Below are 144,179 nucleotides of genomic sequence, written 5' to 3' on the forward strand. Positions count from 1 at the left end.
AATTGCTGTCGAATTTGAAAAAGCTTCTGCCCTTATTGGCGTTAAATTCCCACAAGTGTCCTGAAAACACCCAACTAGTGAAAAAAACCCTAATAACACACCAGTAGAAGGAAAGGTGTTTTGCAAGTTCTTAAGCTTTTTAGGCTACACAGAAAAACCAGAATAGAAAGATTTTATTGCCTTCATTGCTCACAGGGAAGCTTGGAGTTGACTACATGTCAGGATGGTCCCTCTCTTGCCCCTTCCTTCTCCCTCTGCTCCTTGTTTCTCTTGGGATCAGCACCAGGGCTGCTGCCTGACTTGGCCAAAAGCAGAGACTACAGGTGTGCTCATCCCAGCACCCTCACCATGGGCACCTGAGCAGCTGCAACACCCAGGTACCAATCCTCCGGGATGATGCTAGAGAAGTTCGACCTGAGACAGCAGAGAAGCACGCAGCTCTTCTGTCTTCAGTTCTCCACCAGTAGAAACCCCTGCACTTGTGAGCACATCAGGGTGCAGGGATCCTTCTGAATGCTGCTGGCTGCTTCCCTCCCTGCTGGCAGTGCCATAAGGGAGAGATGAATTTCCTCTTTGTGACAATCACTGGGTGGGGGATGCAGGGAAGGTCAGGAGAAAGCTTTGAAAAAATCCGTTCATAGTATACAATAGAAAAAATCTGCTTATTTTTACCTGTCTTCCTCTAAATTTTCAAAAATTCTTATGAATCTGTTAAAAGGTGATTGATATCAAATATTTCTTTATAATTCCTAAAATGAGCCTTTGCTCCACAAATGATGCAATTCCTCTATTAGATTCTCATTACCACTAAGTGCACACACAGAATTTGTATCTATTCCATAATAAAACATGACCATGAACAGCCTCTCATGAAAGCTCTTTGTATATAGCTGTTTGGTGATATGTGTGAACAGGATATTGCTAACTTGTCTGCACATTCTCTACATTTTTCATCAAACTGGAAATTCCAGTGCAGCAGCATCAAAACAAAGCATATAGCTTCTTTTATCAAATTTACATTACTTCTAGCAAGAAGAAATTTCTACTTTATTACAAAGACTTACACATAAAAATATATTTTATATATTACGTTATATTAATGTATTTTTATTAAGTTTGCACTTCTATATATTTTTCCTTCAAATGGCTTCCTTGTAGCTAAAATGTGGCATAAATGTAATGCTCACAGTAACATAACACACTACAGGAGTCATAAGAGTTATAAGGCATCTAGGAGAGCTGTTGTGCCTTTCTATAAAGCATACAAGATGAACCATATCATCTGACTCTATTGTAATGCAAAGAAGGATCATTCCTCTCCCACTGACTCTGAGGAAGGAATCATATCTCCCTATATAATCTACATGATAGATCAGGTCATTTGTTCCTACTGTAACAAATAGTGGACATTATCCTTTCACTGGCTATGAATAATACTTTTCTTTCCTAAGCCACATTTCAAGGCATTAGAGCATATTAGTAAAAATTATTAAATAAACCTCTTAACACCCTTGGCAAGAAATTAACATTTTAGTGACAGGTAAAAAAAGGAACAAGGATGTTTTTGGCTCCATCCCAGAATCTATTTTCCAAATTTAGAATCCAATCATCCTCCCACTCCATCCTGCATATCACTTTCTAGGAATACTTTCTGTGCCGTCATTTGCACTTTGTGCTGCAGAGAAATGAGGAAATACTACCCCTTCTCCAGGGAGCAGCATGTGAGCACACGCTGAGTCTCACTTCTCATCTACCACCACGGTAGGAGGCACAAATCCAGAATTACAGCCAGACCTCCTCTCCTGGCAGGTCACCAAGGTTTTCTCTGAGGCTTGGCCCAGGATATTTTGTGTTTCCTATGGTTAAAAAAGACCATGAGTCATATCCGAGAGTGGCGTACTCAGTGCCACGTGCACACGCATGTTGCACTTGCACACACATGGCACATGTTGGATATGTTACACTTATATCAAATCAACAGCACGCCAGCAGTGGCTCCAGTGCCTCCAGTCCAGTCTGACACTTGGCACAGGATGAGCTGACCTGTATGTGCCAAGCAAATGCCATGCACAAGAGCCACGTGCCTCAGACCTGCCTTTTTTGCTATATGGTTTTGCTGCTTTTTCTAGGCTTCTTTCTGTTACTAATTTCTTAAGAACTGTAGTCTCTGGAAAAAGCCTGAAGCAATTTGGAGAATGCATTTGAACAATGCATTTCTCAGGAAAATGGTGTAATTCTTGGAGCTGTCTTGTGCAAGAATGAGAATTGGAATTGATCCTTGTGGGACCCTTGTAACTTGGGTTACCTTGTGGTCTATGATCTATGCTGACCTATGAAGGAGGAATCTGGTCTAAAGTTTATACTGCTGACACCACTGAGCAGGAAGTCATCAGAGGAACTTTTGAAGCCAGATCCATGACCATATATCCTGTCAGGAAATAGGGATTCTGATTGGGGCACTAGTACACTTCATTTAGTAATTCCTAAAGCATAGCTTTTACGTATATATGGAATACATAACTTAAAAGACAGTCATATGGAATAACAACTTTTATTTTTAATGAATGAGGTTATCCTAGCAATCTCATTTAAAGAAAAATTATCTTTATAAATGAAGATTTGTGAATATGAACTTCAGATATGCTGATTTTCTTTTACATCAGTGGAGTATATGGGCATTCAGCATTACTCTAGTAAACTAACATTTGTATTTTAACTCTGTGAATTTCCAACAGGATTACAAGTAATTACCATATGGATTCAAGTCAGAAACATCACTCTGAGTAGAGTTTGTTGTGTTTAGTGTTCTCTCCATCCTTCCTGACCCCTTCCAGGAAAAGATATTCTCTAGAAACCACCAGGCTGATCCTTTTCCCTCATTCAGGATTTCAGGGAAGAGATTTGGATAAGAGGGTTCAATTAAGCAGTTGGATTCTAGATAAAAGGATTCAAAAACACCAGCCCATATTTACTCAGCTATGTACAACTACAGATTATTCAAGGATAATCTGAGCAGCAGGTATATAAAATGGTGTTGACTAGGATGGACAAACTGAATAAGGTCTCCTTAGCAAAGCATAAAAGGGAAGGAAAAAATGTCCAAGAGACCTGCTTAATTTGTCACAAGTCAAACAGCAGGGAATGGAGCTCCAGCAGGCCAAGGCCAGCACAGAGTGTAAAAGAAGAGCAGTCCAGCAGACTTTGCACTGTAAGCCAGGACCCAACAAAGCACCAGCTGGTGGACCTTGAACCAAGGAGCAACCCACTGCTGGATATGGGCTGGTGGACCTCAAGCCATCCACAACAGGACGCAGGTTTGGTGCACTACAACTGGGGTTAAATGGGGTAGAAACCTTTAATCCTGTATCCGGACCTTTTGCCTAACATGATCCCTAAAGTGACAGACGATTGTAGTTATTGTCCAAGTATGGCTTTCCAAGTGCAGTTTGTGTCCATGAAGTAGATGGTTTGTGTGTGGTGGCATAGATGTGTAGAATATAATTTAATTCTAACTCATAAATCATGTTCTTTTTTACTATAAAACTGCAATGATTTTTCATGTTATTTTCAAGAAAAGATTACTTCTGTTGATGAATGGGCTGCAGGAGATGGAATCTTTCTTCATAGCATAGCATAAAATATAACCTAAGTTTGATTTTAGCTATATTTACAGAAAACCATGAAGAGAACCTATGACTTTTAATTCTGAAACATGATTCTATCTACATTTTAATTACTTCAGTCTTTGATCCCATGCCATAAAAATGGATGTAATTTGGTTATTGATTTCATTCAAAGTTAGATAATGCGCTCAGATTTTCAGTAGGTTAAAACAGCTTTTTCTTAGAAGTGCATTGAGGCATCTTTGTGGTGAACAATGTTACACTTTCTTCCTGTTTGCTACACTGCATCAAGCAAACAATACAAATACAGAAATTAAGTAAGTATCCTTGTGGCCCAGTGTAGTGCTATGCAGAAACACACAAGTAAGCTCTGAATGAACCACCACAGAACAGGAAGTCACACTGTCCCATTAGCACTGTGCTCTGTCCAGCACGGGTAATTAACCCCACTGCTGCAGTCCGTGCAGCAGCCTAAGAAAATGATCTTTATAAAGGTGCTTTGGATGGACAATTTGCTTGTAATAGTCTTTCTGGAAAACAGGTGGCTTGCAAGAGCTTTTGCAGATTTATGTTCAGGCATTAGCTTCTCTAACTAGTCTTCAAATAAACTGGTTTGCACATGATCTGTTGATTCGTGAGAAAACTGAAGAGAGTTCTCTTAGGAAGGAAGTACGTGATGGCTTGTTTTTTTCCTTTTAAGTAATTCTTCAGTGGCCAAGTACAAAGATAGAACAAAGGTAGCTCCAACATCCAGGAATCTTGATTCACATTCTCAGTTCTGCCTTGCTGGACAAAGAAAGCACCATGATGTCTGCTCCATTTGTCTTGAAAATGTCCTGTAGGAAAATGCTCTGCAAGTCTTCAAAATAGCACTACCTTCACTGAAAGTCATTGTGCTCGAAGTCTCTGTTTTTATTGAATTCTCTGCTTGACTGGTGAAAGCCTTTCCCACATATCTGAAAGGTCAAAATAAACACAACACAAATCATGAAGTTACTATTTAATTGCATCTTATGAAGCATTGGGACTGTGTGCTCCATTCATCCCATACATTTGTTCTACTGAAATGAAAAATTACTTTGACTTCCACTTTTTATTTTAAATGTATTATTCCTCCTCTTTAGACATTACAGTTATTAATGCTCAGGCTGCTACCATGGATCTGAATTCTTATCACTCACTCAGCTGATATTATTACCCAGTCAAAGCTGACATCAGAAATGGTACCTTAATATTAGAAAAAGAAATCATGACTGGAATTATTCATAAATTACACAGCATACACTACTTGGGAGACAAAGAATCAGCAGAGGCAGTTTTTTAATAAAAATTTATGGCCTGATCCGAAGACAATACAAAAATTCTCCATGGCTTCAGTAAATTTTGATTCTAGCCCCTATGTAATGAAATTTAGGAGGGAGACCAGCAGTTGTGTCCATAACCTCTCTTCTCTCTTTTGATATAATTTAACAGCACTGACAAGAAATTTATAAAAATACAGCAGAGATTTCTGGGTGTGTTCCCTGCAGAATTAAACAGGAGCCAAAGCAGTTTATGATACTAAAAAGCAACTGAAGGAGGCAATACAAATAATCACAGTATTTTGCAATTAGGCATATAATAATTATAATTCAATTACATTGTGCATGAGCTAATATAAAGCTCAATACTTCCCTAATATAACTTATATCAAAGTGAGAAGAAAGATGCCTTCACTGTTAACAGTGTTGTAAAGAGTGAAAAGTGTTTACAGTTTAAAAAGTGTTGTAAAGGTGAAAAAGACCATACTTTCTTACTAGATACTTTCTGCTGATGCAACTACAGATATTCTTTCTCTTTCACCCAGGTGGTTCTTCACTGCTGATGTGTGTCTGACAATCCAAGCTTCCTGAGGGACCTCTCCTGTGACTGTAATATGGAGATGATACTGAAATCAGGAACAAGAAAATAGTGTGGAATGTGTTACGCCACAACTTTTTACAAAGACACACTGTAAATTTTGCTCTAAGCATATTTACTGAGTTGAAAAATCTGAAGATAGGTTTATGTGGTTTTTCAACCTGTAATAATACACATATGCAAAGCTATGAGATAGGAAGTCTTTATAGCTACAAAGTGTTAATTGTTGGGGTCTCCTCCCCTGCCATGGAGCCCTGGGAGATGGGCCCTGGGGGGACAGACACGGGGTTTCCCTGCCCCTGGTCAGTCTCATTCCCCATTGGTTGGTTTGGGTTCCCCGGGGTGGCCAAGGACCCTCGGGTCCCGTGACTGCGGAGTTCCTGAGCTGAGCCCCGGCCATGCGGCTGGAGAAATAAACATCTCTGAAACATCTACCACGAATCTGTCCATATATACTTCGTTTCCTCGGGACTCCTGGTTTGAAATATACTTGTTGCAGTAATCCCCGCTGCAACAAACTGGTGGAGGAATGCGGGCAGGACACCGATCCCTGAGGAAGATTCGTGAGTAAAATAACCACTCGACCTCTCTCTTCTCATCTTGGTTTGGATATTCTCTCTGGACTATGGAAGAATCGTGGGAAATGGGGCTTTCTGATCCACAGAAAGAAATGTACCTAGAAGTTAAAGGAATCCTTGAACAACAAAATAAAAAAGTAATGGAACCGGGAGATCTAGAACTTTTTTTTAACTGGCTTTTCAAAAATTTCTCCTGTATTTCTCGAGACTTACTTCTTGATATTGAACCTCCTGGATCTTGTCAGGGGTGTTTTTGGGACAAGATCTTGTGAGAGATGAAAGATCAAACAGAACATGCATTAGCGATTGAATCCTTGCATGGATCCATGGTGGTCAGTGAAGCTATTCAGGAGCATTTATATGGTCCTATTACCCCTAAAGCAAAGGATGGCCATAGTCCCGCGGCCGAGGCCACGCGGCCGCCATCCCTGTGGCACATGTCGGCGGAGGTGCCTGTGCTGGATGCGCCCGGCCCCCTCGAGAGCCCGTGCCTTATCGCGGACCCCATCCCTGTCTCGGGGTCTCCGGCCACGCGGCCGCAAGTGAGGGAGCGATGCCGCAGGCGCCGCAGGTGCCGTGGGCCACGAGCAGCCAGGAACCGGGCATCGGCGTGGCAGCCCGCTCTGAGCACTCGGCTCAGAGAGCCCTGTGGAGGGAGAGGCGGCGGCTTCCACAGCGACACAAGAAGCCGTGCAGTGCAGCGCCGAGCCGGAACGGGGCCGCAACCAAAGCAGCGTGGAGTTGGCGGAGCGGAACTGCTCACAGGGCACGGGGCCAGCGGCGATGGCAACGCAGGGCCGTGCAGAGCCTGGACACGAGCCGGAGCAGCGCCGCTCGGAGAGCACGGAGCAGCCGCAACGCAGGGGCCCGGCCGAGACGTCGGAGTCGGCGAGGCAGCGGCCACGCGGGACCAGCAGCCACGACAAACACGCAAGCACGTGATAGGAGGAGTTGTAGCCACGAAAGTCACAGGAACTGTGAAATGGTACAATGTCAAAAACAACTATGGATTTATAACACAAGATGATACAGGGGGAGATCTATTCATCCATAGAACTGCCATTAAAAGGAATAACCCTAAATATTACCTGCAAAGTGTAAGAGATGGGGAAGTTGTACAATTTGATATAGTGCAAGGAAAGAAGGGTTTACAAGCAGCAAATGTTACTGGGCCTGGGGGTATTCCAGTCAAAGGCAGCCGTTATGCACAAAATTATAAACAATATCCATCCCAGCAACTTCCCTACCCACAGCCCACTTCCCCCTTTTACCCTATACTCAATATGAACCCCTTCCTAAGTTTACCCTATCCTCAGTTTATTCCTAATCCGTTTTTCACCCCATAGCTTCCCTATACAATTCAATTTCCCTACAATTCCTCTCCGATGCCGAGGGGGGAATGAAAAGGGGGAGGGAAGAAATTAAACCCTCTCCTGCCTCAGTTTCCCCACAAAGCATGCCTGGAGAGTTCTGTCTCCCTTCTGTCAGCCCTAAGATGTTCCACAGAATCTGTTTAGACATTTAAAAACTCAGGAGGGTGGCTTGTTTTGTCTTGAAACTGTTCTTGTTATGTTTATCCAGTTGTTTTCATTCTCCTTTTATTAAAATAAAACGGGTGAGATGTTGGGGTTCCTCCCCTGCCATGGAGCCCTGGGAGAGGGGCCCTGGGGGGACAGACACGGGGTTTCCCTGCCCCTGGTCAGTCTCATTCCCCATTGGTTGGTTTGGGTTCCCCGGGGTGGCCAAGGACCCTCGGGTCCCGTGACTGCGGAGTTCCTGAGCAGAGCCCCGGCCATGCGGCTGGAGAAATAAACATCTCTGAAACATCTACCACGAATCTGTCCATATATACTTCGTTTCCACGGGACTCCTGGTTTGAAACATGCTTGTTGCAGTAATCCCCGCTGCAACAGTTAATGATCCTTTGAAACTGTGTATGGAAAGGCTTAGGATGACCAGGCAGGGATAAATATGATTACATACATTCAAAGAAGCTCCTCTGATTCCCAGCAACATGGTTTTATAAAAGATTACAGGAGTTCTCAGAATCTTGTCCAGGTAGATATCTTCTTGGTTATCTTCCAAAAACACTAAAAGGCTACTTTGGCACATATTTTATAACTGTCCTATTAAAATAACACCATTTAAAAAAGAAGTATTTGGAATACAAAATGAGATGAAATGAGTCAAAACTTTATTCCAGAAGGAACGTGCCATCTATGATGGAAATGCTTTAAGACCAGAAACAGCCATGGTTCTCTTTGGCAGTATTTAATAAAGTTTTGAATCATCATGATGGGTGACACCAACAAGTTTGTTGGTACTTGCAGTGATTTACATATGGTCTCATCATTAAAGAATTTGAATGATGACTGCACATACTATTCCTCTGGTGACTTGGATGGTTAATTCTTTGCTTGACAAACTGGGTGGCAACGAGCAGCAGCCTCCTTCAGCCATTTAAAGTCTTACAGAAGGTGTGGTTTTACACAGCATCTGGTTTTCTTGATGGCATTATTTGGAGAACACAACCAGGAAGAACAAGGCTGGTGACATCCCAAGCCCACTATCAGTTTTTTCAGCTTAACAACATGGGAGCAAATTCCTAGATGATTTTACTGGGTTTGTTGGAACAGAAGCATTTTGAGAGCTCTCATTCACTAAATAGTCTTAGAACAAACCAAGATATTAAGTGACAAGGATACTGATGAAAGATGCTGACATTACTCCTTTTTGAAGACACTGAGGCTAATTAGAATAGTCTGTTGTCTATGTCATTAATGTTTTAGTTTTATTTAGAAATGCCAGCTGTTACTGAATTGCACAAATGAATGAAGACTTAATTAGCAAGTGGGGTTTTTTTAATAATTGAAGTTAATGCTTAACAAAACATTGATTGAAATATTTGATACTAAACACTATACCATGCTATATCAGCTTTTCAACTTGCTAATGATGCCTGTGACTAAGTCAGGCTGTTTTCACAGTCTATTATTGTTGAAAGTAGCAAGTTAATAATGAAGACTGTAAAACCCCATTTTTTAAACATGCGAAAACACTGAAATTGTTTTTACTTATTTAATAATTTGATGAAAATCATGTCATTATTATATCATGTTAGTAAGAGTCATGGATTTTCAGTTGTGTGTTGGAAGATTGATTTTACAGGATTCTTTGAATCATCTTCCCTGTGAGTTGGTTTTTTTGCCTTTTTATTGCTTTTGCGTGGAGTCATGGAGTAATCCACTAATGAAATCTATGGACTGTTTGTTATGTAAATGTGTTCATCAAGTTTAATTTGAGTCAGTAATGAGAACCAAAAAAATGGTAGCAATGATAGGACAGTTGGTAGGGCATGTGGAATGCTCCTCTTTTATAAAAGACATCTTTCGTGTTTTTTTAAACAGTAGTAATTGTTCATTAATATTTTGGGGAAAGGAGCCTGACATGCACATTGTCTCAGCAGGGTCCCTGACAATGACACACCTGTAGCAGGCTACTATTAAAAGACTGTAAAAGCATTGACAAGACAGGTAAGCTTGCTGGCTTTTTTTTTTTTTTTAACATGCTTTTTCTTCCTGTATGTTGTCACTGATAAACAAAACATTGATGAGTCAGTCACTTGCTGACTACTCATTTAGGCTTCCTGGCAGGAAGAACTGCAGATGCTATGGAACAGCTGCAGCCACGCCTGCTAGCCAACCATGCACAGCCAGTTTGCAAGGCAGAGGAGTTCAGGGCTCCATGTAGGGAGCTGCCAGGGAATGGGCCAGGAAGCCAACAGGAGTGCAGTTAATCACCTCAACAGAAAAACGGTATTTATTTCACAGACCTGTTCTGAGAAATCATCAGCATGAATACAAGCTGTTCCATGGAAATGTAATGTAAACATAGTGAATATTAATGACACCCAGTTGACCTCTGTGTCCAGCCTCTGCTGTGAGATGTAATCACAATTGCCTTATTGTAATGCCAGGAGATCTATAGAATTAAATCTCCTATGAGGTACTTCCAGTGTATTAAAAAAACATAAATTCAGTACGACTGAAATGGATTTGAAACATTATTCACGTCAGTACCATTTTCATGCTTTGCTGTAAGAAACTATAGAATTAAATGCGCTATTTATAAATTGCACAGAGACTCAAGATGTTATTTCACATCATCATAAGGAGATTATATATCTGAGCACTATGAGTTGTGAACACCTTACATGTGGTTAAATGGGATTTTATTTTACAGAAAATGTAAGCAAAAATGAAAAATGAGCCCCTTAACATGAATCATAACTACAATCCTTGTAGAGAGATATACATTTTACCTAGTTATGTATAAATCCATATTTACTGAAAAATGGAACGTGAGTCATGTGGGAAATAAAAAGATGACATATAATATGCAAATACCATAAAGACAAGTATTTTCATATAGCAATGCCACCAAATGCGATAATTTACTCAAATGGTGTATGAAGACAAAAACGTAAATAAAATTGCACCTAACAGTGAGAGAGAGTCAGGCCAGCTGTTAGGAAAAGACATTTCCTACTGCATCCCAAAACTTCAGTTTTAACTCTCTGATTACTTAGTTGTTGTATAGACTGTCACACTAGCCCCTCTTCAAAAATTGTGATGATGAGGACATTGCTCCTAACAGAGCCCTAGTTCAAATCTGAAGCACTCAGGAAGAAGGTTTTCTCAGAATCCATTCATTTCCTGTGAATTTTGCAACATCTAAATTTTGGTGCTTTAAGCATGTAATCCTTTAAGAGACATCTTTGCCCTGGCAAGGTAAGAAATGGGCACCTGTGAACTTCAGATGGTTTTACCTCAAAGGGCTAAATCTTTGAGCTTTAATCTGGTGATAGCACTTTTCCCTTCTTTGAAACAACTGATGCATTTCCCTGAACTGCTGTAAATCAAGTGTCAGGTTATCAATAATGGCAGCTTGCAAATTCCTGCAAGAATTGCTGAGTTCCAGACAGAATCCTGTGGAGATTACCTCTGCAGTGAGCACTAAAGGGCACAGCTCTGCAGCTCATTTCATCTCCTTGGCTTTCTCTTCTGTTTTGGATGTGCAAATAATGCTGTACTTGAAATTTTGGATGAACTCCTTAAATTATCAAAAATTAAATAAAGAGCCATTTTCTACACTAAGTTACTTTACTCTTTGTAATGTTGTTTGAGACAGAGGCATCCAGAGGCGACAGAGAAGTAAATAAATGAGCAGCTTCTCAGTGTCTGTCCTGAAGTTGGACAGATACAAGACTAAGGTCTCAAATGCACTTTGACAAATGGAGAGAAAAGAAATGCTGCAATTATTTGTGGGTTTATGCACTGCAAAAAAGAGACTTGGGGTGTCATACAGCAGTTACACAGCAGGTCAGCAGGATGCCAGCAGGATGCCAGCAGGATCCCATGGGCCTTCTTATTGACCAGAACTATTTTATTCTTCCTTCTACAGCTCTGCCTGCCTAGGTGAAGATTCCTGCTGTACCGCAAGCTCACTGAAGAAGGAGGTGTGGTCTGTGTTTCTATACCTTGTACAATGCAAGTGGGTGCTGGCCCAATACTGAAGGTCCTGGTTCCTACAAGAACATACATACCAAAGCAATTCATGATAAGGCAGTTTGTTGGAATTGGAAAAAACCGTGAAGTTTCTTTAGTCCAGTGGACTAAACCACACCTGAAATAGCAAACTCTGTATGGACTCCATGGTGATTCCTCTTCAGTGGAGTGCTGATAAATCCTTCTGGCATCATCCTGGCAAATAAATTCAATTCAGTGGTATAGAATGAGTCACATCTTTCATATAAGCAGACAAAACTAATTTGTGCTAAAGCATTGCAAGGGGTTAAAGAATGAAGGAGAAACTATCATTGCAAACAAAATTTAAATCATTCAATAAGAATGTAATCTTCAAGTTTCCAATCCAAGTTGCTGTATGCTGAAGTGGCATGCCTGTTATTTCTAAATAAACGGTGGAGGAAAAAAGAAGTGAAAATCTCCACTCGGCACTGAATTTTAATTTTTTTGGTAGTCCGTTACGGCTCTCGGCCAGGACTACAGCCCCCAGCAGCCCCCGCGCGGTCCCGTCGCGCCCCGGGCGCGCACCCAGCGGGCCGCGCGCGCAGCGCTGTCGTGGCGCTCGCGGGTGAAGGGTCCGCGGGCGCCGCGCCGAGCCCCGCCGTGTTCCTGCGGCGCTCCCGGCCTCCTCCTCATCCTCTTCTTCTTCTTCCTCCTTCTCCTTGTCCCGCTCCTCCCGCGGCAGCTCAGGGCAGAGCCATGAGGCGCGCGGGGCTGGGTAAGCGCGGCGGCGGGGCCGGGCCGGGCCGCGACACGGGCAGAACCCGGCCGCAGTCAGGGCTCGGGGCGGGGAGGCGTGAGAGGGGCTGTGCCCGTGGGTGCAGGGTTGCGGCAGAGCTCGGGAGCTTTGGCGGGGAAGGGCCATCACCCCTGCCTCTGCCTCTCCTTCTGGCCCAGCTGGATTTACGGAGCAGCACTAGGGTTTGTGGTTTATCATAGAATCATACGATTTGGTTTGGAAGTGACTTCAAAGACCATCTAGGTCCACCCCCCGTGCCGTGCTACCTTCCTCTAGACCAGGTTGCTCACAGCCCCATCCAACCTGGCCTTGAACACTTCCGGGGATGAGGCACCCACAGCTTCTGTGGGTGTTCCAGCGCCTCACCACCCTCGCAGTAAAGCATTCTTTCCTAATACTGCATTTAAACCTATTGTCTTTCAATTTGAACACATTCCCCTTGTCCTGTCACTACATGCTCTTGTAAATAGTTTTGCCCTATTTAGTTGTGCTGTTGTTTAGTTGTTCTAACACCATGTTAGTTTTAGATGTGTTCCCATGGATGGGCAGATTTGTTGCTCTTCAGTCAAGTCCTTTCCAAATTCAGAAATTGTTGGGTTTTTTTTGTTTTTCGGTTTTTTTTTTTTTAGTATTTCTGTATGTTTTCCTGCCATGTTTGGGGAGTAAAAATCCAATAATCCCAACTATTATAAATTTATTACAGATATAATCTGGTGCAAATTGAGAAATCCTTGCAGAGTTCCTGCTGAGTGTCTTGAGCAGCTCAGGCTGCATTTTTCAGCCAGCAGTCATGCTGATGACTATAAGGAAACTTTGAACTCCCACATCATGTTCTACAACCACGTGGGTGCTGTGACGGCACTGTATAGCTTAGGAGATGTGTGCGCTTCGGAAGTGTATGACTGAGTTCTGGGGCTTCCTCGTACAAAATATTTAGGGCTAAACCAGGTGTGTCTGACACTACCCTAGACTTACTCCTACACTTCAGATTTGTATTGTGCAGTAGTATTTTCATGAAATCAAACAAGTCTTGGGAAAGCTTCTTAGTGGATCAAGAGAGGTTGTAGGATGTTTATCATTAAAAAGTGGGCATTTGATAGTGCTTAGGTCTTCAGTCCTTTCCTTTGTCAGACTGACAGCTTGCTCTTGGGTGTGAGCTGAGAGAGGCTGGAGTGGAGGCCACCCAGCTCAGTGTGGTGTTTCTGAAGAGGTAATGGATGTTTATGCAGGAGTTCTGAAGAAAGAGCATGCTTGCTTCTAGGCTGTCTCTGGCAAACAATGCCTTAAGGATCATCCTGAAACTGCTTTTTAAAAAAATTTTCTGGAAGGCTAAGCAGAAAGTTCAAACGTCTGTTACCAGCTGCAGTAAAATATTCTGCTTTACCTTCGCATTTCAGCCGTCACTTCAGAACTATTTTTTATTTGATAAGTTGGAAATAGAAACTGGGTACCAGCACCTCTGCAGTTGTCACCAGCTACCTGGTACCTCTCTCTTAGCCTGCAATTATGTTTGGTCATGTCCCTGTTACATGGCAATGAGCAGTGTTGCAGGAGAGCCCGTAGAACTGCCACGCTGAAGTTTCTGTGTTTCCCATGAATAGTTGTAGCCAGGCTTCTTCCTTGTGCTTCCTATGACGTGAAAAGAAGCAGCTGTGCTGTTGAAAAGCTTTGGGGCACTTGTTCATGTCTGCATTGTCACAGTCCATTTAAGAGACCCAGTTTCAGTGTTTTGGCATGAAGCTGTATGGTATATTAACTTACAAACATAATCAAAATCATGGGTCACTTGGTAGGAAGCACTGTAGTTAGATGCACTTGTAAAATCAGACACAGTGAGAACAACCCTGACTCTCTAAATTACAACATTTTAGTCACATTTCTGTGTTAGGCATTGGTACTTTTAATTTAGGTCAGGGTAGAAAAGGCTTCTTGACTCACTGGGATGAAATAAAAACATACATTTCATTGCAGTCTACAACTTCCTTGTGAGGGGAAGAGGAGGGGCAGGCACTGATCTCTTCTCTGTGGTGCCCAGTGACAGAACCCAAGGAAGTGGCCTGAAGTTGTAGCAGGGGAGGTTTAGGTTGGATATCAGTAAAAGGTTCATCACCCACAGGGTGGTTGGGCTCTGGAACAGGCTCCCCAGGGAAGTGGTCACAGCACCAAGCCTGGCAGAGTTCAAGAAGCAAACACTGTCAGCCACATGGTGTGACTCTTGGAAATGGTCCTGTGCAGAGCCAGGAGCTGGACTTGGATGATCCTTGTGGGTCCCTTCTAACTCAGAAGATTCTGTAATTCGGTCTTGTTGAAGATCTGTCATTAGCTTAACATACAAATGAAAAAATCTTCATTATTAGATCTAAAGAATGGTTTAATGGGTAAATACAAAATTATATCATCAAAATAGCATTGTAATGCTCTATTTTAAAATATTAATATTATGTATGCCAAGCACACAATGAAGCTTTCTGAGATGGAGCTCCCAACGTGAATATGGTTGGTGTCTCTTCTCTCCTTTTGCCTCAAAAAGAAAAAATCTACCTAAACACAAAAATCCTTAAAGTGTATTTAAAAGGCATTCAATTTAAGTGTGCCATTGTGACTAGGCAAAAAAATATTTATATATATTTGAAAAATATTTTTTAATGTTATAACTGCATTATTAGTTGAATTAATCTAGTGAGGTCTTTATCATAAAGCTTATAGTAGTTCTTTTCTGGTTGCCTTTCTAAGTCTTGATCTCTGCATTGTTTTCAGTTCTTAGATTTGAGGTCTATGACTGATTTTTGTCTCAACTGGACATGACTTTAATTCTCCTCTACCCATGCTGCTGTCCAGCTGCTGTCTGTAGGAGATGTTTATTAGAAGTTGGAGGAAGTGAAGGTGTGGGGCTGAGCAGCTTTCATTCGCTTCTGCCTTGCATACTGTGCTGACTCAGTTGTCTGGATGACAGTCCTGAAGCTCCATCACCCAGAAAACACAGGCAGGAGTGAGAACTGTGGAATGGTGACTGAAACAGCAGTGCTCTGCTCAGAGGCCTGACTTCTGCTCTAAGGTCTTGTTTGTAAAGAAACTCATGGGAGGATCATGGTATAGTTTCTCCTTTAAATGTGTGATCGAGTGATATTTGTCTTTGTTAGAGAATGGTCTTTCCTATTTTCAGTTTGGTTTACCATGTGTAATGGCCTCAGTGCTTCATTCCCATCTCCATGTAATGCCTGGATTGATTTCCATAGCACTCATCTGAAAACATTATCAAGGGAAAAAAATTACAGCCATTCCTCAGTTTCTCTTCTTTTATTTGCATATTGAAGGGTAACTTCTGCATTTGGAAAAAGATTGAGTCCCTGTTCCAGGAACATGCAGAACACTTGCTCCAGTGTGTTTTCTGTCTCTGACTACTGATTGTTGTGTTTACAGGTGATGCAGCAGCTGCAGGGAGCTATGGCTATACCAACAGTGGTTACAGTGTTTATGAAGAAGAGAATGACAGGTTAACAGAGAGTCTGCGTACGAAAGTCAGTGCCATTAAATCGGTACGTATTTAACTACAGTGGTATCGTCACATTCATTGAATCCAATTACCTGAATAAGGGAAGCAGTAGAATAGTTTAAAACAGAAATTTAGAACTGCGATGTGTTAACCTGTTTGGATGCCAAGTGACCACCAAAACTGCTTTATCACTCCTCAGGTGGAAGGATGAGGGAGGAACAAGTATGATTAAAGGTTCATGTATCAAGGGCAGGGAGAGATCGCTCACCAATTACCATTGTGGGCAAAACAGACTTGACTTATGGAAATTAATTTATTGACAGTCAAATCTGTGGGGTAATGAGAAATAAAGTCTTAAAACACCTTGCCACTACCCTTCCCTTTCTCCTGGGCTCAACTTCATTCCCAATTTTCTCTACTTCCTACCCCTCAGTGGTGCACGGGAATGGGGAATGGGAGTTGCGGTCAAAAGAAATATGTAATGTGAAAACAGCTTTTAGAAATAGCATGCTAATGTCCTCTGAAGGAGAAATTTGGTGTTCTGATGATTCCAATTCCTTTCAAAGATTTAGGACTTCTTTCAAACAAGTCTGACTGAAAGACAGCTCTGAGATTAAAGTTGTGTGTGTTTCTTGTTCTTAAAAGCTTAAAGTTTTATAAAGTACATTCCAGTGAATTTTTAGGCCTGAACTGACTTGAAGTCTTACTGCTAATACTGTTGATTAAAATTGGTTTAGTCTCAAAGAGGAATTAAACAAGTTTAGAATAAGAATTTAAAACAAGGGAGTAAAAAAAAAGCTTTGACCTTTGTTATCAAATTTCATTTCTTGTCTCCTCCAGTGGTATGTTATGTTTCAAAATCTGTATATGTCAACAGTGCAGTTCATGGTGCCCCAAGGAGCTCTTTCTGTAGTTGCATCTTTTAGTGCAATGTGATAATCTTTGTATATGGAATAGCCTTCCCCTAACCTTCCAAGAAGCCTCATGTAAAATCAGTTTCGCTCTTGATTGAAATGCACCAGTATGAGATAATGAGATTCAAGTTGTGACATGTGTAAACAAATGGGTTTTGGCTAATCCAAAGTATGGGGGCATGGACTGCATTTCCCTCCATCCTAGGAGTTGAGCAGGTTGTTCAAGGCCAGTGTGCTGATGTCAGAGGAAAAGCTGCTAAGAGTCAGGCTCAGTGCCAGTTCTCCCGTTTACCTCCAGAGCTGCTTTAAGCCAAGGCTCTTCTGGCTGGCTCCCACCTTTGTGGTGCTGCAGCTGTGTTGCAGCTCCAGCTGTGTCTGGTCTCATACCTCCCTGGTTCCAACCCTAACCTGACTTCACTTTCTGGCTTCACCTGAGACCTGTCTCAGGCTGCTGCCCGGGCTGTTGCTGGCCCTGGTCACTGTCTCAGGACTGCCTGTCCCTGGCCTGTGCAGCTTTCCTCCTTGTCCTGCAGCACCCTTCTGTTCTGGGACACAAAGCAGAGAAGGGCTACACAAGTTCGCTGAAGAAAGTCCCATTTATAGCACAGCAGCAGCTTGTCAAAAGAAACGTGTTCGCTGGTTGCAAGTGTCAACTCCAGCAACACTGAGTCAAACCAATGCTCGTGGTTCTCTCTGCTGTGTGCCAGCAATTTTAACAGTTGTTCCAGGAAATGGGTAATTGATACTCCAGACTTGACTAGATCTTGAGTTTTTAAAAGTCCATGCAATAATTCAAGTAAGAGATTATCTGGAAAAGGGGAAGAGGAGCACTGAGTACTTTCTCTGACTCTTGAGATTCATCTAGTCAGATGAAAAATCTTTATTTCCTTAAGGGTTATTGATAGAACACTGTGCATGTTATTTTGTTTCTTGAAAATATCAGGTATTGCTTTCACTGGGGAAATGCTAGTCATGTCATGTATTTTCAGCTGGGTTCTCTAATGTATGTATAACTGATTACTCATATTTAATACTTCTTGTTTTATTTTGTTTGGGGTTTTTTTTCATAGCTTTCCATTGAAATTGGAACAGAAGTTAAAAACCAGAATAAAATGTTATCAGAAATGGTAAGTGTTGAATATCTAGCTTCCTTTAAATATGAGTCAGAATTAAGAAGTTAATAATGTAAAGCATCCTGTCTTTTAGTGTGAACATTTGTATTAAAATGTTGACAGCTTATTGTTGACTGTAATATGTGACTAATTTGTCAACAGTATCAGTATTTCTGTTCAAAAAGATAAGGTGTGCAAATACATTACTTTTAAGACACAACCAAGATCTTCATGCTTCAGATATGAGTATTGGTTTTCAATTAGCAAATGTATAGTATCATTAAAAAGGCAAATGCCTTTTTTGCTTACGCTTTGCTTTGGCTTGGGGTAAAAATAGCACTGGATAAACTGTGAAAAAAACTGTGGAAAAAAAATATGAAAAAAAAACTGTGAAAGTTTTTCTTGGATAATTTTTGCCTCTAAAATAATTTTAGTTTTGGAAATTTTGAAAAAACAGGGAAAACTACACTTAGTAAGCTGTAAGGGTATTTCTTTTCTTAGAGTGACATTTTTTTGTTGTTTTGTTTGCTTGTTTGTTTTTTTTAAAATGTAGGAGAATGATTTTGACTCTACGGGTGGACTTCTAGGTGCAACTATGGGCAGACTAAGAACACTCTCCAGAGGAAGCCAGACAAAGCTATTATGCTACATGATGCTCTTTTCATTATTTGTTTTTTTTGTAATATACTGGATTATTAAACTGAGGTGATGCATGTTACCTCTGGTTTACATTGTGTAATTTCAGCTGTAGCCTTAGTTAATGAAGACATTGATCTAAAGTGGCACATTCTGTTGGTAAAACACAGTGAAATTGTTGTAAATTGCATTAACAATTAATGCGAAATTATATATCGTTTTCTTAATGTATCAGAATTTTTCCATCATCCCCTGTTTTGGGGGGATAATTTGTAAATATGCAGAAACTGCTAGCATAGCATGATAGATTTTTTTTAGGGGGAAAATAGTTTTTAGAATTGATTGAAAAAATTCAAAGAACAATGGTTATTTGAATATAAAGTAATTGCAAAATTTTGAGGCTTTATTTTTCATTCTGCTTTTCATTCTGGACCATGCTCTAAATTAGAGCTCCAGTTTCAGGCATATAGTAATTTCCTAGGTTGCAAAGACATGAAGAATATGTGGATCTTTCTAACTAGGTCTTGCCTGTGGATTTTTAAAAGGCTGGCCTGAAGCTAACAAGTGTAATAGTGGTACCCCCAAAAATTACTTTTGTGGTTAGATCTGATACTGTTTAAGTAGCTTAAACTACATGTTCTGGGGAGAAGTTACTTAAAACTGGATTTTTATTTTTTAATTTAAATGTGACAGATCATGTTTACACATCTCCTCTTTTAAGCAAATGCCTTTCATCATTGGGACCAACCAATATGGACACAGTACAAATGTTTTCTTTATATTTAAAGTATTTAAAACTTAATGATTCCATTGAATCACTTGGACTTTTACCATTAGTATGTTTGCTTTTCAGTTAGTGATAGTCTCTAAATCTACAGTGCATGATGTCTGAAATACAATGGCAGATATTTTGAATTTTATATTAAAGTATATTATGATGCATTTGTTGGAAGTGCAGTCACAGTAAGGTACTTTATTTTGAAGACTTAGTTTTGGCTCACCAAGTAGTTTCTAATCATTGAGGCTATTACATTGCTGAGTTTAACATTCAAAAAAAATTAAGTTTCCTAGATATTGAAATTGTATCTACAATTTTGGAAAACTTTTCTAGAAATACTGTATAATGTGTTGCCATTAATAACCAATTATGAACTTACAAATAAAGTGTCCTGTAGTATTATCCTAGCTAGTGTTGTTTATATACATTTTTTTCTACTGTAGAATAGCAGTGTATTTGTTTGGAAACGGTGCTGTACTTAAGGGGCAATTTTTATTTTTATAGTCAATAATACAGGCTGCCTCTTTCAGCTTAAATGGCTGTTTTAGGAAGAGTTTACCACACAGTTTTCATATTAACATGTTTATTTTTAATATTTTTCTTTAACAGTTATGCACAAAACATGGTACACTGCTGTTGAAGTTCAGGCCTCTGAAAGCTTCAGATACATTTAAACAGCTGTTTGTAGAATTCTGCAAATAAAAATCTAACACCACTACAATCACCAAAAATCTATGACAGGGTGTAGTACAAATTGATACGGATTTGGCAAAGATGACAGAGCTTATTTTGATGATTGCTTGCTAAGAGGGAAAGATAGGGAAGGTACCTGTAATTGAGAGGAAAGGTACTGTTCTAGGGTTTGATTCTGGCAGAGAATCATTTGTGCCATAATTGTTGATCTTGAAAGCAAAGCTATACTGAAATTAGATTAAGCTACATAGCTTTGTTCATATGGAAGTTCTGTTTCTTAATTGTCAGTTTAGATGCTCTAAAGTGTAGATAAAGCTTGATAAAGAACACATTTTTTTTCTGTGTGCTTAGCATGGGTCATTAGAAAACTTAAGTAACCTACTGAAAAAATGGGATGCAGGAGGCTGCAAGGTTTCAGAGTGCTTCATATCAACAAAAATTTGACACTGGAGGACACAGAATGGTAATGGTGAAAGACCTTGATGTGCATTTTGATGGCAAAATTACTGATCGATTTTCCACTTGAAGCGTACTGGCTGCTTGTCACCTTCAGTGTGCAGCACCAGTCATGCTCTTGCTTTCTTAATTTTCAAGGAAGAGTGGAGATGCATCACTATCTTGGAAGTATTTCCATGTATTTGCATATGATGGAAAGCATGGTTTCGTCTGTGCCACCTCCTATTGACACCAATCTTAAGTCTCTGCAGAAATATAAAGGATAGATTTAAACATTTGCATGCTGTTCTGATGGTGGACAGCTTGCTCAGAATTGCTTACACATTGCATGCAAATGCCAGATGCCTGCAGAACACCTCATCCACTGGTTCCTGGGCAGGTGCTCTGTGATGCTTCCCACAACACCCCCGCTGGTCCTGTTCCAAACCTGTAGGTGCCTAAGCCTGCAGCTGACCTGTAAGAGGGGAGGGAGCTTTTCCAGGGCCAGCAGCAAAAAGCGTTGCGGCACTTAAATTTGCTTAACTGTGGTAGAAGAGTCAACCAGCACGTGAATTACTGGAGAATTGTACAGAAAGGGTACAATTTCCATTCAGGTTTTCTAACCAATCCTGGTTTCCCTAATGGCTATGTAAGATCTGGTAAAAGCCTTATTAGTATTAGATAGTAGTGTTGTATAGTATTCTGGTATAGTTTTATATAGTCTATAAAGCTTCTGTGCTTTAAAAATGAATGGCTGCTTCAAGAATATTTACTCTTGATTTGATATTTCTGATCACACTCGTTTAAAACCTGCCATTACCATCACGAAGTCATCCCAAACATACTGCCTAAGTTCCCTGTGCTAGCCAGAGTGCAAACTACTGCAGCCTTGAGCAATTTTACTCACAAATTTCTTCCCTCCTTTGGGGAGAAGAAAAAGCCACCACCAATAAAACTACCAGAACAATTCTTCTAAACTATCTCTACTTAGTAGCTGAAGATTCCCCACCTTCCTATGGGCCTTGCTGAAGGCAGCAGACCTGGAACAGTGGTAGGTTGCTTCTTACTGCTGCAGTGCTGTCTGCTTTATCAAGCTGCAGAAAGTCCCTGCCAATGCTCAGCATTTGGCATCTTCACTGTAGCAACAGCAAGTAACTAATCCTCAGAACTCCTCTGTGATGTCAATAGAAATCCTCTGCAGCAGGAATCCTGGACACATGGGGCTTGTTTATATGAAGTTTTAAATAGGCAGTGGGGAGATCTGGCTTTGGTGGTGTGTGTGACAGACAAGTCAGGCTGTCACATACAAAGACACATCTCAAAAAACCAGAACACCTTTCGTATGTTTTGTGCTTGTGTGTATCTTTATGAATTTGCTGACAATTATATTTTTGTCTCTATGGGTGAGATAAGGAATATTTCTTACAGAATCTACAGCCAGGTGACTAATGCTGATCTCTCCTCTGGGGACACAGGACAGAAGGTTTCCCCTAATTTAAGCGGATTAAGATGACAAAAGACTCAAATGATTTTAATCTAGCCAGCCCTATTCTGGGAAAGAAACTTGCTTTCATCCTAAGAAAACAGAACCATGGGATTAACTATCCTGCCAGAAACTCTGTAAGGAAGCTGGGGAAGAGGACATAGTAAACTTGCATATCAGTTTTTTAATGTATGCGTATGGTTTGATAATTTATATCATTTTATTATGATAATTGATAAATTATTATTTATTTGATAATTTATTATCCAGAATGCATTATTAATACAGCACATAAATGTTTCTATGTATATAAATACTATAATTTAATTGCTTTTGTAAGGGACATTGTTAGGCTACTGCTGTAAAGGCTTTTGATCTGGCATATTAACATTTTGCTTTTAATCTCTGCATCACCTTTTTCCTGCCTCATGACAGAGCAGCACATTCTGAACTACCTGCAGCCTTGCTGAGGTGAGCACCAACCAGTGGTGGTTTCACCATGACCAAAGACCATGAGGAACTAGCCTGCAACACACCAGGCAGTTTGTAAAGGTGTCATTTTGAGGGACCAAACCTTTAGCTACTTGTTGAGTGTTGTTGAATGCTGTTTTCTGTAGAGAGGGGGAGTTAAACTGAGGAAGGAGAGAAATCCAACTATTGTGTTCTGTCCTTCTAAAACCCTCCTTGCAAAGAGTTCCCTTACATTTGGGAAATTCCATGTGTCTGAAATATTGACTGTAAATTATAAGACTACTCAACCAAATCAAAAGGTGTAAAGGGTAAAAATTAATCCACTTTTTGATGAATAAAAGCAAAAATTCCTTCAATAGCAAGTTAAAAAACTTCACGTAGGAGGGAGGGTGAGGGGCCAATTCCCACCAACCAAACTCAACCCAGGTTATCAATAACTTCTAGTTACATAGCAACAGGAACAAAAAAAGTCCATGTTGTCAAATCATGTTTCCCATCTCCATAGGAACCATGTCATACAGCTTTCAGAAATGTGTCAAGCACTGCTTGAAGGAGAAAAAACAAGCTCCCTTTAATCTTGGACTACCCTAATTTGAAGGCTATCAGACAACAAAGTTGTTCTAATGATTAAGAGACCTCTAATTTACAGCCTGAATGTGTTTCTGAGTAGTGTAATCCAAAATAGTCTGCATCTTAGCATTCCTCTCTTGGCTGGTGTTGACACCTCTGCACCCTGAGCACCATTTGGACCTTGTTTTGCACAAGCTAAGCCATGTCTCTTACCCTGCCCCTAAAACTTTTGGTGCTAGTTTTCCTGAAAATCAGGGCTGGTCCTTATTGCTGGCTGAGCTCTCCCATGTGTGCAATTTCCCTAGCCATAAAGCAGGGACAGGTACCTGTTCACAGCACAAGGAAACTTTCAGATCTTGTAGTGTGCTATGTAGGTGTTGAGGTTGCAGCTCATGGCACACTAAATCTGTCTGTAGCTTCAAGCTGGTAAAATGTGATTGTGTTTGCAGTTGTGCCTTCCAGTACCATTTATTACGTGCAGCTGAGAAGCTGGGCCTGCTCTGGGAGCTGCTCTACAGTACATTTTCCTCTGGAAAACCATATGGCATTGAACTGAACAAGCTCTTTCTGTTCCCAAACACCCTGAGTGGAGCCTGCTACACGATCTTTGATGCAGGTGTCATCACCAAACTTCAAACTCCTGCAAAAATAAGTAATTTTCTTTCCCTTTTCTGGCAGTGATCAGTGCTGGTCAGACATGGGGAAGAAAGTGAGTTTTGGTGACTTAAGCCCTGGTTTCCCCTAACAGCCTGGCTTCATGGCAGTGGTCCCTCAGAGATGCTGCTCTCTGCTTCCCTGGTTAGAAGGCCATTGGTAAATTCTTACCAAAGTTTGTGTGGCTCAGAGTAGCACTGCTTCCCAAGCCAGAACTGCTTCTTTTCAGCAAAAATTGCACTTGATTACAAAACCTTTGCCCTTTTTTCCTTGACTAATGATTTTTAGATTTTAACTATTTTAAGGTTTCATTCCTGGCAGGAATTTTCTCCAAAAAATGTACTGATGAACACTCAAGCCTAATATTTTGTGACTTCTTCCATCTTCAGACTCAGCTAGATTGCCTATAGGCTGCCCAAATTAAGCAGAATCTGAAGGAGGCTTTGTTCTAGGAGAGGAGTTCGAGCTGGTGCCACTCAGTGCAGCAGGCCTCTGACCAGGCTGGCACAGCCCACAGCTGTGCCTGCCAGTTCCCATGACCCTGTCCCTTTCTCCTCAGGGACATTCTGAAGGTCGAGCTGAGGCCGTGGACATCACCTCTGCTGCTCTGGGGCATAGCTCTACATTAAAATCGCCACTATACAGTTACCTGCTTTGATTTGCTGTCTTAAAGGTAGATGTCATGTGCTTCATCTCCTAAACTCCTTCTCAAGATACTCATAAAAGTCAAACAAACTGGTAGACAGGCATCTGTCTCAAAGCCTCTGCAGAAAAATGAGGAAACTGCAGATTTCGTTTCACAGATGACAGGAATTAATATTAAGTGTTGTCTCAGCAGTTAGCTACAGACCTCAAAACAAATTGTTTTTTGTCAGCAGAAATGGATAGGTTTCATTTTGTTTGGTACAACCATAAATTTCTATAATAGAAAAAACTGATTAAAATCCCCCAATTGTCTAGACTCACTCAAGTTTAGACATGCTTTGTAAAGAATGAAAGACTATAAACAATGAAATAAAGAATGAAACGGAATAAAGTATTTGAACTGACTTTTAAAATACATGAAGGAAAAAAATCTAGATGGGAATACATTACTTGTAAAAATAATCCACTTAAAACTATACAGAAGTTTGCTCTTTAACTATCTTAAATTACAGATAGACCTTCATATTGCAATAACTACACAACGGTTGAGGAGAAAAATGAAAATGTGTCTCGTCTGCAGCTGTGCATTTGCAATGCTACTTACACTTCTATTTCACATGAGTAGTCAGTATTATTCACTACTGCTTTCTGGAGTCTTTCACAATGCAGTGAGTAAAGAAGTGATAGCATTCTCCCCATCACAGCCCACAAGAGTAAAATTTGTAAGAACTGGAAGCAGTTAGATGTGGTGTTTAGCAGTTAGTAACAATCAATTAAAAAACCCAAACTCTTTTAAGAAGACCACGTAAGTTCTTCCTATAACAATTGAAGTGTACATAATTACTATTAAAATATATGGACCACTACCTGAAATTTTTTAAAACTCATGAAATCTGAAAAATTGCAGTAAACTTGATACTAAAAGGTTTCTTTCCCCTGATCTCTTATAAACAGGGTTTTTCATATAGCTTATGGGTTTGTTCAGTAATTCATTTTTGCCAACTCATGATGTCTTTAAAACCTTTCAGACAGAGAAAAATAAACAAGCATGACTCCAGGTTAGTGCTCTCCTTCTCCAGAATGCTGCTTTTAGGGTACAGACTGGAAAGTCCATTCTTTATGGGTTTTATATTGGCTTGTATTTTTCTATGAAACCTTTTGATATTTGGGCTCTAAACTTTTTTTTTAAAACCTATTTTCCTTATTAGAATCTGTACAACTGAAAATGAGACATTTACATATATAAAATCAACCCAGTCTAGGCACCTACATGGTGAAGCAGCTCTCTTCATGCCTTCTAGAGATTAGGCACTTAAGAAATGCCAGTTGTTCTACAAAGTTTAAAATGTTAATGATTCAATGACAGATATGAATAAAGTAACTTGGCAAACAGTTTTGTGCTGTTTCTGTTTACTTCTGACACTAATAACTAAAATTCAGAGACTTCATGCACTAAGCATACATTGTGCCGCATGTTCTTTGAGGAGTGAGTAACAGCCTGATCTGTCGAAGACTAAGCAACATTTCTTTGGGAACTTCGTAAAGATTATGCTACAAAAATGTTTGTACACTAGGACTAGATGTCCTGCTGTGCAATTACACTGCTGCTACTGGACAAACATCACAGTGACGTGAATGGTTACTCAGACTGCTGTACTAAAAAGAACGGCTTTAGGGAAGTTGCTGCTTTGCTTGTTACAGATTAACAAGATTCTGACTTGAACGTGTAGGTGTTTTATTAGGTAAAACTCTCCTTGTCCCTTCCTGGACCTTTGGTTACTCAATGATGGAATTTTACTGATTCATAGAAAATTCAGAGTATAAATATCACACTGCCTTTAGCCTCATTTAGAACGATGTTTGTTTTAGAGATGGAAAGATACATTTCTTTAGCCAGCTGACTTTGTACGCCAAGAGGAAACACTCTGGATGTCTTCTCAGGAAAAATGTCACTGTGCTGGTATACTTGGAAACCGCTCTGGAATCCACACAGAAAAGCCCTGCTCACAGTTAACATCACTATACTGGGCTAGGAAATCTTAAAGCTATGTAAAAGCAGGTACACATTAATCTGTACAGACTACGACATTTACAGTAAGTGCTTCAAGACAGGGATTCATTTTATTCAGATTGCCTACTGTGCTCTTAATGTCTCCATCATCCGTGACCATTAGTTGTTAAAATAAGGCTGTGAAAAAAGTAACTAAGAAAAACCATCATATTGACAGCTGGCTTAAAACCACCATCATAAAGCAGTCTGTACCTTTGTAAGAAAATTTAGAAATCCACTTGTCAGAAAACACTGAGGATCTCTCTGACTTACCACAACAGCATTCTTGTTCATAAAATGCTATTAAAAACAGAAAAAGTAACCTACCTAAGAAGAAACAAGCTTTTTGCAGATTTTCTCAAGTGTTCTGCTCTCAGTTTATATAGACACATTTGCCAAAACCTTCAACTAACTGAACCACTTATTTGGCTAACTTTGGATTAGGTATTGTCTATGTAAGGGCTGAACAGAAAGCTGTTACTGGCAAGAGAATGCAAGGTCAATTTTGGTCCTTTTACAGAATATAAGACACTAGGGCCAGATACCAAGAAAGCTGTTTGCTTAGGGAGAACTTTGCTCTAAGTAGATATAGACTAAAACTTGAAGATACTTCAATTAATTTTCAAAAAGGCCTCTGTACCATTTAAATGATCTAACAACTTGCTGGAAACAATTACATCTCTCATATATCTCACATGGTATCTAGTGTGACTAAGTGGGTGGAGACTGCTGTCAGAAAAGACTACTGCAGAAGCCAAGTGAGGAACTCCAGTTTCACACATATCTGGGGAAAAAGATAAAGATGATTTTCATTCATTTTAGAAGAAAGCTTCTGGTTTTAGTTCTGTTATTGTAATCAAGATTACAAGCAAACAAAAAGCAAAGAGAAAAAAAAGTCACTGGTTGGTAGCTCTCCCTTTTTTCCCTCTTTTTTCTACTCTGTGGCAGATACCAGAGGACCCTCAGGGAAAATACTGAGTTTTCTTCTTTCATTTGACATTTAAGCTAACCTGTGGGTAGTTCAAACTTCACAACTGTAATGCAAAGCAAAGACTTGGCAAAAGAATAGTAAGTACTGACACATGTCTCCCCAAAGTTAATTGCACTGGGTGTCGTATCCATAACACACTTCAGTGACACGCCACGAAGCAGAACAAGACCATTTACGCTGGTGAGGAGCTGGTGCTCTTTTCAAGTAGGTGATCATGTAACAGGACATTTAAGAGGCTAAATTTCCTTTAAAGCCACTTTGTATTTTCATCACTCCCTTACCTGTAAAACCTGCTCACCAGAACTTCACTGGTGAATCCCATTCCTCCCCAAAACTGGAGACAGCTATCAGTCACTTCACGGGTCAGACGACCTGCCTTTAGCTTAGCCATGGAAGCAAATTTTGTCACATCGTTGCCTTCTACATAGAGAGCTAATAAAAAAAAGAAGAGATAAAAAAGCAGTCAACCCCTTCCCCATGTTCCTTTAGCCTGACAAGGTTCTTTGCATGAAGAGAAGCACATCTGGGAAGCAGATGTGGGCGCTCACCCACGGCACGGTGCAGCAGTGAGCGCAGGAGCTCCACCTCGGTTGCCAGCTCGGCCAGGCGGAAGTGCACGGTTTGGTTGTGCAGGACAGGCTGGCCAAACACCTCCCGCTGGCGGGTGTAGTCAATAGTTTCTTGTATTATAGTTTCCAGTGGTGTCAGGGCTTGAAGAAACAAAGCACAGAACAAGACATCATTTTAGCCAGATCTGTTGTTTCGCTTGTTGAAAAAATAAGGTTTTTTCACATTGTACAACCAACACATTAGGTTTTTTAAAGCAACTTGTTCTGTACACTCTGTTTGGGGTACAGCTTCAATTCTGAGAAAAGTCTGATACCTCCTTGTACCTTGACGACATCTACCTTACCTGAGCCCCAAACTGCCAAAACCTGGAGGAGAGGGAAGGGAGGTGGGTTGGAAGGAGGGAGAGTCATAGAAAGCAGCACCAACATGATGAGGTAAACTTTATGCTTAGTGTCCCATTTGGGGCCTTAGCAAAAGCTTGTGGCAACTCCTACTTTCCATGCTACCTGTGTCCTGAAGGTTTGTTAAAATCCTGGGAAAAAAATCTGAAGGCAGACAGTGTAGTGTGCTCAGTGAGGAATGCTGTAGAAATGTAAATTGAAGGAAGCCTTCAGGGAGAAGGCAGAAACCTATGCTGAGATCAAGAAACACAGACAGACTGCTTATTACATCTACATTCTGTGATCAGGTCCCAGCAAAGAGAGGAAAAGATTCACATCCACTTTAAAAAACATTAAAGAATTCTCCTAATGGAAATAGAATGAAAATAGGATACTGCTGAAAAACAGGTGAGAGAGGCAGCAGACGATGCTTTAAAGCAGAAGTAGTAGTTTGCTACCTTCTTTTTGTGCAAACTGACAAACATATCCCATTTTAAACAAGAAAAAAAGGGAAAAGTTTATTCTCCAAGGCAAACCAGCCTTGAAGTGAATGACTAAGCTATCAGTCTCTTGCAGTGTAGCTGGGGTAACAGCAGGTGCAGAATATGTGGAGAATTTTGTTTGGCAAATGTGGACCCATGTTACTATGATGAGCAGCAGGGAATGATTTTACAAATCTATCTGATGAGAAGGGTCACAGTTTCCCTTTTCAAAATATGCATATCCACATCCATTTGCATTTAGAGTCTAAACCACAAAACTGAGTCTGAAATGCAAAATAAAACCAAGCCTTGGACTACTATGGTATCTGTTTTCCTACCTGCCAGTTACTCACATGACAATTCCTTGCAGGAGCCTGGTGTGGTCCCATGTACCTTTTTCCTTTGTTTTCAAGATCACTGCTATCTAGATTTCATCTCTGTACTGCTCTCCTGTGTAGACTCTGCTCCCACCAATTGCCTCCTGCCAAGATCATTTACCATCACTTCCAAAGAGCAGCAGTTTTCACATGATGTCTCCACATTCCATAAGGTGATCAGCTTTTCTTTCCCTAAATATTTTCCCCTCCTTTCTAATACAACTAACCTCAATGCTTATTTTTCAGAAAAGCATATACAGTAATGTCCTCATTTGTTCTGTGTTGACACGCTATGCTGTCACCCAAATGCTAGTCTTCTGGACAGGAAAATAAATTTCTGTTTTCAGGAACATCTCTTGAATGGAAATACTGTTCTTCCAAAGGACAATGTCACACAACACTGTAGCATGTCTAACACCAACAGCATTTTCACTTGTATGTCTATGGTCTCCAGCTTGAGAAATGTAAAGAAAGAGCAAGGAGTATACAGGCACCACTTGTTACTTGCCCTTAGACTGAAATCTGGGAAGAATACAGCCAAGTCTGAGTTGCTGGGTGGGAAACTAAACAGTACCTGCCAGTGCTAGGAGAGCAGAAGGGAGGTGGAAGGGATAAGGACAAGAGGTTAATCTTGTGTTGGTCTGTCAGACCACACAGCATGGCTTGTGTGGTTCCCAGCATCCAGCACCAGGGAAAGAGATCGGAAACAGCAAAGAGGAGGCAGGAGCAAGATCCGGTGGGAACAAACAGGACAGAAACTGCTTAGATCCCGCTTGCAAAAGGTCTAAAGACCATGAAGAGGCTTTGGCCAATCTCTGCTCAGGCTGTCACCACACATCATGGCTCAGACTGGAATTCTGGGAAAACTGCTCTTAGAGGGTCCATCTCTCCAATTCACTGCTCCCTTTCTGCCGCTGCTGATCCATCCTCCTGTTTCCTTAGCTGCCATCACTGCCCTCTTATTTCAGGAACTGTCATTTGAGGATATCTAAGGACAGTCCTGGGCTGCTTCAAAAGAGGCCATCAGGTCAAGGGCCGTAATTCTCTCCCTCTACTCTGTTCTCCCAAGACTCCATCTGGAGTACTACATCCAGCTCTGCAGCCCACAGTACAAAACAGACATTGATCTGTTGGAGCAGGTCCAGAGGAGAGTCCTGAAGATTAAAGGGCTGGAACACCTCTCCCATGAGGACAGGCGGAGAGTGTTGGGGTTGTTCAGGCTGGAGCAGTGCAGGCTCTGGGGACACCTTATTGCAGCCTTTTGATATATAAAGGGAGCTTATAAGAAAGATAGGGACAGAGTTTTTACCAGAGCCTGTAGTATCAGGACAAGGGGGACTGGTTTTAAATTGAAAGAAGGTAGATTTAGATTGAACATAAGGAAGAATGTTTTGGAATTGGAACTAGATGATCTTTAGGGTCCCTTCCAACCCAAACCATTCTATCATTCTGTGGTTCTAAGGAATTCCTTATGATGACAGTGGTGAGACACTGGAACATGTTGCCCAGAGAAGTTGTGGATGCCCCATGACATGTCCATTCCCTGAACATGTTCAAGGCCAGGACGGATGGGGCTTTGAGCAACGTGGTTTAGTGAAAGGTGTCTCTGCCCATGGTGGAGGGGTTGGATGTGATGAACTTTAAAGCTCCCTTCCCAAACCATTCTGTGATGTGACGACAGGTATTCAGAGCTCTGAGCACAGCTCTAATATAGCAAAGCTTGGCTGTGTAACAAACAGCACCAAAATGCAGCACATCATGAACACCATGACAGCCAACAGTTGTGTTCAACAAGATAACAGCACACAACACTTTGCCAGTCATACAAGTACAATGAAATGCCATTCATAGCAGGGAAACCCTTTTATTTTCTGTATATTTGTTTCCTTTCTTTATATAATGTTCCCCACATCCTCAGACAAACTTAGCCTCATGGGTTTCAACTGACAGCACATGCAGGAAATGTCACTCTAAGGCAACCTAAGGAACACATCTACCACACAGCTGAGAATTGTGAAAGCACTTGAAGTTGCCAAATGCAGAATAATCTTTCCTTGTATCTCCATCCAACTTATATTTTTCCACTTGAAACTTCTGATCACTGTAAAGACACTTTGCCTTGTTGCTATGTTTCCTCTGAAAAGAAAAGGAAATTAATATATTTTTCTTCGGTGGTGGCTGATTACTCTCTAATGAGACGTACAGTGAGCTCTAAGCTGAGCAATCTGACTCTTAAGGATGTGTGTTGCCCATGCAAAAGGATCTGTCATCCTGCTTACTGGCTGTGACTCAATGGTGCTCATAAAACTGAGGTTGCAGGAGCAGATAGAAGTCATTAGAAAAGTGCCATTCTGCTCTCTCACACACACTGAACTCCCTCTTTGCCTCCAAGTTAAGCAATTCACAAAACAACTGTTTGCTTTTTTTGCCATAGCAACATTCTTTTCCTGTGACCAGTGCAACAGGTCCTCAAATGGACAGTGTTTACCGAGTGTCACAACATGGCACACATGTGGCACCTCTTTTCTTTCAGTGAAGCAAGAAACACAGTGACTTTGACCAATGCCTTTGAAAATGTGTCACTCAGAAGGAAAGACCACACCTGGGACCAGATTTTGCAGTTCCAGGAAGTTAGTTTTCCATTTGTATTTTAAATATTTAAATATTTAAAAACTGAAAATAGATTTTAAAGGAAAAAAAAAAAAAGGTGAAGGAAGAAACTGGCCACAAAGAAGGAAATTAATAAACAAAAAGTAATCTAGAGCATGTGATACTTGAAACTAAAGATACATAAACCACCCCCCCTGCTCCCAGACAAAGAGAAAAACAACAAAAACCCCAAACACCAGAAAACAACACCCAGAAAGGAAAAACAGACAAGAATGGCAGTCAACTGCCTCTTCCAAGTTAAAGGAAGCAGTGAAAGTGAGGATGCCAAGACTGGTTCCTAAAGCATTTAAAAGCAGATTGACGATTTTAAATGTCACAGTCATGAAATGGGAAGGGACAGAAATGTCCTGCTGAGGGGCAGAAGTGAGGACCAGGATTAAACATGCAGACTTAATCATGAAACTACTGAAGGCACTTAGACCATTTCCCACATCTGAGCCTTCAGCAAAGCAGTCATGGTTGAACATATGTGAAACCATTTGCAGCACTGGAAGTTAACATCTCTAGATGCTGTGGTGTAACAAACTGCACCTGTCAACTACCGGGCTTCCTTTTGAACAGTGGTTACTCTTTTTCTTGTTTACCACAATTGGTGACCTCTGAAGTTTGCAGCTTGGCCCAAACCATGGGTCTTGTCCCCGCTGCCAGTGCTTTCATGCATTTTGTATTAGATAGTGGGAAAAAAGCAAGCCCAAGGGGTCCAGCAAGGTTTACACAGTAGCCACTGCAGAAGGCAGCTCCGTCTCCTTGGTGAACTCCAAGACTCTCTGATGGCCCCTGCATGGCCATAGCAGGCGAGCAGAGATGCCCTTCCTAGGCTGCTCATCCAGGGCAAGAGTTCACCTGCTCCTGCTGCGTTGTTTTGGACAAAAAAAAGAATTGAAACCTGGTGTTCCAGTTCCTGGCAGAGCACAGCGACAGCCAGGCAGTTGTGCAAGACTGGACAGTACCAAGCTGCCCGTGGTTTTAGCAGGAGTGATCTAACCTGCCAGGCTTTGTGTATTGATGCTGTCAGTGCGCGTCACTTTCGCCTAGGGCATGACTAAAGCTGCTGGCTACTCTGCTGCCTGGGGAGTCTCACTGCAACCCAGAGCTTCTGATGGTTAGTTTAATTTAGACGTCAAACTGAGCATAAAAATGCACAACGTACACCCTTGCAGCCTGTGTACACCTCAATTAAAGCAGAAGCAGTGGTAGGATCACATCTCCTGCTTGCCTGTGTCTGCAGTGATATCCTTGGCAAGTGTAACCTCCTGTCCTTTGCTAAAACTACTCTCACATGTACTGTTTATCTCAGGCTGAACTAAAAACTTTGTCTCAAAAAAAGATTTTTTTTTTAAAGGCATTTGAACTCTAAAATATTTGGTCTGGGATAAACGCAAAACAGTGAGTGCTTTTTTATTTGTTCACTGAATCAAAACACCACTTCTTAGGAATTCTCAATTCCCCAGCCACACACAGACAGTGGCAGACAGGGAATGCACAAGAGCATGAATACAGTGACATTATTTAGACAACCCTGGAATCGAAGGAGGACCAATCCTCTTACAGTGAACCACATTATATTTAACTTGAAGAAGCAAACACTGGGGAATAGGGAGAAAGTTTGCAGGTTGAAAATAGACAATCCAGACTTGGATCTGGTTTCCTGGAATATCCAGAATCCATATAACCCAAATACATGGATTTGAGTAAGCTTGAGTTCTGAGTAACAAACTCTGTGACAACATAACTGCAGGGAAATGAATGTCGTACTGTACCACTTATGTCCAAAGTGTACAGAGGTAAAACAGATCTGCAAAACAAAGCTCTGACATCCTGAAAGAGCCACTTCTTTACACAGCCAATAAGTTAATTTTCTAAAGTCCATGATAAACATCATAACTCACTGTACTACAGGAAAAGTCACCATCCTTCTATTTCATGCTGGTATTTTGATAGCCTTTGCACTATACTTGTAGTAGACATAACATGATACCATACTTTCTTATCTGCAGAGAATCACCAAGAAAAAAAAACAGGGCAAAATCAGCCTCTGCAATGGCTCACAAAATATTTTCTGCTTCAGGTTTTCCTACAGAAAGGGAATGTCTTCTGTATCTAGGCTATGACAGATTTCAAAAACAGATCCTAAAAGGTCATTGTAACTTACAAGAAAAGAAAAGTGCTGTTAGTCATGCAAAGAGTGACCCCTGTGTCCCTGCCCAGCTGCAGAAGCGCAAATGATGACTTACCAGTGGCTACTCCCCACAGCCGTTCTTCTTGGAATTGCAACATCTGGTATGTAAAACCCTTTCCTTCCTCACCGATGAGGTTTTTGCAGGGGACCCTTACATCTTCAAAAAATATCTGAGCTGTGTCTGATGACCTCATACCCAGTTTGTCTATCTTTCTAGCAACATGAATGCCTGAAGAGAAAGGAGGATGAGAAAGACCACAAAAAATAGAATCACTATGAACAAGTACAATGTTTTCAGAGAGAAAATTTTGCAGATGTATGTTCCAGGACAACAATGAAACCTACCTGTAGGAAAAACGTAACAGTATTCTGGAGTAAAATGGCCCAAATCCTATTTTAAAAGGTTTTTTCACTTTATTTAACTAGCAAATCAGAAACTTTAAATGTAAAAGTCCCACTTTCCATTATTCCCCAAATAATAAGTATTTACTGGTCCTAATAATTGTACTCCACACAGGTCTTCAAACAATGCAATATTTATGTGTTTATGTTTGATTTTTATCTAGCATTATAATAAAATGCTGGAATTCAATTCAGCAATATTTTCCAAGTGCCTGCACTGCTATGAAACAGTAGACAATTATTCAATAAGGACAAAAACAGAGCTACATTTTACATATTTCTCCTCCTGGAAATCCTCTTCCTTCCCTCTCTTCTTCATTTATCTTCCCCTTTCTAGCCTACCCTGATTTTTTTCTGGTACAGGGATCACTCTGAGTTTTCATGTGTGTATGTTTGTGAGGAGGGTTTGCTTCCCCACAGACCTCTCTCTACACAGCACTGACTCTGACCCCACGTGCAATGGTCTGTTGAAGATGAACCTGGTTCATTCAGGTCTGGCCACATGAGGGTTCAGTAACCTCATCATACTGGGCAGGACTCCGTCCCATTGTTTGTTTCTCATAGCTACAAGTTCTTTCTTGCTGTAGTTCAGATGCAAGCATGGCTTACCACTGTGCCGTGGGAGTTTAACAGGCACCCACTGTTTTCCCGTGGCAATTCTCCTGTCTTCAGCTTTTATCTCCCTTTTAATCTGGAGCTAATTCAAATATTCAGGGTGAAAATCAAGAATGCTTCAAAAGTGAGAGGACAACAACCAGGCAGAAGGATTTTTGCAAAACATGTTAATTACATCTGACAACTCTATATATGTAGCAAAACAGTCCTCCGTATCAGCATATGTATCTTTGCTGGAAAACAAAACCTTTTTACTACTCACGTACATGTTACTCCACCCAGTTTTGTGATGAGGAGGTATTCTGTCAATGTTTTCCTCTTTATTCTATTTTTTTTTCAATCTCTACTACTCTCTGACATGGCTCACTAGAAGCTGGTTGGTCACCACACAGATTGTTGTGGTCCCTCTGTATTTGTTTGTATCTTGCTATACTTTGTGGCTTTCAGAGAACACAATTTTCTGAACTAATACAGACATCTCAACTTTTACTCACAGGAGGCCTTCAGCCATGTGAAAATTACTTTCGTTTTGCAGGCAGAAGGAGTTGGCAGTCATTTCCTTCAAATTCACTCTCTCTGGCTGCACTAAATAAGGTTACGGAAATTTTCATCTCTTCACAGAGAAGAAATACTGACAGCATTTACAAATGCCAAGACTGCTCTAAGAATAAGGTCCACACAGACTTCCACACGTTCCACTCAAGATTTTTTCTCCACCAACCAATCTGTAATCAGATTATGTGTTAGGAAGACTTGCTTTGATACGTGGTCAATGCAGGAATAAAATCAGGACAGCTGTATAAAAATTCTTGATTCTTGAATTGAAAATTATCTAGCAATTTGTACTCAGCCAAAAAAGCATTTGTGGTTTGTTTCCATTTTATAAACAGAGCTAAATAACCACACACTGAGCAATTTACAAGCCCAGATGAAATCTGGAACATTGTTTCCCATTGGAATACTTCTATTTGGTTTCTTTGAGAGTCACAGAGATCATGTGTGGCCTAAAGCCAACTGGCTTTATGCAATCACTGCTCTTCACCCATATGAAGATGCACTTACTGCTCTTGTTAGTGGGTGGTTTAAAAGGACTCTCCTCGAGAAAGCACAACTGCTGTCAGTTCATTATATTGCTAAATCAATCCTGTTGTTAACTTCCCAGATCCACATACAGCAACAACTATTGAAGAAAGCTCTTACAGGCTTGGTTAGAGGAGATAAACGTGCTAATGATTTCTATCTGTAATTCTTCCAGATTGGGTTGTGTGCTCAATTTTCCAGCATTCCCCTTTGTCATGCCATACCAGTTTCACTTGTCCTTATCATGTTTCTCACCCACAAGGAGACCAAGCTGCATCAGTCTCATGTAATGCCCCTTCCGTGGCTAGTACATGCTTTATGTTGTGGAAGACAGTGATACATAATCATCTCTTTGGCCACCACGGGGGCATCAAAATCTCCCTTTCCTTCATTTGTCTTCCTTCCCTTCCTAAGGGGTACTACAAATGTAAAACTATCAGCAGCAGTAGAAATCAAAATAAATCACATGCAATAACACACAAATCTCAATTTAACAAGGCCAAGCACCTGACTTACTAAAATCACTCTACCAGAGCCATTTGAGCTACTTGCACCAGTATCACTGAGATGGATTGGTATCTCTCTGCCTGGGCAGTTCTTCCCAAGTGTCTTTGACTTTTCATTTTCTCCCATTCCTCCAGCCTTCTGAAAATCTCTTTTATTTCCTATATTCTATCTTGAGAGAAAGGCAGTTGCTCTCTCCTGACACCATTTAGTGCCATTACAAATGGAAACAGACACATTTTAGATTTCAATTTGAGAAACATGATCTTTCTCTTTTCCTGGTTGCTCTTCTCTTTATTAACTCCCCCTTACAATCTCCCCTAGTTCTATCTGAGGACTCAGAGGACAAATAGTTACCAGATCAGGGCTGCAAGCAATTTGTCTATATACCTTACACACAGACATTATGTAATTTGTTAGATCCTCTTTCATCATATGAAAAATTCAGCTGCTTTTTTCAGACACTGTTATTGTATGAGAAGTATTCACCTAATTTGGATATGTATTATGGATCCATAGTGCTGTTATCCAAATTCTCTTTAGGAGAAATGTAGCCAGCAGTGTCTGTCAAATCTAGACCATGATTTGCTTCACCCCAGATTAGAGAGTACACATACCCAAAATTAGAAGAAGCAAATCCTACTTTGTATCTTCAATAAATTACCAATTGTTGAAGTTAATAATTCACTTTCAGACTTGTAATCTTTTTCCCTCTTTGTTTGTTCACCATGCTATATAAGTACAAAACAATTTAGATTTTTAGAAAAAATGCACCACGGATCCTTCTTTACCCAGTCATATAGGCTGGTGCCTGCAGAGGTGAGTCAGACATAACACATTTGCTCTCCATTGCAGCTGTTTTTGAGCTTTGACACACATACATCCACAGACGTTTGAGAGTGCATCATTCGGTGATGTCCTCCCGACGCTTCCTGTACAGCCTTGGTCTGCTGCCCTCCATGGAGCACAATCTTTAGCAGACAGACATCCTTAGGATGTATCAAACCAGATAGAGCTTCCTGAAAAATCTCACTTCTGATATGACTCACCCACTGAGCACAATCAACAGTCTTAATACTTCATTTCAAAAGGTCACCAATCTTGGTACTGTGACCCCTTTGGAGGTAAATATGTGTATCATCACAGAAGAATTAAAACACGTGCACTTTGAGGAGTGCAAATTTTGTTCCTAGGAAGACTTCTACACTTCTGCAGATCAGCTTAAGGTGTCTCAGGCAATTTTTCGACTCCAAATCTATTTAATGCAGGTAAAGAAGGTCTGTGTTTAGGCTACGTGATCTAACATCTCCCCTCTCCTAGAGCTATGACAATTCACGTCTTTTTGTAGGAAGCAAAGTAGCTGAAAACCTCTAAGAAAACTTCTGTATATTTGATCTGCCACCAGCCATGGGTCAGCTGCTTTGTTGTTTTAGGAAGACTGATCTCAAAGAAGTAGTACTGCATTTGCATTCTGACCCTTTCATGAAAAATCACAAGAAGGACTTCATTCATTTTTCAGCAGATGGCTGATAAGTGAATTTACCTGAAAATTCAGAGAGATTGTGGCTCTGAGTTACATGTTCACTCATCACTTCTCAATAAGGATGAAGTCCACAACTAGTGAAGCAGCTCAGGTCTGTCTTCTGTGAGCTCCCATTCAAAGACTGTCTTGCATGAGCAGAGGTTGTAGAAGCTCACAACTCACTCAGAATCTGCTTGATTCTCAAGGCAGCTCACTTGCTTGACTTACCCCATACTGAAATTCACTTAAAAGACATTCCCTTAAGAATCTCTCATCATCCTCTTTTGCAACACTGAAGACCTGGGTTTTGTTCTCAGTCTAATCCATTAAGTGAACACAGAGACATCCACTTCACTGCCACGGTGGTGTTCCTACATGTGAAATGCCAACAATGGCATATATTTCATGTGTAAAATACTCTGAATGGAATGAAAAAAACAGCCCTGACTATAAATATTTTATATAATAAATGCATTGATAGACATTATTCTAGATTTAATAAATATTAAATAGTATTAAAACAAGTGTTTCATCCCATTAAATAAACATTAATTTTTAAAATTGCACATTAAAATATACTATATATTATATAGTGCATAAATTAATATACTGCATATTTTAAAATATTAAAATGAGTGAAAACTTAAAAGATTTAGAAACTTTTGCACAGGTGTCAAAACTGCAAAGGATCCCACCAGCACAATCTTAACTGCATCCTCTCTGAATGATGTTCTTTATGCATATAGCACTCCTGCATTCTTCAAGGTCTGCAGATTACTCAGAACAGACACTGTGTGGACTGTACCACTGAAACTTGTACCCTTAGACCAGGCTGTATTTCTTCCATGTCTTCACCTGAATTGCTAGTCTTATTCAAAACCAAATCCCTACTTCCAAGAATCTTTCACTCCAGCCCACATTTAACTCTCAGACCATTTTTATAATTCAAATTGGTAGTAGTGCTCTCATGAAAAGATTCCTTTGCACAGCACAGCCATGAAACACTCTGAGAATGCATGCAATTCTCTTCAGCAAGCCCACCAGGCTTGTTTTGAGAGGTATTTCCCAAGTTTGAAATCTCTAAACTCTTTATCCTTTTACTTTTATATGGTTATGAATCATTGCCATGAAAATGTGTCTGAACAACTTCTCTAAATATATTTTCATTAAGCACCTTTCCTTCTTGTATTAGGCATACAAAAAACATCAATAAAATCAAATTAGAAGACAAAGAGTCCTGTGTTATTACCAGGTAGATTCATTGGCAGACATATGAGAGATTTATTTCGATGGGGAGGTCCTTCACTGGTGTTTGCCAGGAGGCACATCCAGTCTGCCTGGGTCCCGGATGTAATCCACATCTTCCCTCCATTTATGACATATTCATCGCCCTTTCTCACAGCCGTTGTCTTGATATCTATTTCAAAACACAGGAAATGAAGGGTTATTCTTGGGAAGGAGAGGTATGTTGGTCCAGGTATGAGTGGCAGGGTCAGTCCCTTGCTCTCAGACAGAAAACTCGTATTTGGTTCTCCCTCATAACCCCATGTCCTATAATCCTTCCAGGCATGAGGCAAACTAGTCTGGACAACTCTTGGAAGGCAAGTCAGGGAAACAGGATCACTTCTCCACTTCTCTCACCTTCCTTTAGATGGAATCTTCATCCCACTGGATAAAAGCAGAAAACTTCCTAAGTGTGGTGGTCAAAAACTTGGGACAGAAGCATTTCACTCTGAGGTGACCTACTAGAGTTTCTCTCACTGTGCACTGGTTCTGAGGAAGCCATTAATTCCAGAGTCATGACTTAAACAAACATAAACCTTGGTATCTATGAATGTATAAAGACAAACCGACATCCACTTCCTGCATGCTCTTGGTCACGGGGTGCAATACCTTCAAAGCTGGTAAACTATCAAAGGCCAAGTCTGAATGCAATGAACGTCTTTACATGAAGGAGATCTGAACACCTGCTGTTTATGCACCCTGGCAAAAAGCAATATTATTTTCCTCTGCGACTGTTCACATTACGCTGCAAGCAGCCCTAGTTGCTTTCAACAGACAGCCAGAGAGAATCACTAGTTGTTATTTACCCCCCAGCAGACTTTCCAAAGGGCTGGCTTCTTTTCCCTGCAATTGAACCTCTTTGACAAGAACCCCAGTTGACAAAGACTCTCCAACAGATATCCAGCTATAAGTAGGTGATGGTATAAGAGAACCCTGCCACACTCCCAATAGCACCTGTAAATCTAACAAGACTATGAAGTCTGTAAGAGGCCACCCACTGAGAGGGACCGTAGACTGGGAGGGTAGGAGTCAGACACCAGGTGGAGTGGGCAGGCACATGTAAGACATCTGGTTACACTTTCATACACAACCACCTCAATCTGCACGTGCACATTCTTCCCTAGGGCCCTAAACATAAGCCAAAAGCAAACCCAAGTATCTGACCTTCATTTAGGAGATAAACTGGGACTGAGGTCAGCATGGCTGAAAACTAGTCTTGTTAATGAAGGAACAGGGGAAAAATGATGGGAGAAAATTGTATAAGGTATAAAACGGGAGTATGGGATATAGCTATGGCTAAAGGAATGTACTAGCTGGTAATGATCAAGAGCAAGGGAAGGAGATAGTAATCATGTCGATAAAACCAGCAGACACAGAGGAATTCACCCAGTGAAAGGGCTGTGGCAAATCTGTCCAAGGGACTCGATATGAAATCTGTGTAAGAATGAAGGCCAAGAAATTGAAGGAATCTGAAGTACTGGCACTCATAATACATGGACACAGACACTGGACACTCATATACATGGAGACTAAATAATAAATGAAGGACACACAAGAGCTGGAATAAGAAATATGACTGCTAAAATGGTGTGACAAGGATGGGAGCATACACAGTGATTTACATCACTCATCCCTTTGTTATGAAACAGCTACTGACGAGATTAGATAGAAGTCTCATAGAAGGTCTGCAAAGGAACAATGAGCACTGTGATGTTACCACAAATGTAAATAGTTCTTGCAAGCATGGCGTCACAGGGGCCTAACCACCCAAATACAGATTAAAGAACAAATGCCTTACTAATGAGAATGTTTAAGTACTCCCAGATTCAATGGTTCGAAGTTTGCTTCAAACACTTGAGAAGCAACTATTTAAAATGATCTTATGAAGAGTTGATTATCTTTAATTAAAAGAAAGATGATCAAATCAATATGTAAGTTTTATGTTTAAAATACAGCAGGCTTTGAAAATGTACTTAAGAATTTACTAAGGTCAAGTGGACTCAGGAATATGGCTATACAGAAAATTTGGAATATTTGACTGATTATTTTCCCTGATAGAGCATAGCTCTGGGAAAAGGCTACTTCAGTGGATGCTCCATGACTAATTTTTGCAGGCCCACACCACTGACCCTGTATTTTTTATGTCTCAACATAGCATGCTCTGAGGAGCCCTTCTGGGGAAGAGCACAAGGCATCACCAGAGGCGTATGATACAGCTGGTGCCATATAAGCAATCAGGGTTGGTCACATCACCATTCAAATCATGTGTACTCGAGCCTCAACTTTCTTCTCCACTGCACTCTTGAGTCCAGTCATGCATCTAAATAGATTTGACTAAAGGTAAGGTTGGCTTCAACTTTTAAGGTCAATATTACAGTCAAAGATAGGCAACACATATCATTCAAGTAAAATATGAAGAACATGTATCTGAAATTTACATCATCAGAACAGGAAAAGAAGCCCCAAAACTTTAAAGAAATACCTTCAAGTCTAACTGAATGAATAATCACTTCAAAAACCAGGAGATGACTTGCAGGAAATGAACAAGATTAATCATGAAAGCAAGCTACAGTTTGGAGGTCAGAAGATAAGTACTGCAACAGGTTGAACTAAGTTAAATCTTGCAGATGAAACCCAACAAAATCAAAGAAGGTTAGGGTGGCAAATAAAAATGTTTCATCCACAGAAATGAAAAGAGGATGGGAAAAAAATAAGGCATATAGAGGACACTTCAAAAAAAGAAACTTTTTACAGGAGATTACAGAGGGATTACAATATAGTTGACAAAGCAAAATGCCTACAAGAAGGACTGTATAGAAACTGAAATTAGTGAAAACAGAGGTTGCTGGTTTTGGCAATCTCCACAGCCTCAAAATACATTTGGAAAGAAAAGAGAATTCAATTTACCCATGGTATCTTATTGAAACCCAACCTGATTTGTTTATTATGAAATTGGATTTTCTGAAGAAAAAATCCTATTGGACCCAAGCAAGTGAAATTGACACTACTAGGTAACTATGAGTTAAAATTTGAAAAGATAATTAGGACAAAAGTGGAAATGTGCATAGGAAACTTGGCAAAGGGGAAATTGCATCAGGTTGCATTAAAAGAGGAAGTTCTGATGTGCAGGGAGAGGTACTAGTTAAGCCCCTCCTTGGATATCAGCCTCTGGACAAAACCTACTGAATATTTGCATTAATGATCTTTTAAAGGGTAGGAATACACTAATTAAATTTATTTGTGACACAAACTTGGGAGACATCACCAACACAGACAACTGAAGTGTGGCCCAATGAGAAAGGAATGATCTTGAGTTTTCAAATTCAACATGGCAAGTACAAGTACTCAGACACAAAGTAGTAAAAGTGATTGCTAAATCCTGCAATGTTTCCATAGCAAACTGGTAATGAAGATGATCCACAGTTAATCACAGGATTCGCAAGTTTGCAAGCTGTTGTGTAACATCACATATTGGAGAGTAATACTTCCACTAGGGTTGTAAAAGTATTTGTGCCATTATAGACACCATGTGAAATTCTGGGGTTTTTTGCTCAAAAAAGACAACCTCAATTCAGAAAAGCAGAAAGGCTGGATTCCACTGAGACAAAACAGGGAAAGATATCTATGTTGAAGAGGTATACATGAACAGTGTTATCAGCTGTAGATGCCTGGACATAACTCGAAGACAAGAGGAAGTGTTTTCCATGATGTGTTCTTAAATATCCCCACAAACTGTCAGCAAAACATTCTATAAATTGTGGAATTGGAGTGAGATAGAATGAGACAATATAATTCAAACTGACACAAATGTTTATGCTTTGTAGTACCAGAATCCTGAAATTAAAGAACTTTCTGTACCAACTGTACTGTTCTCTTTTTCTTTTCAAGCCAACTCTGCGCTAGTTTTGGTGCACTCGGACACTACTATGGACAATATAGAACAACTGCACTTGAAAGCAGACAGGTGCTCCTTCAAACTGACATGAATTTTCTGTTAGACTAATAGACACAGTCCTTTTCGTTCTGTTGAATTCTGAATAAATTGGTTTGAGGCACATTTCAGTTCTCATGTAAACACTTTTTTTGTCTTCCCAGCTCATATCACCTTAATTAATTTTGGAACTGCAGGAAAAAATGTTAGAGCTACCTCAGTCTCTGTCATTCTTCAGTTTAAAATATACTGGCTCACATGGCAGAAGCATGTCCCCAACCCTCACATGTGAAGAGTTGCTATGTCCCTTCACTTCTCTTAGGGGAACAAACATCCCCAATAGCATGAGAAACAAAAGGAAGCACCAAGTGCAGTTTCACACAGCTCAGTCTACTTTACAGCTGGGCCACCTGGAGATGGTGCAAAATGGTGCAACTCAGAACACAAGCTATTGTTGCCCACACCTAAGTTGTCCATTTAATTACCTTTTAGAAGCACTGTAAGCTGGATTTGGCATCTATATCAGGGATCAAATTTTCCAGAACAGGGGGAAAATGTATTGTCATTTCATCCTACAGTGTCTCCAAGCTGCAGCATAGGTTCATTAGATACTCCTCTTTGATTCCAAATTTGTTTTTAACTGCATTAATCTAAGTACATCATACTGCTTTAACTAGATTATAAACAACATGCTGCTGAAGCATTATTTATGTTACTTATTATCTGGAACACTGCATCAAAAAATTCATATTTGGAAATTTCTGATAATCATCTAATTAAACTAGAGAGGCATTTATTAAAATAAATGATGTATTTCTTACATTAGCAAAATTCAAATTTATAATTACTCTAACAAGTAAATTACTAAGTACTATTATAAGATTAATTATTTACATCTTAATATTTGAATTATGACAAGTAATAATGTTAATTTAAATAATATTGAAATTTAATATTTAAATATTTATTATTTCTAATTATTAAGTATTATTAATAGTTGGTCTTTAATAAACAAGTCTACTACAATAATGGAATTTTTCTTATGAACAAATTCAATTAACCCAGAAAGGAAAACAGCAATGGATCATGCAGGAAGATTTAGTCCCATGATTTCATTATCCACATTAACGTTCTTGAAATCTACCTACTGCACCCTTGCAGCTGGATGTTTATCTATTTGCCTTGAAAAAACCAACAGGAGTTTGGTCACAGAGATGGATATAGGACTCCTACGATAAAAAATATCTCATACTTGGCAAGTTTGTCTGCAGGAAAATGTCTCAGTAATTTGTAAGAACACAATGTGTTCAACTTAGCCATGCTCTGTCCAACTAAACCTCTAAAAGTGGTCACTTAGCATTCTCTTTTCCATGGAGCCCATGATTCAGCATCAGAGGAGACATCTTTTCTTTTTCCACAGTATCTGTTTTGGTTTAATTGTTCAAATTTTCTACTGCCTCAGGCACTTTAGAGTAATAGTTTCATTTGTTCAGGTTTTTAAACATATTCTTGCATTAAACCAAGAAAAACAGTTGCATGCGAAGTAACTAAATTACAAAGGTAACAGATTTGACATCACAAATTCTTCATTACCTCTAAATAAAGCAATCAGCAGTTGAGATATATTTTTGCTTCACCAGAATGACAGAAGGGGCTGAGGTGTGGTAAGGATGAGCAAGAGGAAATCATTGTGAAAGTGATGCCATCATTTTCAGAACAGAGTGGCTCTGTAGTTTGCCCCCATTCAGAGGAGAGGTTGTGTTAAGGCAGTACAAGTTCCAGTACAGCTGAACAGGTTATGTTCCCCGTCACGTACATCTAGAGTTGCATGACTGACGCTGGCTGTGCAACTAATGAGGTGCTGGAGCGCTCCTGCCAGCGGTGAGCCTGGACAGAGCAGGGAGGCAGCAGCAGGACAACAGTAGAAGAAAACTGGGGCCAGTATAAAAGAAAAAAATCTCTTGTGCTCAGCCTATACAAGGTTACTCCATTGATTCACCTGACAAATATGTTAAAATTGATTGCTTTTGGATGCATGAGAAACATGTGTTATGTTCCTGGAATGTTACTTTTTGCCCTCACCACACCAGACTTTCCTTCCTTTTGTTTATTACAAAGGATGGGGGCAAAGTGAAGTGTCAGGAAAAACAGATTCTTTCCATTAAAACATCAAGCTGTCTAAAACTGGCAGTTTGCTAGGTTAACTTACTTGCAACATCTGACCCAGCTCCAGCTTCACTGATTCCCAAGCAAGCCACAAAATCACCAGCTATAGTTGGTATGAGGAACTGTTTTTTCAACTCATGGGAACCAAACCTGCAACAAAATAATGAAAAATATAGGCTATTAAAAGCTTATGAAGGTCAGTTTTATTTAGGTGTTAGTTACAAATCTTGTTCTACCCACACAGTGATCAGTTTTCCTATGACCAGGTTAAAGCTGTCCCAGAGCCAAAAGATAGAATAGATACCTTCCAAAGCTGTGATTCAGTCTTGACCAGAAGTGCAGCCACAATCATTTCATACAAGTTTTAAAAGGTATTCAGGCATCGTATTCCCACAGAAATGTGTGGCCTAGATGCCCAAAATCTATCTTTATGATTGTTGCTTTAAAAGTTCCAGATCTAAATAAACATAACCCCTGAGGATTCCCCTTTATGCTCCTGAAGTCAGCCAAGATGGAGGACCTGCTCTCTGTTTATCTTCTGACTTCTGCACCAGCTCTTTGCCAGGTTTTAGTGATGACTGAAAAGTTATGACATGTCATGGCCACCATCTGCAAATATATGTATTTAAATTATTTATATCTTAATATATTTAAATCACATAGTAAAATCCATTAATGCTTCTTCTCAGCTGCTCTTTTATCTCTACAAAAATAAAAAGGGAAACAGCAAGCTGTTGATGGTATTTTAACACAAAAATTTCACTTGGCTGTATTTCAGTTAAGAGGTACACACTATTTTCTCATTGTTTAGAAGCTCATATCCATTCAAAATATGGTCCATCTCATTTTATGCTTGATTTTATCCTAATTAACATTCACTGATTTCTTCTCCAGTGTGAATGGTGAGTTCAAGGTCTAGTTCTTGAACCTCTCTCGTGTGACTGAAAAATTCCTTGGGTCATGAAATGTCTTCTGTGTGCAGGAATCCATAAATTCAAGTTCCTCCTCAGCCTCCTCTTTGGTATGAGGCTTCTCAGGTCATCATCATCACTCGCCTCCTTAGGCTCACTGGGGCCTCCTTCTAAAACATAGTTCCAGTACTTCCAAAGGAGTGGGGCCATTCAAGCTAAGACTAAGCCATCCCCTCCAACCAGCCCTGGCACAAAGGACATGGGACAGCCAGAGAACAGACTGGGATCTGGCAGACACTTCCACTTGGTGCACACAAGGAGCTCAATTCCTAGTCCTGTCTCTGCTGAAAATCACAGCAGCAATCCCAAATAAATACAAGAAGCAAGTTTGAGTGCTTACTGCTCACTCTAGCATACTGGAACAAAGTTCCCATGTCTGTTAGGCAGTATACTTTTTTTTTAACTTTCCATGGGTATGATCAAGTATGGCTAGTTGCACATTCATTAGTCAAAAAAAACCCCAAACAACCCAACCAACAACATGGAAAACTAGATAATGAGAGCAGATAGTGGTGATTTTTGGCAATGCTTTCTGACGCTTGAAACTTTGCTAACCTTTAGCATTTCAACAGAGAATTTTCACAGCAAGAACTTTTCTTAGGATGATATTTTTGGTTTGATGTCTTTCTTTGTTTTGAGTTCCAGAAAACAGTTCAGTTCTTTCCAAAAATGTGGCTGTATAAGATATTATTTTGCAATCAAAAAAAAGTCACGCAACTCTATCTTCAGAAGATGTGCCTTGCAGGAGACAGCTAGCTTCTTGCTCAACTGCTAGCTTTCTGCTAGAAATATGTCATTTCTGTAAAATTCTACCCATCTTAAATGCATCCCAGAAAAACCTCAGGCTTGCACAAATGTGATACCCACTTCTTCCCAGTTTAACAGCTACAGAATTAGAAAACTCTACTTTCAAGGAGATCGTGCTCTGGCTCAAGACAGACCTGACCATGTCTGCTTTCTGGTTGGGGTCATACCCCAGAACACAGTTTCCCATGTGATTAACTGTGCAGCCTTAGCATCACTATAAAATACATTTCTATGCATTTGGGTATCCATACACACACACACAAGTCTACAGTCAATGAATCTTGTTGATCCTGTGTAACACAGAAGTCCCAAGTGTGAGATTCTGACACACCGAGTTGCATGAAAGTGGTTCATCCTTTCTTGCTCCATACTTCGTAACTAACATTGGTGGAATGTCATGAAAACAAAGACAAAAATTCCGGTGGTATACAATACCATAATTAGAAGGCAAAAGGAAAGAAAAGAAACCATGGCAAAATACAGATATAACACTTCTGTGATCCACACAGTTCTGTTTATATGTTCTGATTGTCAGCTGCAGTTTCTCTCCTTTACAGCAAATAATAAATCACATAGTAAAACTAACTTTTTTTGATATTCATTCCCAGGTATGCTGTTGACAAGGGTGGCACCTCATCTTCCAGAATTTTGGGTGTATCCACATTCCAGGGGCAAACTGCTGGATCAGTCGGTTGCCCCAGTCTAGTTTTAAAAACTGTTGCTATGACACAGAATGTCTGCGAAACTACCACATGAAGAAGTTGGTAACTGTCAGTTTTATTGAGGGAGGAAAAAACCCAACAAAACAGATTGAGCAAGTGCAGGAGCCTGAATGATAGCAAGTGACTAAAATGGGAACACTGACATAGCTGCCGAGAAAAAGAAAAATGATTAATTATCCAGAATGGGCATATTTAGGAAGCATGATATATGTGCTACAACTTTAGGATTGACACCTTGCAAAGCTGGAAAAGGAACAAGTAAATTATAAAACAGAATTAGATTGATCCTAATCACTGCAACTAAACGCATCCTTAATATTACTGCACTGGCATATCTGGCTAAGAAAAAAGACAAACACCAATAACTTGGATTCTGGAATTAAATTTTTTAATTGGTTGTGGCACCAAAATTCTGTGTTTGTAAACATATAATCTACTACTAAATAAGGCTTATGTTTTAACATATAATACTCTAGCGTTAAAAATATATTAAAAAAAAGAGTATTTTCTCCCCTAAACCAAACTGTCTGAGAGAAGCAGAGAGGAAGGAGGTTCTTTCCTCAGGCTGGACAGGAAATATACACTGTTGTTTTTCTCTACTCATGACACTTTGGGTTTTAGGCTAAACTAAACTTTCTGAAAATTACCTTGTAAGAGCAGGAGTAGCCATGCCAGCTTGCACTCCAATAGCCATAGTAATACCTCCACAGCGGATATTTCCCAGCTCTTCTGCCACTGCAATATTATAGGAGAAGTCCAAGCCCATGCCACCATATTCTGAGGAAAAAACAGATCTATAATTCTCATGTTCTAGACTGGCATAAGCAGCAAGAAAAACAACAACACAAAAAGATGCTGCTACTGCAAGCACTTGCCAACTGCAATTTAACTGCTAATTTTTAAGTATTTGACAATTACCAGCTTTCCTTTCACAAAAGCAATACCACACTATTCTTTACAGTGTCTGAATTGAGAATTACACCCACTCTAATTATCCATGTGCACATCAGGTCACCTCTGAGTATCCTAAGTAGCCTCATTACTTTTACTGTAAGCAGCAGGAAGAAGTGACATGCTGTTGAAAATTGTATCAGAAGGCAAAATTATTCTTTCCAACAGCAAGGTCACATGAACAGATCACAACACAAGGTAAGAAGTGCTTTTATTTCCCCATGATAACACCTGACACCCGCTCTCATCCAACAATGGAATCATCTTGCTCAGACACAGCAATCAAGTCGGCATGGAGTGAGACCACATGCAGGTTGTGTTTCTATGCTAAATTACTGCCATCGCTCAAAATTCACGTTAGGCACAACTACAGTACCGAACACGTGTATTTCATACCCTGGCACCTGGTCTGTGCAGTGATTAAAGCATTCTTTGTTCATAGGGGACTGACAACCTGGGATGCTGGCCTGGTGCCAGCACAGCCCATTGCTCCCCTTCTCCCCTCCATATTCCAATCTGCAAATTCAATTAAAGAAAAAATTATTCTTCACCTCACTCCCATGCCCAGTGCTGATATACCCACTACAAAGTGAAGCACAGAAAAGGGCTACATTGCTATGGTGGATGAGATAATTTCTAGCTGTATTAAATAGCTTACAGTTCAAAGGAAATACGGTGAGAAAGCAAAGGTTACTGCTTGACGTCATTAGTTGGATGAGCAGCTGTGATTAGATAACGTTACCTCCTCTTTTTTTAGCTGCCTTGAAGACCGGCTAAGAAAATTTCAAATAAATAGAAACAAACCCTCACCCCTCACACACACAATAAGGGGCAGATGACCCTCTTTTGTTTTCACTTGCTGACCTCAAACACTGAGTACACCGCTCTACTGACCTGCTCTGAAGTTTTCAAAAAACACCATTAAATAAAAGTCAAAACACCACAGTGCGTATGAACATGGGGCTTTGCATGCTATCATCTGTTTCCTAAACCCACAGGAACTATCTTTGTGCATCCTTTCCCTGCTGAAAGGAAAACGCAGTAGGAAAGACAAAGCATAAAATTTGGTTTGCAAAGAACACTTCTCCTTAGGTCATACTGAATAGTCTAGACTGTCAGAATTAAAAAATGGCTACTTTTCCAAACTTTTGCTTGAAAAGAATGTTTCTTAAAAATATACGCAATCTTAAAGTTCCTACTGTGAGCTTAAGCAGTACAATGAAACAATAACAATATGGAAATGTGTTTAACATAACAATCTAATTTTCTTGCCTTTACACAGCCCCCATCAGCAAATGAATGCTCTGAGGAGCAGTTAGGAAAGCATGTGCAGGTAAAGACAGGACTGTTTAAAGATATCTGGCATGAGAGAGATTTTGCTAATTTTGTATGGATCTATAGCAGAATTATAAAAGATAACCTCAGGTTTGGCACCTCACAAATACTTTTCATTAGATTTTATTTTTTTTTAAATCAGTCAATACTTTTATTGCCAAACTACTGTTATTACTGATTTTATCTTTAGTTTTGTCTACAAGGCAGTTATATTCCCATCTTTCACTTAAATTTCACAGATCAAAACCTTAGTTTCTAGATTTACCCGAAGTAACTTCCCAGGAGGAATGTTATGCACAAAACTGACCCAAAGAAGGGCTACTTTATCCAAGTATACAGCTTACAGACATTCTTTGTCCATACCACAGTCCATTGTATATTACCACATAACAGACTCTTATTGCTCTCATTTGAGATTAATTACTAAGCAGTACATTTTAAAAACAAAGTGCTGCAAAAGGCCAACTTTTAAAGGAATGACAATGAAAGGATTTCTGACCAAAGGACAGAATGAAGCTTTGGGAGCTGGGGGTGGAGAGGGAAGTCCTGCCAGGCAAAGAGATGATAAAATCCAAAGATTTTATGATCTGGGGATAGAAAATGCAAGAGACAACCACAGATGCAGGCAGGAAGGGCAGAAGCAAATGGAAAAACATTAATCAGACCACACCTAAGCTTTCATCAGTTCTGTTCCAGGAGCCAAGAAGCTAAATTTTCATGGAGAAATGTGAGTGATTTGATGGACAATGATAGAGAATGTCTTTTTGAGCCCTGAATACTTGATCAAGGTGGCGATTGACTTGTCAGTGCAGTCTGTGATGTTATTTCCCCAGTAATTTGGGTAACCTAGGGCATGGCGAAGCACAGTTGTGTCCCATCTCTTTGGAGAATTGGGCCTCCACACCGAGCCAGGCTGCCAGGGGTGTCACACACAGCAATAGCTGGCAGTGCTGGCTACAAGCACCAAAGCAACTTCCTTTTTCCCTCAGCTCCTGGTGGCAGCCTGGTGTTCACAGCCCCACTGCTGGAACTCCGGCCAGATATTTTGGGGCTGGTCCAAGCGCATTCTCCTGCATGATGTGGGATTCAGCTCTTAATCGGAGACAAAACCACCAGGCCATTCTTTTTTCTATCTGTTTCAGTGATGATGGTGAATGTTTTACGGACTTAATGTTTAATTTTTATTTGGAGTAGGACTTACTCTTTTTGGAATAACACTTATTTACGAAAAAGGGAATATGCTGGTGGTAGTAGGTTTGTATTCGCCAGTCTCATCAATGAAAAAAACTTCTTGGAAATACCAGTACCATGATATTATGCTAATAGGTCAATTAAACTTTAATTCAGAAGAGCAAACACCATGCCTAACAGAGGAGTGAACACTTTGGTGAAATTTTTGGTGAAAAATCCATAATGAAAGAAACCAAATAAATTCTAGATTTGAGTGCTTTACAAAACAAACAACCAACCAACCCCTCTGCCCGCCCCCAAAAAACCCCCCACATCAAGAATAACAAACTATATTTAAATATTCACATTTCTGGGGTAAATATTTCATTTTACTTTAAAATGAGATGAGGGACCTTCAGAGAATTGCTTGGCTACATTACCATTTTTAATTTGCAAGAAATTTAAAAGAACAAAACACGAACTAGATTAAACTAGGCAGAAAGTCTAATGAACTATTGCTTTTATAATTGAAAACAGGTAGAAAAAGGCAACTCAGTTATATTCAAATTATTTCTGTTTTGATGATAATAGCACAACTTTCAGCTATTAAATGGCCTAATACAATATCTTATCCATTGTCGGATTTCAGATTCTTTTACAAAGCAATTAAAACATAAGGCCCAGAGCAGAGAGCACAGGAACATACAATAAATAAAGATTCTGCACTGCAGCCCATGGGCAGGACCCAAGGTGCAGGAAGGAAAAAGTGTGAGGAGGGAAGAATAGCAGAGAGGATGTGCTATGGACTGACTACAACCTCCTCTCCCCATCCTGCCGTGCCACTTGGGGTGGGGAGTGAGGTAGATGACTCAGGAATGAAGAACTGAAGCTGAACTTGGGAATAAGGGGAAGAGGATGGTGGAACATCTTGTTTTAATTTGCCTTTGCTTCCCACTACACAAATCTACTTTAATTGGCAGGAAATTAAAATAATTTTCCCCCAGCCAAGTCTGCTTTTTACCATGACAGTAAATGGTGACCAGTGTCCCTGACTTTTCTCGACAGCCAGGCCTTGGTACTGTATTTTCTTCCCTGTTCTGTTGAAGAGGGGGAGTGAGCTAGCAGCTGGCCAAGGTGAACCCACCACACCATAGTCAGTATATTAACCTATTCCTTTAAATTGGCTCTCTGCTTTTCTACTAATCACCACCATCGCATTATTTTAACACTCCCACTCTGCAAAAGCTCCTTATTTTATATAGATCAGCAATTTTTTACATGTAATGTCTGTGACCCTGGCAGTGGAATAGGAATCCAAAAGAACACAGTGAATCTTAAAAAAACATTCTTCTTAAAAGATGCAAAAAGATGTACATTCTATTAGATTTGATAATTTAGGGTATCAGGACTTTTATATATGAATATGGGGCACACAGCACAGATGATGCCCAAAACTACAAATAAAAGAGCAAGACATGATCTCCAGTTGCAACATGTCAAAATAGAAACACTGCTGAGAAGATCAATTGGAAAAACAAAGGCAGAGAAAGTCTATGAAAAAGGACTCATAAAGGCAAATGAGAAGCTGAAGTCTTTCATATAATCATTTCACTTTTGTGAAGACCAGAGCATTTTTTGCCACTTGTTCAGGATCCCTGTTCAAATATGACTCTGTTCAATGATGAGACAGGCTTGAAGTCTCTAGTCAAAAATTTGTAAGAGTTTACAAGTGTCTCTCTGTGGAATTTGTTTCTGAATCCCTTCTAGTAGCTGTCAGTGGGAATGACAACATCTGTGGTGAAAGGTGTCTGTAAGTAAGTGAAAGCAAGGTGAAACAGGTGGTCCTCAATGTTTTAAGAATGTAAGTGAGCCTGGAAAATGGAATGGTGATAACACAATACAGCCATATCCAGAACTCCATTTTAAATGCATATATAATTTGTTTGTTTACATGGTTTCCAAAGTTTCAATAAAGTGAAAGTGAAATAAAGTAAATCTACACCTAAGAAAATCACTCAGTATTATTTCTACTATTGGCACCTAACTCAGTGCAAGAAAAAAACAAATATGTGCTCTCACTTCTAGTGACTAGAAAGACAAATAAAGCATGAATCAAGTCCCATTTTGTAGATAGGTCTGAGAGACTCCTATATTTGACACTACGAAGACAGAGCTAAATGCCAGTTTTCACCACAGCCTACAATTTTAAATCAACAGTAGTAAAATTTAAGTGTTCAAACCTTATTCACCTGTCATAAATACGGTTCAAGAATTTCAGCTCCAGAGAACTGCGAAGAGCCTTGAAGCTACATAGCTGCAAATGTCATCAGGTAGGACAGTACAGAAATCCATATCATAATTCCTTTCCTCTGCTTTATATAGAAGGAATTTAAAGAATCACCATGGGTGTACTCTTGTGTCTTCTGCAATTTCCCATAACCCATTCTGAAAAGCTGAGACTAATGAAGTTCAGAAAATACCTCCTGCCTTCTTGGTTATTTGCTTCTGGCTGGCTGTAGAGGAAAAAACCTCTCATTTAGTGTAATAGAAACACTGCAAGTGCACTTTACTCTTGTTGCGATTAAGACATATGCATTTTTTGGCTATTCCTCCCCTCCCCCAATCAATTTACAAAAAACGACAAACCAAAAAAACCAACCAAGAACAAAAACTCTTGACACAAACCAACCCTTGTACCAGATGCAAAGTTCCTTATAACAGATTACCATAGTCAGATAGACCAAACTATCATTTGAATGAAAGTTTGTCCCAAACCAGGAAAAATTACGGTGTTTCAAGATTTTGTTTGGTTGATCCTAGAAAGACTGCAGTCACATTCACTACTTGCTCTCTCACAGATACTACTTCAACCAAAATTTCCAAGACAGATAAGGACTTACTCTGCTAACCAAACTTTAACTATTACTCTTTTGATCCAGTAACCCTTGCAAAGGAAAAATATGGATAGGCTTCTCATTACTTTTCAAACACTCATGGTTAGCAGACCAAGTACAATCCCAAGAGCAATTAACAATGCAAAATACGTGTTTCTACAATACTCCTATCTTCTGTATTCTCTATTCTGTTCCCTCTTGCTACAGAAGTCATCACAGTTGTCACCACAGAAACTAAATTTACTGAGATGACTAAGGTGGTTGAGTCTGTCTAGCACTGTTTTAGGTTAAGACAGAGCCACACTGTAAAATAAAGGAGAAACTTCTCCCCCAGTGTAAGGATAAAAACCCTTCTATAACACCACCACAAAATACCACAGAGGAACTTGGCAGTGCCTACCATTGAGCAGATAAATACTGCCGCTAAGCAGATAAATGCACCACACAGACCTGGCCCCAGCTAGGGGCAGCATGGACATGTTTGAAAAGGGTTCAAAGCTGTATAAGACACTTTTAAAAGCCAGAGCAGTATATTCTAAATCACTAAGTTGTCAACAGCTGAACTTGCTACCCTCTGCTTTCTAAATCATCCCTCACAAATTTGTAAGTTTTCTTAATTTTCTAAGTGGTTATGCAGTATATCCCCGGTGACATTGAGTCACCAGTCACATCTGCATAAAACTTCCAACCCAGAAGGTTATCAGAGCTCTTAAAAACAATGTAACGCAACCCCCCCAAATTGTGTACAAACAATGTTATGGGGAAGGAAAAGCTAAGTTGCCTGGTACAATAGAATAAAATGTGCACATGGCAACATAAGACACATTAACAATGTAAAAGATGCAGTAGCCAAAACACAAAAGAGGAAAAAGAAGATCCAAAGTGCACAGAGCCCCAGGCACCAGCTATCGCATCAGCTCCAAGTCAGAGAAAAACTTTAAGCAATCCCTGATCACAAACTCCTCAGTCATCTTCTGCCTGGAGTTTTAAATGGAGTTTATTTTTCCCTACTCAGGTCTGATCCAACATCTATTCCAAAGAAACTAGAATTTACCTGAAGTAGTTAGACCACCCTACAATTTTTTCTTTGCAGTTAAAGAGTACAGATCTCAATTATGGTCCATTTGAAAATGTCAGTCAAACTAAATGCCGCAGCATAAAGAAAATGAAAAAAACTCCAAACACATAGAAAAATGAAGTCAAGAAGTATATGGGCTGAAAATCACCCCTCCTGAGCTTCAGTGGCAAAGCCATGTTGCTTCTCATGGGACTTCTCTTTGGGCAAGCTCATAAACAAATCATAGAATGGGTTTCAAGGATATTTTTGCAACCTTGCCTGCTGCTTGAGATCAGTCAACCAGCAACAACTGCCAAGCTCCTCATGTGCATCGAACACACACATTGCTGCAAGCTCTTGCACATTCGCCTGCTCTAAACATGGCTTGTGGATGCTCAAGTAAATTCTCTGAGTCAGGCGTATCCAGCAGTGAGTGCTGCTTCTCTCCAGCTTGAAGGCAGCCACCCTTCTGACAATCAGGCCACCACTGCCTCAAATCCTTCAACAACGTGCACGTCCACTGCAGTCCCACTGACACAACCATGAGTCAGCCCTCAGAGGCTCCAAAATCCGTCATCGGCATCTGTCAGCCCCACGTAAAATGCACTCTTCCTCCCAAGAAAATGTCTGCACAGCTGCTCAGCTATCTTAAACATGTTTGTTCATTTTGAACAGGTAATTAACCCCACACCTGTACAAGAATGAAGCAGGCACATCATCTATATGTGCTGCTGGTGCTCCTAGTCAGGACTCGTCCTCTCACGTGAACTACCACAAACTCCTACAAAAAGTTCACATTACTCTGCATCACGGCAGATTTTCTTCCAGTAGGATCTTAAATGTGAATGCACAAATAGATATTATAAGGAATATACAGTAATATACAGACATTCAACCATCCATAGGTGAACAGGGAAAGAAAATGGGGATTGACTAATCAATGGATAACAGAGAGATATCCTAAATAACATTCCCCAGTTTAAGCACAACAGAGAGAAAAGATGAGTAACATGACTGAATACAAGTATGTTAGAAATTTCTAAAAGCTGGATGAAAAGAAGTCACTGTACTCGGTTTTGTAACACTCTATGAGCAAAAAGCAGACTTAATGCTTTCATTTCTTTAAGGCATTTCTTTCATTTCTTTAAGGCATCAGGATATATAATCAATATTAAAAAGATCATTCTGTTTCTTCTGCATTCCAATTAAAAAAAAATGAATCTGAGAAGCAATACTAAGTGATTTAAGGATTACAGAGGTATTACTTTTGCTACTTATTAAAATTTCTAGGCTAAGATTTAATACAAAGGCTAAATATTTATCAGCTGAAAGCTATGTTTCATTTTCTTCCCTACGAGATCTTTTATTCCAGTCCAAGCTTATTGGAAAAACAACAACACGAAAAACTTTAGACACTTAGCTCAACATGTCACACCAAAAGACATAAATTTTACTAGATCACATTTTCCAAAACTTGCAATCTCCTAATGGAATTACAAATTGAGAATTGACATTTTGGGCATGGGGTTAGAAACTTGAAAAATGCTAGTTTTCAATAACTGTAAAAAAAAATAAAAAGGGATTTCAGCATGTGTGCAGTGAATAATGAAATAAACTTTGGACATGCTCTGGAGCTAGCCTGGCCAGCACAAGGGTTTTAGTTCAGTAGCACCAAACTTGGAACAGAAGTGCACTGCAGGAGGTTTCCACAGGAATTTCTGATCAGCTCAGACTTAAGACTAAACGAATTTCCACTGGCTGACTTCTTAAGCCCTTGAGATGTTGGGTCAGATACTGAGAAAAACATAACATGCCGTCCTAAAATACCTGCTACATTGCAGGTCAACATATTCCCAGCACAGTCACACACAACAAATTATTAAAGAGACATCTATCACGTAATGCTGCAGCTAGAAGCCCACCCCTGTCCTGTTAGGTAATTTCCTTGTTTATAAATTCTCTTCAGCTGGCACCATCTGCATCTCTATGCTGGCACAGCCTTCAGCATGGGCAGGGCTGGGACCACCAGTGCCACAGCTCCTTATCTCTGGAAGCTGCCAGCCACTCACTCTGCGGGACAGCCCATCATGCTGCTGGAGCATCTCCAGAGGTTTCAGTTCCCCAGAACAGCAGGAACCAAAGGAGAGCATCTTCTGTATTTGTGATTGTTAAGAAACCTGACTGGTTTTGAAACTGCTTTCAGATAGCAAAAGCGAAGCTATGAAAGAATATTTCTAGATCTGAGCAATGCATTGTGGTGAGCTCTTTGAGACAAAACTCAAATTTGCAGTTTTCCAGGAAAGGCAATGGGTTTGATCTCAAACCAGGAACAAAGTCAAATAAAAATGCAAAAATATGAGTATTTTTATAACATTAAATTGTATGTTTACAATTTTTTCAGGTGATTACTGATTACAATTACTTCTGTCAGGTGACCTTATTTTTTTTGAAAGACACACAAAGGAAATGTCAAAATAAAAACCAGTTCTGGGGTAAAAATGAAAGACTATTTGCAATGTCAGAACAATGCCTTTCCCCTTCATTTTCTCCAACAAAGACAGTATTTCAGTAAAACCAGTAAGTTTCCATGCTTTCTCTATTCTTGGTAATTTTCATGGAGAAAACATTTCATTGAAAACTTTTATTTGATTTAACGAGTGTGGATAAACATTTTAAATGCTATTCTAGAGCTGAAAATATCTGGCTCAGTTCTCATTTTTGGCTATGATTCTGTGTGCATCCTTGTCCTTAAGATTTGTCAGCCAGACCATATCATGAAATAAATAATCCCTCTCTGTTTGTAGAAGAGCTGACACAACAGGATTCAAATCTGAACTGCAATCTCCAGTGTGAAATATGCTACACTGCAATTTTTATTTACACTGACATTGGAGGGTGTGCCTTGTATGTGGTACTGGCCAAAAATGAAATGTTTTTCAGTATAGTGCAAGCATACCACAAATCAAATTTCCCATTCCAGATTGTTTTCTTCAAAAGAACCTTCTACTCAAAGTATTATATTATTTCTATAAGCATTTAATCACCCAGTGTAGTCCACTCCAAGAAATTATTATTGACCAGAATTATCTGTTTCTTCTTACTGATTTGGTTTTAAAATCAGTAACATATCAGCTCTCAAACCCATGAAACGCAGGCTGTTCCAAGGGGGAATAACAGCACCCTACAACAGACCAGATAAAATTTTAATACAGTTTACAATTAAAATCACATCAAACTGCCTAATACACAATTACCTGTGTGACACACTGAGGTCTGTAACATACCGAGAGAATAACCTAGTGCAAAATGGAACAATGACACGGCTAAAGGTATCTGTAGAAGACTGAGATAAGAAAAATAACAAAACATCCTCCCCACAACATCCCTGTCTGTCATCTTCCTCAACTCCCAATCCTACCTGAATAATAATTAATGATCCCAAGAATTCATGCCCCCAGTAGTATAACTACCCTTTTACTATACAGCTTAGCTGTAATTTTTTCCAACAGAAATAGAAAATAGATTTGGTCATAGTCTACAGTAAGGATGCATTTGCACCACTCACTATATAAACACTTGAGGTTAAAGTCAGACCTCTCACAGTTATGAATATTACCTCTGTTATTTACAGACCATTCAGGAATCCAAGCAGGGTTCACTACACATCTCAGTAATTTACTTTTTCATAAGTAGCTATACAACAAATTTTATCTCAAATTCTTGTTCTCAAAATATACCTCTAGAGTTACATAGCAATAAATGTGTTTTTCAGGGCAATAACATATTGAATATGTGGTCACATAGTAAATTTGTAAAGGAATTAAATTTCATTGCATTCTCCAAGTAATTCTGAAAGTCAAATTATATTAAATCAACACATGTATTGTTATGGGATGTCCCTGAAACTGAATTTAAAATATTTATATTTTAAAATAAAAGAAGCAAAACAACTTTTATTGAGGAAAAAAACCCCAAACCATTCTTCATAGAAATTCATAAATTATTCCTGGAGATATTTAAAAACAGTCTTAGAAGTATTGCCAAATACCTGAATTACTATCTTCATGGCTCAATAATCTAGCCAATAACACACCTTCCTTTCAAATTTAAAAAAACCCAAAACAAAACCAACCAAACAACAGCAAAAAAACCAATCAGGGAGTCTGAAGTCCTTCCACCTCCCAAGGACACAGACTGTCCAGAGTCATCATGCTTCCCCCATCTCTCCCACACATCCACATGTAGAGAGAAAGTGGGGATGACAGGGGAGGGAAAAGTAGCCTTTTCATGCAGGAAAAAGCTCTTGTCAAAACTACATATTATTACTAATTTTTAAGTTGGTCTTGTATAATGGACTTTCCATTAGATTCATTTAATTGCAAAGAATTTTTAAAGCATTTACAAGCATCCCTCAGATACCAGGTGTTTATTACATTGTTGTGTGCATTGTTTCTAAATGAGTAACTGAAACATCTGAAATAAAAAGTAAAATCCCATTCAATTTACTGGCAAGTAGTGTAAGACTCTCCAGACACAAACCACACAATTAGAAAATTATTTTAATATATTAAGGCTCTTTGTCATGTTTTTGAGTTACATAACTTTCCATCTCATAAGAGGCACTATTTTAGAAGGACACTCAATAGTCACAAACTATTTGCCTAATTTTCACATGTCTATCTATCACCACAGGCTTCTGTAGCCATGAGACCCCACTGGGCAGCAAAGGCCTGCAAGAAAGGGAACTGAAGAGGATTTTATTACAATAGGCACCTTTTATCACAGTTAGACATCTCACTGTGCAGCCACTCTAAGTAAGATTGCTGATGAATCCTTTGTTTGCCTGTGATCTCCTGGACATTTCTGTTCAGAGAGAGAAGTATTTTCCACCACCTCCTTGTTACTCTCAAACCACGTCTCCAAAGAGCCTGCTGATAAGCTTTCCAGTATTTCAGAGACACCGTAAAGAGGTGTTGGGCTAAATTTGTTTCCTCATTTATGGGCAGCACATGACACGGGAGGTGGCTGGGACTGCAGGGACCATCCTGATGAACCACACAGGGAGCCCATTGCTGCTGGACCCTTGGAGTTCACCTGCAGCTGAGGTGCTGTGGGCTTTCCACGTTGCACAGCCAGGGCAGCAGTGTGCAGGTATCTGCCCTGGAATGGTTCTGGCTTAAAATGCATTTCCAAATCTTGTATCTCACAGTTATGTAAAAATCCAGCACGGTCAACATCTCTGAGTGCCCTTAGTCTGGTGGAGACACCAACCCCACACAGACTGTCTTTATAAACTGCCCAAGAGCCAGGTCAGCTGTTCAAAGGCGTGAAGCAGCTTTTTCATCAACATTAGCATGGTCAACATCCAGAGCTAGATTATTACCGCAGGCCTGGTTCCTACGGTATATCACCGTGTCCCGCAGCTATAGGGAGGAGGAGGAGGAGAAGATCCAGCAGGCAGGAATTGTGCAGCAAGATTGATTTATTTAATTATTTTACAAACTCTTTTATAGACTTTTTTCTTCATAGTCTAATTGGGCAAAGGACCAGCCACCCCTTGGGGGTGACTGGCCAAAATCCTAAAACATCCATTATCAAAATATTTTCTACTATACCATAAACAAGACTTTCCAAGGTTGCAGGTGGCTTGGTTGTTTACATTCCCTGCTACCTCTTCTGTGAGAGAGAAAAGTCTCTCACGGACTTAGAAAAATAACAAGAAGATCCTCACTAACAGCATTTTTGTACCTACACTAGATGCAGAAGAAACAAAGTGATATATAAGCATCTGTAATTAGTGACCCATTCTGAAGCTTCTGCAATGTCTCAGATGAAATTATAATAAATGTATTACAACTCATAAGCTTCATGATACTGAGCATACTGCACATCCTTTCAGCAGTGCATTATTATAGTCCTTTTCCTCCTTAAGAACTACAACTATTTGCTAACTCATTATGATTAACCCAGTGCATAGCATCTCTCAGCATCAGGTAGTCCCAAACTGAGGGATTCTGGCAACAGTAAATTAACAGTGAGCAAAGCAGCAGAGACTGTAACTCCTTTTTCCCGACTACATCATTATATTGAACCATGAAGATTGAGAGAGCCCACACCAAAGACATCAGTTTATGCTCAAATCTCACCCTGTGTTTAAAATAGTTGAGGAAAGGAAAAATACATAGTGCATTGAATACTGAACACTCTAAATTAGCAGTAAGGTTTAAGACCATGCTATACATCATTGAAACAATGAAAACTTACATGAACAATTCCTCACTTGTAAAGCTGGAATTCTCTTTCCAAAAAAAAACCAACCCAACAAAAACAACAACAAACCTAAACCAAAAAAAAAAGGGAGGGGGAAGTGAGATGAGTTTTTCTGTCTGGAAAAGATCACAGCATCTTCTAGGCTACAGCCTCATCACTTCAAGTCAGGTGACATAAACCAAGTCAAACATGAATTAATGTGTATCTTCTATCACAAAAAAACTCCAACGCAGAAACAAAAGAAAAAAAAGAGCTTATTTATTTTGCTCCCATTTCTGCAAACATGGTAATGACCAAGCTTCTGTTTTTCTTACACCACCATGTGTCAATAAAGAATTTTTTCCTGTTTGAAATCCTTCTCACATTGTGGCTAATGCTGTTTTCTAAATTTTGGAGTAGCATTGATAAAGTATGGACTGAGAGCAAGTAACAAAAGCAAGACATGAAAAATGCAGCAAATACAAATTCACCTAAATAGCATGCTAAAAGACAGACCTTAGCAATTACACTTTCAAACCAAACCATGTCACTATTCTCTTCATTTTAAGGAGGTTTACATGAAAGAATAGATAAATTTTCCTGTTGCACAGATTTTTCATATGTGTTAGAAACATTGCTATGGAAAGAAAGAAAAAAAACCCACAAAAGGAACCCCAACCTTTTACCATTTTAGGGAAATTGCTGTTTGGAAGCTCTGCTGCTGGAGACTGAGGTTACCCACGCTAATGTTTTACCACTGGAAAAAGTCTTCCACTTGCAATTTAATTGCAATTCACTCTTTGAGATTTGGCTTGCTCCTGACTTTGTGTTGGAGTGGTTAATCTTGCCCTGAAGTTGAAAAGTTGTGTGCAGCCTGTCAGTTTCCAGAAAACTTTAGGCTAAAACTTTAAGCAAAAGAGAAGAACTACCAAGTTTTACTGTATTGGAATGAAGAGATATAAGAAACTGGTTACATCTTTGAAGATGAATATGCTTGAGTAATCAAACAACAAACTTTGATATGATTTTTGTTTGTTTTCCATCTCTCAGTGTATCCTTCCATGCTGACTTTCCAGAGCTAAGATGCGTCTTCAGACAAATCCTGTTCTCTGATTTGTGTTTTCCATTCTAACCTGGGGTGAAACTGCTCCCTAACTTCTTCCTCAATGAAAGGTCTTTATCATACCAATGAAATCAGCTTTGGGCAGTGCTTCACTCAGTCCTATTCCTTATGCTAATGAAGATTTATCTTCTTTTTCCCACATTCAGGATGTTTTTGGAATGTCTTAGCAAGATGAATGGGCATTACTGATCTGATTGTTTTGTTGATTACAAACACAGAGAAGATGGAAAAATCCAAACCAAATTCATACAGATTTTACAGCTGGATCAGGAGACCTCTCTGTTTAGCCTGCCAGCAATGGATAATGTGCTGCAACAAGGTTATATAAAAACTAATCATATTGGAATTCAATTATCCTTAATGTTTCCCTGTTGACTCACTTTATTTTTTTTTTAATCTGACCTCTAGCTAAGTTTCTCAACTGCCGTCAACAACAGCCAAAAGTGCTGTGCTCTGCCAATTGCTAAGCAAAAAACCCTCAGCTCCCCACACTGCCTTGCTGCCTTCCCATTTCCTGATGGTCAGATTTCACTTAGAGATACAAGGTATTACCTGCCATCAGGTCTTTCCCACTAAGGAAGAGGAATGCCAAACAGTTGTACCTCTTATCCTTCATTTACCCATTCATCTACCTTCATTTTCTTATCTCTTGCACAAACACAGAAGCATTTTCTATGTCTTTAAAATAAATGGCCAGTGAGGCAATAAAGCCTTGGTATTATACTATGAACTTTCTTTTAAAATGCCCTACTACTCACTGAAAAGATGAAAATTTTTTCCCCTTAATGATGACAGCAGGATTTACAGAACCGGTAAAAGGCACAGAGGAAGATCGTGTGGAAGGACAAAGTAATTTAGAAACAGTGCACTGCCTGCAACTTACTATTGTGATGTTTCTGGTCTCTATGACAAAGTAGATGCTGCAAGATTAACTAACACAAGTATAACGAGCAAGTCTCTTGATATGCAAGTTATGGGATTTTGCCACAGTCTGGAAGAAGCCAAAGGAGAAAAAAAAGAAACCCTGAAGCTGAGAATAGTATAATTAACAAGGAACACAATAGAGGAGCAATTTCAGGGAAGTGCATGGAAAGGAAGGCAGACAGCTGGGGAGAGTGATGCTCACCTTTGCAAAAAACAAAGGAGAAGGAAGTTTAAGAATAAAAGTATTTTATTTTTAAACCTAATTCAATGAAGCAAGGAGTGGAAGGAAATATGAATCTTCACAACCAACTTGGTATGTGCTTTATCTGGAGATTCCTCCTGGAAAGAGCAAACAGTAAGAAAAAGCTTCTTCAGAGGCAGGTAGAGACCTGGAGAAACAGCCCAGCTCTGCTGCTTAGAGGAACTCACCTTTAACAGACTAAGATTTTTTTATTGCCATCCCATAATCTTGTCTGGTGTAAGAGTGGCCTCCACAGAAATGGGCATGTACAGGACAAACCTAACAACAGGATAGGGGGCTCACAGTTCTACAGAGGCTGCAGCCCCAAATGCAGGTTTGGGACTTTTACCAGCTGGGACTCTCATTTTCCTTAACCCACTGTGAGGACTGGTTTGAAGATAACAGACTATCCCTAAGTATGAACCACTGCCCCATTTGCAAGCAGAAACCAGCAGGAGAAGAATGCTTGACTCCTGGAGCAGCCATGGCCGTCACACTGTGGTTCTGCCAGCAGCTCTGCTGTTATTCCTGCCTAAGCATAATTTGTCTCTGCCTGTTTCTTTCCCTATCCCTCAGCCACACAATCACAACTGCCTGGATCAACAGAAGAGCTGTGAAATAACCAGTACTAAAAAGTGGCAGATTGTTTTAAATTATACTGCAGTGTACTTCATTGGTTATGCTATCTCCCTGCACAACACAGTGGGCCCCCCCTTTTAATTATTAGAAGGATATTTTTTAAAATCAATTTGTAAAATTTACACCAGCTCTTTAAGAACCGTTGTAGCAAGAAAGCATGCTTCCACTTTAAATCTCCCTTTTTTCTAATTCTAATGGCCACTCTACACGCTCTTTAATGAGCGTCACCAATCCCAACAGAACTGTCTGAATAATGCAAAGCCAAACTAGATGTATATGAAAAACCTCCTGTCCCATACCCAAACTCTATACAGAAGTTTCAGATTTGTCTGTTTAATACTCTGTCTGGGTCTTTTACATGACAGATAGCAAAAGACATAAACAAAATCACACCCATTTCGGTGCTTTGTTCCCCAAAATTTGCTTTAGAAGTCTTTCCATGGCATGCACTCTCTAACTTCAATGTGACTTAACAAGCTGTCTAGACTGAAGACTGATGTTCTTCTTACTTACCTTTTCTGTTTACAGTTGAGAATATTTTCTCATTAGCTTCAGGACATATGATTGAACATTTTTCACTACTTTCAATGATGACATAAGCCAGGTTTCTTTTACACAGAAACAGAGCAAGACTTTTTTATAAAATAAATATGTATGTGATTGAAATAAATATGTACGCGATTGAAATGTATATAGCAAATAATTTGCAGTCAGAGATGGTCTTTATGCCTGGTTTCTAATAGACAACAAACTTAGAAATGTGCTTGAAATTGTTTAATAAACACTTTTTCTGAACAAATTTACAGAGTTTCTGAAGACAAACTGCCTATTAGCTATACCAACATGATTTTTTTTTCATTATTCATACTCTCCCACTGTTCACTGAAAAGAGACTTATTTTTATCTGTCTTATTTATAAAGATGCTCTTAATGGTAGTTAAAGACTTGAGGACATGAGAAACAAAGCCAAGAACCTCTACAGAAGGTCCCAGAAGACTGAGTCCCAGCTGCGTATCTTCTCCATTAATACAACTGGTATGTCTTCACCAGTAAGGTTTCCAACTTTCGGTGAAAAGCGATAATCTCAGCATTTCATTTGCTGGCAGTTTTTCAGCCTATATTTCTCATTTCCTTCCACTGTCCTAAACAGGTCCCCATTTCCTTGTTTATGCCAGACGCTTATATTATAATCACACTACTCTGATCACTCCATAGCTCAACTAAAGAGCTCTTAAATTGTTCCTACAAATCAATCCCCTGAGCTTTCGTAATTTCTTCCTTGACCTCATTAGTTTTCCAAAAACTTTCAGGCCAAGACATGCCCATCTAATAGCTTCCATTCCAAATCTGTCCTCAGTGTTAGTAAAATATGCAGTTAATTTAGTTTTTGTCCTAAGAGTTGTAGATGAAAATTCCCTGAAACACAGAAAAGATTGATTCCCTCTTTTTTGAGCTTTCACTGGTAATTACAGTGATGACCTCTGCAACAAACGTGATAAACAGATGCAGAAAGCAGCCTTGCAGCAAAGAGAAAAAAGAAAACAACTTTTAAAATAAAGAATGGGATCAAATTCTGCTCAAACATAAAGGATAAACATTCTGACAGCAGAACATGGTTCAGTGCTACTTACTGAACTTAGGTCTTTTACTGGCAGAAGCAGTCTGGCACCACAGCAGAGTTATTTCAACATTCAAGCATGAAGACCTCTCAAAAATGTCTCTCTAGCTGATGAACAGATGGTTAAAAAAAAAAAATTCAAGATCACAGACCAAATTAAACTAGATAAAATATGTTACTTGTCTCTAGCAGCATATAAAATGGTAATTTTTCAGTATTTTGTATTTGGGAAAAAGAAAAGAATCATAGGAAACTAAGGTGAATTAAAAAAATTAAAAACAGATCTAAGTTTATTTTTTTTATTATCGCCACTGGACACAGCATGTGCCAGGAAAAGGGTTCTGTTGTTTCTACAGTTTTAAACAAATTAACCACAGCCTTCCTAGCCAATAATGTATACTGCATTAACTACAGATAGCAGACTAAAAGACACCTTACTTAAGAATATCCTCAATTGCTACTTGGGGTTTGGAGCAACCAGTGCATGGAGATTTAATTTTACCCCAAGTAAAACCCTCATCTTACTGTCATCTATGAAGGGTTACAGAAACTGCAGTCACCCTTACTACTACAGACTCAAGTCATTCCGTCTGCAGCTCCTCATGAGTATTCTCGTGAAAATAGATACACTTCATCTCCTGTGTGTTTCAGGATACAGCACTGCTTTCTTCATTCCCTCCTGCAGTGGGAGGTTGGGAGACAAGCATGAAGGCAGGCACAGTTTTGATATCAGTGTGAAGAACAAACACTGAAAGTCACAGAGCATGACTGCGATTTACAGCAGCTGAGGGTGTCTGAAAATGCAGGGCACCTGCAGTAACTCACTTGGAAGACCTATTGCCACCGCATCAGGAACAGTTGTAAACACACAGAAATAAATCTCACTAGTACTTTCCCATCAGTTACTGTTGTACTGATTTAATCAGGCAGAAGCTGGGTTCATGCTGCTGTTTGAAGAAATGATGGACAGAAAAGTCTAACTCCCACTTCGGTGCATGACCAGACCCCACAGCTGCATGGTGGTTTCTCAGACAGCCTCTCTGCTTTGCCATCCACACCTCTTGCTGCCTGGCAGGGCTGCAGGTCTGTGGGAAAACAACTAGCTGGGCAGGATTTGCACAGCACATCGCAGCAATGCTTCCATGCCTGCAATTCCACTGCTAACAAGTCACATCCAGCCACTCAGCAAGATGCAAGACCAAAGTATCAGGTAAGAACCAAGGTACCAGCAGGAAAAATGGACAGCATTGTTTTGGAAAATGTAAAAAAAATAGAAGCATAATTTTACTTTTTATTCCTCTAAGAGTGAGATCTGAGCCTGTGTGTTTTTACTGAAGTAATGAAGAGACTCAGGTGTATGTTCCTTAACGGCAACTTGAGAATGCTTAAGAAATGTTTACACAAAACCACAAGAGTTACGAAGCATGAGCAAGCTTCCTCACTTCAGTCAAATTGGCAAGTTTACAAATTTCAGTATGACACATTTATTGCAAACTTACAGTAATGTCCATATGCCCAGAAGCAGGAATGGAAAACTTAAAGAGTTTGTAATGCTTGACTGAAACTTCACTTGCTGATTAACAAATTACCATCTCCAACTAGCAGTATGTCTACTAGCCAAAAAAAGCACATTGAACCTCTGAGAAACAAGGTCTCCTGCACAGACTCCCATATCTGTAAATCCAGCCAGGAAAGAGCCTCAGAAAAAAGATGATGTTCCACAAGCAGTGCAATTATTTCACCCCTTAAAATTATGGCAAAATAAAAATGGTTCATTAATTTAAAGACTGGAAAATACATATGTCTGGATGACGCTCTTAGTCATATGGTTTAGTCTTAGGTAGTCCTGAGAGGAGCAGAGAGCTGAACCCTATGATACTTGTGGGTCCCTTCTGACTTGAGACATTCTGTGACTCTGTGATGTGTCACAACATGCACACACAAACACATATGTACCATAAGACACACATGTGGTGTGCACATATGTACACCAGCAACGTGCCCTGCCACTCTGACTCATGTTTCAGATGACATGACTGAGCAGCACTGCTTGGGGCTGACCTGGTTCTCCTTGTAGGACAAACGCCAAGCACAACGTTGAGGCTGTTACCCCACTCCCCTCTTCCCAATGACAAAAGGGGCACAGCAAAAGCTGGAGAGATTTGCCTAAGCCTGCTCAGCCACACCTGAGATTTGGTCTTGATATAAAACTGCACCTAGTGTCTTCACATGAACGGATCTCCTACCATTCCTACATCTGCAGGTGTGGGTAATTAATAGTCAGGGAATTGGTCTAATTAGTTTCAAATTAAATCTTTAAAAAACTCACTAAGAATTACAGTGAGTAAGCCATGCTAATTAAATATTGAAGGAATAAGTGAAAATAAGCATCAGGAGAAGTGTCTCTGTGCCCCACTCCCAGTGCACAAAGGATTTAAGAGCGTTTACTAGAACTCATTAATTGGATCTATGAGCTTCTGTTTGACCCCTGATTTTTCTTTAACATATTAAGGCTGTGTAAAATATATATGAATACATTAATATGTAAAGCACAGCTAACTGAAAATGGATTTATAAAGATTTTCTTAGAAAAACCAAACCAGTGAAGGCTTTGATGAAACATCCAAAAGAAAAAAAAAATACACTCAACAACTGTAATGTACCATCTCAAAGCAATACAGAAACACTCTATTAACAACATGCAAAATATATAGTAAAAAAGCACTCCTGCAAAAACAGTGCAGTAATTCTTCTCACAAAAATCTGAATATTTGCAACATTACAGTAGCCCCACAAGTGTAGAGTGATGAAAAATTAATCAGGTGGGTAACCTGACAACAAACAGAGAAACAGTGAGGATAAAAAAACCTCAGTGAAAGTGGAAAATGGAATGGAATTTTTTTCTATATTTATGGCATCAGTGATGATCATTACTCTGGTTGGTGAACAAGCAAACAAAAAATAATTAGACTGTGGTATTTTTTGCCATCATGTAGAGGGAAATCCTTTTCGAGCTCCAGGTGCTCTGCTCCCCCTGTTCTGTGCTCAGGCTTTGCACCACCAGCTCCCCACTCCAGGCCCTCAGGCTGCAGCCAGGAAAAAGGCTGGCGTATATGGGATAGGCGGCTCCAAATGCAGCTGCTCCAGCTGGTGCTGAGGGAGCAGCTAAGACAGGTACTGGCCCAAGGGAGTAGACAGCTTCAACTCACACCACATTTCTTTTCTTGGTAGCACACATTCTTGTCTCTCTCCTCTTGCCCATTAAGGACTTTCTCAGACACTCAGGAACTGGTTATCTTTGGGACCTCAAATTAATCTGGCTAAGCTTGATAATATCCAAAAGTATTAAAGGAAACTGAGCACTTAATGACATAAGAGATTTTTAGGAAACTGACTCAAACCACATCACGGTTTCATAAAAACAGCTTTCGGTGCCCCCCCTTGCTTCCAAAGACCACTGCTGCAGACCACGTAGCATTGGTTTTGTTTCATCACAGGTATCCCTCTGCCCAAACTTTAAACACTCTTCTGTTCTGTTCTGGACAAGAAAAGGGGCATGGTGACACCTGCCCATCCCCTGGGTGACATATCCATGAGTGGCTCAGGGAGCTTCCCTTGGTTACACAGATGTTGCATTAGACATCTCCTGCCCTTTAATCTAGGGCTTACTAAAGTCAGTGGGGATGCTGCCTTTAAAATCACTGCACACAGTACTTGACACCTGTCTCATCATTCCCTTGCTCTGCCTTGCACTGGTGTAATCATTCTGGGAGACAGGGGAGGTCTGCAGCAGAGAAACACCTAGGACAGACTGACTGATCTGGTTACCTGGTTCCAGGCAGCTTGAAGGCTTTATTAGAAACCAACAAGGAAAGATGTCCTACGGAAGCAGAGGAAGCATATTTACCACATAATTTCCTTTCTCTCATTACAATCTCAGTTTTCAAAAAACTAAAATTGCAAATATGTCCCCAGTTCTCATTGGTGTGCAGTAGAGCCAAAACCCAATAACTAGCACTCAGGCCTTTCATTGCACAGAGGTTATTTAAAGAAATGTGATATTTGCCCCACAGCAGCTAAAAAGATACAGGCAAGCAGCAGGGACACTATATTCAATTATCCAAGTCTCAGCCAGCAGCCCGAGTGCTGAAAGTACTGTTGCAAGAGCCAGATCCATGTGGACATACGGTCTTAACAGAGTATCATCTTGAAAATAAGCTTGACTATAATCCCTCCAGTTTCGTCCTTTGCAGGTCTGTTATGACACACATCTCACACACAGAAAAGAAGAGCCATGTTTTGGTTGTGCTTTTTATTGATCAGCTTCACAAACATGAGTTCAAAGCCTATGTTGAACATGGATATTTTCATCTGGCCCTGTGCTTTAGAATGACTTCATATCATTGAGCCATTTTTCATCCCAAATTACGCCCTGATTGGTTGCAATTTGTTACTTATGAGTAAAATTGCAGCTGACCATTAAAAATGCATTTGTGGCATTCTTCAGGTTCTCCAGAGTCAGCTGAAATAAAACCATCCCTGCTGAAATAAAACCTCCCCTGCCAAGTGATTTCACAGCCTGATGCCTGAACAGCAAGAACATTTTCTAATATGTTTTTAAAACATCCCCCTTTTTTTCTGAAATTTACCAGTCTCACAAAAAAAAGCCCAAAGTACCTCAACTCACGAACATCACAGACAAGAGTGGGAAGGGCAGTTGAAAGCTGAGCAGGAATGCTGGGAGAAGGCAGAAGGTAAACACTTCTCCGCAAGGTTCATCTGTTGGGATCTTTCAAGTTTTGGACTACAGTAACTCCCTCAAGATTTTCTGAAAGCAAGCACAAAGCACATTGATCAGGAATCCCCTGTCTCCCACATTCATCACAGCTACCCAGACTCCCAAATTTAGGGTTCATTTTCCAGCTCTGCTACAGACTTTGCCATCCCTGCACTTCAGCAGACAGCTATGAAGCCTCCTGGAAGCTGGCTCCCAGTGGGCACCCACCATCCACCTAGCATCATGGCCCTGGTTACACTGGCGGCCTCCAGATATAAGCAAAAAGAACTATGACCATGTGAGGGTTTTCATCTCACTGGAATAACCCTGTTAAGTGTAGCTCTTGGGGTAGGTTAGTTTTTTGGGGTTTTTTTCCTTTTAAAATAAGATGACATAATTAGAGATAAAAAGGAAACCTGTAAGGGCTTGTGCAGCTCCAAAGCCAGGGATAATTGCAAAACACAAGTCTTACATCATCACTGTCTACTTTCACATTTGGCAACTTCAGCCACAAGACAAATCGGTGCCTATGTTATGTTTTGATTTTTCCTCTTATTTACCACCTAATTTTCTTGTTTCTTTTTAAACAATACATCAACTAAATGACAATACTTTTCTTTGCAAGCTTTTGTTTACATTTGTATGTCCATTAAATTAACTATGTAGACTCATCGAATGGTTTGGCTTGACCTTTAAATGTCATCTAGTCCAACTCCTGCACTGAGCATGGACTCCTCCAACTAAATCAGACCTCTGTCTAACCTGACCTTGAATGTTTCCACAGATGGGACATCTACCACCTCTCTGAGTAACCTGTTCCAGAGCTTCAGCATCTTAAATGTGAAAAATGTTTTCCTTGCATGTAATCTGGATCTACCTCTGGATCTATCCTCTTTTAATTTAAAACTATTACTCCCTGCACTATCACTACAGGCCTTGCTAAAGAGCTTGTCCCCACCTTTCTTATAAGCTCCTTTCCTTCTGAACGACTGCAACGAGGTCTCTCTGGAGTCTTCTCCAGGCTGAACAACACCATCCCTCTCAGCCTTTGCTCATAGGAGAGGTGCTCTATCCCTCTAATCATCTTTATGACCCTCCTCTGGACTCACTTCAACAGGCTCACATCTTTCATGTGCTGGGACCCCAGAGCTGGATGCAGCACTGCAGATGGTTTCTCACAAGGGCAAAGGAGAGGGGGACAATCCCCCTCCCTTGACCTGCTGGTCACACTGCTTTCTATGCAGCCCAGGATGCTTTTGGCTTTCTGGGTTATGAGTGCACATTTGCCAGGTCATGTCCAGCTTTTCATCCACCAGTATACCCAACCGCAGTGTTGTTCCCTGTAAGGCTGCTCTCATATTTTAAAGCTAGTGGATATTTGGGACTCAGACTTGGTATTGTTCCATTTCACCTTTTCTCAGCAAGCTCTGTTATGACCAGAAATTAATCATTTCAATTAAGTCCTTTACTATTATTCAGAAGAACTTACATTTAAATTCCTCTTTCCTCCCAAACTTACTTAGTACGCTTCAGTAACTACCTTTAAGGATACTCCCTTACAAGAAATTAAACTGCAAAGCTTTGTGATTATTTTTGAGTGTTGTCAGATTAAACTTCATATTAAATTAAAAGCTGTTTCATAATGTTAAAGTGAATGTTCTGTATAATAATCTGCCTTCTGATGGTAATTTTTTATAATTAATTCCACCTTTCCATGCAATCTTTTGTGTTCTAAAGTTTATTCTGTACTCCCACATGGAAAATTAGATCATTCAGCATGTGGAGGCATTTACAGAATACAGCTCACAACTACCCAATGAATAAATAAAATAGTGAAATGAAAGGAAAATTCTGTTAAAATATCTTTTTTTTTTTTATTTTAAGCACTACCAGTGTCTTCATTCAAATGACAGGAAAGAAGATGATGGTAGCCAGTGTTAGAGATCACCACCCTTCACATGTGTGGCTTCATCTCTCATCAGGACATGGAAAGTTTCTGCTGAAGGTTTTTTCCATCTTTCATCAAAGACAAGCTAATTACAGTGCTCACTGGAGTGGTAGGAGAGGAAGCAGGTTCAACCCCCAGATCTACCAGCCATGTCCACATACCCACTCTCTATTCAGTTTCTCCTGACTAAATCCATCAGTGGAAGACTGTGCACACCACAAACACAGACCTATCCAAACCCAAGCAAAACATTTTAAAGCCATGCAGGGCAGCCCATCCACAAAACTCTGCATGAATCCCAGACAGCTCGAAACTATGACAGAAGACCTGATGCTCCCTCCTGACTGCCCATCATGCAGGCACAAGGTGCAACATAGAATGTGTCCCCCCTCTCCACCCTCACCACTTTGCTGTGCATTTTTCCTTGCGGAAACCACACTATGCTATAGATCTAGGTAGTGGCTGCTGCAATGGTAAAAATATTCTACATTAATAATCTCATCATTTTAGTTTTTGGATTTAAGATTGTTTCAAAGTCTGTTGTCTATGGAAAGAGAGCTTTGGTGGATCGATGCTGCGTTTATTCCACAGGGTCCCACGTGGAGACGCTCAGGCGGCGCTCTGCCAGCGCCTACGCGGGCACCCGATCTCACCTTCGCAGGTGGTCACAAACACCCACTCACACACAGTCTGTGCACGAACCGGAGACAGAGAGGCGAGAGGGGTTCTCTGCATGCAATTCCGAGGTGTTTAATGGCAACACCCCGAAGAGAACAGAGACAAGAAGAACCCCGAACTGAAAACCCACGCCAGTTTTATCCTGAGAGCTCCCAAAACCAAGAGTCTGAGGGCTAGGGGGCAGAGGCAAGGTTGAATGGCATAACAGGGGCCAACGGGAAAAGGGATGAGAGGGGGGAGAGGGCCAGTGACCAGCAGAATCTAGGCAAAGAGAGAACTTTCTAGCACAGTGCTGTAGGGAGAGACCACTTTTAGGGCAACCTGGGAGGTGTAAAGTGGACTTAGCCACCGCAACAGTTGTCTGAAACCTGCGAGCAATTAAAACCTGTTAAACCTTTAGCAAGATCAAAGTTGGAAGATTTTTCTAATTCTCTGCATTTACGTATTTTATGTTTCAGACATGTAACTAAACTGCTTGAAGAATATCTTTAGAGAAAGTCCAATTCATTATCTTCCACTGCTTTTCCAGTTTCCTAACAGAAAATGGGTGTTTTCCTTTCTTTCCCTAATTTAGCTGGCAGCACCACAGAATCCATGCAGCGGCCAGATTCTGATCTGTCTCAAGGAGGTGCTACTCTGAAATCCTTGGAGCTGCTTATGGGTTACACAATGCAGTGACTTTACAGGACAGCCCAGTTCCTGTGCAGTTTACACAGAAGAATGTTTAGTGGTCACCTCCAAAACTGAGGGTTCCTTCAGTTTTAAATGTACCATCCAGCAGAACTCACAGCATCTTTCATGTGCATTAAAGATCTGCTGGTGACTGTAAGTTGATGATGAAGAAAACTTTTCAAAGATCAAAATATTCATCTATCTTCCAGGAGAGAAGAAACTGGATTCTCAGTAGCAAGAAATAAATGCAAAACCAGAATAAAGTGAAATTGGTATCTCGAAAACAGTTACAAAGTTCTGCCGGAAGAAGCAGAACATTTCCTGTCAGAATGAGTTGTATGTAAAGAATTTTCGTCCTGGTGTTTGTTTCCTCTTGTATTGTCCTCTTTCCACATCCTCCTCTGAGGCTATGGGACCTGATGGCATCCAGTTTCAACCTGGGCAGAGACAGAGGATGGGATTCCCAACACTGTGTTGTAAGGAAAGAGGGAGAAAATATAGGAAGCTGCCTTTGTTCTTGCGAGAATTGAGTTCATCTGGGCATCTCATTAGTGTGGTGCCTGGGAGTCCAGGTGCGACCTGTCCAAAGGTAACAGGTGCATAATTGCTTCCTTTACAGGTCCAGCAGCCCACAGGTTTTACAGGAACAACAAGAAACACCCAGCTTACACAACTTTTCCCATGCAAAAGCATGCAAAAAAATAATACAATCCACGAAGAGGTCAGAGGATGAATCGTGATCAGCTCAAATACCCCCTAGAATGCAAGGATGCCAACATCTCCTCCTCTGAAATGCAGCACTGCTACAAGTATCAGCTGCCATAAATATTTTTTTTTAACAATGCAGAATCTGTCACGTGCAGAATATGAATTAGTTTAAGGTTATAAAAATTAAAAAAAAAAAAAAAAAAATTTGCATGGTTCCTTTTTGTTCTCCCAAACAACCCCAAGCACAGTGCCACTGTCCAGACAGCAGAACTGTCCTCCCTCCATGGTGCCAAAGGACCTGGTTAAAAGCAAAATAAGAAGCAGCCCCAGTGTGAATTTTTTTTTTAATCATGTGCCAAGTATGACAGCAGCCTTGTGCACAGGAAGCATCTGGACACACTGGAAAGAATTTCCTGACTAGCTTTGAGTGACAAATTCAACTAACAGCTTCTTTACACCAGCTACAGAAGAGCAAATTGCTCCCATGCTATCTCTCTTGGGAAAAAAAAAGAGGGGAAGCCCCCCTCATTATTCTACCTAAAACAAGCAAACAATCAAGCCCAAAAAGCCAGTAAAATGGATTCAGAGGCTTTTTGATTTGGTGTGTAAACACAGAATTCCATGATACCAGGATTTAACCTGAACTGCTCAGCTATGAGAAGAGAAACTTGGAAAGCAAAACCCTTTTAGAATGCTGAATGAGTAAGATAATCTCTTTATCTTCCAAAATATAACTCACAAAAATGTTATTGAGCAAAAACAAACAAAAGGCCAGGTAAAGGAAACACAGCATGTTACTAGCTTGAGGGAAAAAAAGTGCAATTTAATCTTTAATAAGCTTTACACACAGTGCAAAGCCTATCTCTCTAAATTTCTCTTAAATGGCACTGACTTTGAAGAATAAATCCACAGCTGGTGATTTATGTTGATTAAAAAAGCCTCAATATTCTCATTCTTCAGGACTTTGAGGTCGTTAGTAATACCAAAAGTATCTAATCATAAAAGATTATTTCCCCCCCTCCTTAAACCCAGATGTTCATTAGTTTTTAACAAAATATTTTTATTACCCTCAGTCCTTCCAAAGTCAGTTAAAATAGAAGAAGCAGCAAATAGAAGTTGTTAGGGAAGTTACACAAGGACCCACCAGAATCCTCTCAAGAGGGAAAAAAAGCAAGAAGAAAGAGATGAGGTTCAGTGGGAAACAAGTAGATAAAGGTGGCTGAAAACAACTGGTAAGATTTAGAAAAGAAATATGGATAATAATGACCTAAAAAAAACCATGATCACAACCATTCCAACATACAAAGACGGAAGGAAGTGCAAAAATTAACCTGGCAGTGCTGGGCTAATGATTGGACTTGATGATCTAAGAGGTCTTTTCCAAACTTTATGATTCTGTGACTAATTAAAGGCTTCCATTCTTGGGCTGGGGAAGGACCCTGAACAAGCTGAAATATGTATTGTGATTGTTTTTGCCAGGCTTACACTCCAGCACACGGAGCAGTGCTGGATGTGCTATTCAGGGGGGAGTTGGTGAGGCCACTGAGAACAAGAAGCTGTGAAATGATGTATTTACCTGCTAAGTGAGCAGCTGATGATCAGAAATACAATCACTTTCCCTGTAGTAACTGATGGTGCCACCATCTATACATTTATTTAACAGACTCTGGATTCCTATTAAAGTTTGCTCCTTGTGATTTCTGCGGAATGAGTTTCACAGGTTATACATATTGTAAAAAGAAAAAAAAAAAGAATTCCTGTTCTTAAATAATAATTCAAGGGTGAGAAAAAGTCTCATTCATTTCCTCTGACACACAGTATAGGAAACAGAAGAAATGCTGACTCAAGTCACTCTCAAAGAATTTTAAAGCATTTAATGATACCACAAAAAACTCAAAATACCTTCCCCTGTGATATACCTTCAAGGAAATTTTTCATAAATTCCATCTTTGTTTCCCCTTTCAGCTGTACACGTGAAGCTGATTTGTAAGTGGTTGAGGTTCTGGGCAAGTGCCCATTTTCTGCCAGTTCACAGGCTCAAGGGAAGCGCATATACACAGGTCATGGTGTTTCAAAGGTCCTACACAAAAAATTTCTGCCCTCCTCCAGAGTCATGCCATGTTCCTGACTCCTGCTACCCAGCACTGAGGGCATCTCCCAGAGCAGGCAAGACCACAGAGCGGGTTTGTAGTCTTATGGAAAACTATAGCTACTGCCCTAGAGATAACAGAGAAATCAGCTATTCTAGGCCACCCCAGAAAGGCACAAAGAGAACAAACAGGCACATTCTTCAGGAAATACACTGTCCTGCAAGAAGTACTTTATCACAAATGGTCTCCCATGCCTCTGCTTAAGAAACAAAACAAAGAAAAAAAAAGCCACAAAAAAACCTGACACCGAGGTCTTACTTCAAAACTTGGTCTGTAAAACAGAAAAATTATATTAAATTTCAGTGTATGTACAGTTCTGGTGATTGGAAGAACACTTTCCTTATGACTTTGTTTCTCACAGTTAGTCCTCACTTCAAATACTTAAACAGATACTTTTCACAAGTCTCTGCTTTCAGAAAAGTCTCCAGCCTCTTTACGTTACTGAAAAAACCTTAAAAGATTAAGATATTTAAAGGGTTTCGTCAGTGGACTGAAGGAAAATAATTTTAAAAAATAAAGTTGTATTTCAAGTTTTTTTCACAATTTTTTTTTTTAACTGACACACACTTCTATTTTTCTTTCTTCTTTGCAAACAGAGTGAAGCTGTATTTCCTGCAGATGATCATTACTTTGAAATGACAGCATACAACCAAACACACCTGGAATAATAGTGTTAAACAAATCTTCACCCTGTCTTGCAGTTTCTTTCGCATTTCCTCCCAAACCCTGTGCCAGGTCCCCAACCTCTGGCCCAATAAACTTTTCACACATCTCCTCCAAATGTTTCTGTCAACGAGGTCAGCTGCAAAATAACCAAAACAACTACTCCGATTTCACTGGCACCACACGGCAGAAGCAAGACTGCCACTAACTCTGCCCAGCACATCCAACCCACCAGTCCTGCTCAGTGCTCCTTCCACCCCTAAAGACTGATACTGTTTCACAGAGCCTTAGGGTTTTGCTATTTTCCCATCCTCTGTTTTCACATTGAATTGTGCACCCATTCCCTGTGGATATCAATCCAGTTTGCCCTGAATGCTGTTCGTGTCTTCACTTAAAAGGTGTTTTCTGCACCATTCTTTTAAAACATGTAGGAGACCAGAAAAACAAAGCCCATTAAGACTACCACACTGAACTTCCAGCATGTTGATGCAATTCTGCAGAGAGAACATCTTACCTAAGCAGGGTAAGATGGCTTCACCTGACTGGGGAACAGCTCTGTGGAAAGAGTCCTGGGGGTCCTGGTGGACAAGTTCAGTATCAGTAAGCAGTGTTCTGCTGCAGCACAGAAAATCAGCAGGATGCTGGGCTGCATCAGCATGACCAACACCAGCAGAGATAATGAAGTCATTATCCCAATTTACTCAGCCCTCGTCAGGCCATGCCTGGAATACTGTGTTCAGTTTTGGTGCCTGCTACACAAAACAGACGTGGACAGGCTGGAGAGGGTTCAGAGACAAGCCACAAAGATGATCAAATATGGAGACTCTCTTTTTACAGGAAATCACATAAAGGAGATGGCGGTAATGGTTACAAGGTACTCCTGGGGGGATTCTGATTATACACAAAAGGAGAAGTTTTAACATGATAACAGTCAGCTATTAGGACAGTCTCACCAAAGAAGTGGTGAATTCCCCAATGTTGGACACTTTTAAGATTGAGACAGACAGACTGCTGGGCTATCTTGTCTAGCCCATGTTTTTGCCAAGAAAGATTGGGATCCTTGAGGCCCCTTCCAACTGGAATTCTATGATTTTATGATTTCATAGAACAAAAATAATGAAAAATTCCGTCTCCCTATATATATACAAATTATGTATAAAATAAGATATACTTTACTGCAATATATGTAAAAATTTAAAATGTATATACAATCATGCTTATCTCTACAAAATACTAAGCAGAAGAGAACTTTTCCATATGGAGTATATATATTCTGGAAAGAATGGCTGCATCCACCTGAGCCTCCAGTTCAGGGAACTTGGGAATTTATACATCCCTCAGAGCTGCAAGGCACACGGTAAATAAAGCAATGATGGCCCCAAATACCCATTTGCCTCGCCATAAATGAGCCAAGGAGCTGTCTTGCACTGGTCAGATCATCCAGACTAAAGATCAAGTTTTGAAGTTTTAAAGCATCCTTCATTCCCATCTCTAATGTATCATCACTTCAAAAACAGTTCACATTTTTTAAAAATCTAATAATCAGCTGCGAAACTGAGGGTACATGGATTGTTTAGATCTCAAATCTACTATACAGTGCATTATTAAGACAAACTCTATAAAAGACTTTCAACAGGGTTGTGCCATCAGACCAGAGTGTAGGATATCCAAATACTTCTCAGATCAGTTTAATAGATTTTAGAAGTATTTTGGAATAAAACGAATTTTCTCACTTCCTACTTCACTTAGTCAAAGATAGCATGCACTCTCTGATGTGCATATCAGTATTATATGACACTAAAACATTAATTCAAAGTAGACCTAAAAGCAGTATAAACATAAGACCCATGACAAATAACGAGGTTTAGATAACTTTCAGGTTTGTTGTGAAATGATGGTATCTATTCCCCAGAACACAGCATGATTAAAAACACATTTCAGTTCTCTGCACCTCTGCCTACAAACTCAGTGGTTCCAGTCCATCAAATAAGAAAACCATAAATGGCCAGCTCTAGCCCTATTTAAATATTAAGCTCCAAGGAGCTAAATTCCTTATATTACTATCCTTCCCTGACATCTTTTTATTACAGTGCAGCATATGAAGCTATTAAGTCTTGTGTGCACTGCTTATCCTGTAGGCAAGTTGCCTGTCACACACACAGAGCCACAAATACTGGGTCCATGCCTTTGCCTGTCCTCCTTTCTACAGAATTATAGAATGGTTTGGGCTGGAAGAGACCATAAAGATCATCTAGTTCCAAACCTCCTGCCATGAGTAGGTACATGACCTGTTTTCCAGTTGTATAAAAAGGCACTTTATTGTATGGGGACCTCTGAACTTCCCTACAGATGCTGGAGTGACTCATGCAAGATCCCCAGGGAATAGATTATTAATGATGCTTATGATTTTGCATGAACTGGGTCACCAGGAATTAGAAATGTTAGATTAGGAGAATCAAAACTAAATACATTTCTTGTCTGAATTTTTTTCCTTTCCTTTCTTCTTACTTGGCTACACATGGTCAGGTTTGCACAGCCTGGACTCCATTTTGTCATGCTCAAATGCTGGGGATAGAAACACAACTAGGAACAGCAAACTTTTACTGCAATCTTGTAGAATCCCTTCTTCAAGACAGATGTCATTCAAAATTTGTAAAATGGGATCTGCAAGTGTTGACAAGTCAATAACTATTCACAGATTTTCCATGCCAACATCAAAATGACTGTTTAACAATATTTTTCCACATTTCAACCCCATGGAAGAAATCAACCTTCACATTCAGCATAATGCAAAAGCAAGTGAGTAAAACTGAATCAAGCCTATACTTCACAAAAATAATTTTCTAAAACTCACCATACAGTGTACTGACATGTAAATGTAAGAGTTGCATTTATATTTTCAGAAAGCTTTTAAATTACGCCATTTAGGTATATGACAGATGTCAAGCATCTCGAGACTGGGAAAAGACAGTTATGTGTTGGTGAGCTTGGATGGGATACCCTTCCTTCTCGGACCAGGGTAAGAGAGCACAGGAGGCTGCTGTTCTGCTAAGTTCTTTATTTCATAGTCTCATAGCTTTCTTGAAGGCAGAGTTCAAGGGGGTTACATGATAAAGGCAAGCAGAAACAGCAACAGCAGGCAAAACCGGCTTCTTCTTCTAATTCTAGTTTCTTCTATATGCTCTATATTTTTTCTTCCAGAAGTGTGGATTATATTTGTTAATTGACAGTAAGATTAACACACGATTCTAGTTTTCCTTTTCTTAACCTATCCTGGTCTAATTCTAACAGTCGTAAGTTTTACACAAGTGTTACACAGGTATTACACAGATTTGCATATATAGTTTCTATCAGCTCTCATTGTTTATGTGAACACTCTATCTAAAAAACTTGAACAGTATAGTTCTATCTATATTTTGTCTAAAGTAAAACAATTCTGTGAAAAGGTACCACTGCTGCAGTAAGAACTGTGTTTAAGGTCTCTGCTGCAGCTTTTCAATGTTTAAGGCACTTAGCATATATTTCTACTAAAAGTGAAAAAACCTATACTTCTATTTCACTTTGGTGTGACTTCATGTATCTCAGTTTATCCAAAGATTTTAATTCAACCCCTGTGCTTTGGTTTTCCTCTGGGCCTGAGTCCAGAGATGCTTTCACTCCAACAATGTGTAAATTACAGAGATTTGTAATGCCCAAGTTATTTTAGTATAAGCTCATTCATTGGCCAAGCTTTGTCAAGAGACAGTCTTGCCATTTCATCCACAGAAGTAAAGAATAAACAAGACTCCTCTAATGGAAACTTCCTGAACAGTGTGTCTTACTTGATAATGTCTCAATCCCTATATTCTTTTCAGGTGTTATATTATTTAATATTTCTTTAATATATTCAACTGTTCTCTTTAGTGTGCATTCTTCTCTTTCTCACAATTATAAAACCACGGACACCATATTTTTAGCAGATACATCTCTTTGAAAATCCCCAAGACTGACAATTTCCTGCAAAACTGGAGGAAAGTCAAGTATAATGGAGGACAGACTCTCCTGCACAACCCAGAGTAGAACAGGTGCAGAACAGGGACAGAACAGCAACAGCTGCTTGCAACGCTCTCATCTCTGCTAACAGATTCTAGGTGCTCCTAGTCACCTTCAAGACACCACATGGGTCTTGTGCTTATTTGTGCAAAGCCTGTGATACACAGAAGGGAATTTGGCATGGCAGCTCTGCTGTGAGAAAACTGTGTGTCAAGAGCTCAAGCAGTAATTGCACATACACAGGTGAGCATTTGCTCCCAGTTAGATGCTTCTAACTTTCTCCAGGAAAGAGGCATTTTAAATTGCCTTCTCAGTATCATTTTGACATCACCTGTAACTACCTGTACATGTACCACATTTCAGAAATTCCTAAGTCTGCCCCCTAAGGTATTGGTATGAGCACACCTGAACTGCATGAGGTACTGCTGTGTTCTGCATTGTAAGCCACAAGTGTGAGGATTTGCCTTATCTCAAGTACAAAAGCAGAATCCCAGGAACTAATCTGATCCCTCTATCAACAACACATTTAAAGGAAGATTATCTCTTCCACAAAGACTGGCTGTCCTTCAGTAAGTCAGTTCTCTGCTGGCTGCTACTGATAGCTGAACAAGCTATTCCCAGAGGTACGGCTGCATTTCCCAACCAGCCATGAAGAAAAGAAGCACAACCGTTCCCCAAGTCATGTGCACAGTTGAGGAAAAAAACCAAAGATGAACTCAAGTGCTCATTTCCTTGTCTGATCAGAAATATCTGATGATCTGTGAAATATAGCAAACTGTCCCCCCCTTACAATTTTCAACTGAATTTCATTATGCACTTGCAAGACACTAGATGGGAGTTGAATAGTCAGCATTTCACAACAGTGGAGGAGTGAAAAAAGAGTCTCAACTACACAGAACTTATATGTACACATACAAAACCCTGTTTTCCTGAGATTTCAATCCAATCCACCAAATTAGAAGGTCCAATAAGGACCTGAAATTTCTTACACTTATCTGATCAAGGTCTCCAAACCCTGCCAACACATCACAAATTTTGTCATCAAATAGATTCAAATAAAGCAGCGATTGATTTGGTCTACTGGATTTTGGAGGCCTATCAAAATTACGTCTTGATTGCAAAACAGGTATAAATGTGTCTGGGGGTGACTTTATGATGTGTATCCCATATCGCTGCCCTATGCCCAGAAATTAATTCTTGTGCCTTTCTGTGCCTTTAAACTGAGCCTGAGAGGGGGAAGGAAAACAGAGCAAAACTTTTTCAAAGCAGTCTGCAGCTTGTTCAAGGTCACACAGAGATAGTGACTTTTTTTTTCCAGCCAGCTTTAGGCCAGTTTTTCAGTTTCTTTTTCTCTGCAGAGAGACTGAGAGTTGAACTTTTTTTCCTTCCCTGGAATTCCGGATTTTTTCCCTTTTTCTGTGGATTGTTTCAATATCAGAGCACATCGGGAGGACTTTCCACCGGGCACAGAGGGCCTGGCCCTGGGCCAAGCCCCAGCTCCAAGGAGACCAAAGGGAGGACTCTTAACACTTTCCCAGGTTTTTTCTTCACAGCGAAAGATTTTATTATTTAGCATTATTATCCTTTTCCCATGTGTTTGTTAAATAAATAGTTTTTATCTCTTTCACTTTCCTTAGAGGAAAATTTATTTTTCCCAAACCTGGTGGGGGAGGGGTGGTTGTGCTTCCTCTCAGAGGATATATCTCTAAATTTGACCAAACTGGAACAAAATGATAGCTGGTAAACACTTGAGAGTGCTGCTTTACCTTTTCATTGGTGTCTGAAAACATGGCCCAAAGGTTTCTCTTGCAAACCATTAGAGTGCAACTATTATTTATTAACTACTGTTGCACTCTGTTGTAAGTGAGAAAAAGATCAAGCAGTTCAGCTGACTATACTTAAGTCTACTAAACCAAGCACAAGCATAGCAGCTGGTCCACTACTGCCATACAGAAATGGTTTGGGACAAATGAATTCACTTCTGACAAATATATCCCTTCTAGTTCTATCCACAGAAATACCTGAGCATCTTCCATTCACTTTCTTAGATACCATCAAACCCCGTGTCACCTTAACTACTAAATCCCTTTCTAGTGACTGCTCCTCCCAGGTCCTTCTATGCTCATTCTCAATAATAACAAGGCTTAGTATTACAGAAAGGGTTAAAAATAACTCCATACACTCTTTCCAAGTGACTCTCCACGCCCAAACTCTCACAAGGTCTCATTTTAACAGAGAAATTTATACTTGTGAAGAAAACAACAAAATTAACCTTAGAGGATAGTCTAGATCTATCTATATTCCCTTCCCACATTCAACACACAGACACTTGTAATAAACAGGCAAATAATCCTTTTCCACAGGAAAGGTATTGTATCATTTTCCAATTGCAGTGCAGTCAATCACTTGAAAGATTCTTTTTGTTTCATTAGATGCTTATCTGTCTAAAGTGACAAGAAGGTGTTGATTATTACCTTCTCCAGTCCCAAATCTGGCATTTTCCCCAGCAGTAGGGGAACGGGCAGGTAGTATAGAACTGTACTTTCCCATCCATGTGCAAATGTGCTGTGTAACCACAGTTACCTAATTTTCCTGAAATATATAAGAAAATATTTTCTAAGTTCACTGCTAAGTGTCTGACAGGGATAAATGAAGGCTACTATTTGGACAAACTTGTCATAATTATTTCTAGATGCTAACGCATTCCACTAAATATTCCTACAGTACTGCCAGTATAAACACTAATGAAATACCCAGAGCAGGCATCATTATCACTCATGTTTCACAGTGATGCCATGTGAACATGCAGGAGAGCAGACATTGCCCTCTTCCAGACCTTTCTCTCCCATCCTTTACAGGATTCCTGTGCTTTTACAGCAGCTGATAAAACAACTTTTAATCATCTGTGTTGGCATATGCAGGCACACAGTACATTTTGAGCCTGCATTTTTGGCAACACATCCTAAAATTTAGCAACAGTCAAGGCTTTGATTCATAAATCGTAAGATCACAAATAACCACATAGATACTTTCAGCTTTTAATCCAGAATGTCATCTAATCTGCACATAAAACAGTTCAAAGAATATGTCTTGCCTACTTCCCTTAGCAAAACAGACAATGGCAAAATACCAAAACTGCTTAAATATTTCTGCTGCCTACCCTAGTATTTTTTGCCCTTAATTTTGGCACTGGCAGTAGCTCAATAACTCAGAATTTTATAATTTATGGAGAAATACATGACATTAAACATTAATGAAGAATAGTAAGTATATAGGGATGTTGTTTTTTTCTTCTAAATCCTGAACTAAGTAATTCTGTAAGACACATTTTGCATAGGGCAGAAAGACACTTTTTATGCCTAAGTGTGTTTATGCATAAGATAAGTATGCATAAGTGTACATGTTTTCATCATGTATTCTACTAGTAGGCAGAATCTTGCAATGTAACAGAACAACACAAAGTTTTTCCTAAGGAAAGCCAACATAGGCACTAATTTTGAGTCATGTAAAGGACAACAGAGCAGAGAAATGGTTCAAAGAGAAGAATTTCTCTGGCAGAGAACTGACCAGACAGTAAATTAAATCTACTGATGATCTCAAAAATTCTCCAGTTATGGGTGCATGTCTGAGCTTTGCCCACAGTGTTTACAGGACCTCTAATGAGCATCCTGAACTACAGCCAATATTCACTAGAAGCAACTACTGTGTAAACAGCTGTGAAAAAAATGTACAGGAAAAGCTTTGTCAAGTTTGTAGCCCACAATTGCATATAGCGGGAATCGATGGAGCCTTTGCAATACAAACTGTGCCCCAAATCTGTTCTCCACACAGAGAAAGTTTCCAGTGATAAGGGACACATGTAAGGCACGTTCTTTTAAAAACCTGACTCCCATTAAGCAACTCATTGTTCATAAAGGGAATGGTGTTTACACAGGAAAAAGTCCACTTTCAACAAATCTGAAATCCAACAGATGTTTCCTTCTATCTAAGCAAAACAAGTTTGTGAGCCATTTCTGCCCAATCAGAAAGCTTCAAAATTATTTCTGCAGGGAAAAAACCCCTCCATACTTGAAAGAATGATCATGGAAAACAAATTCAATAAAACTTTTATTTCAAAATTGCAACTATTACTAAAGTGAATTAACTTTTAAAAAATCAGTGTTCTTTAAAGAGAATGTTTTATGATCTGGATTTGAAGAGATACAACATGACAGTTTTGGTTTGTGAAAGAGAAAGTAGGGCAGACTGTTAACTCACAAGTGCTCTGCATTGCAATTGCTCTCTTCAAATCAATTTATCCTCTCTTCTTCAGTCCTCCTGCAATACCCCTCTAGAACTCCTGGCTGCTCTTGGCTTCCTCAAATCTCGTAAGACTTCTCTTCCTCTGCAAACAGCAAATAAATAACAGATGCGGCTGAGCAGAGTATAAAAGGTGTATCTTTTTATTTTGTTTTGCAGTACACACTAATCATACAGTAAGCCTAAGCACTTTGTAGAAGCGTGTAAGACAAAGAATTTCAGGCTTTGCCAAAGTTGTGCAGTTGAGACTGTGCTGTTACACACCTGACTTTGACTTACTGTCAGGAGAAAGTTTCAGGACTTTCAGGATGTACCTGGCAGCATTGCACCACTAAGGAGCAAAGCTGCATCTGGTGACATTCTGTCGCACAACTGAATACTGCAAAGACAACATCTTCCAAGGAGTTGGTGAATTTTCTGTACCAAACAATACCCTGCTTCAGAAGATGAACTGAGATGGACCACAGGTTGCTGAGGATTTTATCAAATTCTAAACCTTTTATAAAATGTAGCTGCAGAGGTCAAATAAATTACCTTAACAGCTAGATACAAACATCAAAGCCAAAGTTAAAAAAGTCTTAAACATAAGTATGACAAGTGTAATCAGCAGATCCAACCTTCTGTGCCTCCTTTACCTCCGTGAGTCCCTTCTTCACTAGATTTCACTCTGATTATTTCTTGTCCATTTTGTGAGTATTATACAAAGTTCCCACCTCTGTAATGTTTTATGTGCAGCACGCTCAGCAATGATGTTTCTTACCCCAGCTGAACCTCTGCATGCCCTGAGAGGAATTTAAGAAGGCAGGACTGAAATCTATCAACAATGCAATGTGCCATTATTACAACCAACACGAGTACCAGCAATGTGAAGGAGATCCACTGAGATGCAATTCAAATCTGCCTATCAGACAATTATAGCAGAAATTCGAAGTGGTCTTCTCTCTCCCCCAGTAATCCCATTTGTCCTTTAAATAGATCTTAAGCACAATCTCAAACTGTCAGCATTTCTGTAAAGAAATACCAGCTCAGACCTAATTGGATTGGTCAGACAATCACAGCTAAGCAGTTCTCTGAGATCTAACAGCTGAACAGCTATGGGACAACCTTCCACATTGTAATATGATTATATGAAAGAGGGAATATTTCCTCGGAAAGTAAGTGGTAAAAAGACATAATTTGTTGCACAGAACCCTGGGCCTTAGCAACACCATGATGTGGTGTGGCATAGCTAAGGCTGTGTGAGCTGCTGCATATGGGCAATTATCTGCAGTTAACTGTTCAAACACGTCACTTCAGGCTGCTCTGGATATAGGAAAATGGGGGTAAAAAGAATCACAGAGAATTCTGACTTGAACATTTGAAAAGAAAGCAAGTACATATTATATCACATATAAACAGAAAAGATAGCAGAATAAGTATTTTAGCTGAAAAGCAGAAATACTTCCTATTCCCCTGGACTTTTATGTCACCTATATATATATGTATGTACACACAAAACTTGCTCTCTGTGTCATCAGCTTTTGTTCTGTTCAGGCTTCTACGGGCTGGAATAGTGCATTTTAAAGACAATCTAGGGGATAATGGCCTAAAGGTCGCACCATCCACATCCTTTGAAATGATGTAGAGGTTACATGTTCAGGAAGTATAATAAGCCGAATCTTAAAACACTTCCAGTGCCTTCAAATTATGGTTTCTTTAATGGAGATCTGGATTATTTCATATGTGTCTGGGTCCAGAAGAAAAGTTATTACACAGATTTTATGCTGAAAACTGAAGTGATGTTAATTTCCCTAATTTTAAAATAACAGTCATACATTTTACATTTGTATTTAGAAGAATATCAACTTAAGCACTCAGCAATGTTATTTTATGTATTTGCAGAGTTGCCAGCCAGCATGACTGAGGAATATAGGTAAACTTTGCACTGAATTCCAGCCCATGCTTTGACCTGGGGCAAAAGCTAATTGAGATAATGTATTGAATCTATCACTATTAGGAGTTATATATTCTCCCACCTGTTGGCTTATCCACACCAAGGAATCCAGCCTGTCCCAGGATTTTAAACACTTTATGTGCTGGGAACTGTCCTTCTTCTTCCCACTTGTCCACAAATGGATTAATCTCCTTGTCAATGATCTAGATTTGGAAAATAAATTGTATTAGTTATTAACACAGAAATTCCACACAAAAACTTTTGACTACTTTCACCTCAAAATTGTAATTTAAGAAGTAATAGAAAAAACAACATACAGGGAAAAATTTGAAAGCCCACCAATTTTCTTACTTCCTGTTGGGATACCCTTATTCTCCACTCACCCACAACTATTACAACAAATGTAATGAGGCAAATGTAAATCATTCTTTTAGCAATTACTACTAAAACAGGTCTTCAGAACTGCTTTGAGCCTCTCCAAAGTCTATGAAAATGGCTGTTTCCCCCCACCATTTGTTACGTTTTTGTGTACAGTTTGTACAGAGGGCATGATCTGTAACTGCCTCCAGGAAACAGGCAACAAAGACCCTCTGTGAATCCAAACTACCGAAGAGTTAACTCTGGGCTTTCACAGGAATACAGGCAGAGTATTTTTCTACATAGCAATAGAGGCTAGAAACAGGATCAGATACCTGAAGATAGGAAATGGCACGTGAAAATCATTTCTCTGTGGAAATAATCTACATCCTCTTTTAAACACATAATCTACATCCTCTTTTAAGACCCAGACAAGATCTTTTTGCTAATTTTGCCTCTTCTGAGAGCTATTCCCTCTTCTGTAGAGGTAGCAGCCTGTAGAGAAGCACCTGGATATACATATGAGACACGTGCCTGACACAGAGCTGTGTGCTCACCCTGTACACAAAAATGGCTGTTTCCCCCCATCATTTGTTACCTTTTTGCGTACAGTTTGTAGAAAGTGACAGGAAAGGAAGTCTGGATTATCCTCAGAGGAACCTTGGCATAAAAGGTTGATGATCTGTCCTCAATGACCACACACAGTACCAAGAAAGGCAAGTAGAAGAGATTCATTTCCTCTCCCTTTGCCTTAAACACTCTCAAGGAAGTCAGTGCTGTTCAGGGCATTTATGTCTAGTCTGTATTTAGACTTCCCCACAAGTCTGACAAAACATGTACTGGAAAAGTTTGGTCTTCTCCCAGAATTTATAATATTCCCAAATCTAGTCCCTGCACAACTCTTGACTGTGCTACTGCTGCACACCTTCCAAAAGCCAAAGTCCTAAGCTGCCTGGCTGCAGTCCTTACACTATTCAGGCTGCTGCATTCCCTTCCAGCCTTTGCAAGAAAAACACATCTGGAGTACAGCCACTACATTCAGCAACACTTTCAGGGCACAAGAGCTGGATGTTTTGCTCCATGAAGTCCCAGATTTCCATGGCCATGGGAAAGGAGCAAAGTGGGAGCCTGCAGGTGTGTTCCTGCTGCCTACCAGCTCATCATGAGGCAATGGTATGGTGCCCACCTCTGCAGCCCAAATCAGGCCTTGGAAAAGGCTGCTTCTGCCATGCAGCCAAGAGCACCACACACCTGTCAGCCACACAAGGCGGTCCAAACGGGAAACATCCTTCCCCCAAACTAAACCCTACCAAAACAAACACCAGTTCCCAACAGAAAGGTAATGCCTTTAACCTGTGACCATGATTTTACTACTATGCTGTTTCATGAAGAGAGAATTTGTTATTTCAAGAACTTACTCCTCTTAGTCTTCTCTTCCTGCTAAATAAACAAGTCCTGTGGTGCTAACTATGTCTTGAGCTGGAAACAGAATCCTCTCCCTCCTAGACTGCTGTGTTCTCGAGACCTTGCGGAACCTTCTTCCAAACTATCTATTTATTGCGCATTCTTTGGAGAATTTCAGCCCATATATGGCTGCTTTCTGCCTTCCAGTTGGCCACAGAAATAAGCATACTTGATTGCTGGTAACAGAAAAATCACTTTTTCACTCCTCTCACCAACTTCTGAGAAATTCACATACTGAGCGTTCAACTCGTTCAGTAATTATTGTCTCTCTCCCTCTCTTATATTGATTAACATAAGGCCTAAGGATCAATAGCAAAAAAATACTCAGCAGAACCCTATCCAGTAGAGCTCACGTTTCTCTTCTATATTGCCATATCCTATGTGCTCAGATCCTAAGATGCTGACCCTGAGTGTTGAAGGTGGTGAAACACCTTTTTGGCTGTAACAGCTTCTGGCAATGCTCATTGGATAACACCCAGGGGAATGCCTGGAAGAGCACACAAAAAGTTATTCCAGTGTTTTGATGGATCTTGGCAAAAACGTGGTGAATATACTAACAGAGTTTTGTGGTTTTGTGTTTGTTGTAGCTTGTACTGGGCCAAGTGTTTCGTAGCCTACATACAAAGCTACCTGTGAAGTTAAGCAGATTCTGAATGACTAAGCCATGATTTCTGCAGAACCTGTTTTCTCCTGTGCCTTTGAGTAAAACTCAAATTGCTTAACAGATTGGACTTATTATCAGGTGAGGTTTGCCATGTTGAGTGAAAAAAGATCTGCCTTGCATGACACAACAAAAAAAACCCAAAGACAATCTGACTGCACAAACCATAAATTTTGTATGGCTCTAAACTCAATTAAAAAAAATTATACTGCAGTCCAGATACTGATAGCCACAGTTTCTTCTTAGCTATTGGACCATTCACTGTGTTTTTGCAAAGATTTAAGTCCTGTCAAAAGCTTTTACGCTTCAGTCACAAATTGCTTGCAAAAAATCACACGTGATTTTATAATCATAAGGGGATTGGGGGAACACCTTCCCTTGTACTGACACAAACTTAAGCCAAATTGCTGGATAACTGCATTACTGCTCAACTGGCTGGCGCTTCAGCACTGATTACTGGGTATTTTCATCCCTTCCTAGAAAAGCTAACTGAAACAAGGAGAGGTAATTTTAAAGGTCAAGCCAGCAATGACTGAATGATCACAAAATTTAACATTTGCTTAAAACCTTGCTGAAGACAGGTCCAATAATGCTTTGTACCTAATCATTTGATTTATCCCTTCCCTTGGTTTTAGCAACTTCCTCACATCTGTGCCACCAGTGAACTATTTTACACTTGAACTGCAGACACGTATTATATAGCCACCTTAACTTAAACCCTAAGGTTTCCATGCAGTGCTTGGTAAGTATACAGAAGCAAGCTTTCAGCAGTATGTGAGCAGCTGGTCTGCTTATTTATATATGCTTTATCGTGAGAAACATGGAAGTCATGGGTGCCAGCATTTAGACTTGCACCACTAGGATACCAACGATCACAAGATCTAAAACTTCTATGAGTAGAAATATTTAGCACTGCCTATTACAGATACCATCTGATAGATATTCCCAGCCACAAAGGAAATCTTTCCACCTGATCTAGCTTGCCAAATCTCAGTGGCATTTGGGATGTAAAGTTGATCAAGGAGCCATATAACTTTCCCACCTGCTGAAGTACCAGTAAACCACAACAGAAACTGTTATTTTCCTGACAGCAAGGGCACAGTAAGTCTCATGTATGGGACTGGTTTTTATGTCAGGCTACTTCATCTGAACACTGAAGATGCAAATATGAAGGACTAGGCTCTGGAGGCAGCCTTGGTTTAGCCTGCATCCCAGCAAGAGTTCAGGCTGCTCTCTGGGGAGCCTCCAAAAGAATGGCCTCAGGGCTGTTATCAGCTGGGAATTATAAAAACCACTGTGGACACTTGCCCAGTCGGAAATGGATCAAGCCAACAAACTCACTTCATGCTGAATGATGGTAAAAAATATAAGTGTTTTCATTAGAAATTATCTGGGCAAAGTTTTGTGAAAACAGCACCTGTAGCTCCCTGCCCAGGACTGGGGAAATACTATGGCAGCGTTGGAGAGGGGACAGAGACATAAATTCAGATTTTTTAAAAATAGATAATTCTAATTTCTCTTCAGAAAAGAGCAATGAAAATACCCCCCCAAATCATTGCCACAGTTCTGACTATTTTCCACTGAAACTTAGTATGTCATTTAAATGAGAAAAGTAACAAAAATATATGATGCTGATGTTCAGTATTTTGTGCTGATACTGTACTAGCAACTACCCAGAAATATTAGCAATTGCCATTTAATTCTGCATTCTAAAACAAATGCATTCTACAACAGTAGAAACTGTAATTGAATTAATTTGGGTACTGAGAGTATGTACAGATGTCCCTTACAGCAATTAAAGATTAGTTTTCATTATCCACCAGCATGTTTACCTTCTATCCTGCAATTCAGAAACTAAAGGCCATACTACTTCTATACACACCTCTTCTAAGCACCCCTTGTAAGACTGTACAGTGGTAGGATATTTCAGCACACTATTAGCAAGATGATGAATTTTGAAACAATAAACTGAATTCTTAAAAAAATGACAAGTCTTTACTAAAGCTTCCTGTGAGTTATACCTCAGCTGAGATTAGACTAATTTACTAGAGAAGCAAGAGAAAATGTCTGAGAAAAAGGTATTTTGTATTAAGAAGATTAAAGGCAGTCTGTGGGGCCAGGGTTAGGTTAGATGTTAGGAAGAAATTCTTTACTCAGACGGTGGTAAAACACTGGAACAGGCTGCCCAGGGAAGTTGTGGATGCCTCATCCCTGGAAGTGTTCAAGGTTGGGTTGGATGGGGCCTTGAGCAACCTGATCTAGTGACCAGCATCCCTGCCCATGGCAGAGGGGCTGGAAACACATGATCTTTAAGGTCCTATCCAACCCAAACCATTCTATGATTGTATGATTTTATGACATAACTGTTCCATATTATATTAAGACCAGCATGTTTTTTCCCTTTAAATCAAGTTACAGCAATTGAACTTAACTCTATTAATATAATAACCAGAGATGACAGTTAATAGGATCTTTAATGTAAAAAGCAAATAAATAAACAACAAACCACTAATGACAGTTCTTGAGTGGTTACACCTAGACATTAGCACAACAATGACTTGAATAGGAGGTAACAGACCAGAGATTCCTGTGCTTTCCGTATCAGCGATAAAGAAAGCAAATTATTAACAGCCTTCAAAACAACATTTCTCCTTTAGTTTTAATCAAAACCACAAGCAGCAATGACTGCACATGAGACAACTCAGCATTGGAGCAACACTGTGCTGAGGTCAAGGTAGCACTTTACAAAGATGCAAGGCAAAGCTGAGGTGTTCAAACCCGTGGGCCACACATGGATGCTACCGAACTTGGACACCAAAACCTACCTCAGGGGTGCAAGGCAGCCAGGACCCCACTGGCAAGCTCCTGACTGGCCACACATGCAGCCTGTGCAGGTCTTCTCAGCTGCTCCCCAAGAGGGCCTGGGGAATGTTTTCCATGAGCATATGGGGTTGAACTGAAAAAGTTCAATTTAAAAGCAGACATCCATTTCATGACCCTGTGAAAAACATGTGGCAGAAAAAAAGTTCTAAGTCCAAAGAGCAGCAGCCCACTTCCCACATGTTGGTCTCCACCTGGGTCCCCCCAAGGCATGCATCCCAAGCACACCTGAATGAGTTTCTCAGAGTATATTACTCATTTCTTCTCACTCCTGGGCTTGGAGGTCATGGCCCTCCTTGACTCCCTCAAGACTCTTCCAAAGCCATCATAAAGCTTGATGAACAATCCTTTCCCAGTAATACTCTTTGGTAAGGTAGGGAAAGGGCACAAGGAAGGAGACTGAAGTGTGGAAACACACTCGGGACAGAACTAGGGAGAATACAGTTGCATGAGAGAAGCAGGTCAGCTCCTTGTAGCTGCTACCTACTAGAGAGTCTGTGGAGAGACTGAGCTTCTGCCACGGCAGCTCACTGATGAGAATGTCTATGACACATAGTAGGCAAAACCATGTCCTGCTGTCCCCTCCGACACCTGTGGAGTCCCTCTAGCACTGGCAGGAGGGATGGCAGTTAGTTGCTTCTGTGCTTCCAGTCCCCACAACACATGCTAGGAGCAGAAGCCAGGAGCTGATCATGTGCCTGGATCACCCAGCATGGTGGTGGCGAGCCTGGACCTGACACAGTCAGTGCCCCAACAGAAGAGACAATCATTCAGTCTGAGATGACATTGAGTGCAGAAGCAGAGGGAGTATGTGACTTAAAAGACCACAACAGGCTAAAAATAACACCATTAAACAAATATGATTTAACCACACAGCAGCCAGAAAATGTTCCTGCAGTGTTAACGTTGCCTGCTCATACAAAGTTATTAAGTGCACTTTCTACTGGCAAGCAACATCCAGTATTATGAGTTTGCCTGTGGTCTGCAGTAATCCAGAGAGCAAAGTTACAGCCTAGTGCTTCCTCTTTCAGGATGCATCACCAGCACAGGGCAAAGGTCTTCAGGAAGTTTTGCAGGACTGTTTTCTGGGGATTGTTTTTTTGTGGGTGGGTTTTTTGGGGTTGTTTGCATTTTTTTGGGGTTGGTTTGGTTTTTTTTTTTAATACTAATTGAAACAACTGGGATAGTCCTCACTCCTCTCATAAAAATATGCATTATTATTAGTTAGGAGCTCACCTAGGAGATCTATGTAAAATATGACTCACTTCTATGCAAGTGGTCCTGTCAAGGTGGTGAATGTCCCAGATGCCGCCAAAACACTTCTGTGCTTTACAGACAAGTCTCCTCTTTCCCACAACATAGAAGATTTGGCATTTGGATACAATATGCACCTCTTACTCAATATTGCCAGTTGGCTACCCAGCCAAATATATGATGTGATACACCTGGGCAAAAGATTGTCTACAAGAGTTGTCCATGAAGAATTTGCCCTGTTTGCATATGGGATTTGAGGCTGGGCCTCAATGAAGATATGGAAACTTCCATACTCTGAGCTGTCGTTAGACTGTGTCTGGAAACAAGCCAAGATAACATTTTCCACAATGATATGGGGTTGAACTGAAAAAGTTCAGTTTAAAAGTAGACCTTCATTTCATGACCCTGTGAAAAATATGCGGCAGAAAAAAAGTCCTAGAAGCAGAATATCCTGATAATTAAAATAAAGAACATAAATGAAGTAATTGTGATTTAAGATTTTTAAACATTTGATCTCCCCAACCACCACACACGCATTTCATATGCAGAAGTCAACTACTCTACACGGTGCTTGCAGGACAAGATGTAGCCCACACAGAGAAAAAAACCTACTGGATGAAAAGAACACTTCAAGCCAGCCGGAATTTATCACTGAGAAGAAAAAAGAAAGTGGGTTTCTGCAATACTATTGCACATAGCTGTGGCCGGAGCTGAGCTTCCAGAGAAGCTTCCAATGGATTTTAAACCTATATTCAGGAGGCTTATATAAGGAAAAACCCCAGAAAATTTTCCTAATAGCTGGAAAATATAAGGCTGCAATGGGAAGTATATGTAATTAAAACTGATTAATTAGAGCACCACAATTCCTTTTTGTACCTTCAATTAAGCTGTGCCATAGGCAACAAAATAATCTGCAATCTGCTACTGCACTGGGTACCAAAGACTGCAGTGATCACCAAATACAAGAACAAACTGCTACTAAAAGAAATTTTCCCCCTCTCAGAGGACAAAAATAGTGGAGGAACCCCTCTCTAATGTAAGAGTTGGCAGCTTCTCATTGTGTAATAAAACATACCTGTACTCATCTATTTTTACAAGACCTGATTTTCCACAGAAAAAAGCATGCACTTACTTCATAAGTATTCTGCCATTTTGCCTGGTCTATTCATTTCTCAATATCTAGACACACTTCTGTTTCAATCATCGTGTTTCTTCCTTTTCACTGCAACACAATTCCTTGCAACACACCTAATAGATAAAGCAAAGCTGATTACTGGTTCAGAAATTTGAATACTGATTATCTTTTGGTCCCATACATCTCGCTATAGTTGTTACTTCAGGAAACCAAAAAATCCAAACCCTGAATGAACCACAAAGTTTTTGCCAACATTTACTGAAAGCTTCAAATATTACAAGTCTGCCAGTGAGTGTAGAAGCATGTTCTGCCCTCCACCCCATGCAGCTGCCAGCACATCTTGGGAGCCCCATTGCTGAAGCAGAGAGGGCACACATCATCACCATATTAAGAAAATGAAAGGTTCAGGCCACCACCCTGGAGTTGAGCCCTGCTCAACCATTTCCTGAGGAATGAGATGGCTAGAAGGCAGCTCCAGCTGGGGAGGAACACACATGATCCCAGCCAACACCTTCTCCCTCCCTACGTCATTTTTCCAAAGACAATTGCAAAGACGAATCCTTCCTGTGCAGACCTGAGTGTCTTGGCAGTCCCTGCACACTCACAACTGGAACCCCTTCAACTGCCCTATCCAAGAGTATGGCAGAAAAGGGAGGATCCTAAAATCTGTGAAAAAGCGAGTGCTGAGGGCACAGCTATTCCTAGGATCTGAGGGCAGATGCTTTTAAACCAGGGTAGTCCTACAAGATCAAAAATGGGTGCTGTGCCAATCTAGGCACTGACCTTGGACAAGCCTTTTGGATGACTGGGAGATCTGGCTACTGGCATTGAGTTATGAACGTTATCCAGGCTACTTGTATTGAGTTATGAAAGAGATACAGAACTGAGCAAGTGACCATCTTTTTTTGCTCCTTCGAGTCATACTTTCCAAAACAGAGATGCTGAGTTGAGATATAGTGTAATGTCCACTAGAGGCTGGGATGTTGGGGTTTGGGTCCTCCTTCTGACTCTGGGTTGCATCCCTGCAGGAACAAAACAATTTATCTCACTGCAGCCTACACCATCACATCTGAACAGCCATGCAAAACCAGTATCAACCCCAGTGTTTACTCAGTCATAAACTGCTTATTAAGACACAATTTTAGTTGTCAGAAGTGCGTAACTGTATTACCTAATCAAACGTGGCAATGATAAAGCAATATAATAGCTAGACCTGAGATGCAAAAATATCCACTAGGCACAGTTCTACTAAAAACTGTTCACTGAAAAGTCTAATTAGATACAGCGGAAATTTGTTCTAATGTTAATATGGGGCAGGCAAAAAATCCAGTGTTAGGACACAAGAAGTGCAATCTCAGATGTACGCACTACTCTGACACCAAATAACAAATATGAGCACTGATTACAAAATTGCCTTTATTGCACTTTTGCTACACAATTGAGCATTTGTACAGAAAGTGACTTTTTTTCCTGTTATGAGAAAAAGCTTTTTAGAGAGGTTGGTTGAATAAGCTAAAGCTCATTTTTTTTTTTCTCTCCTGTTCACCTACACTGATTCAAAAGCACTTCTTGGTAGGGCACTAGTAGGTGTACTGGATGGTCTCTCATATTACAGTGGTATATCCCAGCTGCCTCTTCCAATAACAACAAAATTCAGTCATGAAGATTTCCTCTCTGATAAATTGCTACCAAAAATTCTTGGCACCAGCAAGGGAGTTAGACCCTAAAGGTTTGTGTGATGTTTCTGTAAGACACAAGATGACAAAGGCTACTGCAATACCCCAGAACCTGGGAATACACTTTGCTTCCCTTAGACAGAAGGGCAGCCAGTACAGAATCTGTGAGCCTTACCAGTGCCACATCTGTTTTCTTCCTGAAGCTTTTAACTCAGGTGCATGATAAATTAGGTTTTTAAATGACAGGTGCAAGTCATGTATTTTTTAGATTCAGCTGTGTGTTTTCTCTCTTCCAACTTAGTGAGAAACTAACATTTAAGTGATTTTTTTGTAACACCAGCAAGTTACTACTCTGCTGTTCTATAAGAGGGCTTTATGTTTTCTTACAAAGATAAATAAACCAACTCCATCCAAGGTGCTCCAATGCTAATAGTGGTCACCCTTCAGTATTTTGCAGGTAGTCAGAAAGAGTTTTTTTGATGGAAAATTTATAGAAATTTTACCAGAAAGTTAAAGAAAGTGTCAAGATTAAATTCAGATCCTGCGTGCTCTAATATGAAGAGACATTAACGCTCGCAAAAATACATATATTATTAAACAGAAACTCATGACATACAAGCCAAGAGTAGCAAATAAAGTAGCATTGTCTTTTGGGGAGTCTCATTGTCACAGGGGAAATTTTCATCCTACAGACACACAACACAGTGTAACTACACCCAGTCACCACTGGGCATAAAATTAAATGTCATTGATGTTACAGGCAACTCTAGCAAAATATATGTCAAATTTCCCCATTTCCCAAAGTTTCTTACTACTAACGCCAGAGAAAAAAATAGCAGATATACGTTCTGTACGTATATGAATACTGTTAACATACACACACAGAATAAATTTAATCTCTTTCCTTCAAATCAGTTATACTAATTACTGAAGCAAGCTGTAGGATATCAGTGTACTGCAAGCATTGTTCAACAAGTTAAGCAAAAGCTACGTTTTCAATCTCCAAGAGGAAGGGTGGTGACCTATAAAGTTGTAAAGGAAACCACTCACAGGATTATTTCAATACCTGTGCTAAAAACAGCCCCCTAGAATTATAAGAGTCTCTTCCTCATCCTGCTCAGAACAATTGGGAAATTATAGATCATTTAAAGAACAATAACTTAACATACTAAAAAATAAAAATTATGGAAACAAACAAAAAAACCAACCAACCAGTTCTCACTCATGGAATTGCACTGCTCATTTCTCTGATTTCTCTGGTACTTGCGTCTGGATTTAGCTACTGGAAAGGGTGCCCCAGAATACATAACATGTATACTTAAAATGTGTTGCAGGTACTGAATGGTCATTCTCTCCCAACGACTTTGGGATTTATCCTAAAGTCATTGTCACAGGCTTAACTTAAGCCAAAACAAACACTGATTGCTAGAAGCTTTGTGTGAACAACATCAGACTGGATCTGACATAAATAGTGATTTTTCTTTTTTTCCAGTATGAAATCAGATCAAATCTAAAGTAAGTGCTACATAAGCATTTTTTTAAAATACAGGACAACGAAGAAGCAGCTTTATACTGTCTACTGTGATTTATTCTACAATATATTCATCACAGGGCTGCAAAAAATGTAGCATCACATTCCCTCTTAGCCCGTGATATAATTATCTGCACTGAATCCAGCAAGGTAGAGCATATTGTTATCTGCACTTCAGTAGGCATGGGGCGCATAAAAACAAGGGAGGGGAAAGTTTTTGCACAAAAAAGCATTGTGTCACACAGCTGAGCAGCAAACACTGCACTAGCAGACACTAATACAGCTACTTCCCCTGGCATCAATAAATACACAGCTGCAAATACTCGAGATACAAAACAATGTGAAGCTTAATCTATACATGACAAAGAAGCGGAACTTACAAAATCTTCCACATCACTGCCTTCACAAGGTCTGGCCTTTTCCTCTGTATTTCAGGACACCAATTTTTTTATTATTATTTTTATTTTTTATTGATTTTATTAATACAGCTGTTGTCCCTGGGCAGGTAATGAAAAGCAGTGTGCCAGGGAACAAGTTCATTGGGCAGATATCTCTGTAGATACACAGAAATATGAAGGCTCTCTCTAGACAGAATCAGCACAAATTTGATGCAATGGTATTAGCTACGAAATTCTACACTATTAGTCCAGGTGAGAGAGGAGGCTTCATTTCCAGCTTTTTCTACTGGTTCTTTCTGTAGCATCTTATTTCTGCTTCGCAAAGAGTCCAGGAATTTAGACTAATGAAACTAATTTACTAAGAAAGTGACAGGTCATGCATCTCTTTCCATTCTTGCTCAGGTTTCTTTTTTGTAAGACAGAAGATGCATGCACTTCTCCCAAAGCTCAGTGATACCAGATCTCAGTGATAGAAAACCTGACTAATTACACTGGGTTTGGGATATTTTAACACTGGTAGTGTGACAGTTAATGCTTGAAAAAACAAACCTGAGGTAAACATCACATGACTCAGAAGTAACTCCACTATCTTTTGTCCACAGTGAACTGGAGAAGAGGTGAAATTTGGAAAAAAATAAGTTTTTCCAGGGAAATATAAGATTCTGCAAGTAATTTTTAAAAGCATCCACGAAAGATAGGACAGCATTACTCCAAACTCATGTAAAAAAGTCAGTATCTGGCAATGCAGAGCATACTGTTTAAAAAAAAAACTACAGCAGAGCACTGCATGACCAGCTAGAACTTGGAAACTTGCCTATAGGTCAATCTGAGATGTCTTTACATTCCCTGTCGCCTTCTTCTGAACCCATTGTATGTTTGTTCTTACTTGGTGGCCACAATAATCCTGTTTGGCCCTTATAGCAGGTACTGAACTCCAGCGCTTTTCTCAGTGGTTCATAGGTTAAAGGTGGACGTCTCTTTCCCACCGCTACTCGGCCCCGCAGCGGGCACCACACCAGGGCTCCCTACAGCCAAACCGGCTGATTCTCTGGCTTTGGCAGGTGCTCTTAACAGTACCACGGCGTCCTACAGGTGACATTGACCTCGCTGACGGGAATACACAGAGTTCGCCGGCCCTACTGTCACTTACAGGTTGCCATTTGGCATTCAATTTACCCGCTACGTTAGCAGAAGCGTTTCCTTTTGATTGATGATTTAGTTTCGCAGGAGCCTCCCATTATGTGTCCATCCGTGCGCCTGGAGAACGGGCGCAGTGCCCGGGGGCTCTGCTCTGCAGGACCGAGCCCCCGCTCCGCCCGGGGCAGCACACGCAGGGCAGGACTCTGCCACCCCGCGCGTCACAGGCAGGGAACACACGGTTCCATTTCTGGCCTTGGCAGAGGGAAGTTTACTTATTTAAGCACACCCCGAGCCGTTCCGTCGGCTCGCTGCCCTTGCCCTGGCTCGCTCCCCGCACGGGGCGGCGCGGCCGGGTGTTCCACGGTCCCGCCGCTCCCTGTTCCCTCTCGGTACCTTCCTGAGGGCCTCCCGCAGGTCGCGGTGCTGCGGAGTGCCCCCGGCGTCCCGCGGCCCTGAGCTGCGGCCGCGCAGCGCCGAGCCCAGGCGCGCCCAGCGCCCGCCGCCCCGCAGCGCCATGGTCGCCGCTGGTCCTGCTCCCGAGCAAAGGCCGGGGCAGGCCCTGCCCCGCCCCGTCCCGTCTCGTCCCTCCTCCCGCTACTCTCGCCCCTGCAGCAAGTCACGGCAGCTCTCGGGTTACGGGCAGGTTTTCTTTAATGCCAACGAACAGCCATGAAGCGACCGACAAGCGGGTGGCGAGAGGGCCCCGCGCAGCGACAGGGGCCGGCCACGCCGGGGAGCGGGACACAGCCGGCCCTGCCCAGCGGCCGGCGCGGGGCTCGGCAGCTTTCGCGCGGGTTTCTGTATTTTTGTAAGGAGAAATAGAAAATAAAAAGAAATCCGCTCCTGTGCTCGTTCGATACGGACCGGCGGCGGTGGGGACACGCTAGTGACGCCCTAGGGGTACAGGAGGAATGTCTGCTCCGGGGGCAGGCGCGGGGTCCCTTCTCCTAAGCGATGACACAGCCTCCCTTCTCCTTGAAGGGGTTCTTGTCCTCGGGAACCCCCTTCACCAGCGGGTCCTCGCCCGACCGCTCCTCGATGTAGTTCTTGATCTCTTCAGAGCACTTGGACACCTCGAGGGAAAGGACAGAGAAGTGGTTGCGTTACGGCCGTGGGGAATGTACATCAGAGGAGGAAACCCGTGAATTTACATTCTCATTCGCCTCTCCGCCAAGCATAAAATATCTGGCCACAGCACTAAGCACATGCAGACTCAGCTTCCTTCTTCTCTTTTCACATCCCAATACGCACAGAACATGTTCGTATCTCTGAGAATGTAAACGCCACTCCGAACAGCAGTTCCTGCATAGTTAAACGTATGTTCTTCATAATTACCAATCTAGTTTTATTAAGCTGTGGATCACGCTCTCCCTCAGCAGCAGCGTGACTTATGGTGAATAGTTTCAAGGTCAGTAACTTTGAATTCAAAGTGTTTATGACTTTATGTGTTTTTCACAAACAAAACATTCAACAATGATTTTTCAGTGGTAATGCAAATTCTTACTTTGCAGTTCTGGTATAGCAATGATGCACCTTGAATAAGAGCCTAACTAGGAAAGACAATTTGTTTGCTTGTTACCAGGGGTTATTTCAAGCTATGGTTAATAAAAGAGCCTATTGTGTTATGAGAGACCATAACACTTCCCATGGCATTCAAAGGAAACTAGCACTGATGTAGGTAAGCCTGCACAGAACCCACCTATGGAGAAGAGGTGTGTTTAGTTTCTGTTCACTGACACAGGAGCACATGCAGCGCACGCGGTAAAGGGTGTCTGTGGAGTCTGAGAGTGCACAAGGGAATGTCTGGGGCTCCTGAGGCTCCTTGTGCACACACATCTCTTGCTCCGTGTCAGCAGAAACTGTCCTTTGATGCTCGAATACCTGACATACTGGAAGATACCCTCCTGCTCTGTTCCTACCTCCTCCCTTCTTACCCGCAGTCCCTGCAGCAGCACAGCTGTGCAGAGTCAGCAGCAGGAACCACCTGTTGGCCAGGCCACTAGATGATTAGTATATCTAATTTAAGGCCCCTTGCCTCCTCTGTTAATTATACTTTATTTCAAAGGTAAAACTACAACAAGAGAACCAACAAATACCTGTTGTATCACAGACAACAGAGCATGGCCTGTGCAAAACTAGGCTTTAAGCCATCAGAAAGAACAGAGTTAATTCCCAGTTAAACAGTGCATAAAATAAGATCTAGCTGCCTTAGAGCAAATAAGAAGCTGGGCCTACAAATCCCCTTACACGTCTTGTTCTTCCGTGCATTGCAAACCTTGTTCATTCAAATTGGAGCAGCTTACACCATAGCAAAGTTGCATGCCAAAGTATATGCAGGATCAGGGGTTGTTTTCCTTCAGCCAGCACTGCCAGGATAATTTTCACTTATAAGAAAAAAAGCTTGCTTAAATACACATTTAGAAATTTTTATTCATTCCAAAGGACACTTCCTTTTTATTCTGTAAAGGTGCAAGTGGGGGTCAAGAAAACTTTGGCTGAAGTTTTTACTTTTGGTACCAACAGTAATATGGTTTCTGCATTTCCCTGTTTCTGTAACACCCATACAGGTCCCAGGGGACTGTGGCAATTACAACACAGATTTCATTCTCACAGTGAAGCTTCTGTTACAATGCACTGGTGAAATTGAGCATGCTGTGTGTGCTTTACTACAGGAAAATTGAAAAATATCCATTTTCCTAAAGTGATCAGGGTTTTTGTTTATTCCAAAGATGTAGACAAGTATTTAAAATTATTATTATTTTGAAAACTTTACATCTTGCAGAGTGTATTTCAGTCGTCTGAGAACTCTCTGAGAGATTATATAGATATCTAGACTAGTCGGATGTTGAGCCCTCAGTACTGATGGAGCTTTAGACTATACCACAACATCTACAACCACTGATACCTAACTCACACCTAAAACGTAACTCTGGCATTCTTATTTTCTGGGCTGAACACCTAGACTGCAGCATAATCAACATGACTAATGCTACTGATTCCCACATATAAATGTATTTTTTGTCCTAACTAGAAGCGTTTATTTACGTGCAGTTTGCTTCTGCTTGCATGCAGAATTAAAGAAAAAAAAAGAAAAAAACTGAGAAAAAAGAATATTAGTTTCATCGTGGAGCAAGATCAGTTCTTCACATCTTTCATCTATAGAAAACGTACAAAACCATAAACCTTTAACGGGAAAGTACTCGTGGAAAGGAACAATCAGTGCAAATGTCTAAATGTTTCTATGGCTCAAGGCTGGGTGGATCACGGCTCGGCACGGGCGGTCCTTTGGGTCCTGCCCTCCGCCCGGGCACTGCACAGCACGGGAAGCGGGGCGGGGGCGCAGGCGGCCGAGACCCAGCTACGGGCCAGGGCAGGGTGTAGAGCCGTGACAGGACTCCCCTGGCTTCCCAGGGTAGGACCACCCCTCCCCTAGCACCAGCACGTCCCAGTGCGTTCTGCCTACAGAAGAGGGGGACAGAACGCGACGTGCTCCTCCCTCGCCTGGCAAAGCTGCCTTGTGCCGGCCTTGGGCGCCAGGGACACACAGGGAGGGGAAGTTAAGGGATGCCAAATCCACCGGGAACAGCCGCGGCGGGCAGGGCCCTGCCAGCCCCTCGGGGCGCTTTATCCCAGGGGTGATGCGCTCCTTCCCCCCGGCTCCACAGTCACCCCCGAGAAGGACCGGCTCTCCTATGGGGTGTTAGCGGTGCGGTGCCAACAGCGCCGTCCCGGGCCCCTGACCCAAAGTGGTGGCAGGAGCCGTCGGTGCAAACCGCGGGCGTCCCAAAACAGCCGGGGCTCTACGGACGAGCGGCTCCCCCCCGACGTGCCCGGGGCCGCCTCCCGAGCCCCCGCACCGCCGCCCGCGGAGGAACGGGCTGCTCCCCGCTCCGCACCCGGCCCCGCCGCCCGCCGGGCAGCTTCAGGCCCCTTCTCCGCGCCCGCTCACCGGCTGCCTTTCCAGCTTGACTTCTTTCCGGAGCTGCTCCACTTCCATTTTCAGTTTGTCCTTCTCGCTCAGGTCCTCGATGTTGATGGCTGGCATCGTCTACACTATCGAAGCGCGCAGGGAGTAAGGACAAAAGGTTACGTCTGGGCAGCGAGGGCGCCGGGGCCGGAGCCCCCGGGCGGTGGCGGGGCTGTGGGACGGCCGCCCCCGGCCCGCCCCCGGCCTCACTCACACGCTGCCGGCCGAGTTGCCCCGCTGCTCGGTGGCGGCCGCTTCCTCTCCGGCGCGCCTGCACCCCTGCCCCGCGCCGCTCCGGCCTTTAAACCTGCACGCTAATCCCCCCTAACCGGATTAGAGCCCGCCGCTCGGCCCGGCCCCGCTGCCGGGGCGTTGACACGGGTCCTGCCTGCACAGGGAGGTCCGGCCGTCCCAGCAGGAGCTCGGAGCGGGAAAACCCTCCTGTGCTGACCTCCCCGGCCTCATCCTCTACAACACCAGTGCGGGGCAAGAGCAGCGAGCTCGGCTGGAGCTTCTGGCCCAGCAGTGAGATCTTTCCCCCCAGCACGTTCTCCTCACGCAACTCTCGGCCATAGAAATGACTCATGCTCTGTGCCACCAGCATCCTTGGGCTCTGTGTTCTTCTGCCCAGCGGCTAAGGCAGAAGCAGGTGGTGTGCATGGGTACATTCCTGAATACTTGTGCATTACAACTACTTGTGCATAACAACTGTGTGGACCAAATAGAGAGGGGAAGGAACCACTCCCATGTCAAGTGCCCCAGCAGGCGGCTAGCCCGACAATGCCACACATAGCAATTTTTTGGTAGGTATGTCTGCAAAGCAGAATTGCAACTCTGTGTAAGAGGGTTATTGTGCCTGGTTAGCACAAAGGGTCTCTGGACACATGGAGTTATGACAGGTGTTGAGGTGGAGTACTCAATGTAAGGGAAGTGATGCATTCAGAAGATGCAAGGAGTTAGGAAATTCTTCTCCTGTGGTTGCATAGTTTTGACATCTAGATCCCAAAAAGGATTCTATGCTTTTAGGAACAGAGTGGCACCTCCATGCATGTTCGTACAGCACCTAGCATCTCTCATCCTAGCAGCTGCTTTCATACAATAGCAATGGAAGCAGAATTCAGGACCCCTGAGACTGAACATAGCTCCTTTCTCCTCCTCTCCCTACTCACCAGATGTAAGCAGCTGTCAGCAGCATGTAAGATTTACATCTTCTCCAGCACTGCTCCTGTAGTGCTCTTGGGGTTTGTATCCATTTTACTTTAGCCAGTTCACTAAAATCAGTTTCTCTTCCTCTCCCTCTGGCTACTATCTCCCCCTCCCCAGCTGTTGGTATGCACTTTCTACATCCTCATAACCTACACTGACAGCTGCATTCCCAAACCCTACCAGCTGCTGGTCCTGGGCCAGTCAAAACAGATGGAAGGAACTGGCTGGCCAGAGACTCAGAGGAGCCCCGGCTGTTGGTGGGAGCAGAAACACTGTGGTCTGGAGAGGCAGAGAGCATGTGATGTGGTGGTGGCAGGTGCAGGAGTGAGCTGAAAGTGGGCTCTGGCACACCACTGATATGGTTAGGGTGGGAAGAACTTGGTATCCATAGCTCTGTAATGGAAAGCCTTCACTGACCTGTCTGCTGACATGACTAGCTCTGCAGATGGCAGTCACAAATGGGCTTTCTATCACTTGCTGTGTAAACTTTTATTGTGGTTCATATATTTTTACAGATATTTACCTGATCTAAGTTATAGCAAAGGAGAAGCTGAATAGCAGCATTGATAGATAGGTGGCTTTAACTCAGACTTTGATTTATAAGTGTCTGTGCACAGAGGAAATGGAAAATACTGAAAATGGTGTTTGCATTATACCATTCACTTTGCTGCTATTGTTTAAAGCAGTATTTCAATTACTTTCTTTGCAATTCCAAAAAATGTGATGAAAACTAAAGGACATCAGTCGAGGACATCATATTAAAGAACAACATAATAAAATCACTTTTGTTTCCCAATATTAGAAAGATGACCTTTTGCTTTCTTTTGGAAATAGAAAAAGTATGTGGTTGTTTTGTTTGTTCTTTCCTTCTGGAGGGACATAAGATTTAATATAGCTGCTCTGCCTAATAAGCTGAACAAAAGCCCTAAAAATGAGGACACCTGTTAGTAACAGTTGTAGCTATAAGATTCTAAAGCACAGCAGATATATCCCATCATGATGACTCAAGCTGCACCAGGGTTTATTTTCTTGTCACTAAAGCGCCCACTTATCCTTTAGCTACTGGAGATTCTGAAAAAAGGCACAGTTCTGAAAAACAATGGAAAGAGGTACCATTCATATCCTTTCCGAAGTCACGTAGGTGGGGTAGGGATTAGATTTGCTCCTTTCTTGCCTTTATGAAAAATAAAATGATGTCAGAAAACTAGGTTGTAATCCTCCACAACATAAGGAAAGCGGAGAACCCGTGGAGAGAAAGTCAGTTCAAATAATCAGGATGCTCCTCCTTACAGCCCGTATAGACTGTGGCTTCTTTCCTGCAGGCCACAGATTTCCAGGGCCCTGTATTGTACCCCATCGAGGGCAGTGCCTGCGCGCAGGACTGCGGCCCAATGTCACTGTAAAGGGAGCAGAGAACAACAATAGGAGATCAGATTAGTTTGTCGTTATCTATGGAGAACACGCCTAATTTGCAGCCACTCTTATCTCTCACTATATTCAGTCTGAGGAAAACACTAATTAATGTAATGTCTCTAATAGATTAGAGAGGGAAAGTGTGCTGCTGCTGCTCACCCCCTCCTCCCACAGACCACACCCCATTGCCTGGTGGGGTTAAAATCTGCAGAATAAGACAGGTCATTACATTTCCTGAAATCCATCTCTCTTTGCACTGGCCAGAGGTGTTATCCATTCGGCCCCTCGGGTTTCCCCAGAGTCCAAGCCCTCTGACGATGCCTCGATTTTCTCAAGTTCACCAGCGTTTTACACAACGGTAGTAAACTACTGCCGCGCGTTTGTCTCAGTGGCACTCGCTACGCAACCTGTAGTCGATCCAGCTGGATCAGGACCTGCAGCAGGCTCAGCGTTTGATTTTCGGTGCCCCACCGCCCTCTACCCGGAGCCTCTGAACAGGGAGCGGCCTCGGGGGGTGGGGGGTAGGGCACAGCGACGACGTGGGGAGAGAGAGGGGGCTTTCGCTAAGTGACCTGTCCGGATTTCGCCGTGATTTACAGGAAATGCTCTTTGAGCATCATCCCGTAATGTGAGTGGGGCGGGGGGTGGACCCTAGCCAGCTGCTCGCAGCCCCGGGAAGGAGGCCCCTGGGCTATGGGCGGCGCAGCCCTGCGGGGAGCCAGCCCCGGCGGCGCCCCCCGCCCGGCCCCCGCTGCTCCCCCCGACGGCGGCGGGGCGGGGCGGGGCGGGGGCTGCGGGCGCTCCCCGGACTCCCGCATCGCGCAGCCTGGCGCGCCCCGATGACGGCCGGGTCAACGGAGAGCTCCTGACCCGCTGAATCACCCTCCCCTCCCACCACCTGCGCAAGGAGGCGGCCCGGGGAAGCCGCCTCGGTGCATATAAAGTGCTGCCGTCGGAGCGTGAAGCGCTGCTCGCTGCCGGGTCCTCGTTGTCGCCCGCCCGCCGCGCCATGGCCTCCGGCCGCCGCCTGCCGCTGCCCGCGTTGCTGCTGCCGCTGGCCTGCGCCGCGCTGGCCCAGCGCCCCCTCACAGGTAGGAGAGGGCCCTCGGTGGGACCCCGCGGGGCCGGGGCCGCTTCCGCCGGCGCGGTGGCCGTAGCCCCGGTGGCTGGTGTCTCCGCAGAGAAGCAGCGCGCCTGCCTGCTGCCCCCCGACGACGGACCCTGCCGCGCCTTGGTGCCGCGCTGGTACTACGACCGGCACACGCAGAGCTGCCAGGAGTTCACCTACGGGGGCTGCTACGGCAACGCCAACAACTTCCTCACCTTCGACGACTGTGAGAAGAGCTGCTGGACCATCAAGAGTGAGTCCAGGGACCGGCAGTGTCCCAGAGGGCCCCGGGGTGGCAGGGGGCTGGAGGGGACACCGGGGAGGCTGCGTGGCTTGCGGGACGCTTTGCACCTACTCGATGTATCATAGAATCTTAGAAACAGAGAATTGTTTAGGTTGGAAAAGACCTTTAAGATGATCGAGTCTAACTGATGTCCCTCCTGCTTGTTGCAGCTTCTTGCTGATGTCAAATTTCAGGCAGAAAATCCAGAGTGAGATGGCCCAGAGATGATGTGTGGAATTGATCTATTAGTACTTTAAATGTAGTTTAATATTGCACCTACTTGCTAATCAATGCATTGGATTCCTCCAGTAAAATGCAGGTGGGACAAACTGGGACTTGCTTGCAACTGAAGTAATAGTGTATTGTCTGCAGTAACATGCGAACCATGAAGAGGTGAATTTACAGAGGATGAAATTATTTTTTCTGCAGAAGTGCCCAAATTATGCCGGCTGGAGGCTGATGGAGGACCTTGCAGGAGTTATCTAAGAAGATATGCCTTTAACTTGAGCTCGATGCGGTGTGAGGAATTCATCTACGGTGGCTGTTATGGAAATGGCAATAACTTCAGAGATTTGCAGTCTTGTATGGACCACTGTCTGCCAGAAAAAAGTAATGGTTGTTCCAAATTTTTAATAAAATAGATGGTTTGAAAGTGATATGAAGATGATACTTTATTTGATGTTTTTCTCTGAATACCCATACAGTGGTATATTTGAAGACTTGTGTGAAGCAGATGTTTATATTGTCCACTTTAATTTTAATATGTTGTCTTAGCTGTTACTAAAAGAACAAAAATGCTGTGATCTTAAATATACCCACAACTATACCCAAATAATTTCTTTACTTCTAGAGAGGTGTATCTGAAGGGAAATTATAAGGTTGAAGATCTGTGTTGAGGCAGATGTGTCAGAGATTGTGTCAGTCACATTCAGAGAAGTGGTATTGTAATATAAAGCAGAAGCACCTTTCTAAAATTCAGGCCTGAGAGATGGTGTTAGGTGGCTCAGGTTTTTGGCACTCAACAGCTCTGCTTCTGATAAAAGTGTTTTGCCTGACGTGACTCTTCACTGTCTCTCTATTTGAGCTTTAAATAAGAATGGTGGTAATTATGAGCAGGTGACTATAACTAAGTTTTGGTATGAACACCAGGTTCATCATTTGGTATGAACATCCAGTTCAAGATAGGATCTTTGAAAATCTAACAGAATGTATGAAAGCTGTTATTGCCTAAGCTTTATTAGTGCTTGATGACATTTATTTGTGGCTGATGACAGATTGTCAGCATTTTCTTAGGTGAAAGCTGAATTATTTCTCTTGCACTTCTAATGAGTTGATAAGGGGTCTACAGCAGGAAAAGTAAAATTTTGTTGAGGCAAAAAGAAACATGCTCTTGAGGAAAGTTGTTGGATTTGTACATTTTGCTGCAAGCAGAATTTGCTGGCAAAATCATAGCAAAGTTGTGCCTTTTTTTTTTTTCTACAGAGGTTGTTCCACTGAAATTATTGCTATATTCCTATATATATGGAATAAGATTATGTAAAAATCTTAGCTATCATACGTGTAGCACCACAAATGGGGAAAGCAGATGAATTTCACTTATGGGATAATAATCCTGTTTTCTGGGATGGTTTGTTGCTTTCTCAAATGCACAACTCACCGGAATAAGATGTAGAAAGTCTCTGAAGTCATTGGTAATAGTGTCAATTCAAGGGGAAAAAGAGCTGTTTAGACACAAAATTTATAGCAGGGTCAATTTTAAGAAGCCATTTACAGAGATTATGTAATTTTTTTTCTCTCTCTCTTTTTTTCCTTTGTCCATTTTTCCTTTGTCCTTTTTTTCCCCAAGCTGGCCCCTTGCTATGCTATAGCCCAAAGGATGAAGGACTGTGTTCTTCTTCTGTGCCTCGCTATTACTATGACTCCAAGACTAAATCATGTAAAGAGTTCAGATATACTGGCTGTGGTGGAAATGCCAACAACTTTGTCACTGAAATGGATTGCTACAATGTCTGTAGAAAAGGTAAGGGTGGTTTTTTTGTATTTTGTCAGTCACAAGCAGGTAAAGCAATCCACATACCAGTAACAAGTGTTCACAGTGTTCTTTTACTCACCTTGGCTTGCTACAGGGGTATGCTTTTTGTGTTTTGGACTCAATGTTTTCGAAGGCAGGGAAAATTGAAATACAATGCTAAATCCTTCTGGCAAGATCAGTGTGATGTGAGGTGGTTACACCATATTTGAATGAAGTATTGAGAAGGGCACACAAAAAGACTAAGCCTGCTTTCTAGAGCCCACAGGGAATCAGTCTTCAAACTGTTCAGTACCTCCATGACCACTAATTAAAATATCATTTTATTCTGGATAGTTTTAAATAGGATTAAAGTCAGTTGTGAAATCAATTTACTTTTTTCCTTTTCATTTTCAGAAGTTACCATCCTACCTCAATCCCCTGTTGCCTACTCATATTTCCTATTCCCATTACTAAAGACTTTTGCCTCATCAGTTTTGCTGTGTCAGCTGTATCTGTGGCTGTGGGGGCAAAGCTTGGAATGATAATTGATTTTTTCCTAATGGTTTTATTCAAACCAGCTAATGGCTGTGTTTGTAAATCGAAACAGTTGTGCTTTTACTTGCAGTCATATGTTCATACCAGCTATTGCAGGTTTTAATACTCTAGTTTAATTCATTTGATATGAAAATAAATGAGAGAAATAGAGAAAAGCATAATTGTATGTTGTTCCCCAGAACACTTAGGAAACAGACATAGCTAGTATTTTAAAAATTGATACTAATTGGAAAAAAATTTAAGGCCATATCAGGCATGTACATTGCCTTTGGGGAAAAAAAAGGAAAAACTAAAAAGTAGTTCTGTTTTAAACATAATATGCACAAGGTCTGAGTACTCAGTATTGAAGTTGTGTAGTCAGAAGCCTTATGTTGGGAGATGATTCTTCAGTTCTGGGCTGGAAATCCAGGACTGGGGCAAGGATTGCACCCTGAGTACGGTCCTCAGAAATAAAAGTACTGCCTGCCAGTTAGTCATGACAGCAGTATTTCTGTGGATGACAAGTCTGAGTGTGTCTCTGCCATTGTATTATGAGAGAGTCTCTAATAGTATGTTAAGTTTATCGGAGATGCTTGTGATTATCTAATTCGCATTCATTACTACCTGTGAAGTGGTAGGGCCAGGCTCCAGGCTGGAGTGTGTGGGGAGAGGAGGAAGGAAACTGCCTCTTCAGCGTCTCACCTCCACACTGCCTCTGCCAGATTCACCTGGGGCTTCTCTCTTCCTCACCTTTTTGTTGTTGTTGTTGTTGTGGAAGAAAGAAGTAAGGAAATGCTGTCTGTCTTATAACTAGAGCACCAGATAGCCACATGTAAAGTATCAGTTACAAGCTTTTTCATCAGCTTGTGGATTTCACAATTCAATAAGGCTTGGTACAGCCAAAGACCAAAGTTAAGGGCATAATTAGTGCTAATTAATGTTGTGCTATGCATATTCATTTCTGTGGCTTGGCACTGCAACATTAGGCAAATAATTCAGGCAACTTAAGCCACTCCTCCTCTTCTGCTTCCATTATTTCCTCCCCAGCATCTTTTCTGTTACCTTTTGGAGTCTCGAATTCAGTTGACCTTCCCTGTGCAAATATGCAACTGCTTGTTAAATTGATGTATAGTGTTTTGAGTGAAAAGGTTTGTGATGAATTTCATTTTTAAAAATTTATATTAGAAAAGAAAGCAAACACATTGGAGTGACAGCAAAAGAATTGGCAACTGGCCACAGTGGCTCTGCATGCTGGTAAATAGGTAGCAGAAAGACAAAGATTTTCAGTCAAGACTGCAGAGTACTTGTTTTCTGAACGGCACTCACACAGTTCTTGCAGCCTTTGAAAGCATGTCTGGAGTTAACTCGGACTGTCTTAGGCCACTCTGCAGCTTCTGAGAGTTTTGTGCAGAAACTCAAATTTTCTTTTCATCTCTCAGAAACACTAGGTATTTTTTAACCTTTACCCCACTGTTCAGAGAAATGTAAGAATAGTTTGGGATTTTTTGTTTGGGGGGGGGTGGTGTTTTTTGTTTGTTTTGGGTTTTTTTAATAGATGGCAGTGTATTTAGTTCCATTCTGCTGTCACTGCAGGACAGCTAGATAAGGCTTTGATGCCTGCTCAGGAAAAGAGCAACAAAGTAGGATTCCAGTGCCAAAGGTAAACACTCTGGAGACCTTAGAGTGTGAGAATAGGGAATGCAGAACACATTTTACAGTTTCTGATATGTTTGTTATTATTGGACAACTGCTTGAACAGCATAACATGAAAAAAAACCAAACAATAAAGAGTAGTAACAATTTTGTCATGCTGTTTCCCTAACTGCTTCCTTTGTTTTTTTAGCAGGAAATCAGAAACCAAGGATCAACAGGCCAACAAATGGGTTCCGCAGAAAAATAGTGAGAAAACTGATTAGAAAAACTCAGACGTATAACCCAAAGTCTTAAAGCTGATGTGCACTTGGATGTTTGAAACACTTTTTGTTGATTCCACTTTCTTCTTTTGTAAGATACTTTTCACTAAGTTTTATACTGACATAGTTCTGTCTTTCAGGACTGCTTTTTGTGCAATTTACTTTTTTATAAGGAACTGCATTTAATAGAAGAATGAACCTAAGTTTGGTTTTTCTCTCTGTTGTCTTTGCAATAATACTTTGGAAAGACAGGTGTTTAGAGTTCCATGTTTTTATGGGGGGAATATTACTACTGCCTTGGGAGAGTATTTCAGCTGTTGCAAATCAATTAAAATTTGAAAAATCAATTGTCTGTTAGTATAACTAAGGAGACTACAACACTGAAAAGCTACCATGGATTTTTAAAATTTTTTTTGCATCCTCTGCTTACTAAAGAAAATGAACTTTTCACAAGTGTGTTCAGAGGTTTATTGCTCTGCCATTTACGTACTTTGGCCCTATCATTTAAATAGATTGTCACAGTTAACATTCTTAGTCAAGGCTTTCAGAAGCTGTCATAACAGTAAAAGAAGTACAAATTTAAATGCAGCTCATCCCACAGGAAAGAATTTGGAATAGGGGTGCCTTGATAAACACTCTGACAAAGGCAATGAATAAGCTAGTTGAGTATTAAAATAAAAACATGGCCATTACTTTTCATGACATCTGAAATTTTTGCTGTTACTCCAGATCCTCATGTGGCATTAATCAGCATAGTTTTACTGATTTTAATGGAGCTATGCTGATTACATCTGCAGAGGATCTTGATATTTGTGATAATGCAGTAGCTGTTAGAGCAGTAGAAGTTTCTGCAAATTTCATCTACAAAAGAGTAATCCCTCTTTTGAGGCACTTTTATATTTCTTATGGTAGGTTATGCCTATGGTGATACTTTTGCACATCCTTTTATGTTTTGTATTTTAATCATGCCTGAATTTCAGTTAATTTCACCTACAATGTTTTCTAAATATAAATTGGTAAGTAATGTTAATAAAATGTTTTTTGTGGGAAAAAAAAAAAAAGATTGTTCTGTCATTTTCCTGAATGAGTTGTATAGACCAATATGTGTAATGGAACCTATAATTTGCTGATTATGACTCTAACAGAGTTGTCTCTTCAATCATTTCCTTACACTGAGGTCTTTATTTGAAGAAAGCCAATAAATTGCATTGAGGTTATTCATCCCCAGAAGTTTTGTAGCTCAGCTGGCTCTCTCGAAAGACCTGCTCTCAAAGGGGTGCTTAGTTAAGCTGATTGTCTGCTGCTGGGTCTCCTGTTTGATGTTGCACTATATGAATAGCTTTTGTGTGGGTAACAAACTAGTTGTTTGAAATGACATTGGCTTTCAGTTAGAAAAATTCAGGCGTGTGCTTTAAGCCTATTTTGGAGAGGGAACATGATGGGCAAACTAGTCAAGATTTTCTTACTAATGTTTCTATCACTGCCACATTTCCAATTAAAGCAGCTCTCTGGGCTTGCCATTGCCTTTCTACCACTCTGTTTCTGGTTCTTGGTCTCAAAACCCCTTTTTATTTTAATCATCTCTTGTTTAGTGCAGATGAATGAGAACATTGTAGCAGACAATTGCAGGTAACTAGTGACAGAGCTTTGAGTGCTTGTCCCATGCCAGACCTCTTCTCTTGGTAACCAGCCTTCAAATAAAGGGGACAGTATAAACTCCCTGGGGGAGCCAGGGTACGATATCTATGGACATTGCCCGTATTCCTTCCTGTGGGTTATGAATTTTGGCTGTCCTGTTTACAGCAGCCCAAGGCATCCTCTGAATATTTTTTCATACCTAATGCTAATGTTTAGGGCTGTGTTTATTTCATGGTCTGACCGTGGCTTATAAAAACACGAGCTTGTTTAGGAAGTCAGAGTTCAACTTAAACATGGTGTTTAACTGTAGAGGATGGCTGTCTTTTAACAGCAACACCATGGGGTATAATTTTTGGGATCATGTTTGAGAAATTACTATTACTTCTTATGTCTCTGGGTCTTTGACTTTCATAGGAGTATCTCTAGAATGGGGTACAAAAGTGGACCTAGGATTTAAAGGGAGTCCCAAGTCTTAGAGCAGCTCCACTCTACTTTCTGATGTCAGAATTGGGTGCCTTGTCACACATCATAACATGCCCTGAGCAATGCAATACCCTGCTCATGTCCTGGAAAGGATCCAAGAGTTTAGTACTCTTCTGTTCATGCCAGCTCAGGGTCTCAGCAAGAGCTGTCTTGATGTACCAGGGTGCTGCAGTGGCCACTGCAGCCCTTTATAATGCAGCTGTTCCACAGGCACTTTCTTTTCTTGCATAAAAATACAATTTAAAGTCTAAGGGCTTACTGCTAAAGTATGCAGTGAAATATCATAGGTTTGGGTTTTAATCCCTTATCTACCTGGTATCACATAGAAATTTAATGTAAACCATAATTTTCACAGGGTTTCCTAGTGAGCAGGCTGTAGAGTATTCTGGAGGAGGTGGGGCAGGGAAAGGAGGTGCTCATGGAAGTTTTTTCCGTTCCTTATTGAAGCTATTACATAAATTGTACCATATTTCCAGGTAAATGCCTTCATCTCTTGGTTTTTGGTTGGGTTTTTTTTTTTTTTTTAGCTACAAAGAATTTCAGCTGTCACTGTGCTGCTCTGCTTTGTGTTCTTAGTTTACTATCCCTTCAGACTACTGTGACTTTGACTAATCTAAACACTTGTCATCTACAGCCTTTTACATGATTCATTACTTACTTCCTTTTTCAGTTTGCTGATGAAGCAATACAGGCCCGAGGTTGGGCCAACTGTTAGTGTTTTGCCACGTTGAAAATTGATGCAGCCCATACCATCCTGCAAATTAACTTTTATTATAGTAGCCAGTGTCCAGCATCTACTATTGTGTGTCACAGTGCAAATTTCTACTGTAGAGGAGGGAAGCAGTGATTATAATCAGTCGGGTTTGCATAGGCAAACTGCCACTGAAACTCCTGACTAGTGATTTGCACAGGACAGTCATACCTGCCCCTGAAAAGTAGTTGCTGGAATAAGCAGATTTGAATAAACTCCATTGCAACATCATTGCTCTTTAACTTTCATTGTGACCCATTATTCCAGATAATTTCTTAGAGATATCTTGCAAAGAACTGTATAAAAATTATAAAAATGAAAATCTGCACTGATTCTTCATCGTAGGTCTTCATCTTTATATTTCAATGGAATTTTAAATGTCAAAAAGAGAAAAGAAAAAAATTAATGTGGAACCACATAATATTTTTATTGATAAGCTACATGATGGCAAGCAGAATTTCACCACATATAATTTTAACAGCGATTTGCCCCAATAAATGGCTTTCTCACAATTCCATACTGTAGTAGCAAACTGACAATGAATTCAGCTTGTATGCCTGGAGTCAGATTTCTGATTACCAGAAGCATTCCTGTTTCTCTGTCACTTCTCATCAGTTGAGGAGGTAGAAAACATGGAACTTTTTTTAGAAAGAAGCATTTATTAGAAACAATGGGCCATGTTAAAAAAAAAAAAATTAAAAATCCCTAAACTTGTGTCTCAGATCAGAGGTGAGAGATTTTATCCCAAAGCTTGAAGTCAGCCATATGGCTGAGGGCAGCTGTTCTAACCCAGACAGGGAAAAGAAATCTGTTCTGCTAGAGAAACACTATTCAGCTATGACTATGTGAATCTGGAAGAACTGCACTGTGGCTCTGCCAGAATTATTATGCATTTACATCAGTGTTATTGAAAGCAAAATCTGCCTCATTGTCTTTCTAGAAAGGAAGACTATCACTGGCAATAATTAGAAAACAGAAAAACTTGCTTCTGTTGAAGTAAGCCTCATTTTTCATTGTATGGTGGTCCAGTACAATAATGTCTGTCATCTGATAAATTACTTAATTGCTGAGGAGAAGGGGTGTTAATCATAGAATATAGAGCCTGATGAACAGCAGTGATATTTAAAAAGTAATATATGTAAACAAGATACATAAAAGCATTAGCCACTGGTGTGATTATGAGCTGTGATTTCCAAATAAATGCTGGAGAAATGAGCGTTCCCAGCTCATGTGTGAACTATTTATAAAAGAGAGATAGTTCAGGCAAGTTAAAGACTAATCTATGAAATGTAGGACATTGTATCTATTATGTGGGAATAAAACAAGTCACTTTTAATGAAGGTCCCCTTTGTACTGGCAGCGCTGACCATAATTTCAGATGAATATGGACAAAACTGGTGCTCTTCCAGACAGATCGGATTAGGCACAAAAGCACACACCTGCTTTTGTGTGAAAAGGTTTTAAATGCAATTGCAACTCAAAGCACATCACATTGTCTGACTTGGTGGGGCTGAACTTCAAGCTGGTGACCACACAGGAATCTTAAGCCTTATTGTTTTCCCAGGCCAGATCCTCATTAAAGGCCTTAATGTATTAACTACAGGTTAAATGCTGTATCTGCCAGCTGAGTTACAATAGTTTTGCTCAGTGAGCTTTCTTGGAGGTAGGGCACTGCTCGGGAAGTTTGCAGCAGCTTTTCTAAGATGGCAATGCCTGTTTACATGTTTTAAAGCTTAGTGTGAAATGCAGTAATAAAGCTCATAGTATCTAATAAATGCATATGAACTCTATTGTCTATGAGATTTTTTTCTGTGTATGGGAAGCAAGATAAAGAGAATGGATTATACTAATAAAAGCTATTTAAAGAGTCAAAAGAGTAGAGCGTGAAAAATACACCACATTACCAAATCAGAAAGCTTTGCATTGTTACCGTAATTTTCAACAAGGAGAATCTTGATTTTTACTGATGTTGAAACACTTAATAAAAATGTATCTGGTAGAAAGTAGCACAACTGGCAAAGCTCCCCCCCACCCCCTTTCTCTAAAAGTGGGAGGGAAGTCTAATGAGAAAAACAGTGATGACAAATGGTATTTACTGCTCCCTCATGCATCCAGGCTGCTGCACTGGAGCACAAGGAGCCTGTACAATTTCTGCTGTGCCATCCAGAGGGATTCTACCACGATTTCAACGAGAGCTGGAGTGAATCCAAAGACTTAATAACCTCCTTTTAAGTGCAGAAACATGATCTTGCATAGATCAGTGCTCCTCTGCAGCAGCACATGCATCTGCTTTACCTGAGATCTACTTCTCCAGTGTTCATCAGTGAGTGCAAGCCAAAAAACAAAGGCTAAACAAAAAATTTCCAATCTTTGTTTCAGTGCCCACAGAGCTTCTGCATGTGATTGCTTGATCTGGTGGAGCAACTCTCATTGGTTTACTTCAATATGTCTTCAAATAGGATTCGATCTAAAACTGCTATGAAGCCTATTCTACAAAAATATTGGGAAATACCTGTTTTAATATTGAAGGCATTTCCTTGATTCAGTTTTATCAGGGTTTGTTCCTTCCACCTTTGCCAAGACTTCTTTTTAAATCTAAAACAGTATTCAGATAATTAGATAATCAGTTTATATTGAAGGAGGAATTTAGTATGGTTTAAATTCATCATATAGTTTGGATACTCTTCTTTCTGATATAGTATACACTAGTAGGCACCTAAGTGTCCCTTTTGTACTGGCAATTAAAATGAATTCCTTAACTGGTCTCATAAGAGCAATTTTGCATCCTTCTAGTGTGAACTAACCTAAGCAATACTCAAACAAAACTGTACAGTATGAATAATGTAAGTTCTAATTATCATAGAACCTTTTAAAGCCACAAACACTAAAATGTAGTGAAGTAGAGCTCACCTCATTTTGTTTTCCAGTTTTCTATTTTCTTATTTAATAGGAGACTGAAAAAAGATTACAGACTGTGCTCTGCAGTAATGCAGATGGAAAGCTTCTCTTGAACTCCAGATATACAGTAAAGAAGCTCTTTACAAATCTATTGCAATAGAGCTGACAGAGAATTATCCAACTCTATTGCCTCATTTTTGTATAGACACCCGCAGTTTTTCTATCCCCAACAGACTGAATTACGCCTTTAAATATGGCAGTGAGCACTCAGTAGCACTTAAGTTTCAGATTTTATTTTTTCTCAGTTTTGAGAAATCTGACTTCGCAAAATAGCTTTCTGATTTCAGCCCAAAAAGTGTTAGGGAGGAGCATGCTGAGTCTCAGCTGCAGAGGGCGAGGCTGCAGATCTCAGAGCCTCAAAATGCCCTCAAACTATTTATTGCTGAAACCCTCAGCTCTGTGAAGTACTGACAAACAGCTCAGATGGCTTTGTGGAGAGAAAAGAGGTAGGACTCTCTTAAGCACTTGAGAAGGGTAGATCAGAGGAAAATAAAATAATCCCAGCTCTTGCATGGTCCCTCCTAATCACAAGAGACATTTTTGAAAGTTGTGCAGTGATGATCATTCCTTGGCTAAGGAATCCTGGGCTGGAAGGAGGAGGGGAGAGCCTTTTTTGACTCATCGCACTTCCTTCTGTTTTGCCCTCTTGAACAGCCTCTGCCTGCACCATGTTCTTGAAAAAGCCAAGAGCCACTGGACCTGACCATGCTCTCTGTGCTTATTAGCCAGATGGTCTGAGCTTTCAGTCCAAATTTTCCAATAAGTATGAGTGACTGTCTCAAGTGAAGAGTAACATAAGGCTGGAAATGGAAGTAAGTTTTCTGAGGACATCACAGAAAAACTAAGGATACAAGTGAGTCCATCCATCTGGGCATCCAGAGCACTTAGGATTGCGATTACACGGGGAAATCCCTATTGCCAGTGCACGTCACAGCCTGTGCTAGAAGCACCACTTTGATTTGGGGAGGACATCTGTCCCAGTGCTGTGCAGGGCCAGGGGCAGCTCACTGCCAGGGACATGAGCTGAGAGGTACAGAGCAAGAGGAGCAGGGCCTGAAGAGGGACACAGCACTGGGTGCATCACTCTGGATGGGGGTGGGGAAGTGGCCATGGGGAGGGGGAGAGCAGGAGTGAACAGGGGGCTTCCACCACGCGACCTGGTCTGCTGGGATGCTGAGGTTGGTGACAGAGCCCTCCTTCCCTGCCCCTTCTAGCAAACCCATCCCACTGTCTATTCTGTACAGTATGCTCTGTGATAAAAGCTGCATATTTTATTCCAAGGAACAATGTTGATTTATGTTCTTGAGCGCTACATGGCAAACTTGTTGGTCATATGTTCATATTGCAGCACTATCATACACTAGCTAATGTACAAGAAGCAAAAGAAATTAAAAATCAGCTATCTGGACTCTCAGGTGGCAGCATAGGGGATTAATAGAGTTTTGAAATGTATCTCTGTAGTCAGCAACAGCCTAAAAGGTAGCGTTTTTTACCATCAGACAACAGAAAACATAAAATATGATAATTTTGTTTTCCAGCTTATGCAATAGATCTCAGCTGCAGTGAGAGCTCCATAAAACACACTAAAGCATGATTTTTGAGCTTTTTGAACTGGTGGATAACTGTGACAGCTTTCTCTATTTTATCGCTTTCAAACAAAGCAGATGTGAAGAGAAATTGCAATGCATAACTAAATCCATACCTAGCAGTGGATTAGTGGGGCATTCACTCACTATGGTTTGATAATGTCTCTTTCAGATGCTTGGATAGTCACACTCTGAAACATAATTAGGACTCAGTCTTCCTGTGTGTTACTTCTGCTAAATTTCCATTTAACAGTCAATGTTCAAGAAAAATGCTTATTTTCTGAATCAGGTGTGGGATTGCTGCCTTGGCTCAGTGCACAACCTTATGGGATATGTTTGGGCTGTACAATGTCCCCTTTACTAGTAATGCAGATTTTGCAGTCTGTACTTTGGTCTCTGACATTTCTTCAGTTTTAGTAATGAAGAAGAATGAAAAGGAGGTTGTTGGTGAATGAACTGCACAATCTTTTATTGGCACAGAGAGTGTTTGTATAGCTGAAGGTGAAAACAGACGGGATCAGGAAACAAAGATTGCATTTGCAAAGGTTTGATTTGTGGGATTTTAATAACTGCATAGCTTTCTAACCTCAATTTATTGAGTTCCCAAGAATTTCCCAGGAGCTTTTAAAAAAGTGTCTAGGGCTCCTTATCTCTGTCCTTGGACATTTATATCTATATTTATTAAGGTAAATACCTTTGAAAATCTGGCTCCACCTCTCATTTTCAAAGTGGTTGAAGACCAGGTGGTTCACAGTTCATGCTAAATTGTCCTGCTCAGAATCACACAACTTAGCATTGCTGAACATAAGACTCTTTCTTTTCTTGAGTACCAGGATCTCACCGTGCAGGTTAGATCACCATGAAAAGGGTGTGCATAATTCTGCCCATTAGGTGGGCAGTTGTGTAGAATGGGAAAGCTGAAAAACAGGAAAATAAGTGAAAAGTGCATGTATAAATGGCTGACTTGGTGAATTGGCCAGAAATGAGTGGCCAGAAATGGTCGGAGGCTGAGCCAGATCCCAGTCTCTGCTGCCTTCTGCTTTTGAATGTAAATTTGGGGCTGTGAATTTTGCAATATTAGGAGTTGCCCAAAATGTAATTGATTTGAATAAAGAAGAAAAAAAATTCCATAAATGCTGCAGTATGAGAAAGCATCAAGATGTGAACCATCCCTGTTTTCAGATTTGCAAATCAGAAACCTGTCGGGCATTTTGTGCAATCAAAACTGCACCCTTTTCCATTCAGCTTTGATTTATTAATGAGAAAGCTCCCATATCATTCCCTCTTTCCATGGTTGCTGGTACTATCTGCAGTTTCAGATAACAGAAAAGAAAACTTGCTGTGCCAAAGATGGCAGTGATTATAATTTTCATTTTTTAACACAGTTATAATTTTCACATTTCTATTTTATGTGTTTTTGAGTTCTGAAATGAATCATACATGGAAAAAAATAGAACACTTTATATTAAATCAGTCTCAGAATGACAAGAAAAAACATCTACCGCACCCTGTGATTAATTCATTAATCCATCTTTCAAAACAAGCGGTCTAATTAGCTTGCAAACAAGAACATGACGCACATGTGGCTCTTCAAACAGTGTTGACATACTGAATAGTTTGGATTCCTGCAATACACAGCCTTTCACTTGCTACTTCCAGTTCCAGTAAGACCTAAGACCAGAATATTTTTGATCTCAAAGTTTACTTGATGCACAGTAGGGAATGAGCTTGTGGTCTGTGGCTGGGGCACAAAGAACAGATTATTTGAAGAAAGTTGATATTTCAAGTGCATCTGAGTGGCAGTCCTGAACTGAACACAGTTGACTAAAAAAATATGCAGATGGTAAAAAAATCTGAGTGCTATTGTTTGGCCTCTTCATGAGAACCAAAACCCAACTGATGGCTCATGCCATATATATGTATTTGCATACATGAAAGAGAAGGAGAATTGATGGGAGCAGACTGTGAAGATTGCAAAGACAGATAGGTCTGTCAGCTCAGTTAAGGGAGCTGTACCACATCAAGAGGCTTTACAGTGCTGTATAAAGTAAGGGTGATGGTTTCAGGGTAGAAGGTGGGGCTGAAGCTGAATTTCATATGTACCTCTCATTCAATTAAAAGGCAATCCAGAAAACCTACTGAATAAAACCATTACTATTCTATTCATAATGATTCAATTACCTTTAAATATTTGTGAAAGATTGGCCAGGATAAGCAGACTGGTTTTAATTTCTTATTTTTTGTCCTTAGGTAGTGGTTATTTTCACTTTCCCTGCTTATATCTGACTCTGCTACTATGTCACTAGATCTCAGAAATGGGACTGAGGTGAGCATGTGGTAACCCTCAAGGTCTCTGCCATGGCACCCACATTAACAGTCCTTTTGGCTAATGGAGGTACTGCTGCACTGAATTCGTCCCTGTCATCATCCAACCCAACTTCTCGTACTGACTTCTTGACCTTTTACTAACTTTTTTGGCATAGACTGTGATATAACTGGAATTTTTTTTTTTTTAATGTTCAACACAAAAGAGACAATTAAGATGCCAGCTGCATTGTTCGAGATTTTGTTTATTTTGGAAATCTGTAAGGAACACAATCAGTTTCTAAGACATAAATTCTCCCATTGACTGCAGAAAAAAGAGGAAAGCTATAATGCCACAGCAAAGACAAAGAAGATGAATGATCTATCACATTTACCCATGTCTGACAAGATGTCTTCTGTCATATCTAATGTTTGGTTAGTGACTGGGATGGGTGAGGAGCAATGTGTGAAAATACACATACACCTTATGTGTTGTGTAATGTTCTTGCATTGGTTGCCTGCACCAGCTGAATCAGAAAGCTGTGATGGGATGGCCTTGCAGCAGACTATGGGAAAGGCCAGAGCTTTGGGTTCATGTGGATCCAGTCATGCTAGTAAAACAGCAGGGAGGTTCACAAATGCATTGATGGTTGAGAATGACAAACATATGAGTAAACCATGAACTGAGGGAATTTCTCCTATAGAAGGCATACAGAAAGGAACTGGTTTGGAAGCAATCAGAGCACTCAATACAATCACTCACAATATGTGTGAAATGCAGGCCTGGTAAGCAGTGCTGCTTGTTGTAACCCCAAATTTCTGTCCTTTGGGTAATCTCCAAGCTCCAAATATTTTCTTTCACTGCTGGGCTGCAACAAAAATGAAAGTATAAATATCAGGTTTTAAGTAAAGAATGTTTTTATAAGATTGAATTGCCTCTCAAATATATAATTTTTAGTAAAAGGAGTACAAGAGCAATCAAGTCTAACCAAAAAGTCCTGAAAATAAAGATGCAAAATGCTTTCTTTTCTGCCCTATAAAATGTATGAAGTAGGTTCTCACTAAACAGTCAGTCTCACATAGACTGATATTCCTTAACACAAAGTTTGTTTCTTTTGTAATGCTTTGACAAAGCCAAGTCAGAGATTTCATGTATACCCAGTGCATATATAATTTTCATATCAATGAGAAATTTTGGAAGCTGTTGGGGTTTTAGTTTAGTCCTAGTTTTTTTCCTGTTAAAGGAATTTTTTCCCATATGCATGTTGCTAGGGGACAAATGGCTGTACTTAAAAAAGACAAAAGAGCTGCCCATTGGGGGTGGGGCGGGCCTGGCTACTCCTTTGTTTCACCTGGGTGTGGGGTCAGTTCGCTCTCAGCGTTCAGAGAGAGGAGCTGCAGAGAAAAGAGCTGCTTTTTCTTTCTGCTGGAAACAACGCCGGGATCCCAAAGTCGCTTTCCCTGCCCTGCTGGAGGCCGGGCTGTGGCCGCCCTGCCCCGCTGCCGCTTCCAGCCTTCACTACCTGTTAGCCGTGCTCGCCCTGCCTGCCCGACCTCCGGGGGGTTCCCCATTTGGATACATCTCGTCTGGCCTCCGGGATTTGTGCTCGTCCCTGCCGCTCCAGCCTGCCGCTCCAGCCCGCCGTTCCCGAGGGTCCGGCCGGACACCGGGATCAGCTGCCCAGGGGTTTGTGAAGCCTTTGTTCCATCCTTCCCGGGATCCCAGGGCACCGGTGCCGCGTGCTCCCCGAGCTCGCTCCGGAGCGCCCCCTGCAGCCGCGGGGGAACCATCGCACCTGCCCTGCTCACCGGGAGCCGCCAGCGCCCCTGCCGGCTGCGAGCGGAACTGCACCCGAGGGGAAAGGGCCCGACAGCCGAGAAGGCTGGCACTGGGTTTGTGATTGTTTGCTGTTACTGCCATGGTTATTGTTGCTTGTTTGACTGGTTATATATATAATAGTAAAGAACTGTTATTCCTATTTCCCACATCTTTGCCTAAAGGCCCTTGATTTCAAAATTATAATAACTTGGAGGGAAGGGGGTTATATCTGCCACTTCAAGGGGGGCTTCTGCCTTCCTTAGCAGACACCTGTCTTTCAAAACCAAGACAGAAGCCTGGTAGATGAAAATTTGGTATGTTCATTTGACTGAGAAGTCACAAAGAAATACAGGAAAACCCCAGTGTTACATCATCTGAAGAACTGCAAGGCCTAGGAGTCCTTTCAGGGTGCTTGTACATCCACCGTGAACAGTTATCAGAGATGCTTAATCTACAGACAGGGTCCCTTTATCTGAGGCATTGGGGCTAATGATGAGCGGATAAGTGAACATAAAGAAAGTGTTTCAGCTTCTGCAGCTGCACAGATCCCTGCAGAGCCATATCATCCATCTCGGTGTTGTACCCCCAGGGCTTTCAGCCTGGAAATACCAACCCAGTCTCAGCCTAGCATGAAAGCACCAGGGCTGCTGCTGGCCTGCATGACTTTAAAAACATTGTGAAGTTGCATTTTCTTGGCACTGCACATGAGCTAGGAAACCAACGCAAAAACTGGGGACCCAGCACATGGCTAAGCCTCAAGGCACAGTCTCTCAGGTTATACATTGTCAGTTCCACTCATGCTGTCCTGTGAACGAGGGAGGTCCTTTCATGATCATTGTGCAGAGCAGGAAAGAGAAAGTGTAGAAGTCATGTCCTGTAGTACAGTTAGACATTTCACAAAGTTAGTGAAAATTACTTACAAGTTGGATCATAAAGGACCTAACTTACTTGCCTAAAACAGAACGGAAAGGCTTGGATAGCAGGCAGACTTCAGTTTGGGTAATTCTGGTACCTAATGCCAAGAAAACCAGCTCTCAAATGGGCAGCTGGTTTTAGCACTACTGCAGTCATGTCCAGCCAGACCACAGTACAAGCAAGGCAAGGCTGGTCCATCATCAAAAAGAAAGATGGTCATACTCTTAGTTTATTTAGCCAAATGTTTTATATGTCAATGCAAATTTATTTATATTTATATTTATTTACTTTATATTTTATATAAAAATATAAAATAATTTAAAATATAAATACTTCTTACATACTATTTTCTGTTCCACATAAAATATTTGGATTCTTTCTCTTTAAGCACAAAGGTTTGAAATCTAGTATAATGGAAAGCAAAGGTGCTGGAGCAATAGCTGACATAGGCAGACACCCATGGGATTCTTCTCACACATCATTGACCCATTTCTGTGTCTCAAAATTGTTTCAAAACATAAAGTCTCAGCAACTTTTTACAAGCTGAATAAACAGCCATGCTATTTTCTAAAGTTAAATCTGATCAGCAGTTTCTCTTGTTGCACAAGTCTGTTCTTTTTTACTTAGATGAACAGCTTATTTTATGTTTTTTAAAAGACCTGGTCCCTAAAATTTGTCATCTAAAAGACAGATGTATAGAACACAAATTATACTGAGAAATGTAGGAGCATATACATGAGTTCCCTTGTATTCATTTTTCTTATCACATAAAGTGGGTCTAGAAAGCTAAATGTGGGTAATAGACTATTCCTGCTAAGTCATCTTAAGAGTGAGAATTTATTTTTTCAAACTAAGGTTTATTAGTATACTGTAGAGTGAAAGAAGCTATTGTCTCCCATTTAGTTTACTATATAAAATATATATAGTTAGAGGTACATATCTAGTTAGAGTTATTTGGAAGAAACATGGATGGTTCCTTCACTTCTGAAATCACATTTTCCTCTAAAGTTAAAATAGAAAGATTGGTTTACAGAGTGTTTGAAGTTAGTTTTTATTATGCACTGCTGGTTTTATAGCCCAGCATTTTATGATGTTCTGTGAAACTAACCTAGAAGCATCCCACATGTTCTTATCATCCAAAAGTCTAACCCTCCAGTCTTTTTCTAGGTAATACTCTTAATGCAATTCTTGGTAATACCATAGAATTTGGCTTTAAAACATTCTTAGCTAATTTGATGTTTCTGTTTGCTTCATCAGTTTTAATTTCAGGTATGCCCTACTGCAACCAAATATGATGACAGCATCTTTCAGAAAATCATACTAGCTTCGCTCCACTAGTTTCCTTCCCTAAAATTTTGTTTTGCGCTCTTGTACCCCTTGTAACTCAGCTCTTTTTTACTGCTTTTTCTACTGATAGAGAGAACTTTACAATTCTTCCCACGTGTGTGGTAAATAAATGAAAGCCAGTTAGCAGCAACAATTAAACCAGGAAATGCTTTTGAAAAAATAAAAACCAGGAAAAATACTAAAGTAACTCTTTTGATACTGTAACAAGGACTTCTTTCCAGGTTCAAAAAATACTTTGAATTGCCCTGTGGACTGTTTTCTTTTTTCCTTTTTTTTTTTTTCCACAAAAAAATGCATAATGTACGGTCTCAAAAATTACAACATTTCTGTCTATAAAATCATTAGTGCCTGGAATTGTTTTTGAGAAAACATTTTCATGGCTCAGAAGGGGGATAAACTCACTTGAAAAAATTGATGTCGATCAGATTTCCCAGCTGCTGCTCTCACAGCCCTTGTGGTACCGTTTCTGTTTTGCTGGGGAATAGCAGCAGACTGGGCTGAGTAAGTGATCACCTTATGTATTATTAGAAACGAGGTTTGGGTAATGCTGGGCTGGATTTGGACAGAGAAGTCATGTGGCATTGTGACACAACTACACAATCTGAATTTCCAATATGGAGCAGACATTACCCTGTCCCCCATATAATTTGTCTTTTTATTCCATTTTGGTTCCAGGACACACAGAGCTGACATACCCCACAAGGAAGTGAGACTCATTTCACTAACTACTGGAAAACAGAATGGGAAATTATACTCAATAAGGCTGACTGAGAAGTTTTAAAAAATATAAAATATAACTCAATTTGAAAATCAATAAAAAAGCAGATTTATATCATTTCTCATTACAATCAGAGATAATTCTTCATAAATGCTGAACAGCTTCAAAGTATGTATTGCCTCATCTTCCAGGAAAGCCAGTTTTCTGTGAGACCCAACCTGCATATTATAATAAAGCAAGAACCTTAGAAGTATTTAGCTGTCCTGTTCCCGATCTAGACACACACTTTATGTGTTGTGCCTCCCTATCAGCCTGCAAGCACTCAGAAACCTTCCAGAGTGCTGGGTTGGGCTGTAGTCTTCCTTTCCAGAGCAGAAACTCTGAGATGCACTGTTTCCCACCTGGATGGGATCGCTGGCCCCAGCTGCTGCAGTATCCCCCCTCCCAACCCTAATTTGCACACTCCAAAACCTGATGAGGACATCCCTTCCCTACATGCCCCACAGACTCCCTGCTTGCACACAGGCATGTGTGTCATGAGACCAAAATATTCACTGAGTCCTGAAGCACAGCAGCTTGAAAATGAGGATCAAAAAGACAAGATCCTAATTATACCAAGGCAGAAACTTTTCCTCTTCTTCTTCTAGCCCATTAGAAATACCAAGGAGTTTATCTTCAGAGTTCTCAGAGCCTTTGAGGTTATTTTTGTCCAGACAAATTAAATTCCTCTTTGCAAGTGACGGATATTTGTCTCACATGCAGGTAATCTGAAGAAATATATATTTCTTAACCATGAAAATTTATCAAGAGTCTGTTAATACCACATAGTGAGTGACTAATTTTGCCTAACATTTAGCAAGGTTCAGCATTGTTAGGCTGTAATGGATGCACCCAACAAGGCTTAGTTGCTTAGAAATCACAGCTCAGTGTCCAAGACAGCTCACATTGACTGCTGTCACAATATTGTTGTGAAAAGATCTGATGCCTTAGGATTTTAGCTTCTGTATTTTTCATATATCTGTAACCCTGTAATTCTTTAGTTATAATTCTTTATAACTCTAAACTCCATATATAAAGTTAGCTACTGTTCTCCCATTTTGTTCAGACAAAACAATTCCTCTCTAGGCCTGGAAACCAAGGACACCTTACTGTCTCAGGCCCTGAGAAATGTAAAAAAAAGTGATTTGGGGGGAGCAAACTTGGGATAAATTACTTTATTACCTGAAGCTGTAATTGGAGAATTAACCCCTGGTATGCAAATGAGCCAAACTTATAAAAGTATGAAAACCCATGACCTGTCATCCATTTTTTGATTGTAGCCCCTGGGGGCTTTGACTGTCCTAAATGTACCTGAAAGACCTTCAATAAATATAACTGCTTTTTATTCTCTTAATTTTGTCTAGCCTCTGTTTTTAGGTAGTCCTACAAGGCATCAGATCCTTACCAGCTACAAATTAGCACTGGTCAGCTGGATGGGCCACCAAAAACCTGTACCATACCCTTAGTGAAACAATAGTAATGATCTGTCTTTTAGCACATTTTCTGATTTCATTGCCATCTTTTACACAGGAGCTGCTTTTCTGCTGAAGAGGAAATTAGTGACTCAGTGGCTTAATAATGCAAGGAACTGTTTTGAGCCATTTTGATTTCTTTTGAATAGGATAGATGAAATACCTGCAATATCACTATCACTTGAGTTTCTGCCTGAGTCTTTTCCCCAATGTAAGATACATTTTCTTTGTTTCATGAGCTGTTGACTGTAACTGCATTGAGTATCTCAAGAAATCCCACAAAGATGTACAGGTAACATGATGTTTCCTTGCTCCCTCTTCAACCTCTTGAACGCTTGTTTTGGATGAAGTAAAAGGAAAGGGAGGGAAATGTTTTAGATTAAGTTAAAATTTTTTTATCTAGTTTTGTCTGTAAATATCCCACCTGAAGACATTCTGCCAAGCGTGTGCCTGTTCAGTGAAAAGTGTCCGCCTAGGTACAGTCACTAAGAGAGAGAATGAAAGAATAGGAAGAATATCAGGTTAGAAAGGAAGAGTGAATGGGAAGACATGAGAGAAAAGACACTGCTCTGGCTAATGCCATTTCACCATGAGTACTATGAACATGACACTTACTTAGAGGTATTAGCTGCATCTCTGTGCATGTTACTTCGATCTCCTTTTTATCTGTAGCATTTAGCCCTAGATCTCATTGTTGTACTGAAGAGATAAATAAACGTTTATAAGGATATTCTACCTGAACTGATAGAAAACATTATTTCAAGCTGTAAAAAGGCCACATAAAAGCTTAAGACAAAAAATAAATATTTCCAACTGAAGAGCCTTGTGACAGGCTGACATACAGCATCCTGTGGGAGTCTTGCCTTTCAGTGTCACCATCAGATTTCTGCTCACCAGGAAAAAGAATCTGGGAACATTTAGAAGCTGATTTAGATAGTTTCTAGAGAGACGACAAAAACATATTACAGCCACGGGCTGAGCAAGTGTTGGAGCACTCTTGGTTTTTGCTATTGTGGGAGTCTACATGTCCCAGCCTCCTGCCAGGAGCGGGGTGCCAATACCATGAGGTATGCTTGTCTGGGTGCCAGCAGAAGCTTAAATGTGTACAGGAAAGATTCAGCTATGTGCAAAATCCTCATTATTAGCTGAAGATGATTCACCAAAAGAAAAAAATAAATTCAAGCATACTTATTCAGCCTAACCACAGTTAAAATGCAGAAACTCATAACCTCCAACAACATTCTTAAGGCCCCTAAATTGTACATGGGGAAGGTTAACTGACAACAAGAAGTATCTATCATAGCCAACACTTAAGGTAGACAGTAAAAAGCAGTTTTTGAGTGCACCAGTGGGACACAATTCAATCTTAGCAGACTACTGGCCTGTCATTCTGGGGAGGAATTGCCCACTATGCTCTTCCTTGCAGGGAAGCTTGTGCTAAATAATAATTTTCCTACTGTTTCAGCCATCAACTCAATGGTTACAGCTCTTGCATAGATATGAAGACCCATAGTCAGTTCTTTCCTCTGCCAAAATATTATAAACCTACACATTCCTCTTAAACGCTCTAGCCTCACCATACAGCCTCTTCCAATCTTTCTCGTTGAAATTATTCAATAATTCAGTATTCATTGAAAGAGAAAGATGTTATTAAACATAACTATAGTCCAACAGAATATAAAAAAATGAGAGAGCTGGATTCCAGAAAGCTGCATCAGGGAACATTTTGTATGAAAAATTTAAGTAGCTGCCATCTGAATTTCTGCCTCTTCAAAAGAAAAGAAACCAACTTTACAGTCAGATTCCAGCGTCTGATTCATCTCTCATCTCTCCCATAGCCCCTGTGTGTGCAAGGCTTTCTCATGTATGTGCTCTGAGAATCCCAATGTCTAGATGGTTATGAGACACAAAAGAATGACGACTCAGTAAATCTCACCAGGGTGGTTATGAGAGAAATGTTTGTTTACTTACAACCATGTTTGAAAGATCTTTAGTCACTAAGGTCTTTGGAGGAAAAAATGTAGGTATCTACAGAATTTAAAATCTCCTAGGTTAGCAAAATTTTGAGGGCCGAAATTTTGAATGCAGGAAGTTGTGGGGCACAAATGAACAAAATATTTAATTTAATTTTGCTCTTCATAACAGTTTTCTGGGCTGTTTCTCCAGTGTTACTCCTCTGGAGCTAGTACTGTTACACCAGCATGCTCAGCTGGTGGGGCAGGTCGCAGTTGTTTCAGTTGTGCTTCAGCACCAGACTCTTTCCGGCACCAGCCTGTTTTCAACATTTTCAGGATTTTATTCCATACTGCTAGTCAACTAAAATAATCCCTAAAATTGCCTGTGAAACAAAGTGCAGCTACAGATCAAGGACTAAATTACAGAAATGAAATGTTCCCCATTCCAGATAAATTACTTCACCCTATATATTTCGCGTGTATTTCTAAGTAACTGCATGTTCCCTCCAGAGAACTGACTTCATTTTTCAGATGCAATAAATCCCATAGGTTAAATAATTTCAGCTCTTAAGCAATCCTATTTTATCTATTCTAACTGAGCATTGCACAAGGCAGAGAAATAGCCAAAGAAGTAATTCAGCTAATCATTTCCCTGTGGTAAGGACACCTATGCTAATTTAGGGACTCCTCATCATGCTCTAAAGATCTCTTTTTATGGAAGTATGTCCAGACCAATTGCTAGATCGATTCCCTGTTCCATGGAAAAAAAAGGTGTCATCTTGTGTTGTGATTTTAATTACCTTATGCTGCCACAGCACCTTTAGGCTGCGTCTCTGTCAGCTGTGAGAAGTGGGGAAGGTTTAAATGAATCAGTTTAGAAGACTAGGCTACACGAGTCCAGATCCCTTTGTGGAGATAATTATTTTAACTCTTGAACACAAATCTGTGTAAAAAAATGTCTTGATTTCATGGGCTAAAACAATCTGATTGCATTTAAAATTCTGCTTTCTCAGTGATTTCTTAAATTACACTAAAGTCTGAGCTGTATTCCCTGAACAACTAAGCAGAAAAAATAGAAAATACCTAAGAAAAGAATTCTGGCAAATGAAATACTGCCATGATAAGTTAATTCCCAAGTAACTCCATAAAGATAGCACAAATAATATTCTCCTTATCTTTCTTTTTTTCAAATGAATTTTTAAAATAAAACTTAGTAAAACAGTGAATGTATTGCTACAGAAATCAGGTCATGGATGAAATTATGTTCCTTCTGAAGTCAGTGGATGAATAAAATCTACCCAAACTGATTCTAGCGTTTTACTTCATTTCTCCCTGCTTCTAGAAAAGTTGATTACCTCACCTATTCAAGTAGGCTTCAGGTATCTTTTTCTAAACTTAATCAATTTTCATGTTAAAATTATTAACTGAACACATATGAATAAAATCCCCAGTGATGATTGATCTACATTAAAATACTGATTGATTCCTACATTTAGTCTCAAAAGCAGATGATAATGTCTGTGTGTAAAATGGTCAGCATTTGATAGACAAAAAGTGATTCAGTGCTTATCTCAGAAGATGAGGAATGTCAGAAACTGAAATATCTTGCTAGAGGCTTTTTTGCACCTCCAAATCCTTCTCTGTTTTGCTCCATACCTCGAGCCCCACAAGCTGCCTGAAATAGAGTGTGTGCAGGACCCTCAATAGTACCCTGTCATTGCTCTGGACTGCCCTGGATGTGTGAAGAAAATAATTTTCTATACCCTTTCCTCCTAGTTTTATACACATTTATGCTATTATGTTTTTACTTCAGTTGGGTCATCTGTTAAAGGTTGAGGACAAAGAAATACAACACGAAATGGCTTAAAGTCTCGATGTGTTTCTGCCAGCTGGACAGTCTTAAATAAATAATGAGAGTTAACCTGTGCATGCAAAGCTTTTGTGAAGTTTTCTCGTTCAAGAAAGGTTGCACTCAGCTACTAATAAACTTTTGTATGTGGAAAACCTTTCTCATCTCTTCTTTTTTACAGGAAAAAGCTAGTTAGAGTAGAGCATCCTCACACAAAGAAGGCAGAAAAAAAAAGAGGAAAAAATGCTGAGAAAGATTCTGTTTCTACCAAAAACTTCCTGTAATGAAGAAGAACTTCTCGTTTGCTGGACAAGAAAGGTCTAAGCACCCACTTCTAGCTCTGGGTCTCAAGGAAATAACCAGACCAGACCAAGCTGTTTAAATACTCAGCATTGTACCTCTACTAGTGTTTGCCAAATATAAGTGGCATTCATTTCCCATCGTTATTACTGCTGGATAGGTAGGAAACCACAGCCTCCAGGGTAGCACGTTTGTCCTGTAAGGAGTCTGGTCTCATGACTAAGCACAGCTACCTTTTGATGTCACTCTTACATTTGTTTCCACAGCAGTGCTGCCCTTCTATCCCACTTAATTTTCTTGCAGAGTTCTTTTATAATGTCTTCTTGATAGCCACTGCAAGAATGCAAACATAAATTGTTGGATTTCACAGTTCAGGCTGGACTATGAGGAGCTAGATATTTTGTCTAACGAGTTCATGCCCGGCACTTTGAGACATTTCTTTTCTTGAAGAAAGGCATTCCTCTGTACCAGCTGGCTTTTTATTTTGATAAAATCAGACAGAACAATGAGTGGTTTTACTTCAGCAATTACATCTATGCAGATTCCAAGTGGTTTATTGTTTGACTTAGTTTTTCAAGTGTCTTTTTTTTCCCCTTTGCTTGCACAGCACTTCCCACAGCAGTGCCATGCTCTGGTGAGAGCGCCAAGGCACTCCAGAGTCTTGACTTACAAATCCAATCATAGAAATGTTGAATATCAAATTAATTCCTGTTTGGTAGCAAACAGCAATGCATTCTTGGGCAATTCTTTCTTATACTTACTAGGTCTGGGATCATTTTTCTACTTCATTTTCATAGGTTTCCTGAAAAAAGGCTTCTAGCAAACATGTGGAGGAGGTTCAATGTGTTGTGGTAATATCCTAGCAGTTAGGAAAGAATTAGAGGAAAACGGTAATATGAAATTGAAGCCCTTTGCAAAAGCAGAGAAAGAGTAGGTTAAAATACTTGTTTCCTTCTATAAAACCAAATAAACTTCATGGCCACTATTGAAATAATAGAGAATAACTTAACATTTTACAGACTGCTTTTTACATCAACACAGGGTATAGGAAAGAGAATGTAGGAAAGTGCTTTGGTATAAGCCTGGTTGCTCTGCAGCCAGTTTTGCTCTGGAGAGCACTCAAAGGAGCCAGAAGAGTGACATGGCTTGTTAAGATCAGCAAGAATTATTACTTGGAGAGTACATGCACTCCCAGGAGCTGGTGACTGGGGGAGTTAGGGGAGGAAATTATGTGTTTAGATGTGGGAAAAGCTAGCAGAGATAAGAGAAATACCAGCTCTGCTGTGGAATCCAAGAAAGGAAGGGAGGCAGTTGGTGGAGGAGGAGTGTGGGGGTCACTACTGCAAAGCTGACCCAGAGCTGACATTATTCACAGCAAGGTTAAAAGTGAAGATGATGAGATTTTAATGTATTTTCTCAGAGAAAATTTCAGAAGTTCATTTCTATCTTTTTCCTTTTATTCTGTAAATATCGAAATGTTTTCTAATATGCAAACCTTGTTGCTTAGTTTCCTTTTAACTTTTGTTCTATGCTTATTTCAGTATCACATTTACATTGGATGACATGTGTGAGTTATGTAGGATGTCTGAAAGTTGAAAAAAGGGTAGTTTATCTTTCAAAAATGACATTTTATCTTTCACAAGGGCATTTTGGTGGAAATTTCCTTCAGATTCCTTAAAAAGATTTGAACTGATAAAAGTTAAATAAAACCTAAACTGGGAATTTTATATGAAGATTAGCCAGGTGAGTGTCTATTACCACTGTCAAGTTAAAGAGACTGTGAAATATGCTAAATAGAGAGAAATGATTTTCAGCATTAAATGAGATTAAATGAGGCAGAAGTAAGCCATCAGGCAACCTCTGAAATTTAGCAGGACACCTGCAAATTTCAGACAGAAGCTCTTGGTGTAACTGCACCTGTCAGCAAAGCCTTGGCAGCAAACTCTCTTCTGGGCACCACTTACCTTTCAGATCCATCATCTATTTCCATAACCCAGGAGGAGGGAAAGCTGCTCCCCTGCTTTAACACCTGAAAACTGGAGAATTTCACCAGTGATCCGAGAAAGATGACACAAGTCCATGCTTAGCTTTATCTTTAAAAGAAAAAAAAGAAAGCAACAAAAAGCTCTGAACTCTTTAACTGGCAGCTGTTGTCACTGGTTCTGATCACTGTGTCATCCTTTTGGGACACTGATGCAGTGCCCATGCCATATGCTCTCAGTTTGTAGAGTAAGTGGTGACCTACTGGTTTCTTTGCCCCAAACTGCTGGAAAGGTTGGCCCATGGGGTTGAGTTCTGTGGCTTTTGCCTTCTGGAGCAGAGGGTGCTGTGTTACTGACCTCGGAAGAGCCCAAGCTCCCATTTGTGTGAGCAGAACCTACGACATCTCTCCTGAACTCATTTACAGGGGTTTGTTGGAGTGCAGGATCAATGCTGTTTCCTTGGTTTGCAAGTGGAGGACTGTGAGCAAGCACCAGTGGTGCAGACAAACAGGATTTAAAGGGCAAGAACCACCAAAGGAGCAATTTCACATATTATTCTTGACATAGGAAAGGGATTGTATCCCAGAAGGCACTTACGGATGCACAGGAAGCATGAAAAAACCACTGCAAATAAAATTATAAGCAATGCAAGGAAAATCTGTGAAGAAATGCACTTCCAGACTTTTGAGTAAGAAAAAGTAGGACATTGTAAAAGCACTCAAACTTCATGAAAGTTCTGAATTCCAACCTTTTTGTAAATAAGGCTATTTATTGTGCAGCATATTTCAAAATCAGATAAAATTGTTCTTTAGATTGTTTGGATGTTGCAGCAAACTGGGCAAAAGCAGAATTTATTAAGCAAACAATTTTACTGCCTAGTTATGGGTGAAATACATATCTACCCATATCCCTAAATGTTTCATCAAGATAGGATGGGGCTTATCAGTAGTAATTTTAATTTGTTCTTGAAAGGACAGATTAGAGATTAAAAGATTGTTTCCTGTTGCATAAATTCAACCCTTAACAGCCTCCTGCTGGGAAATGGTAGGTCAATAACCTGTCAAGAAGCCTTAGTAGTTTCAAAGTAAATTTTAAAAAAATTAATTAAGAGGGTGATATATCGCGGTTGGCTGGAATAGCTGGGATCCAGACCATGGGTTATATTCTTCCCTTGAGTTTTGACTGTCACATGTAGTGGTGTCATTGCTGCTCCCCTCATGGGAGGAAAATATTTTAGGTTTTCAGAAAAGGGATCAGAGTTGGAAGAGAAGCATCATTTAAACCAGCAATAAGTGGGGTGCCACTTCCCAGAATAAAAACTTCAGTGTTGGAGGGAAATCTTGCTGCTACAAAATGCAGCTGTATTGGGGGCTGCGAGTGCTGAACCTGCTCCTTTTGTGTTGGAAAGAAGCAAGGAGAGAAAGAATTGGCAGTGTTGTTATGATGACTCATTATTTCTCCTCTGGCATCTCCTGGTCATTCTTCTCCCTCATGTGATTCTTCCCACAAAAAAAACCTTCTAAATACATGTCAGAGGATCTATTGATGCCTTAGGTTTTAACTTCCATATTTTTCAAATCCTGTACTGCCTAGTGTGTAACTCTGAAGTTTCTTGTAGCCTGTTAACTTCTGCTCTCTCGTGCTAGGTAGACATAACAAAGCCTCTCCAGGGCTGCTCTCCAAGGACACTCAGACTGTCCTAGGTCCAAAATGTAAAACAAAGCCTCTGAAAGGGGGGGTTGGGGGGGTGGACCAAGCTTGGGGAAATTACATCATTAACTGAAGCTTTAATTGGAGAATTAACCCTGACATGCAAATGAACCAAACTTACAAAAGTGTGAAGAACTCGTGACCTGCCATCCAACTTGGGGTCTATCTTGGCAGTAATAGCCTCTGGCTCCCCAGGGGGTACCTTTGAAGGCCTTTCAAATAAATACCTACCTTTATTCCCTTATTCTTGTCTATTCTCTGTTTTTAGGTGGCCTCTTTAGGCATTACTACAGCCACACTGTCAGCACAGCTTTTGTTTGGCAGCTGCTAGGAGTCTTCTCTGTTAACTGGGGACTGTAAGGAACCACCAGTTCATGCAGTCCAGTTCATGCTAGCTTAGGTGTGAGAGACCTGGACTGCATGAGCATTTTACACCAGCATTTTATAGCGTGAACTACCTCCTCAGTCCCACTAGGTATTTGGAAAAGATTCTTCTGGTGACCTAAGCTGTCTAGGTTTGTTTTTGTTGTTGAAATTCTCTCATAGGTACAGAACAAAAGATTTGTGAGCAGAGAGCAACAGGTTCCTTGGCAAAAGCACTCTGAAAAGAAAAACAGCCTTTTGACCTTGAAGAAAATGTAAAGCTGGAGTAATTCTTGTCATCTAAAAAGCCCACAGCAAGGGGCAGCCAGGAAGTTTCATGCACCTCCTTAGAGGCAGTTACACCAGCTAGTGGTATTACAGATCTGTATTACAGATCTGTTGAAGGACAAGCCTGGATGATACATAGAGGACACAGAATAACATAATGCAATTCTTCTACATTATGGTGCAAGTGCCAATTAAAATTTAAAAAAATCTTTCAAGACATAAAAAATATTTGTACAAACCCAGTGATGTATCCTGGTATTTACTATCTGTGTCAGGAGCTGCCTTGGCAGAGTTTCTGCACATCATGGTTAACCCCGGGAGGGATTTGGAAGAAGGAGTAACTTGTGCGTCAGGGGCTGCTGGAGAGTTTGATGGTTGGGAGGAAATACAGAGCTGGCAATCTCACAGGGATGTTTTGGACTCTCTTCCCTGTGCCTATGATGTTTATGTGCTTAAGCTTAGCAGCGACCAGTCAGCACCTGAAAATGCATCAATAAAATAGAACCTGTTCTTCCTCCCCACCTCAACACCTAATATTTCATTCTTCACATAGTATTGTCCAGGCCCAGAGGTCTGTGGGCTTTCTCTGCTTAGCAGATGACTGACAGTTCATATATTTTCTCTACATATATATTTTTCATGTCATTTCAGCTGTAGAAAAGACACTATCTAGTGCAAACATAGAGGTTTATACTATTAATGTGAAAGACTGTCATATATAAATTTTCATCTGTACAACAGTGGGATAAAAAGTTTTCAAGAGTCCAATTAAACCATAGTAGAAAACCAAGTCCAAGTGTTGTCTAGAAGAAGATCAAATGTTTTATTTTCATTATAGCTGGAGCAGAAAGAAAATGAGCTTGGAGCTGTTCCACTAGGTGCATGTTATTCATGTAGCAACTTTTTATTATATTAGTGATTTGAACAGAAGACAGGGAAGATACATAAATGAATTTCCTCTTTGTTATCAAAGGAAAATAATTTTAATGGGCCAAGTCTATACTATGCATCTTTCTAGGCCCAGACATTATCACAGAATCATATAACAGTTTGAGTTGGAAGGGACTTCTAAAGATCATCTTGTCCAACTCTCCTGCAATGATCAGGGACATCTTCAATAGGATCAAGTTGCTCTGGACAACTAAATCAACCTGACCTCGAACACTTGTGGGGATGAGGCATTTACAACTTCTCTGGGCAACGTGTTCCAGTGTCTCACTGCTCTCGTTGCAAAAATCTTCTTCCTTACAGCTAGTCTAAATTTACCATATTTTAGCTTAAACCCATTACCCATTGTGTTATTGCAACAGGCCCTGCTAAAAAAAGTCTTTCTCCATCTTTTTTATAAGCCCCCTTTAAAGTACTGAAATGCTACAGTAAAGTTTCCGTAGAACCTTCCCTTCTCCAGGTTAAACAGCTCCAACTCTCTCAGTCTTTCCTCACAGGGGAAGGTGCTCCAGCCCTCTGACCATTTTTGTGACCCTCCTCCAGACCCACTCCAACAGGTCCATGTCCTTCCTGTGGTGATGACCCCCGAGCTGGACATAGTACTTCAGATGGGTCTCATCAGGAAAGGGAAGAGGAGTGGAATCACTGGCCTTGACCTGTTGGGCTTCAGAAGCAAGTCATTCTCTTTTGCTTTTCTGGGGCATTTGTGCGGCTCTTGCTGTCTACTACTAACACTAATTGGATGTTATAAATGTAGTGTCACCACCTACTCAGTGATGCTGAACAGCTCTGGGGCAAAGCCTGAAAATACTACTGTTCTTGGAACCACAGTCCTTGACCACTGTGCCAGATATGCAAATAGGGATCAAACAGTTCACCCAGTTTGTATTTGCATTTCACACTGCAGCTGGCTTAAAGGAGCAGAATCTGAAAATATTAAAGCCACCCAAGCTGTTATCTGTGCTGGTACCAGTGTAAAAATCTTTAGAAATAATTTATAGATAAGAAAGCATTCTATGTTAAAGATGGAGCAGAGACTCACATCAAGAGCAGCATTAAGCTACTGTTGGCTGTGTCCACTGAGCTGAGCCTGAGAATGACAAAGCACATAGTGCACAAGAACATGCACTTTAACAGCCAATCGCCTACAAAACATAGAGTTCCTGACAGGATGCCAGACATGTTGAGGAAGAAGCTTGGCTTAGTTACCTTATAGAGCTTTTTCCTGAACATCTTTATTTGTTAAAGGATGGAAAGATACTAAGTTTTGCTTCCCATCAGGATCCAGTACTTGGCCTATTGACAATTCTGTGGGCTAGAGTCCAGCTAGGACTGTATGTGCATCCAAACAAGGCAGGTTTCTGACGGAAGTACAGATAGATTCTTGCATTTAGTCATCAAGTAGTTATCAAAATATCAAAGTACTTCCTTGGAATATTGCAACACTTAAATGTGGGAGCTCATTCTTCAGATGCCAGTCTACAAATGGCATTTCATAGGAAAATTTTGCTGATATTTTATCTCAGGGGTGTTTTCTTGGGAACATTATTAGATGTTATGATTTGTGGTAGATCTGGAAGTGCTGGGTTAACAGTGGAGTTAATGACCTTAAAGGTCTTTTCCTGAATTATTCTGTGATTGTGGTAGGTCAGCCCAGCTCTCTCCTCTGCCTTTTCAGCTTTCCAAAGTGGTTATGTATATTCTCTGGTGGAATAAGTTCTATAGCGATGGACACATATTATTTCATTAAAAAATGGTAAATAAAGAAAAACCCCTGTATTTTGTAGTTTCTCACAACTGATAAAGGTATGGTAATTTTAATTCAGCTTTATTCACAAATTACTCAAGAATTATTGTATTTTACTCTCATTCACAAGAAACTGCAAGCACACAGAAAGGGTAAGAACACAATTTGACTGACTTCCTGACCTGCCATCCTGGATCTGGTGACTTGCAGCCCTGGTGCTCAGTCCCTGGAGGTGATCTGTATGCATGCTGCTGGTCATCAGAGTCATGCGGGTTCAGTGTGTAACACTTCTTGAATAATGGTTGAGAAATGAGCCAGAGGTGGTTACATAAACCTTGTCATATTTCGTGCACACAGCTGCCAGTCTCTGCACTGTTTGCTGCTGTTTGTCATTTGTGTTTTCTGTCACCAAGATAAGATATCACCAAAAATAAATACCTGAAGAGAAAAAATTATGGTTCTGCAAAGCTTTCTGTGCTTTTACTCTCCCTGTATATATATTGTGTTATTCTTTCCCAATGGCTAAAAGAAAAGAATAAAAACTCAGATTAACTCTCCCTTTAAACAACCTGTAAGAAAAATATTGCTTGGTAGTCTTAGTCCAAATGCACATAGTCAGTTTTTTAAGATAAATGTTAAGTTTTGGTTTGAAGAGAGGTTTTAAAAATCCAGGATCTGTAACATTTATCCTGTGTCTTTTGAATAATATTTTCACTGCTTTAGCAATGGTCTTATACATATAGGAAAGGTGTTCAGAGAAATCAGGCTGCTCTATGTGGAGCTCATTGCTAAGAAAAAATGGTCTGGTTTTCTCAGACATCAACTGACTACAGCCCTCTGAAGTCAGAGCTCTGTGTCTGAGCCTGTATTTATGTGGGTATCTACGTCTAGATTTTGGAATGCATTTTTAGCAGCCAAATGTGAAAGTTTCGGAAATGTAAAAATTGCTGCTGACAAGAGGTAGAGATGAAAATATCAGAGTTATCAGTGAGATGTAATTGAAAGATTGACCTTATTATTCCATGAAAAATCAAGTAGTAAGGGACTGCTTAGATCTTAAAGCAATGCACACAGAAAAGCCCTATCCACAAGATAAGGCCAAGGGTCACGGAAATGCAGCATTTCTTCATTGCTGACTTCTCCCTGGCTGTTACCTGCTCACAAAGGAATATGAAGCAGAATTAGAAGCAGGGCAGAACTGCATTTTTTTCTCTGTCCTAATTTGTCATTGTTAATAACGATGGCTGGTCACTGACCCAAAGCCATGCTGCATCTTCCCTGAGAATTACAGAGCTGCTGCTCTGGATGTGAATATTGGATCAAATTCCTGCCAACAAGTTGTTGACTGGGTTTCAGCCACTGCATGTGGACTGCTGATGGCTCCCCTCATCCCAGTGTCTCAGGGAAGACCCTAACCATTACCCTAAACACACCCCAAATTCACTCTTAATGTGTTAATTACCTCATAACATCCTCCAGGAAGAGCTGAATGTTCCCAGAAGTACTATCATCACTCTACCCTTTCCAGTGACACTGCAGCATCAGTCCCATTTTGTCAAGCAGCTCCTTCAAGCATTACCATGGGGGTTATTTCTCTGTGTATGGCTCTGAAAGTGAAGGATACTTGCCTTTTTCAGACAAAGAGCAAAACAAAGCTTGAGATGGGATGTGGCTCCTCCCTGACCATGACAATTGAATGACAATGCTGGCAAAAGAACAAATGAAATAGCAAAATAGTGTCAATTTATGATAGAAATTCAAAAGTGGTGTGTGTGGATCATGAGACCAATGAGGTTTTGGAACAGCTGCCTAGAAAAAAAATGAAGCAAAAAGTCCTTATTTTAAAAGGGATTTAAGCCTTTTTTATATAAAAGAGATTTTAAGATGTGGTTTTCTGAGCAGTCAGAGGCTCAGTCACTTCCAGTCAGATGTGCTGTGTTGGGAGACCTCTCTTCCCTCCCAATCTCCACTTTTACATGGCCTTTTTCTAGATGAAAGTTTGCCTGGTAGTCCAATAAATCTTTTGTTTATGTGCACAAATGGCATGTTCTCCAGACACCCAAGGCTGCCACAGACCTGATCACTGTAAATGTGTCATGCTGCTGCTCATTTCTTGAACAGCTTTAGCCTCCCTTAGAGGAGCTCAATTAGATGTAAATCTGCTGACAAAGCTTGAGTATTATTTTGTGCTTGCCTCTCAGGTACCTCTTTTAACTGGGTCAGAGTAAACCCATTGCCCTCTATATTTGGTACACAGTAGGAATATTTACCTAGCAGAAGTCATAACTCTTTGATGTTTTCTAAAGTATATATTGATTCACCTAACCTTGAGGTCAGTCTCATTTCTAACTGTGTAGATGAACCATGCAACACTTCTTGTACGTTTTGATAGCAGTATTTCAGGACCAAAAAGGAGATGCGCTATTGTGCAAAAACCACCCTTGGGACTTTCCTTAAGTTCAAGACTTGCACAACAAAGCTATAGGGGCGCCAGGCTGTTTCTGATGTAGGAAAGGCAAGGACAATTTCTCTGAGCAGATTCAGAAACCCTCACAGGCTCACCTCTGTCCAGACCACTCCCAATAGGCGTTGGTCTGTTTGAGTCTTGCTAACTCAAATCTGAGAGAGATTCTCTATGAAACTTCTATTCCCATTTTAAAATTAGGCAACCACAGGCAGAGGCAACCCATCAAAGCTGGCCTTGCACAGGCAGTCTGTGGGAACTTGCTCATACAACAAAGTTTACTGCTGGGAGGTCTGAAGGTAAACTTTATGTAGGAAAAGGCACATGATTGTCTTCCTCAGGGACTTTGCAACTGCAAATTCTACAACCTATTTTGTAAATGATACTACCCAAACATATTTATTATTTGCAATTTTGTCCTAAAATCTAACATGAATCTTCTCTGCCTCTACTTAAACTGATTTTTTTGTCTTGCTCTACCCCCAGAGGCTGCCTAGATAATCACCATCTTTTCATATTGATCAGTTATGTCCTAATTTAGATATCTCTTTTCTATTTAAAATCATCCTAATTTTCTCATTTTTTAGGTTTATATTTTCTAAATTTCAAATAGTTTCTACTGTTATTTAAATGTAATTTCTTCTGGTTTTTATGGGTACTAAAACTAAGCTACCTAAGGTGTAATTCTCTAGGTCACAGTTTCTTCCACTTTCAAAAAAAGTTGTTCTTTTTATAGTATTTTTCCTTCTCCAGTGTTCTGGGACTTCACTAATTTTTGATAAATGGTTGTTTTGGATTTTTTTTTTTTTTTGTTAAAAAATCATAATTATTTAAGCACATACAGTTTTTCCAGTTCTGTAGGAAATCAAGGGTATGTTCATCTTGTGCTTTCAGTCTGAATATATCCCACTCACCTAAACAGTCTTTAATCTGCTCTTTCCCCTCTCCTGGTGAGGACTTTCCTCCTCAATGTTCCTTAACAATTTAAATAACAGTCACTGTTAAGATTTTTGTGAAAGTGACACCTAATAGGTTCTATGCAGTTTATTCGTCTTCCTGATGATTATTTTCTCTCCCTTTCTCATAAAAGATACATGGGTGAAAATGTAGCACATTATTTAATTTCTTATGCATTTAGCCAGCATTGGTTTTACTTGCCACTTTTGCACCTTCCTCTTTGAAATTAATTTCACCTCCTGCTTGTGGCAATCAGCTATAAATATTTGTAGTTATTAGCACAGTTTTCCCTTTTTATTTCTCTTGGTTTTTCTGGTTTTCCTGGTATTCCTTATCCAGCCCTTATCAATGCTCCACTATGGCATTTTCCTAGTTTTATTCTACAGGAAGACAGAATTATGTTGTTTCCTTGATATTGCTTCATATAAGAATTGACATTTCTCCTGAAATACTTTTACCCTTTGGGATTCTTCTCCGTGAGCACCTTGCCTCCCTGTCTGCAGCCTGCTACACTGGCTGTTTTGAAGTACACTGCTAATAATCATCATCTGCTCAGATTCATTCCTTTCTCTTACAACCATGA

General features: G+C 40.6%; 4 protein-coding genes across 6 annotated transcripts; 2 read left to right on the forward strand and 2 right to left on the reverse strand.

The window, feature by feature from the left end:
* The first annotated feature begins 12,219 nt into the window (after positions 1-12,219).
* Positions 12,220-19,764, forward strand: BET1 (Bet1 golgi vesicular membrane trafficking protein). Its single transcript, XM_048305403.1, has 4 exons — positions 12,220-12,403; positions 15,845-15,960; positions 17,902-17,958; positions 18,497-19,764. The coding sequence occupies exons 1-4, from the start codon at positions 12,385-12,387 to the stop codon at positions 18,650-18,652; spliced, it is 348 nt and encodes a 115-aa protein (XP_048161360.1). The 5' UTR covers positions 12,220-12,384; the 3' UTR covers positions 18,653-19,764.
* A 159-nt stretch (positions 19,765-19,923) lies between these two features.
* Positions 19,924-101,103, reverse strand: LOC125326837 (probable acyl-CoA dehydrogenase 6). Of its 2 annotated transcripts, none has more exons than XM_048305391.1 (9): positions 100,962-101,103; positions 88,155-88,275; positions 48,659-48,788; positions 45,555-45,661; positions 39,380-39,547; positions 34,063-34,236; positions 27,898-28,059; positions 27,631-27,781; positions 19,924-20,751 (listed from the first exon to the last, which is right to left on the reverse strand). In XM_048305391.1, the coding sequence occupies exons 1-9, from the start codon at positions 101,082-101,084 to the stop codon at positions 20,664-20,666; spliced, it is 1,224 nt and encodes a 407-aa protein (XP_048161348.1). In that variant the 5' UTR covers positions 101,085-101,103; the 3' UTR covers positions 19,924-20,663. The 2 variants fall into 2 exon arrangements, with proteins under 2 accessions (XP_048161348.1, XP_048161355.1); XM_048305398.1 differs by lacking the exon at positions 19,924-20,751 and adding an exon at positions 20,758-27,142.
* A 98-nt stretch (positions 101,104-101,201) lies between these two features.
* LOC125326864 (guanine nucleotide-binding protein G(I)/G(S)/G(O) subunit gamma-11) lies at positions 101,202-104,860 on the reverse strand. The gene is made up of 3 exons (XM_048305413.1): positions 104,750-104,860; positions 104,518-104,621; positions 101,202-101,641 (listed from the first exon to the last, which is right to left on the reverse strand). Exons 2-3 carry the CDS (start codon positions 104,611-104,613, stop codon positions 101,516-101,518), a joined length of 222 nt encoding a protein of 73 aa, XP_048161370.1. The 5' UTR covers positions 104,614-104,621; positions 104,750-104,860; the 3' UTR covers positions 101,202-101,515.
* A 3,083-nt stretch (positions 104,861-107,943) lies between these two features.
* On the forward strand, positions 107,944-117,665 carry TFPI2 (tissue factor pathway inhibitor 2). Of its 2 annotated transcripts, none has more exons than XM_048305436.1 (5): positions 107,944-108,245; positions 108,336-108,515; positions 108,975-109,154; positions 110,392-110,565; positions 112,937-117,665. In XM_048305436.1, exons 1-5 carry the CDS (start codon positions 108,164-108,166, stop codon positions 113,035-113,037), a joined length of 717 nt encoding a protein of 238 aa, XP_048161393.1. In that variant the 5' UTR covers positions 107,944-108,163; the 3' UTR covers positions 113,038-117,665. The 2 variants fall into 2 exon arrangements, with proteins under 2 accessions (XP_048161393.1, XP_048161385.1); XM_048305428.1 differs by having other exon boundaries at positions 107,947-108,245; positions 112,934-117,665.
* Positions 117,666-144,179: the final 26,514 nt, after the last annotated feature.

Source organism: Corvus hawaiiensis, chromosome 1 (genome assembly GCF_020740725.1).
Source record: "Corvus hawaiiensis isolate bCorHaw1 chromosome 1, bCorHaw1.pri.cur, whole genome shotgun sequence".
Classification (NCBI taxonomy): Eukaryota; Metazoa; Chordata; class Aves; order Passeriformes; family Corvidae; genus Corvus; species Corvus hawaiiensis.

Bases quoted from the DNA above. Each gene is read 5' to 3' on its own strand.
- BET1 (XM_048305403.1), top strand. The intron at 15,961-17,901 runs GTACGTATTTAA...TTTTTTTCATAG, and splicing joins AAGTCAGTGCCATTAAATCG to CTTTCCATTGAAATTGGAAC. The intron at 17,959-18,496 runs GTAAGTGTTGAA...TTTAAAATGTAG, and splicing joins ATAAAATGTTATCAGAAATG to GAGAATGATTTTGACTCTAC.
- LOC125326837 (XM_048305391.1), bottom strand. From the start codon at position 101,084: ATGGCGCTGCGGGGCGGCGGGCGCTGGGCGCGCCTGGGCTCGGCGCTG. The intron at 34,237-39,379 runs GTAATAACACAG...CTTTCTCTTCAG, and splicing joins TCTGCCAATGAATCTACCTG to GCATTCATGTTGCTAGAAAG. The intron at 27,782-27,897 runs GTGAGCGCCCAC...TTTTTTTATTAG, and splicing joins ACTGCTGCACCGTGCCGTGG to CTCTCTATGTAGAAGGCAAC.
- LOC125326864 (XM_048305413.1), bottom strand. From the start codon at position 104,613: ATGCCAGCCATCAACATCGAGGACCTGAGCGAGAAGGACAAACTGAAA. The intron at 101,642-104,517 runs GTGAGCGGGCGC...CTTTCCCTCGAG, and splicing joins TCAAGCTGGAAAGGCAGCCG to GTGTCCAAGTGCTCTGAAGA.
- TFPI2 (XM_048305428.1), top strand. From the start codon at position 108,164: ATGGCCTCCGGCCGCCGCCTGCCGCTGCCCGCGTTGCTGCTGCCGCTG. The intron at 108,516-108,974 runs GTGAGTCCAGGG...TTTTTTCTGCAG, and splicing joins GAGCTGCTGGACCATCAAGA to AAGTGCCCAAATTATGCCGG. The intron at 110,566-112,933 runs GTAAGGGTGGTT...TTGTTTTTTTAG, and splicing joins CTACAATGTCTGTAGAAAAG to CAGGAAATCAGAAACCAAGG.